The sequence below is a fragment of the Colossoma macropomum genome, unplaced genomic scaffold (assembly GCF_904425465.1).
Source record: "Colossoma macropomum unplaced genomic scaffold, Colossoma_macropomum, whole genome shotgun sequence".
Classification (NCBI taxonomy): Eukaryota; Metazoa; Chordata; class Actinopteri; order Characiformes; family Serrasalmidae; genus Colossoma; species Colossoma macropomum.
Genome location: NW_023494803.1, coordinates 8,018,756 through 8,136,298, shown reverse-complemented (window position 1 = coordinate 8,136,298; position 117,543 = coordinate 8,018,756). Strand labels below are relative to the sequence as shown.

The 117,543-nt window shown below is 39.6% G+C and overlaps 1 protein-coding gene across 1 annotated transcript; it reads right to left on the bottom strand.

Annotated features, from left to right (window-relative positions):
- Positions 1-22,040: 22,040 nt before the first annotated feature.
- On the bottom strand, positions 22,041-100,417 carry ryr2b (ryanodine receptor 2b (cardiac)). Its single transcript, XM_036594153.1, is given in 103 exon segments — positions 22,041-22,201; positions 22,829-22,880; positions 24,417-24,517; positions 25,889-25,953; positions 27,551-27,707; positions 29,600-29,734; positions 30,162-30,308; positions 30,481-30,541; positions 31,308-31,444; positions 33,193-33,235; positions 33,328-33,458; positions 35,634-35,816; positions 37,914-38,000; positions 38,177-38,324; positions 38,605-38,669; positions 38,777-39,568; positions 40,633-41,162; positions 41,891-41,972; positions 42,235-42,339; positions 44,064-44,192; positions 44,343-44,431; positions 44,833-44,913; positions 45,087-45,160; positions 45,569-45,645; positions 46,270-46,349; positions 48,502-48,601; positions 49,271-49,324; positions 49,500-49,551; positions 50,104-50,225; positions 51,416-51,512; positions 51,802-51,914; positions 52,566-52,646; positions 52,866-52,916; positions 53,148-53,298; positions 53,850-53,959; positions 54,215-54,302; positions 55,554-55,794; positions 57,662-57,962; positions 58,029-58,054; positions 58,493-58,596; positions 59,489-59,570; positions 61,395-61,630; positions 62,983-63,043; positions 63,777-63,826; positions 64,013-64,134; positions 65,088-65,164; positions 65,762-65,877; positions 68,929-69,049; positions 69,294-69,369; positions 69,523-69,600; positions 69,857-69,994; positions 70,156-70,245; positions 70,537-70,648; positions 70,869-71,032; positions 71,358-71,498; positions 71,629-71,719; positions 72,763-72,986; positions 73,116-73,285; positions 73,917-74,037; positions 74,491-74,599; positions 74,680-74,893; positions 75,624-75,759; positions 75,996-76,099; positions 76,922-77,054; positions 77,224-77,338; positions 79,953-80,229; positions 80,496-80,639; positions 80,732-80,837; positions 81,380-81,580; positions 82,248-83,040; positions 83,280-83,506; positions 83,704-83,790; positions 84,107-84,266; positions 84,373-84,533; positions 84,744-84,858; positions 85,238-85,563; positions 85,699-85,907; positions 86,217-86,391; positions 86,525-86,596; positions 86,598-86,728; positions 87,418-87,565; positions 89,514-89,673; positions 89,904-89,987; positions 90,103-90,206; positions 90,574-90,678; positions 90,870-91,089; positions 91,266-91,458; positions 91,975-92,216; positions 93,145-93,278; positions 93,425-93,543; positions 94,091-94,186; positions 94,396-94,531; positions 94,963-95,137; positions 96,194-96,315; positions 96,640-96,810; positions 97,219-97,384; positions 97,585-97,659; positions 97,830-97,926; positions 98,608-98,719; positions 99,046-99,158; positions 99,541-99,619; positions 99,730-99,804; positions 100,369-100,417. Coding segments are annotated over 103 exon segments (14,574 nt in total). The 5' UTR covers positions 100,402-100,417; the 3' UTR covers positions 22,041-22,093.
- Between the last annotated feature and the right edge of the window lie 17,126 nt (positions 100,418-117,543).

The window sequence follows — 117,543 nt, the reverse complement described above, 5'->3', positions numbered from 1 at the left end:
AAAATGTCTTGGTCTGCTGAAGCATTAAGATTTCCCTTCACTGGAGCTAAGGGTTCTAGACCAACCCCTGAAAAACAGCCCCATGGCATCATCCCTCCTCCATCAGACTTTACAGTTGGCACAATGTAGTCAGGCAGGTAATGTTCTCCTGGCAATCACCAAACCCAGAGTCATCCATCAGTCTGACAGATAGAGAAGCATCACTCAACAGAATATGATTCCACTGCTCCAGAGTCCAGTGTTGGTGTGCTTTACAACACTCCATCTGACGCCTGGCATTGTGTATTTTGATCTTAGGCTTGTGTGCAGCTGCTCAACCATGGAAGCCCTTTCGTGAAGCTCCTAATGTGCAGTTCTTTTGCTGATGTTGCTTCCAGGGGCAATTTGGAACTCTTTAGTGAGTGATTTAACAGAGGACAGCCCTGCTCTGTGAGTTTGCGTGATCTACTGTTTTGTGGTTAAGCCGCTGTTGCTCTTAGACGCTTCTATTTCACAATAACAGCACTTACAGTTGACAGGGGCAGATCTAGCAGGACAAAAACCGCCTTGTGGCAGAGGTATCACCCTATAACACTGCCATGTTTAAAGTCGCTGAGCTCTTCAGTATGACCCATTCTACTGCCAGTGTTTGTCTATCAAGACCGCAAGGCAATGTGCTTAATTTTATCCACCTGTTAGCTATGGGTGTGGCTGAAACACCTGAACTCAATAATTAGGAGGTGTGTCCCGATACTTTTGTCTATATAGTGTATTTCTTTTCTGTATAATGTACAAAGACTGCAATTGCTATTGATTTTTCCATTTGTAGTAACATTGTAGGAATTTCAGTCGGCGTGAAAGCACCTCGCTCAGAAACATTAATGAGCAAACAGTGATGTGTGTGAATCACAGGTCATGATCCCTGATATTTAAGAGGTTTTGAACGTGCAGATCCTGCCGCTTTAACCTGAGGCACAAATTTGTCTGAGGTGCCGTGTGCAGATAAGGGCTTCTGTACAAACAGAATTAAAGTCCAGTTAAACTAAGCATGTGTGTGTGCATGTTTGTCACCTCGTCTACTCCTGACAGTCTGACTTAACAGGAGTGACGATGTAATCTAAATGTTAATACAAGAATTGATCTTTTTTTCTCCGTAGTGCAAACGGAAACACACACACACACTCACACACACAGGAGAAGAATGTTTACAGAACTTTGTAAGTTCACTTGGTTTCACTTGGAAGTCTCCATTCATTTCATTCATCTGCACAGTGGCCTATCCAGACGTCTTTAACTGCAGACCTCCAAAATCCATGACCAGAAATTAGAATCGAGGTCTGGAGATGGAAATGCAAGTCGTGGATAAGAGTTGTGGTTATACCAGGCAGAGGGGAGTTTTCCAAGAACCTTTGGGACATCAGAGCCAGGGGGGCAGACTGAAACTCTGCAGGCTGACAGGCCTTCAATAGCAGCCACATCACACCACAGTCCCTAATGATCAAACTAAAACTAAAAATTTAAAAGTAAAATATAGCAAATAGCAAAATAGTAAAATGTAGCCTAAGAAATGTTGGCTTAACATTAGATGAGGTGAGTCAGGGGTGTTAATGTAGAGATGGTTAATACTGCAAAAATTATCGAGTGAAAACATCTTGAATCTGGACAAGATTTCTAATGTTTCTCATTGTTGTAAGAGTAACAAGACTATTTAACCTACTTCTGTACATTTCTACTTGTCGTAAGTAGTTGTACTTAGTGAAAGTGTCTTGTTCCATTGACATCATTTTACTTTCTGCAAGAAATAATGCATGTAACTTTGCTTGTTTCTTAAGTACAATTATCTCCCAATGGAACAAGACACTTTCGCTGGATAAAATGACTTTGTCAAACTAAAAAATGTATAGAAATCGGTGAAATAATCATAATACAAAATTGTATAAATGTTAAATATTAGATATTTAACCAGATGTTTTCACTTGCGTAGATATTATTTTTTACAAGTTGTCCTAATGCTATACCAAACATGGAACATTTTCCATCTGGTTATTTTAGAAAACTGGCCATTCATTTAATTTACTTTTTTTACACTGTTTGAAAGCTTTTAAACTGTAAACATTTCATGACAAATTAATCAATAGTCCAATTAACTGGCCCAAAATCTCAATTTGATGTTAATTTGCTGGGGCACTCTGGCCTAATACTGGACTTAAAGCTGCACAACACAAGGTTTGTTTGTTAAAAATGAAATAAACAGCATTACAGTCAGGAGGGGAAAAAACAGCTATATGTTGAGTGTGCAATGCTGAGTCACCCAGTAAAGCCTGAAATAACAATTTAAAAGATAAGAGGATTTCATTATACGTCTTCACGTATTAACATCACATGCACAGACTCAAAAAGAAGATCCGGCGCGATGTTCAGGTCTCAAGTGCAAAATTAACATTATACTGATGAAGATATGATGAGAATAGTAGATCATTCACTCTCATCCTCAGAAGACACGTCCTTCACCAAGTTTTGGCTGAGCTCTCTTTGAATTCTCTTCAATGGGCTCGCATTCATCAGATTTATCCCCTCGGGGAAGGGAGCCAAAGCACAACCCACATTACAAAATGTTCCGTACGCTGCGTGCAATTTGCCCTTTTCTACCAGAGAGGTCTCCAAATGCAGTATTCTGCAGCTCAGCATTATTCATAGTATTCGGTTGCATCATTACCATGTTGCCATGTTGTAGGCCAGCTGTAACTCTGACTGTGCTCTGATAGAGCTTGTCTCATCATTGTTACTGCAGATACAATCCTACAGGTGGATAAAAACCAAGCAAAACTGACCAGAATGACCACAAAAAATCTGTGTAGATGCTGTAGATGCAGAAAACGCAAAGAAGATTTGCTGTAGCTGCAGTTACACTGAGGCATCAATTTACCTGAATAAATAATCCTTGATCAACAAATACCTCAAACGTTCACTTGGAAATGTTTACTGAGCAGCTATTGTGCAGCACAGCGAAGTTATAATCAGCCACTGGAGCTGCTGAATGTACTTCACTGGATGATCTAACGCCGCGTCCCAAACCACACACTTCTGTACTTCACCTACTGCACTAATAAGCGCACTTTTTGTATACTATTTAGTGTGCTAGTGTGCAGTTTGGCACGTGAAAATAATAACACAGCGGGGAATCTCAGACGTTTGGATTTTAGCTTTCATTTGTCATCACTACAACCACAAATCAAATAAAATCAAGTCAATAGAATCAAATACACTAGTTAAAGTGCTTTAAAGATTTAAAAAGTGTTTTAAAAAACTGCCTTTGCTGATCAGTTATGGCTTTGTTATCTCATTACGAACAGCTGCTGAACGAACTTGAAGTTGCCAACCAAAATGGTGGCAGCGTGATTGTGACATCGGAAACTATCAATAAACCCTTGTTTATTCACAACACCCCACCTAAAAAATGCACCCCAAAGCAGTCGTAGTTTTTTCTAAAGTTCCTCCCACCTTCAAGACACATCATCAGAAGGAGGTTCATTATCTCCACACAGGAAAATCGCACCCTAGAGATACTGCAGCACCAGGAATGGACGCAAGCAGGAATGTTTACAACGGGTGTAGCAATGGTTACATTTGTCCTTTTGGCCGGATCGTCCCTTTAATACTGTTTTTTTCCTTCTCCAGTTTCTGTTTTGAAGAGTTTTCTTGCAACAGCAACAAATTGCAAGAGTTTTCTTGCGACAGCCACAAAATGCAAAATCATATATATTTACTCACACTTGCTTTCGCTCATTCATTCATTCTCACATTCATTCAGTCACTCCATCTCAGGTCTGTATGGACTCTGCACTGCATAATCTAAATGGTAATAAAGGCCTCATGATCGCAGTCTTTCACAGATGCGAACAACCATTAGCTGGACATTTTACAAGTTTGTTCTCTTGCGCTGCAGACATCAATGATTGTGCATGTGTGTGCGCGAGCCAGAAGATCAGGCGTGGTTTTTTTCTACTTCTAATGTACAAAGACATTCCAATAAAAAAGACACTTTATCAGGGTTTCTTTCACGTTCTCTAAAGCAACAAAGAACAAAGAGCATTTTTCAAAAAATAATCACTGTTTGGACTCATGCTTAATAGCAGAGGCCTGGGCGAATACTCTTATTAAATGTTCTTTAATACTGAGCAACAGGGAAATGTTCTCATCGAAGCCACATACCACAGACAAATGAACAGGAAACGGAGCTGCCCTTTAATTTCCTTCATCTTAATATCTGATAACAGATGAATGTTTAGTGATTGTGCATGCTGTGAAAAGCTCTGTAATGGGTTTAAAATGGCTTCTTAGGCCTTGAAACTTTAAGAGAGACATAATTTATCATTTTTCAATTAAATATAGTCCCCCATGCTCACTGAAAGACAACTGTGAAGAGTATAAAACCAATAACACCTTAATTCAGGCTTTCCATTCAGTTACTGTGTGGAATCAAGTCCAAAGCTTTGGAGTCGACTCTTGATTCCTGAACGCCTGGAATCAAGGAACCGTTACTTTCTGGGCTCAACTCCCAGCCCTAACGACAAGTAACGCGCATTGGCAAGAAACAGCACCGCAGTGCTGGTGGCGTTTTTAAGCACGCTGTGACCACTGATGAAGGACTAGAGGATGACCAACACAAACTGTGCAGCAACAGATGAGCTACTGTCTCTGACTTTACATCTACAAGGTGGACTGACAAGGTAACAGTGTCTAATAGAGTGGACAGTGAGTGGACACAGTGCTTCAAAACTCCAGCAGCACTGCTATGTCTGATCCACTCATACCAGTGCAACACACACTAACACACCACCACCACGTCAGTGTCACTGCAGTGCTGAGAATGATCCAACACCCAATAATATCTGCTCTGTGGTGGTCCTGTGGGGGTCCTGACCACTGAAGAACAGGGTAACAAAGTATGCAGAGAAACAGATGGACTACAGTCTGTAACTGTAGAACTATAAAGTGCACCTATACAGTAAGTGGAGCTGATAAAATGGACAATGAGCGTAGAAACAAGGAGGTGGTTTTAATGTTATGGCTGATCGGTGTACATATGTTTACGTGAGTGAACTAGTTCTGTGACAGACCCGTCAAACCACGGGTCTTTCATGACAGTTGACTGGATGAAAGCACAAGACAGCTTTGCCAGGCTTGGTTGTCATTATAGCACCTATTACTGCAACGCTCAGAATGCATTTGTGCATTCAGAAGTGTGTCATGAAGCGTTTGCCTACCTGAGTAATGTTTTTGGCCTAAATCTATAAGTTCAGACCTGACAACCTTCATGCTTTTTGCGTAGCAGGTACAGATTTTGACATCAAAGTACGCTAATACACTACCACTCTCCAAAAAGCTGGGGACACCAACTGTGCATTTAACAGCAAGAGGCAGCAGTGTCCCTTCCGGAAAACAAAAGAAGAAAAAGAGTTCGACCAATCATAGCACTGGGTTAATTTCCTGGGGATGACAAATAGGTAATGCCATTCATTTCAAGAGGGTTTTCATCCCTCGCGTTTGCCCTCCTCACTCCATCTGGCTGGTTCCACAAGGGACAATGGTGCTTTTAACTCCTTTACAAAGGTAAATGGGCTGGAGTGGATGTGGAAAGTTGAACTTATAAATTGAGTTAAATTAACGCAGACCTGCCAACCTTGAGAAAATATTTAACGTTATCTTACATTAATGTAACTTAAAAGCTAGCTTGCTTGTTCAGCAGGCATTTAAGTTGGCAAAGTAATGTTGTCCAGCGTGTTAAACATGACTTTTCACAGTACTGTATTCAAAATTATTATTGCAGCCCAACCTGTAATCGAGCAGATCATGGCAGGATGAAGAAAGCGAGTGCACATGCAGCAGAAATAATATTACCTCGATTAGCGAGTGGGGAAGTGACTGTTTGCTAATATCTGATAACAGACGGATGTTTAGTGATTGTGCATGCTGCGAAAAGCTCTATAATGGATTTAAAATGGCTTCTTAGGCCTTGAAGCTTTTTTTTTTGCCTACAGCGATTTTAAGAGACATCATTCACCCTTTTTTCAACTTAATATAGTTCCCCATGCTCTCTGAAAGACAACTGTGAAGAGTATAATACCAATAACACCTTAATCCAGGCTTTCCATTCAGTGGCTGAGTCCAAAGCTTTGGAGTCGACACTCGATCCCCAAATGCCTGGAATCAAGGAATCGATTCTTTCTGAACTCGACTCAATACCCTAACGACAAGTACCCTGTGTTGGCAAGAAAAAGGCAGCTTTGTATACTGCGGCTGTGACATATTTGTGTTTTCTGAAAATATAAGTGAGTTACAAAATGGGATTCCAAAGGGATTTTGAGGGCACTACAATCTCCCACAATGCACATTTTCCCAAGGTTGGCAGGTCTGTAAGTTCCATCAAATTGGTAACCTGCAGTCCACACCAGCACCTTCTGGATCATGATGCCCTTTCGTAACTTCCTCTTCTCGTTCACTTGCACGTCTTTGGAAGGTTGAGCTTTAGAGAGATTTGGATAGAGAGCGCGAGACTGAAGTGAGGGGGTGGTCTCCTTCAGTGAACTAAGTCAGGGTAAAATTAGCAACGATTACTAACATTGATTACAGCAGGTTGTTATTCACAAGTTGTCAGCGGCCCTCAAACCCTGTCAGTCTGCTGTAGCCTAGATGCTGTTTGGGTGATGGACCATTCTCGAACTATTCTTGATGAAGGGCCACAGCAGCGCTGGACAACTGAGGGCTGGAGTCCAGCAGAGTTGCTGATTTCTTTGCTCTGAAAACAACTAAACCTGGTAATTAACTGACAAGTTGTAGCTCATCAGCTACAGCCTCTAACTGTACACCAGCATTGTGGAACTACAAGAGAGGGCTTTCTAAGACGAAGTGGAAGGAAAGTGTACTTTTTCTGTCAAAAATCTCTTGGCAGTGGCCTTCAGCTTGTGTTTTAATTTCATCATGTCCAGCTCCAGTATGTACTTTCCACGTCCTCATCACCTCTCTGCACTTCCAATCATTGAAAATGCAGCTACCACCACTTCATTCCTCATGTGTTGTCCCTAAAAAGCACTGATTTCACGCTCCAAACTCACCCGGCCAGAGCCAGCTGAGGCTTTAGGGAGAGCCCCTTTCCCTCCCTTACTCTTTCAGTATCTGCTTTCTATGATTTTCTCCTTACAAGGCTGTCTGCTAAATGTATAAATCTAAATGTAAGTGTTACAGCTCAGGTTCTAAGCAGCCCTTAGATTCGCCTCCTTGCAAGCCAAATCAAGTGCACCAAGGCACGTTAAGGAGCGAAAGAGCATGAAAAGTCAATTCTACAGTGTAATAAACTGGGGGAGGCATGCCTACACACATACAGGCCTGGGTGGAGGAATGCCTTATCATTCACCAACATGAATCTGTGTGTTATTATACTGAAAACGCTCCACTACAAATCCTGCCCAAAGCTAAAAACTGAGGTATTAACATTTGAGCACTTCTAGGGACAGCACTTGGTCATGAAGTGGGAATCTTCCAATGACAATCTCTCGCGAGGACTGGACCCAATTGCACATTTTAGGGCTGTTTGATTCCATAAATTTTGGAGTCAACTCCGATTTCGATTCCACGTGACGGATTCAATACAATAATCTCAATTCCGAAAAACAAGACATCTGACAAAACAAAGTGTACAACATTAATTGTGTTTAACCTTATCAAGCACATTTGGAGAGCTAATGCTAGCCCAGGGGTCAGCAACCCAAATGGTAAGAAGAGCCATTTTGTCAAGTTTCAACAAAAATCAAGCCACAACATTTTATGTCCATTTTATTTCCCCATTTTGGCTGTAAATATGTCTTAGTATGTGCTAATGTACTAGCAAAGGCTAAAAAATATAATGTAAGCGAAAACGCAGACTCACTTTGCTCTGCTATAGTCGCTTTTCTCACATCTCCAGCAGGAAACTTTTCTGCAAAAATAAAATAGTTTCATTCAAAATGTCTCTCAACATTAGACTTTTTATAAGCTTCTCATTCGCCAGCTTCTTGTTCGAATTTTCCAGTTCCACCTTAAATGGTGCCTGAGGCGCCAGAATGTAGCTGTGTAGCTAATTGTTGCACCATTTAAGGTGCTTATAAATGCAAATAAGTCCACTCGTCTCCATATTACTGAGGTTAGTCCTAAATCTTTCTCTTTGCCTTTTTCGTTAGCTACAAGCTAGGCAAGATTCTTGTCTGCGCTGCTATGGCGATCAGTGCCAGTCTTCAGGGTTAAAGGGTGAATTAGCAGTTCTACATTAACTCCAGCGTTTAAGACAATTTATTGTTAAAACTGCGTTGAACGATCAGCAGAGCTTTATTTTACTGCAAAGGAGGATTATTTTATTTTTAACTAAAAATCAAATTCTGCTGTGGAGCCACAACAGGCCAAAACGTCTCAATTACCGAATGCCTGCAATCAGGGAACTGATTCTTTTTGCGATCATCTCCAAGCCCTACAAATTCCCCCTGGACAAATTTCAGGCTTCAAGAGGGCTGCTAATACTGTTTTTAGCTATACTATTGAACCTTTACATAGTTAAACATAATAGTATGTCATACAGTGTCAGAAAGCAACTTGACATGGTTTGAAGAAAGTGTGTGATGACCATGCACAATGCTAATCTATGTACATAAGCTTCCTTAACTTGTTAGCTATGTTTGCCTCGTAGCACCAGGCCAAAAAAAAGGAAACTCCAGACACAGATATGTCTTGGCTGATGAACTACATTTGTGATAAGAGGAAAACTGTATAATTAGGTCTTTCACAATTCCTTTAACACACAACTGTGCTTGGTTTCTTTCTGTTGACTCTCAGTTTGGCTCTAAAACAATACTCCTTTTGGTGCAGTGGGTAGCGCTGTCGCCTCACAACAAAAAGGGCCTGGGTTCGATTCCCTGACCGGGCAACCAAGGTCCTTTCTGTGTGGAGTGGAGTGCATGTTCTCCCACCGTCCAAAGACATCCAGTCCAGGTAAACTGGAGATGCTAAATTGGCCCTAGGTGTGAGTGTGTGTGGCCCTGTGATGGACAGACGACCCATCCAGGGTGTTTCCTGCCTTCCCCCCAATGAGTGCTGGGATAGGCTCCAGCAACCTCTGAGACCCAGCAGGATAAGCGGCTTTGAAAGTGTGTGCATGTGAAATCTGCCATATAATAACGTCATAAAGGCATGAAGTCAAACAGTATGGTCTGGATTAAAACTGACTAACGTCTTCTTTAGAGGTAGATTCAAATCATTTCACACTTCTCTGACTGCATCTGTCTGTGCAACGGTGTGATTTTCTACCATCTACACACACTTCCCTCTCTCTCAGATCTTTCTATAGCTCCTCTCTCCACTTACTTTAACCTGCCCTCTGTCTGTGTTATCGTCACTCTATGAGCGTGTCCTTCAATTCTGCTGATTTGGCCCTTTGGTCAAAAGGCTTCTCCTCCATGCTGAAGTCTTTTTCTCCATCTTTGTATGCAGCACTGCATGTGTCACAGCTATTCCCACTGGTCACCTCCATGGCGTGATGGCGACGCCCCCCTGAGACGGCAAAGAAGTCCTGAGAAGAATAAAAACCTGAGAGTTTGAAAGAAAGAGAGAGAAGAGTAGAGAACCCAATAGAACAGCCTGGGGCAAAGAACCTTGTTCAAAGAGGAAAAGGGCATCACAATATGGAGTCGTCCATTTTTTTTCCAGGTGACAAAGAGCTTAGACAAAAGCATGAAAAAATATGAAACAAATAAATATGTCAAACTGGCTGATATGACTGGCTTTAGATATGTAAACTATTTGTCCATTTTATACATAAATAGGACTGTTCAGGTATGCAGTTCACAGTGCAAGTTAGCTTTAGTGCTAAACTAAAGAAGCAAACTTCAGACAACAAATGTCTTAGCTCATCGACTACATTTGGGGTAAGAGGAATTGACAAAAAAATGGCAAACGTTTCTTTGTGGCAAAACAAAATTGTTTGTACAGTGAAGCCCAAAATTATTCATACCCCTGGCAAATTTTGACTTAGTTATTTTTATTCAACCAGCAATTTTTTTTTGACCGGAAATGACACAGGCATCTCCCAGAAGATAATAAGACGAAGTACAAGAGGCATCATTGTGGAAAAAAAATATCCCTCAGCTTTTATTTACATTTGAACAAAAAGTGGCATGTCCAAAATTATTCATACCCTTTGCAAACTGTCACAGTCTATGGGGAAATCCAAAGTTCTACACCATTTCAAATAGTCCAAGCTGTTCTAAAGCATCCTAATTACCCTGATTCATTGGGAACAGCTGTTTTAATCAACTCAACAGGTGAAAAACAGCAGCTCTCTGCAGCTGGTTTGTGGACAGTCATGGCTAAGACAAAGGAGCTCACTAAGGACCTGCGGCTGTGCATTGTGGCTGGTCACAAGTCAGGAAAGGGCTATAAGGCCATATCTAAATGTTTTCAAGTTCCAGGGGCTACAGTGCAAAGTATTATTCAAAAATACAAGACGTTCCGCACTGTGGAAAATCTCAGAGGACGTGGTCGGAAGCCAAAAGTGACACCTGTGCTGGCCAGGAGGATAGTGAAAGGTGAAAAAGAATCCAAGGATCACCACCAAGGCCATCCTGGTGAATCTGGGCTCTGCTGGTGGCAACGTCTCAAGGCAGACAGTCCAACAGACACTGCACACTGCTGGGTTCCACGGACGCAGACCAAGGAGGACGCCACTTCTCCAGAAAAGGCACACAAAAGCCCGCTTGGCCTTTGCAAATGCTCATCTGGACAAAGTAGAAGATTTCTGGTCTTCTGTTTTATGGTCAGATGAAACAAAAATTGAATTGTTTGGCCACAATGATGTATCCTTATTTGGCGTAAAAAAGGAGAAGGCTTCAACCCTAAAAACACCATCCCCACTGTCAAACATGGTGGTGGGAACCTAATGATTTGGGGGTGTTTTTCAGCCTGTGGACCAGGGAACCTAATCACAGTAAATGGCACCATGAAAAAAGAGCAATACATCAAGATTCTCCACAACAACATCAGGCAGTCTGCAGAGAAACTTGGCCTTGGGCACCAGTGGACATTTCAGCACGACAACGACCCAAAACACACAGCAAAATTGGTGAAGAAATGGTTAGCGGACCAAAACATTAACGTTTTGCAGTGGCCCAGCCAGAGTCCTGACTTCAATCCAACTGAGAATCTGTGGAGGGAGCTAAAGATCAGGGTGATGGCAAGGAGACCCTCCAATCTGAAAGAGTTGGAGCTCATCGCTAAAGATGAATGGGCAAAAATACCAGTGGAGACATGCAAAAAGCTGGTCAGCAATTATAGGATTATAGCGTTTGATTGCTGTAATAGCCAATAAAGGCTTTTCTATTGCTTATTGAGAAGGGTATGAATAATTTTGGACATGCCACGTTTTGTTCAAATGTAAATAAAAGCTGAGGAATATTTTTTTTCCACAATGATGCCTCTTGTACTTCGTCTTTTTATCTTCTGGGAGATGCCTGTGTCATTTTCGGTCAAAAAAAAAAATTGCTGGTTGAATAAAAATAACTAAGTCAAAATTTGCCAGGGGTATGAATCATTTCGGGCTTCACTGTATACAATAACAAATTTTGATCATTTTTCATTGCTGGACATAATTTAAGAAAATCAACCACCCTTTACATTGTATGAAGATTTCATGATGAATTGACCAATAGCAATGCTTCAAAATTGCTTGGGAAGCCATTTTGGAGAGTTTTTCTTTGGACAGGAATGATATGTGACTTCCACAAAAGTGTCCGTCTTCCAATGTATTTGGCTAAATCTAACACAGACCTCAAATAAATATAATTTTGTTGAACTTCAGTTGGTCTCAGTCCAGACCAGGTACTAAATCTGAGGCTAATGGCGAGACCAAGTGTCAGAGTACAAATACTACTGAGTACAAGCCAAGTTTGATACAATAGAAGTATGAAGTACTACAGTACGGAGCCCTGCTGGTGACATCCCATACAAACAAAAATAATGCATGGCCACGACTTATTAACGCGTGGGAACAAGATCTTAATGATCTTAACTTATTAAGGCATGAGAGTGAGATCATTAAATGATGACCACAACTTTGTAAAGCATGGAAACGAGATCATGCATTACTAAGTCGTGGCCGCGCATTAGAATCTCGTTCCCATGCCTTACTAAGCCGTGGCCACAGCTTAATTATCTTGTTCCCACACCTTACTAAGTTGTGGCCACGGATTATTTTTATTTATACTGGATGTCATCAGCGGGGCTCCGTACTACAGCACCTTTGCATCATCATAAAACGAACTAAACAGGCAGAGAAGACCAGATTCAGGGTTCAAGGTCAGTACCCTTACGGCATGATGATCTGAGCCTTTACTTCAGTTTCAGGGGCAAATCGAACACATTCTGCCCGCATGTTAGATACTAAACATAGTTTAAGGGCGGTGTGCGAGTTAAAACATGGAACACACGTAGAACTGTGCAAAAATATTTCAAATTTTTATTATATCAAAAAGATAATACACGCCTGGCTGATTGCATATTCTTCCCGGTTTTGCATGGAATTTCCTCTGCGTTTTAAAATCAGGTGTTTGGCTTTTAAAAGACCCCCCTTGTTGGGAGACTTCCCTTGACAATGGGAGCAGCCAGGGTGGTTAGATGGAGGCACGAGCCTCAAACACAAGGTGAGAGAACATTTATCCTCAGAATAAGCAGCGGATATACCTGTTTGAGAAAATGTGCCGTGGTGTGGCTGCAAGATGAGCTCACAGTCCATGTTATCGTTTCACAAGTTCTATTTCCATCATAGCTGGAGTTAAATAACTCTCCAGTACAACATTTTGTTGGGAATGAACTCCATTTATTAACAGTGCTGTCTCTTCATCACTGAACTTACATTTTCTGATGGTTTCAAGCTTGCTGATGGCTCACTGCGCATCTTGAACCATCTTGAGTGAGCAATTAGTGGGCTTGGCTACACAGTTTTGCGTGATGAGCTGCAGTCTTAGTAAATCAAACATTAAAGTCAGGCGCACTGTGGGCACATACTGCAGTCGCATCAAAGCACGTTCCTGCGCTCGTTCATACAGCTGGTCCTCCATCTGAGATGCTTGATGAGTGAGTTTAGTAAAACTGGCCAGTTCAAAAGAAAAACAACTTTGCAAGTTATGACCAGATCAGTTGTTCAGCTGGAGGGTCTTTCACGGTGTGAGGCTTGTCCTAGCCAGCCGAGGTGAAACGTACTGATGAACTGGAGCCTTATTAGAGCTAGAGAACCGCACATCTCACTGCACTCGCACTCTAATACCCGTCTTCATTAATTCTCATTCAGGCCCGAGGAATCCTTCTCTCTCTCTGCTGCAGATTAATGGACGGGAAGCGCAGTTTTCTCAGATGATTTTTTTTGCATAATGGCTGTACTCGGGGCAAAAGAAAGGATCATATTTCCCTGTTCTCCAATTTTTGCAGCGACTGTACACGGTTCAGATTATTTGCAGTCCCGCCGAAACACACAAACACGCTTTACTCATTTCTCATCACAGCCCCGAGACTCGAAGAAAATATTGCAAGCTTTGGCGGAGTGAAAATGTGGACGGATGAGACAAACTTATGATCACTGACTTATGACTACAGTTATTAATTACAGTGTATTACATTACAGATCATGGGACTGGATGCTAATCGCTAATCACCACACTCATTCAGGCAAATGAACATAATCTTGGGACGTGTGAGTGGCAGGGGAAGAATTTTCATTCTTCATGGTCGGCTGGTCGACTGGATGGATAAATGCATGGAACATATATGAATGAATAGGTGGATGGATGGACAGATGCACAACAAAATCACCGGGGTCAAAGGAACACCTACAGCGCTAAAAGCTGCCCCTGCAGTGATAGATTTGCTTGAGTTTAACTCAGTGGGATTTTCATTCAGTGCTGGACCCCAGCAGAGATGTAGTGATTTGAAGACCCCAGGCAGCCTGAGGCCCCCCACATGTTGTCTAACAATCACAGACGCTAACACAGAGCTGTTAGCCGTATACCTAATGGCGGATCAAGCGGAAGGTAGGTGGGAGATAATAACCCCTCATTCTCTGGCTCGCCTCTGTTGGACCTTTAGTTGGACTGTCTGTATTAAATCTTCTGAAGGGGAACGAACACACAGTAAAACGAAAAGAAGAAAGGATGATTAGCATCTGTCTGTTAGCGTGTAGCATAATGTGACAGAAGGGGATGTTTCTGCTACAAGTAAGAAGAAAAAATAATATTTAATAGTATATATAAGTAGAGGTGGGTAATCCACGTCCAAAAAGTAAAAACCCTCACCAGGATTTTGTTCCAACTGCTTGACTTCTCTAATTTGCTCAAACCAGCAGCAAAGGTGTTCAGGCAGTTGGAACAAAATCCTGGTGAGGGTTTTTACTTTTAGGACCTGGATTACCCACCTCTACATATAAGTGCATGAAAAAATATTTCATAATTTTACTCAAACACCTTGATAACAAAGTGGCACCAAACCAAAACGGCAGATGAAAACCGATGATGATGCAACAAGCAATCAACCAGGCAGCTGGACAAACGGTCAGTTTTTTCTATAAATAATGCTTAAAATTAGGCTTTCGATAATTTATATCTTATTTATTTATTACTTTCTTGCATAAATGGGAGGAAAAAGTGACCATTCTGTGGCGGAGTGAGAGGAGTGAGGTTGATTCTTGGGTAGGTCGAATTGGATTCTGGCTCTGGTGGCTCAAACATGTATGGCTGGACAGTCCAATAAAGCTCCTAGACGGAGCATCTATTTTTCAGATCACAGTGGAATTTGACACGCGAGTGAGGCTGCACTGAAATGAAAGCGAATTTGGTGTGTTTGTGTCCACTGAAGCACTGCTAGTGGCTTCATTTCAATCCAAGAGAGACTCTGCTGCCTAACCCAGCGAGCCAACGCATATGCTAATGTTAGTATGAACCTTAAACGGTGCAGTAGTTACATTCTGGTGAATACGAAGCCGAAACTTTGAGAGAGGCTGCAATTGGGTGTGGTGTTAGTGCTTTTTTCACAATTTTGAGACCTAATTTTATACACTTGGCAAATTTTTTAATCATTCAAATTTGGCTGGGTGGTTAATAACACATTTTTCTGTGGTGTGATAAACTCGGAACACATTTATTACTGCTTTACATGGACTTCAAGCATGTAAAAGTACTTTGACATTAGCTGGACAAACATTAGTTTATTAATGTCTCTCTTTTATGTAGGTCAGTATTTATTTTTTTATTTTATTTAAGTCAGTATTTTGCTGCATTTTTATTCTTTGGAGTCTATTAGACATGGAATGCATGGGTTTTGCACGACTGATGCTCAACAAGGCTTGCTGGAGTTTCTCTTATGTCCTGTCTCTTTCCACACCTCTAGAATTCACAATTGACCTTGGAATTTTCAGAGTATCCGTAAACTTTCTCATAGGCATTGTTACAACCAAGTGACAATACTTTTTTGCACATTTATTCAACTCAATGTTGGAGTGTGTTTTTTTAGTTTTATGACTTTATCTTTTGGAACATTAATGAAATTTAGAGTCAGGTGTTAGATGGTGTCGATCTCTGGTTTGAAGGTGTGCACACTGGATTTGTGTCCAAACATTTGTTAAGTAAAATAGAGGTTAGGTAAATGTTTTCTAGTTTGCTACGGCTCAGCTGGACTCAAAGTACTGATTTATGTGGTTGAATCTGCGAACATCTGAAGATGGTGAAGCACAATTTCCACAATACATTAACAAAGTAAATAATTCTAAAAAACAAATGATGATAGCATCCCAAAACTACACTTGAGCACTGTATATGCACTAGTTTGATGAGGAAAGCATATGGTACACCTTGGCAAACTGGGGCTTGCTAACGATCCCATTATCACTAGTTTCATTAAAAACACTGGGTTACACTTCACACAAAGGCAACATTCATAAGGCCATACGGCCCCTACATAAGCCCTTAAAGACAACTGACATTAACTTAGATAGACATTTATAAAAGCTTTTTCCAGCAAGTGCCAGTTTTCATGACGCAGATTCATTTTGATGAACACACCAAAACTGACAAAAGCAACCTTTATGATAACTGACACTTGTTGGAATAATCCTTTATAAATGTTTATGTAGGTTGTTATGAACACTTATGCGGGTGTGATGTAACCATATGAATGTTGTCCTTCAGTAAATTGTCACCAAAACCTCTCTTTCAGAGCAATGAATGAGTGCTCTAAAGCAGATGTGCCCAAGCTTTTGGTCTTTGGGAGCCAAAGTGCATTAGGTGTCACTCACTAATATCTTCCTAAGTTCTTTCTTAAATTTGTTCTTGAGAAAGGTCCTATGAAAAAGTCATGACGTGTTCTTAAACCGCAGAACTCTTCGCTCCTTTCTGCTCTTGAGTGTGTGTAGATTCTGTTCTTATCCAAGAACAAAACCCACATAATTGGTGAATTGGTCAGAACCTTCGTAAAATCTGCATGAAAAGTGGATTTAAGACGAAACTTCTTCTTGAGAACGGTGGGTGAGTGAGGCCCAATGCTGTAGTGGACTGAGCGCCAAAAAGATAAAACAGTGTATAAAGAAGGTAGATAGGCTTCAAGGCTACATATTTTGGAATGGAATGGAATGGAATGGAATTTTGTCCCTTATTATAAGGTTAAAGCAACAGTTCAGAAAATAAGATTTGAGAAGAAACGGAAATAATATTTCTCCAATTTTCAGCCTACTAGACTAGGTTTCTTAAGTACTTTTTAAAGATGTGCCTTTCTTTCACTTCTTGCTCCTGCTGCAATAGCAATTTGCACTAACTGCAGTAATTCAGAACATTACAGCTGGTAAAATTCAGGCCTAAGCGGTTTAGTTTAAGCCTATTTTCTTACGACTTCATCTGTACGTAATCCAAACACTGCCCTCACTCGTCATAATTCCAAATTTGTTGAGGTTCTATGTTGCCTGCCAACGTTCCCAAGCCAGGCCGTATTTGTTGTGGTTTTATTACATTTCATTACATTCCTGAACTACTGAATATCGGCTGGCTCCATTAATTAGCTTAGCTACGATGGAAGACAGAATAAATGTGAATGCAAATCATAGTGCACCTAAATGTGAACTAGATAGCGTTCTCTGATAGCGTTCTAAGCATGAGCATCTGCATTCCTCTAATTTGAGAAACAGGAGTCTGTTGCAGACGGGCCTGGCTACCGTGGCTAGACCCGAGGCAGCAGGGTCAATATAAACCACAGACTGACTACATTACCCAGCCTGCCATGTCCCTGCCATCCATCATAGACCACCCCATTCTCTCCCACACACAGGCAGCTATTACAGCTCTAGCTGTGGTCACACAGGGCTATCATCGTCCTCACAGACCCTCATTCATCTCGCACTGCCCTCCAAACCACACATAATCCAAATAAAGAAAGCGCTGCTGTGATTGATGGTGGAAAGGATATATGTTCTAGACAGGAAGGGAACACGCTGTTCCGTGGGGTCTGGGTTTTAGGCCATTGTGGTTTATGCTCAAGTAAATCAGCGCAGTGTTTTCTTACTAAGGTCAGTGAAAGCTAATCCTTATATACGCCAGAACAGTGGGCAGAACGACAGCACTGAAGTCAACTACTCGGCTGAGTGGCTCAGAAGAGAAGTCAGTAGTTCATGTTGTTTAAGATAATCAAACTAGATCTGCCTCTCAGTCTATTACTGTCTCTCTCTCTGTGAGGTTCCAGATAATCTACTCGGTCTCTGTCCTTTGTCTTGTTGATAATGAGGTTTATATCAGCACAACACACTCCCGTCACATGGAGAACGCTCCAGCAGCTAAACCACTCATGGCGGACCCGAGAGGCTGTGCGTGACGTGGGCCGCCATTTAATTTCACGCTCAGGATGCCTGACGCTCACAGAGGAGAGAGAGAGCAGGAGAGCAAGGAGGAGAGAGGGAGAGGAAGAGATAGAGAGGAAAAAGTGAAGAGCTCAAATGATGAAATATTGGAATGTGGGTATAATCGGAAGCTCAGTGTTAAAGGGCCCCTATCATGGAAAAGGAAAAATTCCTTTCATTTTCAATAAGAGGAGTTTGATATAATACATAAACATTGTTAAAGATTTCAAATGTACTGTTCTCGTCTAAGCTGTGGGAGCTATGGGAAACAGCCCATTTCTAATTCATCATGGTTGTGACATCACATTTACATTAAAAGTCTTAGGCCAGAGGTCGGTAACCAAAATGTTAAGAAGAGCCAATTTATCCTTTCAACAAAAGTCAAACCATCTTGGGAGCCACAACATTTTATGTCCATTTTACAGTTTTGGCTGTAAATACATCTCAGTATATGCTAATGTGCTAGTATAGGCTAAAAATATGAAATACATAAAATATAAAAAAATGCTGCTTTAAGGTTTAGCTCAGCTATAGCCTCTTTTCTCACATCTCCAGCAGGAAACTTGTCTACAAAAGTAGAACAGTTTCTTGTAAAATGTGTCTCGATGTTTGTTTTTTTACAAGGCTAAAGTCAGCTTCTCATTCTTGTTCAAATTTTTCCATTCCACCTTAAATGGTGCCTGAGATGGCAGAATGTAACTGCTGCACCGTTTAAGGTGGAACGGAAAAATTCGAACAAGAAGCTGGGGAACGAGAAGCTTTGCGACTTTTTAGAGTTTGACAGTTTCTCGGTGCAGATTAAACATATCAGGAAACCAGCTGGAGTGATTATAGACGCAAACAAGTCCATTCATCTCCAAATTATCGATGTTTGTCTTAAATCTTTCTCTCTGTCGTTTCATTAGCTACTAGCTAGGCGAGACTGTTGTCTGCATTGCAGTATGCATGCCAAACTTCATGGTTAAAAGCTGGTGAATTAGCAGACATAAGCTACATTAACTCTAGTCTTTAAGACCATTTATTGTTAAAACTGTGTTAAAACGATCAGCAGAGCTTCATTTTACCACAAAGGAGTCATCAACTTGGGCATGCAGGGCACACAGGCAGGCCCAAAGTTTTATTCCGCACCTCTATAATCTAAGAATGGCTCAACCAGTTTGCATTGGAGTCCCTGTAATTATTGAATAATAAGCCTTAGTATGTAATAAGCCTGGAATTTTAAGGGGTTAAATTCACCAGCATTACATTTAATTCAATGAAGCACTGATTAGCCAAACAGTTAAACAGCCACACTGACATGCATAAAATCAACACTTTTTGTAGTCATTTTGTTTTTTTTTCTAACACTAGTATTTTTACTAAAACAAAACAACAAAAAACCTTACTGCTCAGATCAATAGCTGTAAAAAAATTTCTCAGAGTATTGTATGACTATCCATTCAGTCTACATCAGTTCAGCTCTGCTCATTCCCTCTGAAGTGATAAAGAGGTTTGTTCCTGCAGACAGTCTGTAGCAGAGTGATTGGACAAATGATTAATCGATCTGCTGTCACTGGCTGTCAGGAAGCAAATGGATTATTGCAGCCTTTCAAAGCGTCCACATGTCAAAAAAGAGCAGCTGAAGTTTACTTCTCAGACGTCCCTGATTAGTTCAGTCCTAAGGTAACAATTTAGGGCAGCCAATCAGAACAGAGATCACTTATATCAGTCTTATCACAGCAACAAAAAACCCTATTTAATTCTGAGCAATAAAGAATAAAGACGTTCATGTAAAAATTAACTCTTAATTAACTGTTTATTAACTGTTTTGGTTCATAAATCCATACAAATGCTATACATGGACATGGACATGGAAAAAATAGAAAAATAAAAATAAATTGTTTATTTATAAATAAACAGAAATTGATAAAATAGAAGAATAATGTAGAAACTGGGCAATTTGAAAAACCTGAGTCACTCTTAAAAAGATGGCCCTTCAAGGATTCTTTAGTAAAGAAAATGGTCCTATATAAAAACATGAATACTCAAGGAACACTTTGCATGATTAAAGCGTTCTTTATCATGAACAGGTTCTTCAGATTGATGGAAAATGTGCTGTTGATGGTTCTAAACAGAACCTTTTTGAAAATGGCTCTATTTAGCATCCAAAAGGGTTCTTCAATTGCCATAATATCAAGATTGTAAGAATAGAAGAACCCTTTTGGATGCTATTTAGAACCGTTTTCAAAAAGCTTCTATACAGAACCGTCTACAGCACATTCATGCACACTGTCCATCAATCCGAAGATACCTGATACATGATGCAAAGAATCCTTTAATCATGCAAAGGGTTCCTTGAGTGTTCATGGTTCTATATAGAACCATTTTCTTTACCAAAGAACCCTTAAAGAACCTTTTTTAACAGTGTAGGCCAGGATCATAGAAAAAGTAAGTAAGAAGGTGAGAGACAGCCAGAAAAAAAAGATGAGAAGAAGACTGAGGCAGAGAAACACTAACAGGCAAATCCATTTCATTTTGAATACAAAAGAACCTCCTCCCTATCTCCGTCTATCTGTCTCCAAAAGGAAACAGTCTATCAGACTAGGAGTTCATGAGCATTCAACTGAAGCGGACTTTGTTTCTGCCAGAGGTGGAGAAAATTCAAATGTGATCTTTTTTATCTTCTTTACCTATACAGATGTCAGAAAAGTATCAGATATCAAAGTCATGGGTATACAAATGTGTTTCTGCTAATCTTGGTTCCCCAAAAAGGTTGCGGAATTATAAGAAGGTGGCTTCCTATGAATGAGGTCTTGCTTGCTTGCAGAAATCTATACTTAAACTGATATTTTTCATAGCTTAATTACATGAAACTCTATAAACTTGATAGAGGATTAGCTGATTTGTTTGGCTGTCCAAATCAAAGACATAAAGCAAGCAGAAAGAAGCATGCTAGACGGTTGGATTACTCAGACTGGATTGAGAACACCCATGTCTGTGTCTGGATTAGAAGCTGTGATGTTAAATGAGCGAAGAGATAGTAGATGGTAGGTAGGATTTAAGGTGGTATTAACTTCAGGCTCCTGCAGATGGCGTTGCACGAGGACGATCGGGCTGTGAATACCTGCTGGGTGTACGATGGTATTCATATATTGAGAAGAGGTGGTACAGTCCTGTAAATGCCTTGTTCAATGTGTGAAAAATGTGTTAAAGAGCGTGCTAAAGACCATGGTGTGCAGGAAGTAGCTGGATTTGCAGGTGTATCAAAACATATGGTCATACAGGTCGATCAGCAGTGGCAAAAATCTCAGTTTCCAGTCAGAATTGTGGACAAAAGACAAAACTGACCCACAGGGACCGCTGGCGTGTTTCACGGCTTGGGAATAAAACTCGCTTCGCTTCCAGGCAAGAATTGCTTCAAGAGGCCTTTTGTTCACTTCTACTCACAAAGTTGCCAGGTTACAGTGGGCGAAAAGACACAATTCAGGAGCATTCACACATCTGGACTGGGCCACAAAATCCCCAGGTTTGAATCCTCTTGAAAATCTCTGGGACTACACGGAACAACAAGTAATACGCCAGGGAAGGCACCACAAAATCTGGCCGAACTGCTCAGTTTTTTGATGCAAGAGCAGCTGAATATTGATGTCGTCTACATCCAGAAACTTGTCCAGTCCATGCCAAATTGAATCGCAGCTGTTATTCGTGCTCGTGGAGGTATTACACACTATTAGGTAAGTTTCAGTCACAGGTGACTCATTTTTTGACTGGTAAGCTTATTACTGATTCAGACAGACAGCATGGACATTCTAGAGGTGCGGGCAGAGACGGAGAAACCAGACTAGTTGAAGGCATTACAACAGACAACAAAACTCACAAATGAACAAACACTGAATGTTCTGCAGTGTTCATAATGAAAAACATCCATGTTTAAAGGTTTGTCTTTGTTCATACATGAAGAAAAACAATGCAAAAGCAGAAGAAAAATTTAAAAAGGCATCTATGCAATGCACTTATGAATCAACAATAAAACAGTAGTCAATGTGGAGAAATACAGCATGCAATAAATTCCTTTTGAATACAGAGAACAGCTTTTCCGTCTGCACAGTGTGAGAATTATAGAAGTATTTTACCACGTCTGATGGCCGTTCCTCAGCAAATCTATAAGGATAGTTCTTTATGTCTGAATATTTAGGGAATCTCCTTACTGAGCTGCTCTTCATACTGTTTACGGAAGCAATCTCCGACAGGAAAAAATTCCCAGCAGCGCTCCTGGTACATCTTCCATACGTATGACTCCTGTTGGAAAGGAAGGAATGTCATGAGGTTTAGAAACCTCTTCCTTGTAGCTCCACCTTGTTGGTGCACAGTTAGAGTCTACAGTTTTTGTGTTGACCATCGTCTATACATTCATCAATTGCCAGTTTCTGACCACAGAGCTGCTCTTTGCTGGATAATAATACAACATCCCAATAATATCCGCTAAACTAACCTCCTGTGGTCAGAAACTGACCAATGATGAATGGAGTACAGGGCGGCTCATAAATCGCGCAGAGACAGATGGGCTACAGTCTGTGCACATCAAGCAGTGAGTAAAATGATAAGGTCTTAAGTTGTCAAGGTTTTTTTTGCATGGCTGCTGTTCTGCTCAACAGGCTTTGTAAGGCTTTGCAAGAAAAAATGGCATTAACTGAAAGATCATCCCTAAGAACAGAGCCTATTAGATCAACGTTTGCTTGATCCAAAAATCAATAGGCCTTTTCGCTAAACAATAACAGAGACGTTCTTTAAACCATGCGCTGACTGACAGACCTCATTTGCAGTGTTATTATTCGTGTCTTGTAAGAGTCATGCCGCTGTAGCTAAGAGGATTCCTTTTGTGAAGTTTACACGGGTGTGACGGATGGCTCAGAGCTCTGGACGTACCTGTCCTGTGTGTTCTGTCACATCTTTATTGATGAGGTACATCACGAAGAACCTGCAGGCAAGAAATCACATAAAACTCGGACAAACGTACAAGACACATTCATTAACTTACAAGTCAAGAACATTTGCCTGGCTAGGGGCTGTTTTTCTGGAATAAATTTCCTGCATAGCTTCATGAGGGGATTGAATTATTAGAACTTCTTAACCTCTGGACCAACCGCAAACAATGCAGTGTTTGCATTCTCCCTAACTACTGGTCTTTGCACAGCTTTGGCATCCAAGGTCTTAATATGTAATGTCATACGCCAGCATGAGCTCCAGTGTTGGAAAGAAGAGATTTCATTCTTCCAGTACTAGGCTATATGGACAAAAGTATTGGGACACACCTCTTAATCACTGAATTCAGGTATTTCATTCAGTCCCATTGCCAAAGATGTATAAAATCAAGCACAAACATTTGTAAAAGACTTGGTCGTTCTAAAGAGCTCACTGAATTTGAGCATGGCACTGTAATAGCCACCAATCAAAAACACGTCAGTTTGTGTAATTTCTTCCCTCCTAGATATTCTATGATCAGCTGTGAGTGGTATTATTGAAAAATGGAAGCGTTTATGGAACCACAGCAACTCAGCCATGCAGTGTCAGACGATGTAAAGTGGGTCAGTAAGTGCTGAGGTGCATAGTGCATAAAAGTCGCCAACACCCTGCCAATATATTAACTGCAGAGTTCCAAACCTCCTCTGGCATTAACATAAACACAAAACTGTACATTGAGAGCTTCATGGCATGGGTTTCCATGGCCGAGGAGCTGCATGCAAGCCTTACAACACCAATGAAAATGCCAAGAATTGGATAGAGTGGTGGAAAACACACCACCAATGGACTCTAGAGTGTGTTCTATGGAGTAATGAATGTTCTCTATCTGGCAGTCTGATGGATGACTCTGGTAAAGTTTTGTGGAGGAGGGATGATGCTATGGGGCAGTTTTTCAGGGGTTGGTCTAGGCCCCTTAGTACCAGTAAAGGGAAATCTTAATGCTTCAGCAGACCAAGACATTTTGGACAGTTGTATGCTTCCAACCTTGTGGGAATAGTTTGGGGAAGAACCTTTTCTGTTCATTTCAGGTCCATAATGGCATGGCTTGGTGTGGAAGAATTTGACTGACCCTCACAAAGCCCTGACTTCAACCCCATCAACACCTTTGGGATGAACTAGAACGGAGATTGTTAGCCAGGCCCTCTTGTCCAACATCAGTGTCTGACCTCACAAATGTTCGTCTAGGTGAATGAGCAAAAATTCCCACAGACACTCTCCAAAATCTTGTAGAAAGCTTCACAGAAGAGTGGAAGCTGTTATAGCTGCAAAAGGAAGACCAACTCCTTATTCACGCCTATGGATTTAGAATGGAATGTTATAACAGCTTCTGTAGGTGTAATGTGTAGGTGTCCCAATACCTTTGTTACTAACACTAATGTAACTGACATGTATGCTAGCACTGTTCCATTACTGTCCCACTCCAATCATAAATACTTATGCCACTGGTATTACACATACATTATATATGAAGAGTGTCTGAAGCAATACTCACAAATAGTTGGCCAGGTTGTGTTCTTGTAGAGTGTGAGACTCAAAGCCATGGGGCACAGCATCAAAGTACTCACTCCCAATGCCACAGATAAAGCACTTAGTCTGCAGAGAGAATCAGAACAGAAATCATGTTCCTGGTGCAAACAGAGAGGGAATGACCCACTACCAATGAAATTGATAAAATTCTTAGCGCCAGTTTCCCAGAAACAGCTTAAGCCTGATAGCCGACTAAAAAAAAAGAGAAGAAAAAGATTTTCAGTTGAGAATCAACCCCCCCCACCGCCACCCTTGTAGACCTCTAGCGAAGAGAATGAACAGAAATGAGACTGCCATGTGTCACAGAGAAATCTACTTAAGTCTGAAAAGAGGTCATAAACAATGAAGACAATGAATAAATAGGGAGCAGCAGAACCATAATGGCAATCCCTGTGCAGGGAGCAAGCGGTAATTATTGCTGATGTTGAAACTAGTAATCAAATCAGGATACAGCACCAGTCAAAAGCGTGGACCTACCTACTTAAATAAGGACTTGCTCTTTATGCTTATTACTGTCCACAGACTAATAGTGAGCACAACAAAACTGTGAAATAACACATATGAAATGACCACTATCAGAAAAATTTGCTTTTTACTTCACTTTACTCTTTATAATTGACGTAGAAACAAGTTGCAATCATTCAAGCATAAGTCTTTACACCAAAATGTCCAAGACTGCATACATTCAAACAACATTTAATCAGGTGTGTCCAAACTTTAGACTGGTACTTTTCAGTTTGCTGCACTCCACCAATCATAGCAGCAATAGGACCTCATGAAGGCTAAGGAAAAACTCTGTGAATGAACTTTAACAAAAGAGTTGGTTAGATTCCTGTAAAATGAGGAAAGTTTTCTTAACCCTTGTTTGGTGTTGGGCCCTGTGAGACCCATTTTCAATGTTTACCAAAAGAAAAAAATATATTATTTATTATTATTTCAACCTCAGATGTCTTGGCCTTTGCTTATTTTCTGTGAAGAACATATAAAATAACACATTTTCAGTGTCTTCACACTGTAAACCCCCCACACACTTATATTACACGTGGTGTTGGGGTGAACCCGTGGGGAGTAAAAGTGTGGAGGTGCTGTGTCCCTTCACCCTGTTCTCCTCCTACATGGCCTGCTGTTATTGTGTGTGTGTGTGTGTGTGTGTGTGTGTGTGAGGGTGGACAACATGGACGGGCTGCTGACTGGCTACAGCTGCTAAAGGAGAACCCTACCCTGGACACTTGTGATATATTGAACATCTGGTATTTATGCATGAATTGTTATGGCTGTATTGATTTAAAAAACAATGAGGTGGGTCCACCAGACCACTGAGTAACAAACACAACAACACCACACAGGGCTTAAACACTTCGGTATCTGTCTAGATAGTTTACAATGAAATTAGACTTTTGAGTCATATGTTCTCCATGGTAAGCATCTGATTCTTACCTCCATGTCCTCTTTCACCTGCTCTTGTTGGTCTCTCAACTCTCCAAAGGCATCAATGATCAGACCTGCCAAAACATGAGAGTGTGAATGCACATGAGGACATGGCCATGAGAGAAGTGAAACTCAGAAAGAGTGAATGTGCGATAAAACTAAAATAGTCTGTCATAAGGGAGACACGCATTTATATGCAACGTTTATGTCTTTATGCTGACTTTAATGTGAATGTAAGAGGCATTAAATAATCCTTAGCAGACTTTTATCCATTTCTGTTTTCATTAATCTAATCTCATACGTTCTATATGGGAGTTTGGGGATTAGTGCTGGTAAAATGGTAAAGGACTGAAAAAAGCTCTTTGGATTCCATTCAAAATTGCAATGGATGCCGTTTAAAACACTTCAGCAGAATCTTTCTTATTCCTTTTGGGGCACAGACACAGTCACTTGGGCTTTTTCTGGTCCAGTGATTTGCTCCTTACTGTGAAAGATGCCATGGGAGTTCTTGATGACATCATCGTACACCTTACAGCTGAGACTACTGGTAGGTTTAACTAGCAAACCAAGACATATACATCAGAATTCGCTATCAGGTACTGTCAGATCAATCTATTACACCAATTAGTGCTAATGCAGTTATCTAATCATTCATACTAGTTACTGAATAGTAAGACTAGACTTTAAAGCAGGGATAATCAGTTGTAGTCCTGGAGAGCCTTGGTCCAGCAGAGTTTGTTGATTCCTCTGCTGAACAGCCCTGGTTAAGGAGTTAACCTCTATGGATATACACAACATTTTATGTCCATTTTACCATCGTCGCTGTAAATATGTCTCAGTACATGCTAATGTACTAGTATAGGCTAAGAAATTTTATATTAAAAAACTTATTTTGCTCTGCTTAAAGTTTTAGCTCAGCTATAGCGGCTTTTCTCACATCTCAGTCAGGAAACTTCTCCGCAAAAGTAGAATAGTTTCTTGTAAAATGTCTCTTAACATTCGACTTTTTACGAGGCTGAAGTCGCTTCTCATTCAAAGCTTCTTGTTTGAACTGGCCCGTTCCACCTTAAATGGTATCTGAGGCGCCAGAATGTAACTGCTGCGCCATTTAATGGGGAACAGGAAAATTCTAATAAGAAACTGACCTCAGCTTTGCGATTTTTTAGTGTTTGACAGTTTCTCATTGCAGATTAAACGTATCAGGAAACCAGCTGGAGTGATTATAAATGCAAATAAGTCAATTTGTCTCCAAATTATGGATGTTCATCTTAAATCTTTCTCTTTGCCTTTTTGTTAGCCACTAACTAGGCGAGATTGTTGTCTGTGTTGTTATGGTGACCCTGGTAGCCCTATCTGCAGCACATGAGGAGCAGTTGGGGGTTAGGCGCCTCGCTCAAGGGCACCTCAGTCATGTACTGTTGGCTCAGGGGATCGAACCGGCGACCTTCCGGTCGCAAGGCTGAACATTTATTGCTAAAACTGTGTTGAACGATCAGCAGAGCTTTATTTTACTGCAAAGGAGGATTTTTTTTATTTTACCTAAAAATCAAATTCTGTGGAGCTGCAACAGGACAGTAAAAGAGTTGCATGTGGCTCTGGAGCCGCATGTTGCCGACCCCTGCTCTAGGCAATACAAAGTCCTAAAGCAGAGGGTCCCTGCGTTAACCTCACCCTGAATGATGGCCAGGAGGATAACAATGACAAAGAAGAAGAAGGTGATGTCAAAGATGACATGGTAGAACTCAAACTCATCTCCTGCTGGGTCCTCGATTTCATCACCGATCCCTCCTCCAGCTCGGACCCCAACGTACATGTGGAACATGTAACACTGAACACACACACAAGAACACACATCAAGCCAGTAAGCCGTCTGCCATTGAGTGAATCAGATAACTGTAATCCCATGCCCTTTCCTTTGGCATTTGGCAAGATCCAAAGGAGCTTAGCATGCACATTATTAGCCTATCTGTGGGTACATGTGCATTATTACCCTATCCACAAATGACCTATAGACCAAAGCCCGGTTCAGAGAGGATGAGAAGAACCTTAAAGGAATAGTTCAGCAAAAAAAAACTAAAAATGTACACATTTTCTCCCTTAAGGTGAAATGTATTTTGATTAGCAAAATCATGTTTGGCACACAATGTTTTCCTCTTCAGGTCTGTGCTGCAGCTATGAGGCTAATGTGGCTAACTTCATGTCTAGATCATCCCACACTCCCTCAGACCTTGCTGAGCTGTTAAGTAATCTCAAATAGACTTGATTATATGGTTTCTGACTCTGTATGACAAGCTGTTATCTAAAGTGGTGCTCCAGATCCTGAACCCTTTAGAATTCTACATAAATCTATGTAGTAATACATTTCAACATAAATCTGATATAAACTCTTAACAGTAACAATAGATAAATCCAACCCAGCAAAACAAATAATACAAACAATTATACTTTTAGAATTTTAGAATTTTACAATTATTTACTTTTTTATACATTTATTGAAAAAAGTGATCCAACATAAAATGTCTCTGTGGGCAAAACTAAACCTCTAGAATTATCAGTTTGGTATAGGGGATAATCAGGGCCAGGAGGTTCATTCAACTGGATGACAGTCAAGAGTGAGAGTGGGTGACCCTGCCCTATTTATAAAACAACAATCAGAGTCTACAATATCAAAGTGTGAGCGCATGCCAAGCCCAGATCAAAGAAGATTTCAGAGGATTTTAGAAACAGAGCTGTCGATGATGACCAGGCTGGAAGAGGTTGGACTTCACAAGTCCATTGTCAGGTGAATGGTGTAAACACGGTGGTGGCAGTATCATGTTTTGGGGATGTTTTGCTGCTATTGGACCAGCTGAAGATCTCATCACATTTTAAGTCAGATTTATGTAAAATTCAGAGGATTCTAAAGGATTCACAAAATTTCTATCACCATTGTGGAGGGAGAAAAGTAAACTGCGTAGCTAAAAACAGTAGCAGCAACCAGCCAAGACTGCATGTTGTCCATTTTTGTGTGTGATGATTAAGGCAAGTAGCTTGCATGATGAATAAATGTATGTGTTAGCTACATTAGCCTTGTAGCTTCTTATGTAATACTAAAGAGACAAACTTCAGACACTAAACATGTCTTAGCTGATCATCTATATATCGACACTGTCCAAAGAAAACCAAGTATCTCCAAAATAGGAACTTCACAGGAGAGGGCAAAAAGGCTCTTGCCTTTTAATGTAAGTTAATGTTAAGAGGTTTTATTCCGAGTGATTTGGGAGCATTTCTATTAGCCCAATCATCATGAAATGTTCACAAAACATAAGGACAGCTGGTGTGTTGAAATTGTGTACAAAAATAAAAATCAACAAAAGTAAAAATACATGGTTTGCTTTGGACAGTAATATGGTGTAAGGGAAAAGCTGTGAAAAATAGATTTTTACTCAAGAGACTGTATTACCTGGACAGACACCTGTCCTGCAATATAACCTAAGTAAGGAGAAGCATGACTTAAATGCAGTTTTTATTTTTTCCTAGCAAATCACATAATCGAAGCGATGCACCGAGGCAGGATTTCTTGTCTTCTTCCTCCTTTCATGCATGGTGTGCAGGGCCAATTAGACCCGCTCTACACGACTCCACAGTGATGCTGCACTGAATCCAGGATCATCTCTGTGGAGCTCATGATGGCTGGGTTCACTGAGAACAGTGACAGAGAGAAAGAAAAAGCGAACCTACCGTCAGCATGTCGTCACACTTCATGTCCACAGATTCCCCATCGTCGCTTTTGTTGTAAAACTTGCGGAAGAAGTTGAAGGCCACTACAGTGTAGAGATACACCACCACAGCCAGGAGTCCTACAGTCAACACCAACTAAAACACCAACAAGAGCGTTTATGTCATAGATACACTGTCAATTTTATTAGAAACCCATCTTTTGTAGCTCCACCATGCTGGTGTACATTTAGTGACTGTAACTGTAAGACATTTGTTGATGCATAGTTTGTCCTCTAGCCCTTCATCAATGGCTTCTGACCTCAAAGCTGCTCTAGGCTGGATATTTTTGATGTAATGCCAGACGTGTGTCAAAGATTATTTAAAAAGAATGCAAATTAAATCCATGATTGCCACGAGGACGTCAATAAGAGGTAAGGAATTTAGTATAATGTCAGGCAGGGACCAGCCATCATCTGCCTGAAACACAGACCTTAGCAGAAGTCCAGAAGCTAATGCATAGTGATGGATGGTGACTGTACACACATACAAACATATCTAAGCACACATGGTTGAGGTAACGTACCTGTTTGCCATTGTGAGTGACAGATGACAGAATGGTGCGTAGCGTTTTGAAGCCCATGGCAATGTCCAACAGATGTGCAGCGAAGAAGAAATTATTATAGTGACCTAGGACTGACAGCAGCATGTACCAGGCAAGGTACAAGAAGGACTGAGAGGTGATGCAGAGAGAGATACACAGACAGACAGCCAGAGTGAGGGAGAGAGAGAGAAAAAGAGAGACAGAAAGAAAAGAAATAGAATGAGAAAGGCCAAATTGAGAGTACTGACATACTATTATTAAAGAAATCTAGCTGAAGTTTTGCGATGAAAAATGAACTCACATTGTCGGTGAACACCACTCCTAGTTTCCATACTTGATATTTCATATCAATAGTACTCAATCTGAAATCACACAACAGCAGTATGTCAGTGAAAAACACTGAGAGCTCCACACTAAGCACCAGTGCCATCCTCTGGTACAAGAAAGTAACGCATCATAAATCTCTAAATGCCTTTTAGATGCCGGGGAAAATACCATGTAAAAATAGAGCAGGCTTACAATGTTTATCATTTAGGCCTAATACTGTTCTTTAACTAAGCCTCAATTCAGGCGTTTGCTAATACAGACCTTTCACTGAGTCATGGTTCAGGTGTATGCTGGGTAGAAATACACTTGATCTTTCTCTGATCTCTCAGATATTTTCATTACAGCTGCTTTCACTGGGATAAAGTGTTTGACTCTTTATACCCAATCAAAGAAAAGGCATTTTTTCCAGACTTCTAAAGTGAGGTTACAGATTAAAGCTAACCCTCTTATGCTCCCTAAGGTGTATGCGCTTTGAAACACCTCTCCTTGCATTTTATTTCATTATATCTCATTCAAAGCTCATGAAAACAAGCAGAGAATGTCTAAAGTCAAAAGTCAAAAGTAGAAAGGGAGATATTTTATTGTGATGTGACTTAAAAGTGATTGTTGTGTGTACAGTCTATAATACATTCCTATGAAAGTACTTATATAATCAAATAAATAAATAAATAGTTACGTAATAAAAAATGTTATATATATATAAGTTTAATTTAAAAGCATTTTGTATTAAAAACAACAAAAGCGTATAGGTCTAGTCAACAGTAAAAATGATATTAGTATCACTCATGCACAGAAACCCACAGAGCACTGATGAGACTCTCACGGGATGGTGTCCTCCTGTCCTGTGCCTCAGAGCTAAAGTCCAGCGCCGTTTTATCCAAACCCAGCAGCTCACTAATCCGAGCGGAGCCGTACAATTCACCGTACTTAGCCATCACCTGCCACATTCCGCACATAAAAAATAGCATTTTGCACAGTGTATCACATGCAGAAGCACATGAAAGTAATCATTCAGAGAAGATATAACCAGGGATGCATTGATACCACTTTTCCCCATCTGATACCAATACCTGTTCCTCAAGTACTGCCCGATACAGAGCACTAGTACCGATACTAACTACATCTAATCCTAATATTTATACAATTCCACTTTTTAAAAACTTTTTTCCTACGAACTGTTTTGTCACCAATTACACACACACACACACACACACACACACACACACACATATATATATATAGAAGTGCACTGCAGGCAGGGCTAGTGGACCACAGGCTCTTCATTACCCCAAGAGACTGGTTCCTTCCTTATGCTTTATGTCTCTCTAACGTTCGCTGCCTCAATAACAATCTGGACTAACTTCAACTCAGACTGTAACTGACTACACAGTGGGAGATGAGTGATTACTGAAAGGCGCCTGACTTATCCATTCATGCAAGGGGCTCGCATTAGTGTGCTTTACACTGTAAATACATTCTTAACAGACTTATTTGTATGATGCTGAAGAAACTTTTTTTTTAATTAAGAATTCCAACTGGTACATCACCCACTACTATTTCCTTGATCACAAAATACTGGTGGTTTTGACACAAGCATTCTTACTGCTTCTTGTCAACCCACACTGATGTGTTGTTAAGCTCCAGCATGCAGGCACGCATCTCTCAGCAGCGTGCATGCTTCATGGTACTGGTCGGCATTCTCACAAGCAGTTTCATGAGGAGCCGTCTGGTACGCTTTTCCAACAGGACTGAAGAAGATACACATATGCTAAGACTTTGTTGGCTACTTAAAATCACTTGTTGGTAGGCAAACAGGTTTTAAATGAATTTTTTTTGGAAATAAATCCAGACACAGGCATCAACTTCACTATTCATATTAGAAATCACAAGCATTTAAGCACAAGCCTTAAGATCAAATGTGTTCAAATTTATGAAAATATACATTCAAACATGCCCGGACTTCGACTGGTATGGTCATCAATGAGTGTATTAAGCGTATTAATGTAGTAACACACCCAAAATTCCTCTATAAGCATATAATTACACATGCAAACACATTTTTACAATTTCTGCATAATTCAATCACTGAGCCAGTCTGAGTGGTTTTAGTGTGAAATGGTTCACTGTAGAGAAACTTACCAGCATTTCTATACAATAGTGGTAAGAGGAACCAGAGCTTGCACAGTCCACAACACAAATGTAGAAATTTTATCTGTTATTAGAAATAAACAGTGAGCCTAAACATGATAAAAATAATGTTAAATAACTTGGGCTTGTTTTGACTGACAACACCCTGTATGTACCTCTCCACTATGAATGGACTGAAAAAATATATCTTAGGTCAAAGGCTTATCTTAAATCTATTATAAAACAATGTCTCAGGCATCAGGTAGTGTATCCATAACCACGGCTTTTAGAGGTAGTAAATGCTACAGCTGTCTGGTTCTTATCACCACTGCTGTGAAAAATATTGAGTCTGCAAGTGTCTCTAAAGTAGGGGATTTCATAATAAACCACTCTGAATGTCTTTGTTTATAAGTTAATAATTTAATTATGCAGAATCTTTACCCTTTAACTCTTACAGTGATCATCTAGGCTTGATTCATGCAGTGTTAAATTTAACGCAAACAGATTAGTGTTAATTCAACACTGGCATTTTACTGAAATACTGTGCTTAAATCTGTACCTTTCTCTTCACAAATTTATCCCAGTAATTACTTGGATAAGACCTGAGAAATGACAAAACAGAGCAGGTTTATTTCTGCTGTAGGAAGATGAACAACACTTACGGCAGGTTTGTAACGCAGTCACAGGCACTTACGGAGTGTTAATGACCAGTCTGTCCCACTGGCCTTTGATATCATCTTCAGAAGGTTGCTTTGTCACATAGACACCATCAAACTCCATCTTGCGTGCCAGTTCCTTCTCCCGCTTAAAGATCACTAAGGGAACCTGAGAGACACATACAGCAAACAGCTACAAAACATAAATATATAGAATATGTGTAGTTGTGTTTATGTGTATATGTGTGTGTGTGTGTGTGTGTGTGTATATATGTGTGTGTGTGTGAAATCTGATTCATGTGAGAGAGGCTCAGACTTAAACAGCAAACGAAGAAAATGGCTAAAATTTGGGGCAATAAATGTACAGTTGATCTATAGCAACACATTCAAGACAGACTCAACAATAGAGCCACATTCACACCAAAAGTCCATTTATTTAGGAAATATGCTGATTTATCTCATCACAACATACAGCGCATCCCCATAATACAGCCAATACAGAGAGATGCATTCAAACCCTCCTATGTTAATCATGTGTGTTTCACTTGTTTCTGCTGCCTGCCACTACAGAAGCATGCATAAGTAGTGGGTTTAGTAGGGCATGAAGATCAGATGGTGGGGGCATTGCCCCACTGAATGGTCCCCTGAAGGTGGACCTGCATTTACCCTATGGATATTCATGTGATTTTCAAGATCAGGTTCATGTGAAGATAAAAACTCAAGAAAACAATGTTAATAAATTAATTGAAAGTAATACTATTGAGCTAATCCTATTGGCTAAAATTTGAGCAAATAAGACGAATGTAGTTTTGTATAACTTGTGGTTACGCAGAAAATAATGCAATTAATTGTGATAAATTACTTGAATTGCTGGACAGCCCTTTTTAATTTATACATTCATTTATATGTTTATTTCTAAATGTGTATATATTTAAACAGTATATCGCTGCTGTTGGAAGAAAACGTCAAAAATCTCTATTTTTGACGTTTTTAAAAACCTGTTGCCTATTAGATTGTGTGTAAATTTCATGATGAATGGACTAAAAGAAATGAACCAAAATGACTTGGAAAAAATTCTGTTTCCACTGACTTACATTAAAATGTAAAGTATGTTTTTTCCTTCTCCTGTAAAGTTATCATTTTGGAGATACAAGGTTTTCTTCCGACAACAGCGAAATATTTATGTTGCTGTAAAACAAAACACACATATCCCCCCATGGATAAGTAAAGTAATTCTGTCTACTTATAGTTTGACTGCCAGATGCAGCGTAGACAACCACAGGCAGTGGCATCAAAATATCCGCATAAATCAGTCGGTGAAATTTAAACAAACTCATTCAGAGTGGTTTGATGTGAAATGATGTGAGATGTTTCACTGTAGAGAAACTTACAGACTCAGATTTAATTACAATGGTGGTGATGGGAACCAGGGGTCACCATGTCTACAACACAAATATAACTATTTTATTTACTATCTCAAATGACCAGTAAACCTACATGTGTCTTCTGAGTTTTTAAAAGTTATGCCGATAATGGTAAAATAGTGGTAAAGATGAAAAAATAAGTTTTCTTTGAGGATTATTTTCTTTATAATATCCTGCCTGCTCCTCTCTACCATCAACGTATTTTTAAAAATATGTTTTAGGACCGAAACTTTATTACAAACTATTGTAAAGCAATGCTTCAGGCATCAGGCAGTGTTTGCATAAATATTTGGTGTAATAACTTTCTATGAGGGAGCTTAACCTACTAAGAGGCATTAAACTACTTAGACGTCTGGTTCCTATCCCCACCACTGTGAATAACTCCGACTGTGTGAGTTTCTCTAGAATGGCGCATTTCGCATGAAACCACTTTAAATGACTTTACATCATAACAATTTAATTATGCAGCACTTTTGAAAAATCAGTGGAATTCACTTTCAAGTTGAAACCTTCAAATAAAGTGTTTTCACTCAGCATTGAGTAACACTAGCAAGCATGACTAATGCTCATAAGGAAACTGATCTTGGGTCTCAGCCCCCTCAGTTCAAAGCCATATTGTAAAGGTGGGCATCATTCCAGGGAGTCACAAACTGATGGAGTTACTTTATGAATTCACCACACCAGAGCTGTTCAAGGATTCAGTCCTCAAGGAGCCACACTTTGTTCTCTACACCTTTGTTCTATTCGAGCTCCACACACACCTGGAGCGAGGTAATCAACTTTTGTAGAGTGCTGATTAACTGGCGCAGGTGTGCTGGAATAACAGAACCAAATCCATTACTGCAAAGCTGCCAGAAGATAAAGGTTTAATATGTGAGTGAACATGTGCAGCTTGCATATATCTGCAAAACCAGACTTGCCTTCAGACAGTAGTAGCCAATGATAGAACAGAAAGCAATAAGAGTGTGTAAGACAGCTAGACAGCGGAGAACAGGCTCCATGTAACCGCTTTCCCCCAGGACAAAACACACAGCCCCTCCATTCTCTTCTCTGAGATCAGTCACACGTTCCTCAGTTCCACCATCAGCTTCGTTGGAGGACACCTGGTACAGACAGAAGCCACACTCACTGTCCATTTTGTTAGAAACACCAACCCTTCACTAATAGTCCACTTTATGAGCTCCATTATATAGCTGTATAATTACAGACTGTAGCCCATCTGTTGTTGCTGTTGGTCTGTTTCTGATCACAGGGCTGTTGCTGTCCAGATATTATTTGGGTGGTAGACCATTCTCAGCACAGCAGCAACACTGACATGGTAGCAAGAAGCAAGATGGTGCTATAAGGTAGTGGTTTCTAATAAAGTGTCTGAGTATATCCAGAATACAATGATACAATTTCAGTTAATTAGCACACTTTATCTATGGAGAGAAAACTGAAATGCAATCACTGCAGTGGAAAAACGTGAAATTCAATGCACATATGACATTATTTTTTAATAGTGACACGCAGAATATGTGAAAAAATGAAAAACAAAACCTCTTTTACATTGTTTCCACGTCGCTTGACCTCTTTACTGAAAAACAATGCATGATGATTTGCATTTTAAATGTTGAATTCATGTCAGAGTTGAATACAATCCAAAAAAGCCTCGTATCTCCAAAATGGTAACTTTACAGGAGAAGGAAAAAAGCTACTTTACTTTTAATGTAAATGGAACCAGACTTTTTTCCCCCAAGTCATTTTGGGCCATTTCTTTTGGTCCATTCATCATTAAGTTTACACACAATGTAAAGAGCAACAGGCATTTTCAAATGATATCAAAAACTGAAAAACGGCAAAAGTAGAGATATGAGGTTGAATAATGTTAAAACAATGTTAAATCAATGTAATGGATCTTTTACTTATCATTTTGGCCTGTTTTCCACATTACTGTGTAAATGCAGTCTTATGCCTGAATGGCATTTCACTGTGTTGGTTGTATTTCAATGAAGTACAAAAAAGAGGTTAAGAGACATGAAAACACTGTAACGGGGGTTTTGCTTTTCATTTCACGTCACCTATGGGAAAGTAATGTGTGCACTGTATTTTTACTGTTTTAACTGATATGACTGTACTTCAACGAAGAAAATCCGGTAACACTTTCTATGAATGTCACCTTTGTAAGCATCTATAAACACATTTATAACATGTTATAATGTATTCATAAGGCATTATAAACATGGTTATAAATATTTATAAATAAGAATGACACTTTATAGCCATGTTTATTATACATTATGAATTGTTACTATAATGCATTATAAATAGTGTTAATAACATGTTATAATGTCAGTGCCAAAGAAGTCAGTCCCAGCTTGGAGAGCATAAAGACAAATACCAAGCTAACGGTGGTGTACATTACCTTTCCCACACTGGGTAAAACACTGATGGCAGCCCTAGTTTAAAATCTGACATTTGAAGCCTGTAATGTGCTTTACTGTGTATGTTTTAGTGTTTCAGTAAATCCTTCAGTAAATACTTCAACTTGAAGCCTCACTCTTAACACTGGAGGAGGCTTTAGTACAGTACGCTTCACTTTACTTAGAGCGGACAAATACAACTTATGAGCTCTTATAATTTGTTATGATCAGTACTTATAATCTATTGTGTTAACAATTCATAATGCATGATAAACATGGCTATAACGTATAATGCATTTTTATAAATATTTATAGCTATGTTTATAATGTCTTATGAATGCATTATAACATGTTATGAATGTGTTCATAGATGCTTATAAAGGTGACATTCATAGAAAGTGTTACCGAAAATCCTTTCAAAGTACTACACAGTGAAAAGCAAGTCATGCTTTCATTACATTTTAAAGTGGATTGCGTTCAATTCTGACACAAATTCAGCATTTTATTTTTTTCATGCAAATCATCATGCATTGTTTTTTCTGTGAAGAGGTCAAACGATGGTAAAACAACACAATTCTGGTAATTGGTAAAGTGATGTCACAAGTGATTCACATTTTTCCACTGTAGTGACTGCCTTTCAATTTGACATGAATTCCTCTCCACACATTATCACTCAGTAATGTGTAATAGAACAGATTCATTCTTTATTATCACTCAATGTACAGATTTTACTCTAAAAGAAGGTTGATTCAATATGATTGCATGTAAATAGAAGGCTAAGGTGTACATATGTTTCACCTTGTAGAACAGAAGGATGAAATTGATGGTGAAAGCCACACACAGCGCTAGCACTCGCATGTTGTAGAAATTCCTGGCAAAATAATTCTGTGGAAAACAGACATACTAGTTATGACATATCAGATATTTCACATATATGAGCCAAGAGTCTGTGAAAAAAAATGCCAGACGAAGTGGGAGAGTGAGAGAGAACAGAAATAAAAATAAGAATGGAAAAGACCACAAGAAAGAAAAACAAAAAGGGTGATAAATAGCCGCCTTACGAGCAGTTTAGTCTTCCGAGAGCAGATCATTTTCCAAGCAGCTGATTCCTGAACATCTGGCTCCACTGCCTTGTGCGAGCTGGCTTTCCTGATTCTTCTTCTGGGCTTCTGCTCCTTCCTCGTATCCTTCTTCTCATCTTCCTCTCTTCTAAAAAAAAGACACATTTTTCATTTTTGCTCAATAAAAACGTTTTTTTCTGAACAGTAAAATCAAAAAACTGAGGAGCAACTAAAATGAAATCAAAACTGATCTAATGCTGCAGTTGAGACTTTTTTTTGGACAGTTGGGGCAAAAAAAGACTGATTCTAAATAAGGTGTAAATCCACTCTTCATGAAACTGGGGAGAAAAATCCTCAGGCATGAATGTTTGTCATACATGCCATGAAAGCTTGTAAAAAACATAATGTATTCCACCAAATGTACTTACTCAGCCTTTTCAGTCTCGGACTGCTTCTCTTGCTCCTCCAAATCTTCCTCAGACACAACGACCTGCTGTCACATATCACACACAGAAAACTCAAAATTCACACACTGTAGAGCTCAACTGACAGATTAATTAGCAGAGTTTTGGTCTATAAACATTGACAAAAGTATAAAACCTGGAATTTGGAGGGATTGACCAGGTCGCTGAGGCTTTCACTTGACTCTCTGGTCAGCAAAGTATAATGCCCTCCTTTCTTTCTCAGCTGGAGGCCGAATATATCAGTAAGCAGCTGAGGGTTTCTGGACACGGCTGACAAATTGAGGCTCACCGCCCTCAGTACATCCTGAGATGAGAGGGTGTGTGTCTGACCCAGTACCTCAGTGACGCCCTCGTTGACCCCTGTGACCTCATCCAGGGTGGGGTCCTGTAAACTGCCAAAGAGTTCAGAGAATTTCGTCTCTTTGGCAACTTCAATAATCCATCCGCTCAGAAAGACGAGGTAGAGCAGATTGATGAAGAAGCAAATGATGCCTAAAATTATATGAACAACGCCTTTTAGAACATTCTGGAAAAAGAAAAAGATGGCCAATAATAAGCCCCTCACGGTCGTCTTTTTCATCCACTTCCTCAAGTTCTTTACTGAGAGGAGAGAAAGGATCATCATCAAGCCATATAGAGGGGCCAGGAGGATGTATTTCATCTTTGAAGAGAAAGATGAGAAAAAGCCTCTTGGCTTTTCAGCGTCGCCTTTTTCTTCACAGACATTTCCATCCTTCTCTTTTCTTTCCTCCGTTCCATTCTTTTCTATCCCCTTGGCCTCCTCCCCACGGTCAGAGCCAGAGATCTGAGAGGCCAGCTGCATCTCAAAGATGGTGTCCTCACAGAAGTTAACGAACAACTCCATCTTCTCTTTCTCTCCTCCCTCATTCACCATGTCAAAGATGAACTGGCGCTTGCTCTCCTTCACCTGGGTCATTAAAAATATCAAAAAACAATATGTTGTTAGAAATTAAGTGCAACAACAAGGCATTTGTGCAGTACTATTCACTAAGCCAACTATCGTCCTTTCCAAATAACATTAAAATTTCTACCTTCCACAGCACCTTTCCTGCTACATACTTTGGCCCAATCCCATTTCTTATTTTTACCCCTACCCTTGTTTTCATTCATCACCTTGCCCCTTGGAACTGAGTTAGAAGGGGTAGTGGTTGAAATCTTTCCTTATGAAATGGGACCCTCAAATAAAAAAGAGCACTACTTCATTAACAGGCTACTAGCGCTGCTCTGTAGATGAGCCTGCCAGTCTGCAGTGACAGCAGAGGGTAAAGTTCAGTAACCTCACTGCTGGGCTTTAGTTGCATTTAGGGAATCATATGCCTTCAATGATGAGGATGAGACAATTATTTATTATCGCCCACCCCTAATTCTTCAGTGATATGAAGCTGAAGTCAGTTGTTCGAATTTTCCTGCTCCACCTTAAATGGTGCAGCAGCTCTGATGCCTGAGGTGTCAGAACGTAACTGCAGCACCATTTAAGGTGGAACGGGAATTTTAGCTCGCTAGCTACTGAGACATTAGCATACTACTAGTGATTTTTATGCTTGTTATGAAGAAAAGGACCATAATGAAACAACATTAAACTAAGGTAATATAATGGTTATTATCATTTTTAACAGAGAAAAATCTCACATTTGTGGGTTTCTTTGGTCGCTTGCCAGTTTTTCTTTTTCTTTTCTTTGTAGCCCCAACACTTCACCCTACCCCCCCATCTCAACAAAAATTGGGACACCCTACCCCTAGATGTGAAAGCGCAAAACGGAGGGGTAGGGCTAAGTGCTAGGGGCAAGGGGTGAAGTGGAATTGGGCCTTTGTCATGATGTCCTGAAATGACTTTTAATTAAGAAAAGAAGAGGAGACATTACCAATGAGTTTAATTATATTTGTCTTACTGTATTTTAGTATAAGATTCTGCAAAACATACGTTAAAATTTTTGCCTGGCACTGTACCTTTAAGAAATCATCGTTCATTACCTGTGGTTTCTCCCACTGCATGCGGCTCGATTCACTAATCTCAAAGTAGACCCTCTCGATACGCTTCCCGCTGCCCATTATCTCGATCCTGCCCAGGTGAGGCTGGAAGTACCTCAGCACACTTTCAGCCACCTCAAGAAAGTTCTGCAGCCGAGTGTCATGAGGCATGTGCTCGGACAGGTTGGTCAGGAGAACCGCCACGTTGAAGCCGATGTCTTTGGCTGGTTCATGAAAGCGGCTCACGAAGGCCCGGTAATCCAAGAGCTTGTTTTCGTTCATCTCCACGCACGACAGGAGAAACTCTATCTCAGATAGCGTGTAGCGCTTGTAGCCCTCCATGGCCCTCTGGAAGTCCTTCTTGGAGATGAGCCCATGCCCATCTGGGTCATATTCTTTGAAGGAGTCGGAAGACACGAGGTCTTTGAGCTTCAGGAACATATCGAAAAACTTGAGGATCATCTCAACGTTGCTGGATGATTCCACCAGCATGTCTACCATCTGCTTGCCAATTGTCCCATTTACCACATTTCCTAGAACAGGTAACAATAACACAATTTAAAGTGTGCAGGAGATGTTGTTGTTCATGAACCAGTCATGTTATTATGTTATAATTAATGTTAATTGGGCAGTCCTTTTGTCCCTCACTTCACTCATTATCAGCTTTTATTACTACACTCTTAAAAAAGAAGGTTCTTCAATGGTTCTTTAGTAAAGAAAATGGTTCTATATATAGAACCATAAATGCCCTTTGCATAACTAAAGGGTCCTTTGCTTCATGAGATGGTTCTTCAGACTGATGGAGAATGTGCTGTAGATGCTTCCATAAAGAAACTTTTTGAAAAACCCAAAAGGGTTCTGCTATTGTAAAAATGTCAAGCTTGTAACAATAGAAGAACCCTTTTGGTGCTATATAGAACCCTTTTCACAAAGGTTTTATATAGAACCAGCACATTCTCCATCAATCTGAAGAACCATTTCATGATCCAAAGAATCCTTTAATCATGCAAAGGGTTCTATGAGTGTTCATGGTTCTATATAGAACCATTTTCTTTACTTAGGAACCCTTGAAGAGCCATCTTCTTTACATGTGCAAGTTATTGAAGTCATTAAAGTTACTAGATGATTTTTGTTTATTTCTAAGTGGTTGATAAAAAGAATAAAATAACGACAATTAAATTCACTCATTAAAAAAGTGAGCAGAGCTGTTCCCGTGACGTTTCAGGAATAGAAAACCAAATTCTTGAAATATAGTTCTAACCTTCTAGCAAAGACAGCAGCATCACCACCATGTCTTTAAGTAGATCCATCAGTTCCTTCAGCAGCTCAATCTGACTGGAATCCTGGAAACAGCATAATACAGTCACCTCAAATATGTTCAGTAAATATTTAATTAATCAAGTGTCTTTATGCCACATTGTCACATATATGTTTTATATAGTATAACAGTTTTACTTTATTAAGAAGTGTTTTTATGCTAAATCAACAACGCTTAAAATTAATTTAAGTGATTTCATATGAAATGAGTTTCAACACATCCAGTGATTCAGAGAGCCTATATTCTGCCTCGTAAGACTTGTTTTGGGGTCTTTTGCTCTTGCAAACCTGAGATAGTTTCATCTGCATGTGGGCAAAGACGTGCAAGAAGCCCACCACAGCGTCCCACAGGCGACTATGTGCCAGACTCTGCTGGTTCCCAGTGCATGGACCCTGAAAAACATTCAAACAGTGATGAAGCACACACTATGAACACACACAGAATAAACACAAAAAGATTAATGTGTTTCTTGTAGCACAACAAGGATGTTCAATGAGGCATAACTAGAGCTGAAATCAAGACTGTTGAATATAAATTTCTATTGTCTCTTCTCCTGCTGTGCTTGTGCCCTACATTATTTATAAATTAAAAAATCTTGTGTTGTTTTTACACTTTTATTTTTTTATGTTTATGAGCTTAACAGCAATGTGAAATGTAAGAGGACATTTTTTTTTCTTTTTATTTTCTTATTCTATTCACTTATACTGTATTGTTGCCATAATGCCATGCTGTACTGATAAAAGTGTTGCATTGAATTTACTTGATTCTACTGTGTACTTCAGATCCACATAATTAAAATGCATTACACTGATATTCTTGCCCCAAGTAAGTAAAATGTTTTGTATTTGTGTTAATGTAACATATTTCATGTGGATCCACGGATTTTTCAGTATGAATATAAATTATACCCGAAAATATCTATAAGTAAAAGGAAATCTTGTGTTGTGAAATACAAACTTTTACAGAGTGATACAGAGTGATTTTGGCAACACTTATAGACTACATACACAGGGCCTTCATAAAAAAATGCAAAAGCACTGATCAGCACATTTATAAAGCAACACTTGAATATTAATAAACAACTTATGTCAAAAATCACAAATAAATTACATTTCTTTGACACAAGATGCCTTTAATTAAAGTGATGGTAACTTGCTCCATTTCTGAAGTGTTATGAAGCATCATTCCCAAGTACTGGAATGTATAAGGCAGAGACCTAATTAGGAGCACCACATATCAGTTCTGTGAAAGACATAAGTGATAATTTCCATACATATTTTACATGTATGAATACTGTACTCCACTAAAAGAGGAAATACCCTTGGAAAAATATTACTTAAGTAAAAGAATTTCCTTCGGTGTATTTCTGTTTGAGCACAAAAGCACTTTTAAATTTTTTTAAACATATTTAAGCATCAAAATTAAAAGATCATATATAAGTATATATATATTATGTAATATTATTGAAATTAAGAAGGAGGCTATAGTGACTGCAGAGTTAACGCTTATGTTTGCAGACACACAGGTCCCCTTAATAGAAACTGTAAACTGTGCTCAAGTTGACAGGCACAGAACTAATAAACTGCGTTTGTAACTAGGCATCTGGTTACTTCTAAATGAATGCTTCATAACTGTTCATAACGGAACAAATGTCCATCACTTTAGTTTAAGGCCTCTTATGCCAATACAATGTCATTTACTTTATAAAACATCGGATGTCATCTTGTGATCTGTGGCATCAGCTCTTCATCAATGCTCAAGCACTGCTTTACAAATGTTAGTCAATGCTTATATATGTGTTAGAAAGTCAATAGTTAGGTAGCCTTGAAATAAAGTGCTACCATGACTTTTTTTCTTAGATCTGTGGTTCTCCAACCCCTTACAGGGCCTGCACCTGTGAGCAGGCCCACAGTTTTATTACACACTTCTATGACATAAGAATAGCTCAACCAGTTTGCACTGAAGACCCTAAATTGCTGAATAATAAGACTCAGTACATACCTAACCTGGGATTTTAAGGGGTTAAGTATTTTCATACCGTACATTTATTTGCATGTTGTCTTGGGCTAAACCCAAGGATACCCAAGGGTTTCTCATCCAAAATGTTTCTCCTCACCTGAATATATTCAGTAAGTGTATTGAAGACTTGCTTGGCCACCCTGATGGCCTTGGAGAAGTTGCGTTGGCCGTGGTCATCGATCACATCTTTCCCAGAGTAATACCAGTAGAAGTCACTGATAGATTCCTGAACAGAACAAACGATCAAGTACTGTCAAGTATATTCACTACTGAATATTGATCCTGTTTCATAATTTCATAATTAACCTTATCCCTTGTTCTGGTGTGGTGAGTGAATATATATACCCACTGTGACAACTTAGGGGAGCTGATTTACCTGCACTCTGAGCAGGTAGTCCACAGTGGAGATGATGATATTGACTGTGGTGTTGTTTCCTGTCTGAGTCCTCAAATAATTCTGAAAATCTATGCCAAAGTAGTAAGAAAAGGAACATTTTTTTTTACTATTCCTACTTTTCAAATGCAGTTGAAAGAGCTGTGCAGGCACATTAACAAAGAAACAACAAAGCCTCGTACAAACATAAAAAGATAAAACACATTAAAGGATTTAATGTACACTCAAAGAGAAAAACGCATTAAACAAGTGATGCCAAAAAGTAAAGGAAAAGGAAAACAAGCAGAGTAAATACAAGCATAATGCTGATTGTGGTTATATAAGGCGTATTCAAATGAGTGTAAAATCTTAATCTGACAATGTATTCAAAGTAATCTCAAGTCTATATTGACCACATAGTTGGCAATTTCAGAAGTTGAGCACAGAAAACAACTACTAAGTTGTTTCTGTGGTCGAATATGATGACAAACACCTGTATTATGTCCTTCACAAAGCAGCTGAAGAAACCGGAAGAGGTCACAGGTCAACTGCTCATCTGCCATAACCTTATCACCTAAAACCAAGAAAGAGAGAGAGAGGGATAAGAGACAATGTGACAGACAGGCAGATAAAGTAGCCCACAAGTAGACCACTGCAGATATCCCTGCTTTTCTCTCAGTGGCTAACATTACATTTCAAAGACTCTTTCCAAAATTTAGCAAATTGCTCCAGATGTCTGAGATGCACCTGTGTTGTCTTCAGCTGCCACTGCTAAGCCCTCAGCTTTGATCTGCCTCTCGAAAGCATTCAGATCCAACACACTGCAACACAGACGTGCAACACACAGAAGTGCTATACAGACAACTTAACACAAGGTGAAACTACAGACATCTGAATCTAACAGACTGTTGCACATGGGAACAACACAGAGCCTCAACCTACAGTCAAAACATTAACTTTGAAATAAGACTTAAGATTAAAAAAGCCAATTATAAATATGTGCTTTTGGACAAAATAGTATATTTGTTTGTCACTGAAAATAAAAGAAACTGCTTTTTAAGCTGTGACACGTTTTGCTTATTTCCTGGTCAGGAAAAAACGTCACTATTATACTGTATTAAAACTATTTGTATTTATAATAATATTAGTGAAAACACAGTTTACTATGCAGATAAATAGTTATGCTAAAACTTTTGCACAATATTGTATGTATAGTGTCATGCTTTTACCTGCAGGACTGCATGAGACCAGCCAGGCTGTGAAAGAATCCCACATCCCTTTTCTCTCTCAGGTAGTCCAGCATTTTCTGTCAGACACCAAAAAGAAGAAACTAAAAGAGGATCTTAGATTCCAGTCAAAGGCAAAGAAACATATTAATAATGTCACCTTAGTTAAAAAAGAAATTAGAAGGGGAACAATTCATACAGAAATTGAAATACTGAGATTAGCACTAGTTGTGATGATTTATAAATTAAACTTAAACATAAAATAAAACATTCACTGTCCACTTTATTAGAAACCCCTACTTCCACTCTGAAATCCACCTGTTTAATAAATCCACTTTATAGTTAAACAGACTGTAGCCATTTGCGGTCATGCACAATCTGTCTGTCACCCTGTATCCTATTCATCACTGGTTCATTTCTGACCACAGGACTAATATTGACCAGATATTATGTGGGTGGTGGACCACTCTCAGCACAGCAGTGATTCGCCATCCAAAACTATCCATCCATAAGCAGCTCTGTGGTCAGGACCTGAACACTGATGAAGGGCTGGAGGATGCCTAACACAAGCTGAGCATCAACTGATGGGCTAGAGTCTCTAACCTTTCACAAGCAAGGTGGAGCTACAAGGTAGGGGTTTCTAATAAAGTGGCCAGTGAGTGTATATGATCTGTGGTCATACTAAAACATGTACTGAAACTTACCTGCTGTACAGCAGTATTCCCTCCATTCAGGATGGCTATACCAAGCTGAAGAGTGGACGCCGCCACTGGCCCCATAGTACCTGTAAAACATGAAAAGGAACACACACTAGAGCATAACAGAAAGCGAGTCGGCATTCACTGACCTCTTCAAGGATCGGCCTGCTATTTCACATTTACAGAAGATAGCCTTGAAGCTGTTCTTGAGCTACATAAGTCCTCCAATGTCTAACGACTGGCTCTCTAAGCCGTGTGGCATTTGTCCATACAGGCATTGCACACTTAAAGGGAAGACTGCCCATCCGTTGTCCTTGAGGAACAGCGGTTCATTATGATTCCCTGCCAGCTCCAAATACAGCAGAGCAACATGATCAAAGGCTATATCACTCTGATCACGTGCTTCAGGTATACTGGGGCTGAGCAGAAGCGTGGCCTGGCTTAGTGCCATTAAGGGTAAGACAGACAGCCCAGTACAGTGTAAATATTACATCACAGTCTGCCAGAATCCTATTCCATGGCCAAAGATAACTAAGAAGAGAGCTTAAGGCAACACAGAGTTCCTATAAGTCACCAGTCAGAGCAATAAGTGAGAAATATAAGCCAAATGCATCTCACAGAGGTAAAGTGGACTCAATCTTTATGAACTGAATGCTAGCATATTTCCAGAGCTAAACAGTGATTTGAATTGTACTCCATTCTCCTAATATATTAAGGTCTGTGGGTCTTTGTGGACCTGCATGCTGGTACTGATATAAGAACACTTTGTGTGCTGTGTAGGAGCTGTAAGTTTGCTAACATCACCTTGAGATGTTCAGCTACCAGCTAAACCTCTGTCAAAATGGGCTGACTTAGCTTAGGATCAAAAACTAGCAAGTCGACGACTTTGCTAACACAGCAAAACATCAAGCAAGTGCAACAACACAAGACAAGTAAGCTAGCTAATAAGTTATTACTTATTGGTCCAACAGGAAGAAGGCCAGGGGCCATATTACAGAAACTTCCTAAGTCTGAAATCTTATCTTGTCTGCTTAGTCACCATGACAACTTTAGTTAGGACTGAATTTAGCACAGAAGCTATTACAGAACAACAGTTCTTAACTTCATCTTAATCTCATCTATTAATTCCAGATAAGAAAACAGTACTATAGACACATCCTAACATCCTAAGACAACCCCAGAGCTGTCTTAACTTCTGTTTTGACCGTCTGTTTCTATCATTTTGTGAAGTGACAGGCAGCACAGTTCACTATAACTGGCAGAATGACGTTACATTTATCTACACTGAAAACACTGCTTTGACTTGAGTTTTTTCCGTTGAGTTTTTACTGACAGTGTTTTAAAAATCTCAGAAACTGCAGACACGATCTCCACTGACCACTCTTATTACCTTTGTGTGCTAATGTTGATGAAAATTCATCAGATAAAATATTACAGTGATGGTGGGGAATAATGATACAGAGTTGAATGTGTGTCTGTTTATTAGGAGGAATAATGTTGACGCACTCGGCTAAAGCGTTTGGGAAACTGAAACTGAAACTGAAGAGCAGCGACGCTCTGATAAACAGTACGAAGCGGTGACACAATATTTGTAACTTCAAGTTTATATCTCTTTAGTTTTTGTTTACCTTTTTTACATCAGTAACGGTGTAACTAACTGGCGAACTAACTTGATTATTTTAATTATATGTTTACATTTCAGCTGTGAGCATATGGTCAGTTGCTAGGTAACAGACCTTACAGCTAGCTGAAGACCCATAGTAGTTGGTGTGTGATGTGGTACCAAAGATTGTTATGCAGTTGTCGCGACAAGTCTCACGCCCACTGTTACATAGTACAATAGCAGGCATTCTGCGCCCGGAGTGGCAATGACAGAGACACCATTCTCACTATTATAAGTCAGTGTACCAACAAAATGATTTTAATGTAAAACTATTAAATAATATTCTTTTAACTGCACCTGCCACTGTGTTCTTCTGTTTCACCTTATGGACAATCTGGCCAGCTGGTGTTGACCAAAGAATATACCTCTTTTTTCCAGGTTCCCACTCAGGAACTCTGAAATAACCATGAAAAAACTGCTGGTTTTTGACCAGCTACTCAAACAGCTCTAATCTCATAAAGCAAAGTGTGTTAAGAGCGTAGAAGCACAGAAAACAAACCCCAGAACCTGAATGTCTATTATTCACAAGAGATCGCAGAAGGATGCAATAGGTTGCACTGTGGTGGTCTGCTTACCTTTGCTGTCACTGAGCCTCTGTAGGACCATCTCTGCTGCTCCGCGATCATGTAATCGGGCCTGCTGATACAACAGCCTCTGCTTCTCCAGCTCTTTCTCCTGCAATCAATCAATCAATCAATCAATCAGCACACAATAAAAGGAGAAAATGTACAGACTTGAAACTCAAACTGGGATATTCTTCAAGAATCCTTGTGTTTATCAGTAACTGTTTCCAGCCTTCACAAAAACACCATGTCCACTTTATCAGAAACATCCACCTTGTATCTCTACTCACTGTCCACTTTATGAGCTTCATTTACCTTACAGATGCACTATACAGGTGCACAATTACAGACTGTAGCCCACCCCCCACGACTTTCATCATTGGTCAGTTTCTGACCACAGTTTTCCAAATGTTATTTGGGCGGTTGTTCATTCTTAGCACAGCAGTGACAACGACATGGCAGTCATAGCAGGTGTTGCTGGGGTATTTACACACATCAGCATCAGTACTAGGTTGAGAGTGGTCTGCCACCCAAAAATATCCAGCCAAGAGTGGCTTTGTGGTCACAAACTGACCACTGATGAAGGGCTAGAGAATGGCTGGTGTGTTCCTATTAAAATGGACGTGGAGTGCATGTTTCCCTAACAACTGCTTCTCTTTAATAAAGAAAAGAAATTATTGATATAACACATTGTTGTGCAGGGCTTGAATAAATGCCTGCAGAACCAACAGTCTTCAGTAGAGTCAGCAGAGGACCTCTATAAATCATCTTCATGGCTCACCTCAAAGGATTTCACCTCTTTATCATTATTATCGTCATCATCAGTCTGACAGCTCTACGGTGAAATCAGAACAGATCACTTTGGTCACAATGGTCATCTTAGAACTGTAAATACACTTTCTCAGGCAAAGGTACAGAGGTAAGGGTTGTGATGATATTAGGAAAACATCTTTTCAAGTAAGAGGATTAGGTAGGAGAAAGATTATATTTCTCTCAGCAGTAGCTCCTACCTTGGCCATGATGTCAGCATAGCCCAGGTACAGAGCATCCTCTTTTGGTTTGCTGTGGACATACAGGGAGAGAAAAACATAAATAATGGGCTTTGTGTCCCATACTGGGTCTCCTTGCTTGACCAATCAGCATTTGTTTGATGCACAGCACTGCAGAGTCACATGACACATAGGAGAGATTCTGGAGGCACTAATCTATGAGCCTCGATGAGCTTTGCTTTGCTTTTCAGTGTCTTGCAAATATGCTTACATGCATCTTTGCAGAAGTTTAGATCAGCCTTTATTCATCACACCCTTATTTAAACCATGCTGACTTGTTAAGTAATCTCAAAAAGACTAGCTTAAATGGTTTTGACACTATGACATACTGTTATCTACAAAAATGGAAAAAAGGGTGTCAGATTACTAGTAAAAACAGTAGTAGCAGTTCTGTCTGTACTTCTGTCCATGGCAAACTTCAGACATCAGACATGTCTTGGTCCCCAGTTGATGGACTACATTTGTGATAAGGAGGGAAATGTGTTGCCATTTACTGTACAACAGTGAAATGCTATTGTTACACACCCACAGGCACATACTCAGCCACACACAGTCACACACTCACCTCCTCTCACTTAGGGCACTTTGACGGAAGAAAGTGATGAGTTGATGAAGCGGGTCAGTCTTTTTGTTCTCCTTCGTTCCCTCTCTGCTCTCCTTCTTGAATCTCTCTCCATCTGTTGCTTTCTGATACAAAATGACATCTTCTTAAAAAGAGAATGTGAAAGGAAGAAACATACACTGATCGATGCCGATAGGTAAACAAAATTATGCTATGAACAAAATGAGCATGTAAGAGAGTGCAGCAGTCCAGGCAAATATAGGAGGCAAAAGATAAAATGTGACTACAAGCACTGTATAATGACCTGACAACACACCCACACACACAGTCCTGTCTTTATATTTTATATTTGTAAATAAATAAATATATATATATATATATATATATATATATATATATATATATATATACAAAACTACCTAATAAATATATATATATACATATATATAAACAAGAAAAAACTGAGGGCATCTGGAGTGTTAGGGAGGCTAGATGTAAGATAACTAAGTTCAGGTTTACAAATTAGTTTTTAGGTTGAGCATAGTTAGTAAATATGTAATCCTCCCACTAAGCAGGTGTAAGCACAAAAAATACAAAACATGACCCAGTACAAAAACTACAGAACGCCAAAGGCTAAAGTTGTTTCTTCAAGTGGTGCAACCATCATGAAATTGCAAGTTCCATCCTCATGGATGCCACAGCCATCAGCGGTCGGAAGTCCAAGATGGCATAATTAGCTCTCCCTCTCCCCCTATAACCGTGCAATGCTAGGGACCATGGTCGTCTGTTAGCTTGCATAACATAACTGGCAGTTATTCTTCTCTTGTCATGGTCCAACAACATTCAGGAAATTAGAAAATATGAGGTGGCTGGTTTCATGCAGAAGCATGTAGCCTTCAGCTTCCCAGCTTGGTAACTTGATGGGTAAAAAAGATAAGTTAGCTCATAAGTTCGACCAAAAAACACTAAACACTGCGGTTTTACTTTCCTGCTCGAAACATGCAAAAATGCAGCACAAGCTGCCGTTCATGTTTCCATGGCAGCATGTTTACGGATTAGTAGTGAACATGTCATCGTCAAGTTAAAGTGATAGTGTTTAGCGATTATTGCCGTGTTACACATTAGGTAGTTGTTACTATTTAAGACATGACTTATGGATTGTTAGTGCATCTGAATTTAGTGGAAAGACGAAAAAATTGAAATGTAACTAAGGATTAAGTGAAGACTTTACAAGTACAAACTTCGCAAAACAGGTGCAACGCAGTGCAGGTTCCAGCAAACAGTTGAACGCACACATACAGTGACTGAAACTCACTGCTAAATCTTCAATCAGCTTGTTCTCGTACAAGCCCTCCTCTGCCTCCACCCAGTTCTTTCTGTAGCTTTGCAGAAACAAATCCACTGCTCTGTGCCTATAAAGAATTAAAAATGCCCCAGCCACTGTCAACACACTGTAATGAAGAACATGTTTGTCTAAAACAAAGCAATAAATCAAACAGACGAATCAGATTTCCATGAATTTGACCACAGCCTCACCAGTGCAGGATGACAGACATGAGAACAGGAGACCAAACATTAGCTAGTAAGTTAGCTCACTATGTACAATGTTTTAGAGGAAATGAGCTGAATGAGTCTGTTACAAACATTTTCTAATTTCTGTGTGGAGTTGGTAGTAGTGTTGAGGATCTAGCAGTAAAGCACCTGGGCAGGTTGTAGAGAGGGGTCATCCTGAAACAGGCCACCACTGCCCGCTTCCTCTGCTTGGATAGCAGCTTCTGCCACACTGCTCTCTTATTCCTCTGAGGATGCTCGACCTGGGCGAATACAACACACAGCAAGGAATGGATGACGGATGGATGAATTAGAGCCTGGCTGATAGAAAATTCTGTGACCAATATTGATTTGACAGGGCTCAGAAATTACAATACCCAATAATTTCAGTTGAAAAATTGTAATATTTTATACTACTTTTAGTTGCACAGTGCTTTACTGACTGATGACAGTGTGTTCTGAATTGTCATTCATCTTGCATACAAATCTTTTCTAATTTCCCATCAGTTCTCTTTAAAGAAAAAGTTATTTTGTTATAACATTATATATTATTTAATTTTCATCACTGTATTCTATGCTAAATATTAGCTTTGGATGCTTTTTCATTTCTTTGCTGTTTTACCATGATAGCACTTTGTGTAACATACTCTGAAAAACATTTTTTTCTAAAGAAACCTTGTAACCTTATACAAACTTTTTAAATTTCATGACCTGACTTGATATCTGATTAGGTGAATGAACCAAAGTATAGATATTAATAAACGAACTAATAAACAAATCGAAATAAGTCAGCAAACACTAATTTCCAGACCTCAACAGCCATGCCTGTTAATTGAGCATGGCATGCAGAATGGCCTTCTCAGAAACAGCCACATAACAGGCTGGAGAAGGGAGTTCTTCCAAAGCAGACTTACCTGATCCAGATAGAAAAGGACACGAGCGATGGTCAGGATCCTCTCAACACGTAAGGATTCCACTGACCGATCAGAAATGTCCTTAGGAGAAAGAGTGAACGTGAGTTCTTTCAAAAAGAGTCTTAGAGCTTAGTTTATGTTTATAAGGTTAAAATTAATGTTCAGACTCATGAATGATTACAAGCCATTTCTTTACACTATGCTTAAAAGTAAGTTTTTTGTTTTGTAATTACACTGGCACAGTACTCCAAAAATGTGCCACTCACACTGAGAAAGCTGATCCGCTGGCTTCAGGCTTACCTCTTTCAGGTTGCTGTGAATGCATGCTCGAACCTCATCCTCTGTGTCTTTCTACAAGAGACAAACCACAGAGAGAGTGGCTTTATGTATGGACATGACAAGGCAGAAGTTTGTCTGCCTTCCTCACATACGGTGTATGCATGCAATCAGAGTCACTCCCTTTAGTGCCACATCACAGCAGAAGTCTGGGTTCATCAAGGCTACAGTTCAGCTTATAGTGATCTCAGGTTGAATTTCTTCGTTTAGGGCCTGCTCCAGCAGTGCAGATGGCAGAGAGCCTACCTCAGAGAAACGGCCCTTTGCCACAGCAATCAGGCCCCGATCGCCATGGCAACATTGGTTCAGCCCAATGGAGAGGAGCTTCTTCAGAGCGGCCACGATCAGTGAGGTGTGCGCCGAGTATCGCTCATCCTTGCTCCTCTTCATCTTCCTCCTCTCACCTTCACACACTCCACCCTGTTGGACATTCACTCGGCTCAATTTTTTTGTTCTCTTATATATTTATTATTCATATATATATATATATATATATATATATATATATATACCTACATATATATATATATATATATATATATATATACTGTGCATTTTAAATGTTTTCAAACTCAAAAAACAAGAAGGTTTTGTTCTGATAAAGATACTGCCTTCTGTATACTTCTATTTTATTTTATTTTATTGTTGTAAAATACAATAAAAATGTAAAAGACCAGTAGCCCTAAAGATTTTTGTCTTTTGTTTATTTTTAAAACGATTACGATAATTATAAATGTTAGATATCTGTTTGAACCACACTATGTTGTTGAACAGCATACATGTTGTTTAAACTATATTCTTGATCAATGACAAAGTTCCTCAACAGCTGAAAATCGCAGTCTTTGTGTTTTGCTGTGTTTTCCAGTGAAAAATAATACAGTGTTAAAGTTCAACTACTGATCTGCGCAGTGAATGGACACTTCATTCTCACTTCATTAAAACCAAAACAAGTCCAGAGAGCAAACCTTGGCCATTTGGCTGTTCCCACCGCCCACCAGAAATGTCATGTTGTTGATGTCATTCTGAACCACAAAGTTCTGCTCCTCCCACTTGAAGTTCTGCAAAATCAAATCACACACAGCTGAACACCACATATACTTTCCTTAAATAATGTAGCAAAAGGCAAAACAAACTGTACATACAATGCATGTTTTGATTTGTGGTAGTATGAAGTATTCAGGATATCAATCTTTAGGAAATGTTGTAAGTATTAGTATTGGAACTAGAGAAATGTCAAGCCCCTTCAAGAACACTGCTGAGTGCTGCATGCATCAAACAAAATGAGAATGAAAGCGTGCACGAGAGCAACTCACGTGAGATTTAGCCCAGAAAATGAAAACATCTGCTACCAGGAAGAAGAGCCTCTCAGCGTCTTCATTCATTTCTCTCAGCCAGCTCATTCTGACAAGAACATACAGTGTTTATTGTGAGCAGTACTTGATAAAATCATGCAACTGTACCTGTTATTTATTACTGGTAAATTATTATATTGCAGTCATATGCAATATACACTTACCAGCCACTTTATTAGAACCCCCTATTTGTAGCTCTACCTTGCTGATGCACAGTTTGTGACTGTAGTCTATCTATTGCACCGCAGTTTTTTGTCAGTCATCCTCTAGATCCTTCATCCTTCATGGTCAGCTTCTGACCACAGAGCTGCTCTTGGCTGGATATCTGCAGCTAGTGGACCACTCTCAACATAGCAGTGACACTGACACTGTGTCTGATACATTTGTACTAGTGCCACACATACAACCATGTCAGTGTTACTGCTGTGCTGAGAATGGTCCACCAAACAAATAATATATGGTGTAGACAGGAGCTGACAAATGGTGCAACCACAGATACAGCTAGAGCCCATGTGTCAAACACAAGGCCCACGACACAATCCTATCCAGCCCGCAAAACTATATTAATTTTCTATTAATATTAGCCCGTTTCACAACGCTCTGCACTACAGTCCCCAACATGCACTGCAACATAGTGTGTGCTCTGACTCTCCCACCACAACAGCAATCTATGGGACAGCAGTAACACCTCCACACCAGTCATATCACCAAACACACTAACTGCATTTCAGCTGCAGTTCAACCAATATAAACAACTAACGTCAGCTCAACAGCTCAGAAATTGAGCCTAAGAATTAATGAACTTGCAGCAAAGAAAGGATGCCAGTTGTCTAGCTCAAGCAAATAGGAAAGCTTAAAAGACTGAGCACCTGGGGTCATTTAAATTTTGAATATTTCAAGTATTCATATCAATATTTCAAGGTCTACTACAAGTGCCTATATTTCACTGTGGGGAATTTGGCATATTTTGAATAAACAATGGCCAGTTTGAGTTACAGCAAAATGTTAATTAAAGATTAAATAGAAACACAGGAGTTCTCTAGCCAACAGATTGCTGAGATTTTTAATATGGCCCTTTTAGTGGTCGAGTTCGACGCCCTTGAGCTAGAGTCCGTAACTGTACATCTACACAGTCAACCTATAAGGTAAGCGGAGTTCAAAGTGGACATCAAGTACGAAGGAGAGTTTCCTAAAAGTGGACAGTGAGTGTATAATCTTATACACAAAGAACCCTTCTGGTATCCATAATATAAAATGCAGGAGTTTAAGCTTTTGTGTACTTCAGGCAGCTGTAGCTTACCTATGATGGTCTACAAATGGGATGAGGAGGGGGTAAAAAGCATACAGATCTTGCACCATCACGGTAAACTTCCCCTGGATAGCAAGCTCCGCCTCTGCCAAATTGCCACACCCCTCCGTCTTCATCCGCTCCTCTTCCTGCAGCACCGACTCTGCCCTCTTCTTTAGTTTTTCCATCAAAGGCAGGAAATGACTCTTTAGGAGGCGGGGCTCCGCCTTATGAACAAGTGGCTGAACAAAAACTAAAATAATGGAAATGAGTTAGCTGGAAATACATGTTCAAAGCATCATGGGACTTCTGAAGCCTGTGCAATTAAAAAAAAAAGCAAGGACAAAAACTTCAGACACCCAGTATGTCTTGGCTGATCAACAACATTTGAGATAAACTGTGTATATTTGTTTTTTCACTAAGTCACTACTTAAAACTTGAAAACGATAATTTTTGACAATTATATATGCTATTATGTTTCTTTCTTATTTTTATTCAAGTGATTTCTGCAAGACGCAAATCACATTTGGTTAAGATGCACTCCTGTGCAAAAGTCCTCAGCAAAAGTCTTTAAACAGTTTTTAAAATATCACTCATCTGGGCAATAAATGTGTTTCTACAAGCACAAACACTGTATGACATTAAGGTAATTCATACAAACATTACTGCGGTAAAATGTTTTCAAAACAGTAGTTGATATCTTGTGAGCTGGATAGAAGAACACTTGGTTCCAGATTTCTTCTTGATGCCCCTAGCAATGAGATAGATTTGTTAAATTCCATCACTGCCACGCAAGACTGAGTGAGCCAACTGCTACTGGATGAGTAACTACAAATGATGCTGTGCTTCCTTGAGGAAATATTTGTAAATAATTAATTGAACACATTTACACTCATAAATCACTATTTCTTTGTATGAACGTTATTTGTATTTTTTAATAATAGTGTTTTGTGTGCACATAAGTGGTTATGACCCAGATAAATAGCTTTTTAAATATAATTTTCTCAAGGGCCTCGAATATTTGCACAGTACTTTATGTATGACTGGGCATACACTGTACGATTATTTGACCGATTTTAACCCGATTTGCTCTTTGCAAAAAATTTAGCGGAGCACGGAGACAGAGGAGCTGCGTGTAAAACACAGGCAAATAAGAGCCATTATCATGTTTATAATGTACAGATCCAGATGTAAAGACACTCTACAATTTCTGCTCAGCTGCCAGATTGTAGTTAGATATTTCTCCAGCTCTCACTGTATCAGGGCTTCTCACCACATTTTCATACCCAGTTTACATTTTTGCTGTGCATAAAAGCACAAACAGGTCCAGTAAGTTCAGCTTTGTTTGTGTCGTGTGATCTCTAAGGAGATCTGGGAGTTTGAGTTCCTATTCATAGCCCAAATGTGTTATTCATAGCCCATACTATACTGTGTTATACTCTCACTTTGCCTTGTCGTCTAGTGTGAGCGCCCTCACGACAAAAAAACAAGAATTTTTGTGACAAACTGACAATAAGTTTGTGATGCTCTCTGTTTTAGAAATCTTCTAAAATTTTTTAAATTGTGTATCGTATGCCCAGCCTATCCCAGTACCAACTCTAGGAGAAAAACCGTGTTTGATACAATAAAAGTTTGGTAGTAAACACAGACGATATCTGAAGATCTAAACTATCTTCAAAATGAATCCAACATTTTTACTCATGATAATTTTACAACTATGTATAACTACATAGTGTAAACGAATGTGTTACAGAATGACAACATCTCTAATGCTGTATTGGCATGGTGGCTTTGAAATCACTATTGTTCCGCACCTCACAGTGGTACGCAACTGGTGGCAGCACACAGCTATGAAAACACTGCCAGTGTGGCAGCTTTACCAGCAAAAATGGCTGAAGTTTAGCAGTGCTGATTGTTTATTTAAAGTAAAAAAAAAGGCATGCACTGTACTCTTTTAAATTTTTGTTGTATAACAATTGGTGTGTCTGGACTACAACAGTGAGACATTCAGAGACCCAAAAAACCCAATATTTGACTTATGAAAATAATGGAATATCCAGTTTGTCATCAGCCCTGTAAAGACAGCCTTAGAGTTCTAAGGGTTAAACATTTCCACTCACTTGCAATTTGTTTCATCCAGCTGCAGTCAGGTGTACCAAGCTGGGCGTGGATGATAGAGAGGCTTTGTCCCAGGAGGGTGTTGGTATCCCGTATTGTGAGACAGGAGCACGGCCTGTCTTGGAGCTCCTGAGCTTCTGGGTCAGTTGCTTCACCCCACCGGAACACATAGCTACACAGCATTGGACAGATGACCTCCATGACCCTGGACAGAAGGGCATGGCGGGCAGAAGACCCTGCCTCTGCCAGATCCTCGACTTCTGAGAAAGCTTCTTGCAGGGAAGGAAGGACTGTGCACAGCCCCTCAGTTGTAGTGGTCACATCTGCTCTAGCACAGGGAAAATAATTTAGAATGTATACAACTTCAGCCTCACCCTCGTCTGGCTAGCTAAGAGCTTTGATCATGAATTCATATTCTCTTTAAGAGCCTATAATCGATTGATTTTATCTAACACTGCATTTTCAGCGTTTGTTATTGTCTGTCACAAGTTGTTTTCAGACACAGCGGTTAAACAATTTCATTTTTATTAGCCTAAATTGCTAATATTTATAAGCCTACAGTGTTACTGATTTTTATATGATACTGGTGCAAAATAAGACTTCTCTCCTGTGGGTGGCCTAATAGCATGTTGCTCTTATTTATCAACCGTTAAAGCTAATATATTACTGTATTATTATAAGTTTGACTTTTATTGAAATTATTAGCTATACATGTAATACATTAACTTTTGACCACATTCTGTGTGCATGACCATATGTCCACATGGATGTACTTAAAAAAAGCATGTGTAGCATTTTGTGTGTTTGTGTGTGTGTTTTCATGCACTCATTACCTTCTTTCTCTTCATTGCTAATGTGGTTAAGTGACAGCTCCAGGAAACATACAGGAAAAGCAGCTGATAAGGCAGCAAGGCACTCCCCTAATAAAGGCCTCTGTCTATGAAAAGAGAGATAAGACATGGTTAGTTAGAACAACCTCACGGCAAAAACTGACAAGACAACATAGTCCAGAAGAAAAGGGATCCTAATCTAAGTCAAACGCTGCATTGACATGCCCCTGTTGGGGGGAAAAAAAAACATTCATGCCACAAAGCGAAACTGCTGTATAAACCGACGGTACATGTCTGATGATAAATCAAATAATTCATATATGACAAACTTGATCACAGTGTACATCATTTTATCAAGCTCTCTGTTAGGACGCTCTCAATGCACTGATTGGCTAACGTGTTTACATTCTGCTGTTGGAAGATTATTGCAGAAGCTTGAATTCAGTAATGATATGTGACTGGCAGCTGCATGCAGCCATCTGAACATTGCCATGGTAATGGCATTACTGCAGTGACAGTGGCTTTCATGCTTGAATCAGCATCTGGTTTATTCCACTCGTACAACTGAAAGCAAAAGTTGAAAAAAACAGAATTAAAAATTAAAAAACCAAAAATACACTTTAGGCCAAAACTATCACAAAACAATATCTCGGGTATCAAGCAATGAATTCATAACCACAACTTAATGGGATGTAGCTTTTAGAGCCATTAAATGCGACGGATGTCTGGTTCCTGGTACTATAATGGTAAACAATTCCGACTCAGTAAATTTCTCTAGAAAGGTGCATTTCACACCAAACAACTCTGAATGATTTTGTTCACATCTATACCTTTGAATGATTAAGTAATTTTGCAAAATTGGTGGAGTTCCCCTTTAAGCATTTCAGAACACTGAAGTTTAAAGTCAAAAGCATTTAGAACATTTAGAACACCTAATAACAGCTTGGCTATCATCTCAATTGACACACAAGACAATAACAATTACAACCGCAATAATACCTTTCCATAAGAGTGTTATTACAAGTGCCAAGACTGTACAGACTGCAAAGGATGCGGTAACAGCAGGCCTCCACTTCATCCACTGACAAAGAAGAAAAAAAATCAGGTCAATTTATGAAACAAATATGTTAAATATCACTGTTTTCGGGAGAAAACCTTGTATCTTGAAAATGGTAACTTTACAGGAAAAGGAAAAAAATGACTTTACTTTTAATGTAAGTCGGTGGAACCAGACTTTTTTCCAAGTCATCCATTTCTTTTGGTCCATTCTTCATTAAAATTAACATAAAATGTAAAGGGCAACAGGCATTTTCAAATTACATCAAAAACTGAAAAAGGAGATACAGGGATTTCGTCTGACAGCAGCAGTATACTGGTAAATCATCATATGAGGCCAATATACAATTGTTGTAAAGGGGTGTGAATTTATCACACCTAAAACTTTCAGTTAAGATCAATTATGATTATTCACTTACACCTTATTATATTTATTGAATTAAGTCTGAAGTTTCAGAAGTTTTCAACTAAAAGAAATTTGTTGCAATAAATAATTCTTATCATTAAAAAAAAACAAAAAAAACAAAACACTACCTGCTACAAAGCCAATTTAACCCTCGTCATGACCAAGTGCACAAAGAGAACTGAAATGGCAAAGAAATACATTCATACATGAGAGTGTCCAGAGGAAATCTCTACGCTTTATGCCTACTGTATCCGTAAAGTGCACCTAAGTCCACGAGAGGACCGAGATTTATTCAGTGCTGCAAGGAAGACATGGAAACGTCCATGTGTTTGTAAATGAGATGCTAATGAGTGCGTACAAGAGTAGAAGGGAGGGAAAGGGATGAATGATTCAAAGGGCTGCTCCACGGATGGGGTTTACAGCAGAGACGGGGCTTATCTCAATGAGGCCAGACAGATTCCTGCGGCGTGATTCAAACAGATTTCAAATGCGATTTGACCTGGGCCCTCGTGAGGCTGATTTTAGTTAGCAGAGACGTGGGGTCACAATCAAGGAAACACAATGGAGGCAGAGGAACTTCTGAGTGATAGAATCTTTTCTGCAGAAAGACTACTGACGGACTTTTGGGGTGAAAGTCAAAGTTATTACAAACTCATTGTTCTTCTGAACATTTGGACAGTCTCCGTAAGCAAGATTTAACAGGACAGACTTTGACGGACACCAGAGACAAACCTTTGACGCTGTGTAGATGCTGTTTAGATTCAGTTTCATCATCGACTGTCAATCTTTCCACCCATATGTCTATCCAGCCATGCCTCACATTCATTCGCTCATCCTTCAATCAACCTACCCATCCACCCGTGCCATCCATCAATCCGTCCACCCGTCTGGCCACTCATCTATTTACCAAACCATCCATGCTTCAACTAGCCTTCAGGCCTTTATGGTATCTATCCATCCTTCATGCCCTTCATCCATCCGTTCATCATTTTATACATCCGTAATCTACTCTATATGTCTGAATGTACCAATTTCAATTAGTATACTAAGATAGTTTAAGGTGCACCCATTGCTGACACAGGCATTCAATTGCGACACCCAGCATGTATAATCTCCTCAAAAGGAGCCTAAGGACACCATGTCCAGTGGCAAGCATCGGCTAGAGGGGCATAAAGCCCCCCCCCACTGGTGTGAAGTAGTGGAAGGGCATTCTCTGTAATAATGGAGCTCCACCCAATACCTTTGGGATGAGTTGGAGTGGTGTTTATGATCTAATCATTCAACATCAGTACTTGACCTCACTATTTCTCTTGTGGCTGAATGCAATCAAATCCTCACAGCAATGATCCAAGAGCAGACGCTGATACTGCAGCAAAAAAGGCCAATCTCCCTATTAATACCCAGGTGGTTACAATATTTTGATATGTAGTGTGTGTGACCTACCAATCAGGTCCTCAGAGCTGTGGCAATGGTCTATATGCCGGAACAGAGCGGTCAGTACTGGAATGAGTGCGGTGGTGGTGTAGGTCATCAGTTCTCCATCCCCTCTGGCTTGGACCCTGCTTTGACCATACGGTCCTGTGTTTACATTCTCCACAGCCAGCTCCAGATCCATTGCTGCACCCTCAAAGAATGAGCACAAGGCTGACCGTACACACTCCACCGTCTTCATCACTGCCCTACACGTTAAGAAACAAGACATGCTAACACCACAAAGCATGAAAATGAAGTCTGGCCAGGACAAAGTTAGTGTTGTGTAAAGGAAGCTAACAGAAAGCTAAAGTAAACAAACACACTATTAGTATTTAGTGTATTTTTAACTGAAACCAGGAGGTGACAATATAGAACACAAGAATGCAATGGAACAGTATTACAAAGTTGTTTAACCACTTTTCTTTTGTATTACTATGATCTAATGAAAAGCAGCATTAAAGACAACAGAGTATGTGCCTGTCAGACACACAACAAAAGCAACAAAATATTAAAATTCTAAAATCAAATGAACATAACCAAAACAGAAACGCAACACACAGCAGTGTTTTGACAGTCTTCATATTAGAGCTCAGTACTGTCCCTTACACTGGCACAGAGGTCGTCATCATGCAGCTCTGTTTCTGCCCAATTTGTGGCTTCACAGCAGAATTAGATTTTTAGGTACCAATAAAATAATCCTCCATTGCAGTAACAGGAAGCTTTGCTGAGACATCTAACACAGCATACCAACAACAAATGGTCTGAAGTTAACTCATAAATGGTCTTAAATGCTGCTAATTCACCCTTTAACCCTCACAAAATGGCAAAGAAGAGAAAGACTTAAGGCAAACATCGATAACTGAGAGATGAATGGACAGACTTATTTATGACCACTCCAGCTGGATTCCTGATACATTTAATCTGCAATAAGAAACTGTCAAACACTAAAAATTCGCAAAGCTGAAGTCGGCTTCTCGTTTGCCAGCTTCTTGTTTGAATTTGAAGCTGACTTCAGCCTCGTAAAAACTTGAATGTTGAGAGACATTTTACAAGACGCTATTCTACTTTTGTGGAAAAGTTTCCTGCCGGAGATGCGAGAAAAGCAGCTATGGCTGAGCCAAAGCTTAAAGCAGCGCAGAGTAAGTCTGTGTTTTCATTTAGATTACATTTTTTAGCCTATACTAGGACATTAGCATGCACTGAGATCTTTACAGCCAAGATGGTAAAACATTACATCAATAAAATAAACATAAAATGTTGTGGCTCCCAAGCTGAATTTATCCTTGTTGAAAGGACAAAATCTTTAGGTTGGCGACCCCTGATCTAGGACAACAAATTCAACTCATAAACTACGTAACAAGCCCTGTATGAGCTGAATTAGTAGTGTTGTAGCAGGGACAGCATTAAATATAGACTCCTCCAAGACTGTAATTGAGGAACAATGGTTTAGAGCTTTCTGAAAAACCTAATTATCCATGTCATTTGGCTGTGCTATACAGGCCCTGTCTCTCCTGAAAGCACTGTAACTTCATCAGATGAGCATCACAGCACCACCTACCTGGTATCGAGAGACTGTGCAAGAATCTGCAGGCAGCTCACCACAGACTGAGCATCCTTACCTGAAGACACAAGATATGTTATAAGATTATGATGGGACTAAAATGAGATAAGACAGCACACCAGCTACCCTGAAGTCTGCATAGAAAAGCCTTAATGCAGAGGTTCCCTTGTTTAATTCATTTCAACTCAGCAAATGTCAAAGCCCTTCGCATGTGAGCCACCCAAGTATAATTTATTTTAACTATTTCCAAAATATGTAATATTATTATGAATAAACAAGGAATGTTTTGTGTAAAATTAAATGCAGCTGCTTGTTTTTCACCATTACTTTGGTTACTGCTTCATACTCAAACTGATACTACAAAATTAATAAATAAAATTAATAAATAATAACTATTAACAAAAATAAGACACAATATTGTTTTATTCTAAAACTCACATGCTCGTTTGAATACCCAATTAAGTAAAAAAAAATTAGTTTGGACATCCGTATGTATTAGAACACCACATCCCATACCCCACCCCACCCCCAGGTCCTGATGTCCCCCCCAGATTAATGCATCAGAGTTACAGGAAATACTGAAACTATATTAAATTAAGTTAAATTAAATTAAACTACATAAAAAAAATCTGTTGTAGGGTATAGTAAAAGGCACAGACATAAAAGCTACTGCCAAATAAAAGAACATAAACCAAAGCTAAGTAAATAAATAAATACATAAACTAAGGCAGCCTCTGTGGAAACAAAGAGATGTGATTTAAAGTAAGATTCCTGTACAGGCCAGCCCTTACCAAAGAGAGAAATCCTACGTCTGGCCAGTGCTCCCAGTTTACAGAACAAACTTTGAAAAAAGAAGAAAGGAATGGATGAAAGCAAAGATAATCATGCCCAAAGCAAAGATAACTATCACTGCACATCAGATGTGCAATGACATAAAAGCAAAGTGGTGTAAAAAGCATCAAAAGTAAGAGAACAGATACGCGGTCTTCCAAAGGCCAGCACACACGTATAACTAAAAAGTCATTACCTTGTAACCATCTCTTTCTCTTTACTAGAGGCGTGACCACAGTTACTGAGGGGACACAGTGTTCTGGACAGGAAGTAGAGGTGATGATTCTTAAAATACTGATCCATTAGAGGCAGAATCACCTGGGAGACAGAAAGAGAAAGACACTGGTGTATAGAGGAGCACTGGGAACATCGAGTGCGTTTACATGCACTTAATAATCCAATAACTGCAGAAAATCAGTTTTTCTCAGTAATCCGATCAACACTTTTACATACACTTGAGTAATCAGATAATAAGGAAACTCCGGGTCTCCATGAGTCAGACAGTAAACGGATTTCTGTTTTGCAACAAGCCAATAAACACACAGAAGGTGGCGTAAACGTGATGTAAAACGCAAACTTCAGGCCACGGCTTTTTTTTTTTTAAAAACACTGCGTCACTTTACCTAAAAATGTAAACATACATCATCTAGAATATGAAGAATATTTAAATCCTTCATTTTGTCAAGCATATAGCTGGTTTCAGCGTCGCTCCAAAGGTGTTTTGCTGCATCTCACGGCGACGCTGCTCACTTATTTCTGGTACCGCAGTCTGTTTTCGCACATGCACAAACCGAGAAATCCATAAGAAATCAGAGTAAGAGTTTACATGTACTGAGAAATCTGATTACTGAGCTAAAATCCAGCTCTTTTAATCAGATTTCTTAATCGGATTTCTCCGATCTAAGAAAATCAGAATGTGCTGTTTACAAGACCATTTGAATAATCAGATAACTGCAGAAATCTGATTATGATCGGATTATTGAGTGCAGGTAAACACACTCATTGTCATTTTGGTCATTGACCATATGAGACAGCAGAGTATGTGCATACTAATATTAACAAAATATAAAATCTGTAAAATTACATGAGGCACATCTGTCGCATTTGCAAAGTGTATTCTCCAATTACTAGCCCATTTGGACAGGCTCTCAAATTTTTAGATCAATAAACAAATATAATTTTCCATAGTTACTGCCAATCTTTACCAAGGGTGCCAGAACACACTGCACCTTGTGCACAATGAATCTGCAAGTGTTAAAGCTTAAACTAACCTTGATGAAAAAATAGATCTGTTGTTCATGGGGCACCTTATCTGTCTTTCCCATTTGCCCTCGAGCCTGCACAACCTCTGCAGAGGATACACACCACACACACACAGAGACACACACATAATTTGGAAAACTACTCATGTGTAACTTAGCTCAGTTTTTGTCTTCCACTGGCAATCCAGCAGAATTGGCATCTATTTAAATTTAATGCTTCTGTGTCAAGGAACACTAAAATGTATGAATTTTAAATTCAAATTCCACAAACGTTGCTCTCACCAGAGTTTATGGATCATTACTGTGGTAATAACATGATGTGTTGTGCAGTAATATCACAGGTAGGGTGTAATTCAACATTCAGTGCCCTGCTTTAATATTGGGACAACAAGGTCCAATTTATTATTTTGAATGGTTACTCAAAAAATCTGAAGAAAAATAATGAATATAAGGTATTTCAACACAAACAATTTACCAGAAAAACTATCATATATTTTTGTACTATCACTTCATATTCACTATTATTTGATGTATTGTCTTTGGAAAAACCTTGGGGGTAATTTAAAGGTACAGGTCAATGAAACAATCTTCCTTTGCCACATTGGTGTCTGAAGTTTGCTGGTTTAGTTTACACTGGAGATACAAGGCTAATACAGCTAACAAGTAATGGAACCATTTTATACCCAGCTCCAGCATTTGCTCCTGTGCTTGCTCTGTGAAGGAAACGGCCCGCTGGAGCAGACAGTAGGCAAAGCGGCCGGCGATGGCAGGAGAATCCGCGTCTGCAGGCATCCGTTCCCTTAAAACAACAGTATAAAGGTCTACTAACTGTTCTGAAATTAACTTTGTCCAACCTCCAACAATACACACTATTGTTACAAGCATATACTAAAAATATTCTGCCCCAAATATGGTTTAATACCTGAACGTTTAAGTGCGTTGTACTTCAGGACTGCAGTTTGTACAAAGAATCCTTTTCTGTTTAATGTGGTAAGTTAGTACAAATTGACAAAAACATGCACATATATTATAGAGGTGCAACGATTATTCGACTTAGTCGACTAAAATCGACGACCAAATTAGTTGGCAACTAATTTAGTAGTTGATTAGTTGGTGACGTCATTACGCATCTTTCTCGCGCTGATTAGGAACGTTTTGGCATTACCGCTTACTGGAGAGTTAACAACTGCGCGATGGCAGCCTCAAGAACAAAATCCTCAAAAGTGTGGGAGCTAAACTCAGAAAAAAGGTTGTCAGTTGTGCTATTTGTAAAGCCAAACTTATCTGGCATGGAAGCACATCCTCCATGCAGGAGCATCTAAAGAGGACATGCATCGGCTCACTGGATGAAGAAGATTCATCTAAGTAAGATAGTTGTGTTAGCGAGCTAGCTAGCTAATGTTAATGTTAAATTCCATCCTACTTCATGTTCTAAGCTGAGCTGTAATATTTTCTATTTTGAAATGCTGCTCTCTGGAATCGTTAATGGAGTTGGAACAGAGAAGAAAGTAACTATTATTCACTGCGACCCTGTTCACGTTCCAAATAACGTTCACAGTTTTAAACACTGCATTGTCGTCTTAACGTCGAGGCCACTGGTGCGGTCAAATTCAGCAAACACAGGAGAGCGATTACAAACAGGTTTCTGCTCTCCGCCAATGTTTGTCGCCACTCGCAAACAGTTTAAGGAGGTAGTTCTTCATGAACACTCAGGGTAGCTGGACAAATGTTGAAATAAAGCGTTTACACGAAATCGTTCAAATTTAACTGTTCACCGAGAACAAGTTTTTCGCAAACGTTCGTCACTTTTCCCTCAGCTCCATCAGCGGGGAGTATCCGCTCTTAGAGGAGATCAGGAGAGCACAGAGAGATGCTGACTTTCCTCTGTTTCAATAAAGACCTGTGATGTAAAGTTTAGTTGCAGCAAAGTGTAGACAGACAGCAGAATGCACACAAATTGATTTTTTTATTTACTTGATTAAAGGAAAACTGATTTAGTTTTGTTATATTTTATTGCTGCTACTTTGCAGATCCTTGGTAATACATTTTGACAGGAAAATAAATTTAAGACTTTTACTATTTTATGTTTTGTAATATCAGGAAAGATCATTAAAACAGTGAATTTTTGAAGGTATTCATCTATATTGTCTTCATTGTTAGTGAAATTTAAGCTAAATTTAAAAGCTAACAGCTACATACAAGTTGTTTGGTAATGTAGTGATTCATAATCCGAATAATCGATTATTCGTTTCAGAAATTGATAGATTATTTTACTATCAAATTAGTCGTTTGTTGCAGCCCTAAATTATTATAAACCTTTTGAAAAGCTAGGTGTACATAAATCGTCCCCTTTATAAGGTTATATATTATAAGGTTCTAACTGTGTTCTGAGCAGTATTGAGATATTGAGCTTCAAAGATTTTGCATTCCAGTTAGTAAAACTGATATGTGGAACAAGTCTGTGTCATACATGAAAATGACAGACACCCTAAATTTATTCTAAATGTTCAATATCAAAATCCTATCAGATATGTAAATGAGTTTTTTTGGAACAGGTCAAATGCACACAGAACCGTCTCATCCAAAGAACTTTCTGCTTGATATATGACAAAACATGAAAAGAAGCAATGATTTTCAAGGAACATAAACAGTTTATACATAATTAATTTTAAAACATAAAGTTAGTGTTGTAACAGAGTGTCTACATTATCAGAAAGTGAAATTTAATGCATTCTATGACATTTTTAGGACATTTCTTGTTTTAGGACAAATTATCTTTTTCTTATTCAAAAGTGCATCGATTGAAAGATTAAGTATAAAGGTCAGTGCTAAATATTTTGTCCAGTGCAGAGTTCAATTCTAGGTAGAGACCATCAGTTTAAGTTTCCTTTAGGTTAGACAGAAACCAGCCACAGTAATAAACTGTCCCAGCAAGTAAGTGTAGCAGGTCAGTATAAAGGCTGTATAAGGTTTTGTCTCATATCAATGTGCCAAAATGTCTTGTTTGTGGAGAAAGAAAGGAAGATGGATGAATAAATGAAATTAATGTTTGTGTTGTAAGACCCCATCGATTTAAATGTTCACTATTTAATGACCTTGAAGGCTTAATATTTATAAAATCTAAGACAAAAAGACTTTTTAAATAACTGAAAGAAGACAGGCAGAGTTTCAGCAACATGTTTTCATGTTTCATAAAGTTTTATAAAGTTTTCCTGCAGTCACTAAGCAGAGCGGCGACATGACAAAGAGGCAGAACCTGATTGGTCCTCTTGTGTGTGTTGAAAGTGCTGACTGGCTCACAGATAGAACCCTATAGAACTAAGTTAGAGTTTGACTTTGGAGACAGAACCTTTTTGTTTTCTAAAAAAAGAGCCCAAAAATGCATAAAACTTAAAAACACACCTCGTATAATGTTAAGAAGTTGTCACAGAATAAGAACATGTGAATACCTCACTTTTGAGAAAAATGTCAGAAAGAACTTTATAATTCCACAGGGATTAAATGTTTGACTCTAGTTCACTTTCAGTCATATTTTTGTCATTAATTAAACTGCATAAACTGAACTGATCTACTGAATTTACCTGATTTTCAGCATTAAGAACACTTTAACTTTAGAACGAGTATTGAAATGGCACATACTCTGCCATATTAAAAAGGTATATCTAAATTTATGATACAATGGCTCTCTAAAGTAAGACTAGCATAAAGAAAATATGAGGTCAAGAAAAAGACAAGAACAGAAATGAAACAGGAACATGCATTTAAAAATAACTGTACATGTCTCCGCTAAATTCTTCAGTGTGAACAAGCAAGTCCATTGCAGGCTTAACATGAGCTTTATTACCCTCACCTCCACACAGTGTATCCGTTGATATGGAAGAACTTTAGCACATCCTGAGCTCGCTCTCGGACTCTGTTCTTTTCTCTGGCACTCAGAGACTCATAGGGCACCAGAAGTGGGTGACTGCCCCCTCCTGGACACAGACATTTACTACACCATCAACGTCATGTACAAGCACCATTCTACTCATGTGGTTCACTCATCTTATAGGTCAATTATTAGGGTTAGGCTTGTTGCCCTCTACATGCTAGAGTGTGTGGGGCTGCTATAGCCATATCAGACACATCAGCTGTCTTGCTGCAGTTTTTACACACGTCAGTGGAGGTGGAGGGTGGACCACCACCCAAAAGTGTGTCACTGTATGTAAAAGAAACCTTTAGCCTGCAGCTCCTGTTGCTTCCTCTTGGCCCAGATGTTGTGGTAGTTCTCTGCTAGCTGCTCTGCCATGGCCTGCAATACATCATATAATGAGACTGAGAGTGAGTTTTCTTATTATCTCTCAATATTCAACACAACGTCCAGCAGATCATCGTAACAAAGCGAACTGAAAGTTCAGTCTGCGGTCTTTGTGCTGCATATGTTTGCTGTGGTGAACACACTTACATACTGGTCCCAGGTCAATGTGATGCAGCTGGTGTCTACAGGTTTGGGGCTGAATGTGGAGGTTCCCTCAAACGAGAGCTTCGAGAAGAGAGATAAGAGCCCATTTGTGCTGCATTTAAAAGAGCGCAGTTTGTCCTTACAGAGGCTTTTCAGGCCACATGAAATCTACCTCATGTCCCTCTTGGATGAGGTTTCCCAATGATTTGAGGACTGTCCAATAACAATTTCCCTTACCTCTCCTAATTTATAAGTTATCTGGCTCACTAAAAAGATCTTCTTTAGACCTTCCTATTATTATTTAAATAAGTATTTATTTTTTGGAACTGTCTGTTACCTGCCCTGACTGTGAGATCCTCCTAGCTGGGTTATGAAGGCCCCTTGCTTCCCCTTCCTTTGTCCTATCGATGTTCCAGCCCAAGGCCAGCATGCTTTTCACAGTCTCTTTAATTGCTCCTCGGTAGCTTTCTTTATCCTGAAACAGAGCCCAGCCACAAGGAAAGATATTCAGCAGAACAGAAACACCAGAATCAACTGTAAGATTTTTAGAATAATCTTTTACTGAACTGTGCTCTGAGTTTGTGTTTAATACAGCATGTTTTTAATACTATTTTCAAGTGTGTGTGTGTTCCATACTCTCTCAGATAACGCTCTGTAGGGCTTCAGGAGAGGGTGAACTTTAGAGCTCTCACACATCTGCTCTCCGTGGACCCAACCATTAGCAAACTAGAAGAAAACATACAGTACTCAAGATATGTAGTAAACAAACAGGAACAAAGCACAATATGCAACATTCAGTGCATTCAATTGGTGAATTAATTTGTGCATAATACACAGCATTCAACATATTCAACCAGTGACTTTCAAATCACTATTAAAGTAGTAAAATAAAATCAACATACTTAATTTTCAATATGCAAATAAAGTCAGTATGCAAATAAAAAAGAATAGACCAAAAGACAGTCTGTAAAACAATATCAGTAGTCACTGAGTGTAGCTTATCTCCAAATTTCTTACCTTCTCCAGTGACCATTTCTCATGAGTGTGTTCTGCATACTTATTCACCACATAGTCCAGAGCCTCAGGCACGGTTACACTGGAAATGGTCAGGAACATTACACTGATAAAACTACACTGCTAAATTACTGATAGCTGAAGTAGCTCCTAAATTAAGATTTGCTGTCTTAACTCATAAGTCATAACTTTTAGGTCATAACTTTTAGACTTTTAGCTAAACATTCCCTTTAACCATCCTACACCTAATTAATTATAATTAAATGGTTATGTAACAAAAATGTATGTGTAGCAAAACAATAATAATAACTGGGGCTAATCCCCTGTGCTCTTACTTGGCAGTGTCCAGAGGCTGAGGGCAGAACCGCCCCTCTGAGTCCAGTGAGGAGTTTCTCTCCAACCCACCACTACACTTGGAATCAGTGTGGTCAGGAGGAATGGCCCCAGCCACAGCACTGAGGCAGCCTAAAGTCAGCTCGAACAGCTCTGCTTCGTAAGGCTTGAAAAGACAGTAAAGCAACCAAAAATGACAAACCTCACTCACACAGACCTTCTACAGTGTCCTGGGTGGCCAAAGTATGGTACAGTTGCGTGTTTTACTAAGTGTGGAATTTTGTAAGACATTTAATATTTTGCTGTAGGCCTCCTCAATTCTTCATTGGTCTGACCACAGGATTACTGCTGACCTGATATCCAGTCAAGAGTGGCTCCGCGGTCAGAAACTTACCATAGATGAAGAACTAAAGGACGGCTTACGAGGTGGAACTACAAAATCTACAAAACAGGTTTATTAAAGTTTGCTCATCGCCATCACTTGAACGCACCTTTTTGGTTAGAGCTCGGAATACACCCCAAAAGAGCTTTCTGCTTAGCTGTAGCTCCACCTCCGAGGCAGAGACAAAGCTGCCCTGCACACCGGTCATACAGTAGTACTTCCAGCTCCGCTCATAATGATCAGTCAGTAGCTGTAACAGTGAGCGTCACAGGTTTAGAAAAAACGAGATATGGAAGGTTCAATGGATTAATTTATATTCAATTGACTTTTCAGTCTTACATTAATATCTTAAATCTTAAAAATTCTTAGATCTTAAAAACCTTAAGTGGCATCTTGGTGTTCTCCGTCAGCTGGGTGACATCAAGCACAAGATTCCGCAGTAGAGGTTGTAACAGGGAGGGTTTCAATTTGCTGTAAATATCAATACATGAACTAATAAAGATATGGTCAAACAGTGTTCTTTTTTTATTATTATTTTCCCCAATTTTCTTCCCCAATTTAATCATATCCAATTCCGTCCACTATCTAGGACTCAATCATGCAGGCAAAGGCTAGCACAGGCTTTCTCTATAGCCAAATCTTTAAAGTCAGCTACCGCATCTTTTCAAACTGCCACTCATGCAACCTCACTGGACAGCCCATCGCGCCAGTTGGTTCTGTTAAGTCAGGTAACAGACTCCTGCGCTGACTAGCATCACGCTGAGTGATACGCTGAGTAATGGGAGCCATCCTACCCACCCAGAGAGAGTAAGGCCAGTTGTGCCCTTTTGGACTCTCAGCCACGGATGGCTGTAGCAAATGCAAAAAAATAGGTATAAAAACGGTACAATGGCCAAAAAGAAGAAAAAAACCCAGACAACAAAACACAAGTTTCAAAAGCCAAAAGAGACAAAACAGAGAAACATGATCTAAAACTGTAAAAAAAAAAAAAGTCAAGGCCTAGTGTAACACAAGTAAATACAGAAACACTCAGAACTGTAAGTAACCAAAAAGATTAGCAAAAATGACCTGAACACACTGTATACACAAGCTGCCCTTGCACTAAGCAATAGCATTAAAAAGCACAGATAAGCCTAGATAAGCATAGAAAAATGCAAAATATGTTTCCCTCATGCATATGCATTTGAAGGAGTATCATGCAAAAGGTGGACGGATTGTGCAGACCATAGGCGGCGATATTTGAAGTACAGTTAATATTAAACATTCCCTCGATTTAATAAGCTTTTTTAGCAATTAACATTGGCTGGTTTTGCACAGAATTTTCTCAACCTTTAAAAACCAGTTGTAAATATGTGTCAGCGTCTCAAAAGCATGTTAGGAGCCTTCCTTTAACAGTGGCAGCAGATTTAGCGGCTAAACAGAGAAACAAGCCTCAAACACATGCTGAAAGATTATCAACATTTTATGTGATAGAAACACAGCTCAGCACAACAGCACATCTCAACAGTCCTCACCCGCACACAGACAGCAAGCAGTCCTGGATGGAGTCCCTCTGGGCCTTGGTGAGGCTGCTGGCCTTGGAGAAACTGTAGAGCGCCTGTAGGAGAGCATCCACTGTAGCCAGTTGGACAGGAGATGGGTCACAAAGCAAGGAGGAGTATTTACTCAGCAACGGGAGCACAGCCACACACACGTAACGGTTCAGGGCTAGAGCCATGTCTGTACCCCCCAGACCAGTCTTCAGAGAGAGATGAATAGAAAATCAGAAATTAAGTCGTTAAGTAATCTCAAATTGACTTGCTTGTTAAATTGTATAAAACATAATTATCCGAGCTGTAGTATCAGATGAAAACGATGATTCTCTCACAGTATCCATGGTAACAGCGGCTTGCAGGTCAGGGAGGAAGCCTCTCTTGAGTAAACGAAGCAGTAACTCCTGGTCCTGGACTCCATAGACCCGGTCCAGAAACAGCACCATGGCTGCCTTATGATCCGGACAGAATAGCCTGGACATGTCCAGCTCCACAACTGAACCCTCTGTAACATTTTATAACATTTTAGCCACAATCACTTCCCATTTATATACTTTTACAACTGTAATCCTTACTGTCCCAACAACCCAAGTACGCCACATGAAAAGGTCAAGGTTTTTTTGCATGACTGCATGTATGAATACTTACTGTTCAATACTGACAGATAAAGTTGATCCAATTTAACAAATCGCAATAAGTAGAAAGGGAAAGTTCATGAACAAACTTTAAGTTGGTTCGAAAAAGCCAGCTAATTGCATTAAAACATTAAAATGGAACAATTATGTTGTTAAAATGTTGCTAAAATGTTGCTAAGTGGTTGCTGCAGTGTCCAAGGTGGATGGTAATGCGTTGCTAGGTGCCACCTTAAATTCTGCGCCACCTTAATTTTAGTGCCACCTTAAATTCAGTGTCACCTTAATTTTAGTGCTACCTTAAGTGAAGTTCCACCTAAATTTATTTTTTTCCATAAAATGGAGTTCCACCTTAAATGAAGTTCCACCTTAAATTCTTTTTCAAACCAACTTAATTATTATTGGCAATTATATATTAAACTAACAAAACTAAACCAAAATTTTGGACCAAAAATATTTTAGTTCTTTGAAAACAGAAAATGTGGAGAACACAAATGGTTGTACCTGCGTCCAGAAATGGGAGAGAAAAAGGGACACTGATGACCCCCTCAAGGTCCTTCATGGGGATCAAAGACCTCAGGATCTCCCTGATACGAACAGCCTCACCCTTACCAGCCTCTATCAACTAAACACAAACATACATACACACATTACAAATACTGCACAATGATTGCAGTGCTGTAATGAGAAATACAGGAAAGTGAACCAAAGTAACTTGCCATGTTAGAGAACCCAGAAATTTGCTGGGGCTTTTCTTAGCGTCTGAATGGTAAAACAGAATTCCAGAGTGATTCTGAGGGCACAATAACCTCTCACAATGTTCGCCTTAGAGTGAACGCCTTAAATCATTACATTAGCTGAATATATCCTAAAGTGCAATGTGAGTCTCTGAGGACAGAGGAACGTTACCTTAATGGCGGCTGTGAATACTGACGCAGGTTGATGATTAATTAATTTATGGATTTGTGCATTTTTATCACTACTTAGTAAACAGTTTACACCTCTATAGCACAGTACTAATGAGGGAGTGGAGATCCATCTCACTCACAGTCAGTGTGTCACTGTACCAGACACTTACATGCATTTCTGGGGCACAGCGGCCCAGCAGGTCTATGAGAGCAGAGTAGAAGGTCATTATAGCGTGTCCCATGTGGATGATGTCATCATCTTCATCATCAAGAGTATCACTGAGTGTGAAAGACAGGGGAGAACGTAAAATAAGTAAAATCACTTTATTGGAAACAGATAGAGAAATAGATAGAAAGACAGATGAAGAGAGAAAACAGTAACTAACAGTGTGCTACTAGACTGGTACGCTCTGGAAGAACCATCTCTGCTCTGGTCTTCGGAGATCTTGATGGCTTCCTCTATGGTTGCTAAGAGACCGTCTCCCCCCTCCCCTCGCAGGGCGGGGCCAAAGCACTCAGGCCTACGAATCAGGAGCCTCACCACCACATAAGCATTCTCTTCTACACTTTCACCTACACAATGAAAACATGACAATCAACAATCAGTGGAAAATCATTTATTCATTTATCACTTAAAAGTATTAAATTTAAGTAAGTATAAATTTATTTTACTAAAATTGATTTTTGTTATTATTATCTCCTAAGAATGCTATCTATTATTGGCATTTTGTTTATTATTTAAGTGTAATTATATTATATATATTAACTAGATATGCATTTGGCACTGTGATAAGGCACTGATAGATAGATAGACAGATAGACAGATAGATAGATAGATAGATAGATCAAGAGATTGACAGATAGATAGAAAGATAAATAGATAGACAGACAGACAGACAGACACATGGACAGAAAGATAGATAGATAGATCGAGATAGATAGATAGATAGATAGATAGATAGATAGATAGATAGAAAGACAGACACATAGATAGATAGATAGATAGATAGATAGATAGATAGAGAGATGGACGGACGGACGGACAGATACATAGATAGATAGATAGATAGATAGACAGACAGATGGACAAAAAGATAGATAGATAGATAGATAGATAGATAGACAGACAGACAGACAGACATACAGATATAGATAGATAGATAGATAGATAGACACAGACAAAGACAGATATATAGATAGCTAGATAGATAGAATGAGCTGTAGAAGGATAGATAGATAGATAGATAGATAGATAAAAACTTTTTTACAGTGAGATTCTATCACATGTAATTTTAGCTCGCACCATTACAGAAGACAGCGAAGCGCAGGAAGTCCAGGTATCTCTCTCCCTCAACGGGATTCCAGCCGATGTCAGGGTATCCTTTAGAGACCAGCAGAGAACAACTCCGCAAACCACAGCCTGCCAAATACTGCACCACCTACAGTAATGCAGATAGTGATTTTAGTCTGCCAAATATATGATCCACAACAAAACGAAAGAAAGAGAGAAAAAAGGTCAGTCTGCCAAAACAGCACAACAAGAGAAAGGAATGTCACATTACTGTTCAAAAGTTTGAAATCTCTTGCCATATTAATGGTAATTGTTATTTTACATACTTTATACAGAACAAGAATGAGTAAAACATAAGACTCAATAAAGGGCAGCAGGTCTGACCTTCTCCAGGTCTGATTCTGTAAGGGCCAGTGCCAGCTCATAGTTGTCCATTACAGAGGCTGCAGCTACGTCCAGGGGGGTACAGCCTCGCATAGAGGGAGATGCTGAACAGACACACATTTGCCTTTATTCAGCAAAGTTGTGCACAGACAAATCTCACTGCAAACTAACCAATGATAAACCACGTAGAGGGGGACTGACGAAGTGTGTAGCAAAAGACGGTCTAATTTCTGTAATTACACATGCATATAATGAAACTATTTCATAGGTGGAGCTCACAAAGTGACCAGTGAGTGAAAGTGCAAGGCTGACGTTTCTGAAGGAAACAGTGAACGCACATGCACTTATGGAGCGACGCTGGAACCAACTACATGCTTGACTAATAAAGGATTTAAATATTCTTAATTTTCTAGATGATGTTTGTTCATATTTACAGGTAAAGTGGTGCGATGTTTAAAAAAAAGCCACGTCATGAAGTTTGAGTTTTACGTTACGTTTACATCACGTCTTCTTCTGTGAGTATATTGGCCGGTTGCAAAGCAGAAATCTGATTACTGTCTGACTCATGTAGACCTGGAGTTTTCCCATTATCTGATTACTCCAGTACATGTAAATGCATTGATTGGATTAACGACAAAATCTGATTTTCTGCAGTTTTTGGATTATTAAGTGCATGTAGGCGCCCTCAATGTCCAGCTAAAGTATACACATAAGGTCTAAAACATTTTTTTCACCATCATTAAAGATCATCAAGTACTGTCAATATATTAGCAGAAAACTCTAAACAATTTGGCAGCTGCTGTTTAACCTTGACACTAAAAGACTTCTGTTGACAATGTAAGATAATATAAGCCATAAACATGGCTGTATTGATGCTCATAAACACAAATCAGCAGAGTGAGTTAATTTAACATGAGCTAGCACACCAAGTCCAACACTGCTGTGGTCCAGGAGGTAGCTGAGGTGATCAAACATGGCCTTCTGGTTATGTCGGCTGATTCGACAGAAATAGCACAGGAAGCGGCAGCAGTGGGCCACCATCTTTGGAAACATGATTTCCTTAGGAAGGAAAGAAAAACGTATTTTTGTTATAGCAAGATAACACGTGAACAAACACAATTCACAATAATATTAAAACAAGCCTATTGTAAGAAGAACTGCAGATCACCTCCTTGATGAATAATGAGTTGACAATTTAACAGTTTTATAATTGGAAATGCACAATTACCTTGGACTCTCTAGCACCAAGAACATTGACCATCACCTCCATGACCGTCTCGTGCATTCCCAGTGCTCTCATCAAGTTCGGGTGCTGGTAGAACACTTTATTTTTCATGATGTCACTGCAAAGGACAGAATATGAACCTTGAATTCATAAGCAGAGCGAAGATGACTGTAAAATGTCATGCTACACATATAATGGTATCAGCAGTGTTGGGCAGTAACAAAATACATGTAATGGCATTATGTAATCAGAATACCAAAAAAGGCAACTGTATTCTGTTGCAGTTACAGAAAAAGACAGTAATCAGATTACAGGGACATTTACAGGGGCAGGATTACATTCAAACCACGTACTTGTTGAATTTCGCCGTTTAAGCGATAAACATGTTGCGTAAATTGTGTAGATTTACCCCTTAAATGGCCAGAGCTCAACAGCAGGCCCTAAGTTTCATTATATACTTCCATAACCTAAGAATAACTCAACAAGTTTGCACTGAAGACCCTGTAGTTACTGAATACCAAGCCTTAGTATGTAATAAGACTGGGATTTTAGGGGTTAATTTGGAGAAGAAGCAGAAGGAGGAGGGTCCTGCTGTCAGGACAGATCAAAACCCCACCCACAACCAGCAGTTCTCAGTTTTTACTCAGCCAATCTATATAATTTTAGCAACTATTTTATTTTTATTGTCAGAACTGAGATCTGCTGCAATTTGAGTTAATCTTGTGCCCTCGTTTTTCACGTCACCAGATTAAACAACAAAAGACTGATCTGAAAGTCAGCTCTTTTATTCTCGTTTATTGCTATGTAAAATTCTACAGTTTGACTGGCGATAAATCAAACTTTTGTGAACATTAAACTGGCATATTTTAATGCTGAAGTGAACTATCAGTCTGAAATGTGAACAGAAAGCAAAGTCTCGTGAGCGGTATAGTTAGTTTCATTTTCGCATGTATAATTTCTTTCTTCAGTACTTTTCGAATGATGGGTGCAAAATATTAACGTGTACATTATCATTATTTGTAACTATGAAGATCAGTCCCGATTTCTATGAACTGCTGAAACCGCTGATTAGGTACTATCAAACAGTAAGGGCTTTGTAGCAGATAGAACACAAATGATGGCCAGCCAGAGAATTTAGAACGGCCTCTATTTATGATTACTGTTGATGAGGGGTCTCAAAATAAGATTTATAACGGATTGATCTTTTGACTTCGGTATGGTAAAGACAGATTTTCAACAAATAAGGCAAATAAGGAAAAGTCCCAAGAGAGCAGTATATTTTTAACTATACTGCATTTGCATGTTGAAGAAACTGGTTCTTTCTACAGTGATTACTTGTTTTTCTGTGTTTTAGTCTCAACAACATTAGTCTCAGTGTACCAATTTTTTAATTTTCCTGTTCACTCAATTCTTTTCCTGGGTAGCCGTGCCTCGATTTCTGAACTTATCACCTGTTTCACCGCAAGAGTACACACCTTAACTCAAAGAAATTATATTGTACAAATTCATTACCTTTACGTTTGAAATATTTCCATATATTGCTCCTCTCAGATTTGGCCAATTTGCTAAATCTGTTCATTTCTGTGAGGAGCAAAATTTAAGACACCTGTACTGTATCATTTTGCTTTATAAAACCGTGCAGTTTTCATGTTTGCCTTGTGTTAAGTTATATTTCTCTTGAAAAAGCCTTGATAGAAATGATTAGACAAGTAATCCAAAAGTAACAGAAAGTAATCTGATTACATTACTTTCATATAGTAATCCTTTCGATTATGTTACAAGTACAATTTTAACAAGTAATTTTTAGTCACCCTATATTGATATTGTAACAGTGGAGGCGAGGAGGTGGGATGTAAGTGAGAGTCCAGAAATCAGTAGTAGAGGGTGATACAACAGACAAGTCCATGATGAAACAAAGCTGAACAACCAGATCAAAGAAAACAAGCGACAGAGTAACATCCACAATGCAAGACCAAGACTGAACAAAGACAGGGGTAATAAATACACTGACAGGAAATGAGAAACACCTGGGACTAATGAGGGGCGGAGCTACAGACAGGTGGAGCAGATAACAAGGGGGCAGGACCAGGGAGGAGACACAGAACAATAACAAAAGTACATGGCTCAAGAAAACAAAAGGCACATGGCTACCATAGAGGGGAAAAAACAGACACACTCAGAGGGACAAAGGAGGAATTCGTGACAGATATCCTATATTGGATATCAACATAAATGACAAAAAACTATAGCAAAAATAGTATTGACACAAAATACAGCATTTTATATTTTGAAAATAAGAAGAATCAGATCAGTCGTTTATAAACCAACCTACGCACTAACGACTAAAGACATACACAGGCACCAAAAAATCACCATGAAAGATGAAGAATGGCTGTAATGTAATCCTGCTAGTAATTTACCCTATTTTTATAATGTATCTGATGTATCTGATTATGGACTTTTTTTCCTGTAACTGTAATGGAATACAGTGACCTTTCGCTGTACACTGATTACATAACACCCAGCTCTGTACATGGTAGGTCTGAGGAATGAAAACCTTAGAATTTTGAGGAATAAAGCCATTTCAAAGTTGACACTGTACTCAGAGAATAGATTATTTCACATATTAATTCTTTTGGGTGTTTTTTTGGGGGGGGGGCTGATGTATGAAGCCAAGTTTTGTATATTCTTTACATTTTTTGTTCCAAAACCAAAAAATTTTCTCCACATACCCAAGTCCTCCAATCATGAGTTCCTCTTCCTCTCTGCCCATTCTGGTCCTGAGCAGTGAGCGGATGCGTCCCAGTGCCTCCTGCAGGCCCAGAGTGTCCTCCACTGAGCTCTGGCTGATGCAGTAGGCTTTACGGAGAGGGGCAGCCATCTGGCCAGACAGTCCAGCATACTGCCACTGGAGCAGACCAAAAGCAGCCTGAACCAGATCTGGATCATCTGACGGCCCTTCCTGAGCCCAGCGCAGCATGGTGTCAGAGATAAGCTGCTGCAGAGAGACTGAAAGGAGACAGAGTGAGAGGGCGAGAGGTGAGAATAAGCATACAAGTGAGAAGAACACTAGAAATAAGAACAGAAGACAGAAAGAGAACGAAAATAGGATGTAGTAGAGAGAGAGAAAGCAAAGGAGATGAGTGTGCAGTGCTGCAAGCCACACTACAATCATATTACATACACAGTGCAACAATTAAGACTGTGCAGCACCAGACGCAATGAATGTATCATTAAAATTCAAATACTCTAGCTTTCTGTTTTGAAGTTCATACCAGATTTAGGCACAATGTCCTCTTCAACTACTCCAGACATCCTTCTCTTTAGACGAACCATTCTGTCCAGCAGACCTTTTAATCGATGCCTGACATGCCGATCCTGCTCATCTTCAGTAACTAAGTCTTCATCCATTTCAACTCCTGCTAACAAAAGACATTTATTAAGACATATAACTCGCATTCTATATGATGGCTCCGTAGTCAGTAGAGTCAGTCTGATATTGGTCAGTTACCACAATGGCTCCTCATGTCTAAGTGAAAGTCCCAGAGCAGATCTTGGATCTCCTCGGGACACGGACATTCCTGCTGCTCCTCTTGGAAATTTAGCAACATGTTCATCTGGAAGAGAAGGACATGACTCCTCAGGACTTACATCACTATAATTACCATAGGCTGGGCTACATTTACCAAGCACACCACAGTAAAAGATGTAGGATCAGCAGCCCAACTGACCATGTGTCGCATGGATGGATGGATGGATGGATAGAACTTTATTGATCCCGAAGGAAAATTGCGGTGTTTCAGTAGCAAGACATATAATTGCACATGCAGAAGTAAAAAACAGAAATAAAAAGCATGTAAATTGAGAAAACTGAAGCTAGATAAGTACTCTGATAAGATTGCAAGATATAGGCGACTACATAAAAAATACAAAAAAACATGAATATAATATGATAACTTATGGTAGTTTCTTCACTTTAAAACAACTTAAAAGTGCCCTGGTAGTTCTCTCTATTCCTATACGCTGCATATGAGGAACATCTGATGATAGCTGAACATAATGTTGCCTCAAACATTTTCACTCTCCGCTGCTCAGCAAATCTGGCACCCCTATACTGTTACAATCTTCGTCCTCTGACCTTTCACTCATTACTTCTGACCTGTTCTTGAGGAGGAGAACGAAATTCCTTGGTCTTGCGGGCGGTGAGAGCAGCTGACATGTTGAGCGCCTCCATGACCTCATTGTATCGGAAGCGCTGGTTGTCCTGGAGATGACCCACAAGGTCATCGGAGAACGCCACCACAGCCTCAACCCTGTGACGTATCTGACAGTCGCACAGGTACTGCAGCAGGTGGCACAGCTGAGGGAGCGAAAGGGAGAGAGACAGAATGAAAATAGTGAAATGACAGAAGAGGAAAGAGAGTGTTTGATCCAAAATGACCAGTGAACCTCCAGGTGTTTGCTGAGAGTTTGTTGAAAATCTGGTACAATCTGGATAAAATTTTGCCTTACAAGACCCTGCATGTACCTCTCTGCCAATAATGAATTTTAAAAAATATGTTTTAAGCCAAACTTTAACTCAGGACTACCATAAAATAATGCCAGAAGCATCAGGCAGTGTATTTGAAACTTTTCATGTGTTTTACGCTTGTTATGATGTAGCTTTTGAAGACATTAATCACTTCAGACAAGCTGCATTTCGCAGTGCACTCAGAATGACACTGTTTACATATTAACGATTTAATTACGCAGAACTTCTGAAAAAACAGTGGATTTCCCCTTTAAAAGAAGTGCTTCAATTATAAACATCTCATTGTAGCACAAGTAGAGATATCAGATTGGCTTTGGTATTGGCTAATACTCGAGATTTTAATAATGATATATGTTGTATTGGAAAAGAAAAAGTGGTATTGTGCCATTTATAGCTTTTATACTATTACTATGTTTGTATTACTTGTATTACTTCTATAGTTTTTCAGTATATATGCTGCCATTATAAACTCATTAAGTCAAACTCAAACACCTGCCTCTAGTTTAACCGCTTCTGGAAGCTTCATCCTTAACTCCAGTAGAGGAACGCTGGTCCTTCTCTCTCTGCTCTCGTCTTCTGTCTTTCCATCAACCTCTCCATCTCCGTCCCCCAGTCCTAAAAAATTTTCTCTCACATAGGCAGAAGGCAAGATGAGGAAAAGCACACGCCGCAGGTCTGAGCTCTGAAACACGCCCATGAGAAGCAGTGTGTGAAGCAGCTGGAGGAGAGGAACCAGCAGTAGCTCTACGCTGCCTCCCACAGGGTCTCTCACACACTGCCCCACTGTGTACAACGCCTCCTCCAGCATCGCTGTGGTAACAGCCTTCAGGACGTCCAATGGGAACTCAGGACTGTCCTGGCAAAAGCCGCCCTGGACGGTGTTGTTAATGTTAATAAAACAAGGTAAGGCAAAGTGTGCTCTGGGTCGCAGTGAGGTGCTGATGTCACTTCCTGGGAGGCTGTGATGTTTCTCATTGCTTTGAAAGAGCGTAATGGTGCGTGTAACATCGGTCATGGGCACAATGTACTCATAGGCGGTTGCCTTTCTGGCACTGGTGTGGGCACTGAGGTGAACGTTGGTTAAAAGGGCATAGAAACCTGCTCGCAGGGGCCCAGGCATTCTAGGACATCGCAAGGCAAAAAGGAGCTGTGATTGGTCCACATGGCTGCACAGGGCATGGCTTACAGGTGTGTTCCCATGGGCACAGAGGGCAGAGTAGAGGCGGAGCGTGTGCTCATGGAACTCAAGCAGGTGTTCCTGTTCGGAGAGCTCTAGAATGTCCATGCACCTGAGAAAGGGAAAGAAGATCAGTAAGAAATATTACATTAAATTAAAATGAAAACGTTTATTTAGATACGTAATACTATATATTCATACAAGGAAGGCAGCTCAAAGTGGTTAACATAAGATTAAAAATAAATAAATAAATAATGATAATATCTGAAATAAAAAAATATGCTAAGGCAGTTCCAGACCGATCAGGAATCAATTTCAAAATAAATGACAGAACATCTCATGTCCTCTGACCTATCCTCCTCAGGGATGCGCAGGGTCATGACCTGAAGGCTTTCCTTGCACTGCACTCTCCAGCCGTGCCTTTCCTCTAGTCGAACCAGCTCCACCTGTGGGCTGTGGTCAGGTAACCGGGTCCACCTTGCGTGCATAAGGCACTGCACGGTCATCCTTGGGGGACACTGAGGCCCTGCATTATTCTTCTCGCTCCGAAACACAGCAGCAGACAGGGGCAATACACCCTGAGGACAGAAAACTGGATCTTAGAATATCACCTGCTAGTGGCATCCAAGAGATGAGTTAAATACTAGTCACAGTTGCAAGCATGTAGGTTTCATCAGCAGCCTTTTTCTTCTCAAGAAAAAAAATAGTGTGCATCTTTTACCATATTCATTTTATATGACATTTAGATTTAGCTTAAAGCTTGAAACATGTTTACTTTGATCCGTCCAAGTTCAAACTGGAAGACATCAGGAGTTGTGGCTTTGGCGAAAACAGCTGGGAACAGCTTGGTGCATGGTTCCACCTAGGGGAGGAACACAGCCTATCAAACCAGCCATATAAGTATAGGTCAAATATTAGCTATGCAAAGCATCTGTGAAGGTAGGCAGTACAGCAATTCTCACACCTTGGAAACAGGCCTGTCATAATGGAGTCCTTTAGTGGGGCAATGCTCCAATAGCCATTCATCACACCCAAATATAAACCCACCACTCTTTTGTACATGTTTCTGTAGCAGAACATTGCCCCAATTTAAAAGGCTACATTAGTTAACAGAGTAGGTGTTGAATGCAATACTTAAGAAATAAGATAACTTACTAACATATTGGTTGTCTAGTTACCTGGAAGTAGGTTCCCATCTCCTTTCCATTAGCAGTGAAGGTAAGAAGGCCAGTTGCCGTGTCAACCAGACAGCCAATCTCAAGCCCACTGCTGCTGCGGCTGTGAGAGAGACTACTGCCCTCTGCTGCACACACCATGTAACAGCAGCTGCGTTTGACACTGCAGAGTACACAAAAACACACATTAAACCAACCCAAAACACTGCTATACAGAAGTACATACAAACTGCTCCTCTTCCCACGAAGTGTACACTATTGTCACTGACCTCTGGAGAACTTTGCCCCACTCATCTCCAAGTGTTACCATCACAGTGCACACTCTCTCTAGGTCAAAGCTCTGCTCAGGGGGGCGAAAAGCTGAGGTTACCCATCCCACCCAGATGCAGGAAGGATCTTGGCCATGTAGAATTTTCAAAGAATAGTAATACTGCATGAGTAGCAAGAAATGTCAAGGAGAAAGACAACAGGGAAACAAAGAAATGATCATGATCACGAAAGTTATGATAATGGCAATATTCACAACACAAGGCTCGTAATCAACTCATAATAAAAATTATAATGTCACCGCTAAACAAGTAAACTGCTAACTAATGGCTTTAGTCTCTTATCTTGGCACAGTCTGCATGTAACCTCTTACCTTAGTGCAGTCGGCAAGGTGGTTACAGTCATCCCTCTCAATCGCCAGCACCTCCTCCAGTAGCCGGGCTGAAGAACTACTTGTGTTCAGCTCCGGCTTCTTCTTCAAAAGAAAGCTGCAAAGGACAAGACACGAAGTTAAAAATCAGTGCTTGGAAAACATTCCCACATAAAATCAAACTTCACTTCAGTATTGTATGCTTTGTTAATTGAAGGTTATTTGAAAAAAATATTTGATATCCTTCTGACATAAGTTTCCTTACAAGTCTCATATACTGGCTACGGTTTGCAGATGGTTTGCTTAGAGCTGGAGTCCAAGTGTGGGCTCCAATTTTTGTTTGTACTCCAGAATAGCACAGATTATTCACCTGAGTAATCATCAACTATGCCTTTAACTGATTGAGTCATGTATGAAAATATGGCGGCACACAGTTTCTCTGAGGACAAAACTAAAGGCTAATTTTTTTGACTGCAGCATTATCAACACAAACTGACCGCTGTCTGCGTTTGGAAGGCTTCTCTTGGGTCTGGTCCTTGTGGTTGTTCAATTCATCTCTGCTTCCAGTGTACCTGTGGACCGACTTCATTAACACTTCAAAGTCTGAGTCCATGTCTCCTTCGTCTGGTTCTCTGATGTGGCAGACCGTGCTGCTGCTGGGAGGAAGAGAACCCTCCACAGGTGTAGAGAACACCTGCGCACACTCTACAGGCATGCTCAGGCGATAGAACTCAACATCAGTGTTGGCACTGTCTGGTGCCACCACTGCCTGGGTGACCTTCAGACCTGGTGGGCGATCTACTGTTCCATCAATGCGAGTCACCTGTGAATGAGACAGGTTTCATTATTAAAGGGGCCATATTCATATTAATCAACTGCTTTTGGTTGTGATGCTTTGTGACATTTTAAGTTCTAGCACTGCTCATTTGGTAAAATGTGATAAGGGTACATGACGTACCTGTAGGTAGGGATGATCCTCCAGTACAGGCACAAATAAAGGTTCTTTCCAGCTCATCCACAGAGGCAGGTCTCTTCTCATATTACAGCCAAAAGGTTGGTACCCTTCCTGAAGCCCACACACGTTTAAGTATTTCAGAGTGTTTACCCGGTGGCCTAAATTCAGCCGCCCCACCTGGTTCACACCCAAACTACACACAGGTAGGAAACCTTGGGTACAAAAGATCAAACAATCAACAAACAAAGTCAATGTACAATCCAAAACACAGACTCACCACTATATAATACATGAATTATATATATATGAGTGTTTAAAAGTCATTTACTGAAAAAATATATTGTGTATATATTTAAATTTAATATAATATATAACTATGTTTCAAAGCATCTTCACATTTGTATTTTTTTCATTTGTATGCTTGGATTAGTAGTACTAGTACAGTTTATTACACTGAGAGAATAAAGTGCGGGCCCACATAAAGGCCCTTGCAGTTACTATGTATTACCAATAAAACTCACCACCAGATACACTGAAGTCTTTGGCAGCAATCTCAGAGCCGCAGCTGTTCAGCTGCAGCTCTCCGTTTAGAGTGACCATCATGGTCTTCCGAGATAAATCCAGCAAACATCCAATCACATCCCCCTTCTGCCAGAGACGGCCCAATGGCATGGGACTGCCATGCCACCACTGAGCCTGCAGGGAGGAGAAAGACGGCCAGACAAACAGAGACAGCGACGGAAGTAAGGAGTGACGAGATAAACTCAACATGGTTTTATTGCAGATCTTTGCTACTGTGAATTAGTAAAGTGATTCCCACTGAAAATACCTTAGAGCCATCAAACACAAAGGCCTGGTTGTCTGACCCCAGCTCCACGTGCGGTTTACTTCCAGGCCGTGTCCCATCCCACTCTCATCTCTCCATCAGTGACCACTTCAAATTCAAAATACCATTTTCCATCACGCACTGCAAAGGGGCGTTCCACGCGGAAGATTCGAAATGTCTCCTCACTTGCAGCTTTCACTTCAGGACCTAAAAGTGCTACAATTAGATAACGTTTCTAATTAGTATAGCTTTTGGAAAATAACACTCAGAACATTCTTATTATCTTTTTCACTTTTAACATTATTTATTAATGTTTTCTATTGTTTCTGATCATGACTTTCTAAGTTTATTTAGGTAATTTTCAGGAGATAGTTGGGAAATCGGAAGTCAATCAAATAAGGCATTCTAGAACATTCTGGAAAACTGTGCAGCTGTTTCTAGGATTTTATGAATGATCTAGAGAATATTTCTCGGGCTTATAGTAGCCTGATTGGCTCCTGACCTTTGAGATGATTCAGGAAGGGTCTAAAAGATTATCAGCTGTTACGAAAACTTTGATTAATTTGAGTGTTTTCCAGCCACTTCAATCATTTGTGTGCCTCACTGAAATATAAGAAACTGACACAAATCCACAGCAGCAGGTTCCCACAAATCCACGATTTTAGACAGTTTCAAGTTCATAGAAACCTGACCTGTAACACACTTTACGTAAATACACAAACACAGAATATATTCAATGCTGCTACCATTGCAATATCCTTGTTCTCCACATCGCAGAAGCCATATATTTATTGACTGATTTTTGTTGCCATCAAAAGCCTGAGAATCCAGAATTCCATTTATCCATAGTTAACGCAGTTATGTTTTGGTGCATAACTGCAGCAGTTAAGACTCACGCTGCTGGTGTTCTGGTGGCTCTACAGTGTAGCCAAGCCCAAGTAGAGTCCCCAAGGCGTCCCTCGCAGCTTCTCTACTGCAGCGCCTACTTTTCTCCTCTAGCAGAGAAAATGGCACAAGCTGGGGACTCCTCTTACTCTTAACATCCTGAAATACAAATACAGAGTTCACATCAGTGCCATTCATACATGACTTTACCATTCAACTAAACAAGGTCTGCCTACCTCATAATCAACGAGGTGGCCCTAAAAATTAGGGGCTGTGATACACAGCAAATTGCTCTGAGAAACATGAGAGCTCACAGCAAGGCTCACAGCAAGAAGTGCCTGGGTTTGATTCTTCGGCCGGGTGACCAGAATTCTTTCTGTGTGGAGTTTGAATGTTCTCCCCATGTCTGTGTGTGTTTCCTCCCACAGTTCAAAAACATGCAGTTAGGCCAAATGGAGATACTAAATTGCCCCTAGGTGTGTATGTCTGTGTGTCTGCCCTGTGATGGACTAGCTACCCGTCCACGGTGTTTCCTGCCTTCCGCCCAATGAGCGCTGGGATTGGTTTAAGCACCCCCCACAAACCCAGGAGGATAAGCGGCTCAGATGATTAATGAATGAATAATTTTGTTTCAAAAGTTAGTTACTAGTTTCTATGATGGTATATTCTCAAACTGTTCATGAATTTGTCTTGTATGCCTCACTTACTCGGGAAATTTTCAAATTGAGCAATTTACTGGTAAAACAAGCTACATTAGCTTGATTACCAATTTGTACTCTTCTCTTTCTAAAAAAGTATGTTTCAAGATTCAGTAACGCAAACTTAATGGAGCCTTTTCATACTCTCGTTTCAAAACATGAAAGGAAGGCGCTTCACAAGTTGTCTTGAGGGCCTTCCCTATATCTCAGGCTGTGATGTAGACTGATTTATAAAAGAATATACACACACAACACACACCAACAAGAATAAAGGACAGAGGATGTCCGTTGAAAAATGTATACTTTTAATTGAAGTTAATTTAATATAATTTAATTAAAGAGCTAACCTGACTAGAAATATGTTGGCTTGTTTTCATATGTATATTTTCAATATATTAATGTTTTTACATGCGCATGTAGTTTCAAATGTTGTGAACGAGGAGGGGATAATGAGTGCCAAGTCGTTTATTACTTAGCATCTATTAATATTATTATTATTACTAATTATTACTAATTATTATTATCATAACAAAGCGGTGATGTGAAAATTAGAATAATTTTAAAATATGTTACTACCATTACTCTAATGTGGGTAATGTTTCTTTTTCAGGATGAGGCAAAGTAGTGTGGAGGACCTTTGAATTTTAATCTTTTGTTGTTCTTCAATGGTCCATTTTCATCTCTCTCTCTCTCTCTCTCTCTCTCTTCTCTGTTGACTAAAATTTCACTTGCAGTCCTGGTTGTGATCAGTAAAATCAGTCTCCTGTTTTAAGATGTCCAAGTTAAATTTAGGCCTATCTATTTCAAGATAAGCCATCTTATTTCAAGTAACAGCGTAATCATAGTCCACTTACTCAACTTCCTATTAAATCAGTGATTTGTTTTCTTGTTCTTTGGCCTTCATTTTTCCATAGTGCCAAAAATTAAGAATGCAAAAAAAATGTAATTAAGAATTATTTGCTAATTTTCAGTGTATTTCACTTACTTAGATGTAGCAAGTCTGATCTCTAGTAATTTGATCTAAAAAACTGGATTTTCTACTTATTTCAAACCTTTAAACACTTATCATAGCCTTCTTATTTCTAGACTGGAACTTATTTTAAAATCTCTTGTCAAGCAAAATTATCTTGCTGCATGGACAATTTTACTGTTACTATTAAGTCTTTTCCTCCTCAATTTCAGTGTTTATTTCTTTTATTTTAGCTACTTATTCCACAGTGTAAAGTGTACAGTGAGTGTATGTTAACAACCAAACACACATAGTGAGATCTCTGACTGTGTTACGAAGTGGCTCAGTATCTGCACTACTGTGGTGATGAGTGAAGTGATGGGAAAATGCACTTTTTTCTTTGCATGAAGTTTAAATCAATTAAGCTGTATAAATCCAGTATCACTGGTGTTAATTCCACCTGCTGTGTTGCGTAGGTCCAGCCCTGTCTGATGCGCTCTCTGGCCCAGATGTTGTGCTCGTTCTCGGCCAGCGCCTCCACCAGAGCTTCCTGGGAAGCAGTGAGAGATATACTGGACTGATCCACTGGAGCAGGTCTGTAGCCATTGCACAGTTCATACCTGCACAGGTGAAACCATCCAACAGGTGTTAGGCCTGTTCTACATCCCTGCTTTAAAACAAAGTGTTTGGCCAAGGCTGAACTTTCATCTTTAACTGCTGAGGCAGCACTGTTTTTGCACTGCTGTGGTACTAAAATTAATCTACAGATATTTTTTTGTGTCATTACAGAGCTGAAGATATAACCCGACAAAAGTAAAGACTTCTAACAGACATGTCATTTTAAACATACTTGTTTGAGAGCCGGACGTATTTCACATTCTCCTCAGCGTGGTCATCGGACAGTCCAATATGTGCACCAAGAGCCAAGAGGGTCCTTCAGAAGTGCAGCACAGCAATGACATAACACTTGGTCAATGAGCAAAGTGGATCAAATTTGATTAAAAAACACTGCGTATTAAAAGAGAATGTGGTTGTAACAAGAGTAACACCTGACAGTGTTTTCGGCTGCCTGGAGTTTGCTGTGCCTCTCCTGGTCTGGAAGTTTGGAAAACTCAACCAGTCCGGGATGAACTCTTTTACTGTCATCTCTCACCTGGAAGACATACACATTTTTCTTAGAGAGTCCAAGTAACTAGAAACAGTTTGATAGGCCACTCAATTTGGCAAACTAAGTCACCACTTCATCATTTTAGCTTTTGAAATGCTTTACATTAATGTGATTCATTGATCTAGCTGTTATTATTAGACTGATCACAGTAGTTAAAGGCTGCACATTTTAAAGGTTTGTCTAAATTTACAGCAAAACCATAATAATAAATCAATATTTCTATTGGTTATGAGTCTGAGGAGGTATATTAAAGCAGGTATATTACAGCACAAAATTCTAAACTGGACAGAGCTGTGACCCTTCATTTTTGAGATAACGTCCAAAAATCATCCAGTCATCTACTTTCACTCACGGGTCCGTGCGTCCACCCCTGCTCGATCTTATCCAAAAGCCAGAGCTCATGAAGGTTTTCAGCCAGCCTCTCTCTGATCAGCTCAAGCTGCAGAGGTAACACAACCTGAGGAAGAAAAACCAACAGGTAGTGACTTCACAGACTTCACTTTAATTGCTGGGAATTAGGATAAATGTTTCTTGGAGCAACTCTGAAACAAATCATGCTAAGGTTACTGAGATCAATTATCGCTCATTCTTTTCCAGGGCCTTATCATGCAACCCTACAAAGTTTATGATCATGTTTGCTTGTTTTACTTGACTCGTGTCCACTGGTGATGGGGTAAATGTCACTGGGCCAATGGGTGCAGCAAGGCCTAAGAGGTCACGCTGGCCATTGCCTTGAAACCGAGTGAACTCCTCACACAGCTCCAACCTACAGCGCACACTGGGGAGCAAGGCTTCAGCGCATGGGGAGAATCCAGCAGGGGGAAGGAACTTAAACTCCCCCTGCCTGCCTCCAAACAGCAGACGCACCCTGCAAAAAAGTCATTTTTCCTTAAAATATAATTTGAAATACATAACAACATATTGTTTAAACAAAAATGTGTACTTTAAGTTGTAAAAGTTGAGAAAAGTCTCCCAAATGTCATCGTATTTCAGATCTCATCTTGCCATTTCTGTCCCTGAGATACAAAATCAAATGCAGGGCACCTGACTCCAGCTGAGAAGCTGACCACAGGAAACAGCAGTTCGTCAGCACTGAAGTTTTCCAGCATGCCCTGCACTGGTTGCCCATTGACCCGAAAGGAAATACAGGGAGCGCTGAGGTCAAGACAACAACTGATGACATCATCCTCCCTCAGAAGGTGCTGATTTGGTGAGCCGACCCTTTGACCAATGCCTCCTGGGGTGCAAAAAGTTGAGAATAGAGTAGTTGATTTATATTACCTTATTGTAAGACAAACTGAAATAAAAGCACCACTTAAACTATTAATCCATTGGAAGCCGAGAAGCTCTGAGCGGCAACTGAATGTATGAAAGGTACTACACAATTCCTATTATTATTATTGTTGTTGTTGTAGTAATTGTTTTGTTTTGTTGGTAATAAAACAAACAAAAATTTTAAATAAGAATAAATCATAGGTTATTTTCCATGATAAGTTTGGGAGCAGCACAAGCAGAGCAGTGCCACCTGGTACCGAGGGATATAAAGCACCTTGCTCAAGCAGGAGCACCCAATCAGTGCAGGGCTTTAAACTCCTGATCTCCCAGTTGCTCTCTCACTTCTTTTACAGTAAAGTAAAGTAAACCACTACCAGCAAACTCAGAACATTTTTAGTAAGATTTTGACTGAACTGAACTGCATCCCTGGACTTACTTTTTAGATTTTACACAGATCTGTATTTTCAGCTAATCTCACCCGTCCACAGGTGCAGTCCGTCAAATCCATAGGAGCAGAGGTCATCCCCTACGCCGCTGGACCCCCAGCCATGACCTCCTGTTGGGAAGGGATGGTAACCTGCGGTGCAGGCCCAACCCACTCTCAGGTGAGTCGGCTCAGCCGCCACAAAAGGCTCTGCCTTCTCCACCACCACCTCATAGTACCATTTCCTGTACTGAGCACAATCATCGCTCATGCAAAGGTAGATGTTTGGGCGAACGCTGAAACAAAACAGGCAGGTTAACTAATGTGGAAAGATGACACTTTGTACAATGTAGTGCATCACATTTAAAATTTGCTTTAAAGCAATAGTTGGAAAATACGCAATATTACCCTTACACTGCATTTACATTACAGCAGAGTATTATTTTCTATGGAGACAGGCGGCAGTTGGCACAAAGCACGCGGTGAGATCGACAAAAAGTTGAGCTTTTCTCAGTTTTATGCAAATGAGAAACAAGTTTTGCCAGGCGGCACCCAATCAAATCATGCAGAAATCAGTACTGATGGAAGATGATGGAGAAATTAGTGGGAGATTTTTACATTAATTCACATTTTTTAAAAACAATATTAGACCTTTTTAGACCTCTTCTCACCATCTTACACTGGAGCACAGAACTAGCTTAAAACTCTGACTGGCTGAACCTGCCTGGGTTTTAGTGACACACCCACAAAGCAGCCAACAGTCAGTGAGGTAAACTTTTTGATTCTCTGTAATGTAAATGCAGCATTACCCTAAAAGTACATCACTTGGCTAAATACAGCAGTAGCAGTCATATTAAAGCCTGAATATTGTCTATACTTCTGTCTTTTTATAGAGAACAGTTACCACATAAGCATGTCTATAAAAGATTATTTAACCCCTTAAATGGCCAGGGCCCACCTGCAGATTTAAAGTTTTATTATAACCCAAGAATAGCTCAGCCATTTTGCTTTGAGGTCCCTGTAGTTACTGAATTATTAGCCTTAGTATGTAATAAACGTGAGACTTTAAAGGGTTAACAGCCTCACATCGTTTAAAGTAAGTGTGTTATGATTTAGGCATACAGTTTGCATATTGCTGATTTGTAAAAAAAAAGCTATAGTGCAAAACTAAGGAAGCAAAATTCATGTTTTGGGTGGTGTGAAGGTGCAAACTCCAGTGATTACCTGGTGACCTGATTGACCAGTTGAGTCTGCATCAGTAAATCTCTCTCTGGCAGCAAAGTGTCACAGATCAAATGTTGATTAGAGCGGACTGCCATTCCGTGACACACACACAGTGAACACAGCACATCCAGGATCTGGAGCATACATATGAGAGGTAGAGGCTCAAAGAGAGATTTTAGGGGAAACATGGACTGCTGTCATTTTAATACAGTCAAACAGGCACACACACACACACACACACACACACACACACACACGCACACACACGCACACAGAATACCTTCGAATTGCGTCCATGTTTATCTAACAGTGAGATTATAGATCTAATATGACCCTCTTTAATGAAGTTCAATGCCTCTGGACTCTCCGTTAGCACACAGTGCAGCACTTCTAGGATACCTAAAACAACAAACGCACATAAAAAAGACACTGTGTTACCACTACAGGTGTAAATCGGTGACCTCACACAATTTGATTCAACTGTGATTCGTAGGGAAACAATTCTATGCATCATGAAATCTCAAATTTCAGTATAATTAGACTAAATTATTAATTTTTTTTATAATAGATTTTTTAAAATAATCTATTTACATTAAAAAAATACACTGAAATCACATCTTTGAGCAAAGGGACTGGACAATAATTCAAGAATACAAAGGAAATGGACAATAATTCAAGATATTTGGTGTTTTTATTGCATTTTACATTTTTAAAACGTCTAGAAAAAAGTTACAAATTTGCTGTAACTGACTGTAAATGTACAAAATTGATGCAGTTAAATCACCAACTTAGGATCGATTCTTGCACTCCTTATTACCAATCATTAGACTTACATCAATAATATAGTAATACAAAAAAATTACTATATTCACATAATAATATAGTAATACAAAAAAAAATAAAAACCTAACTTCTCGTGTTCTAACTTCACATATAAGAAACTCACCAGTAGAGGCCTCCAGTCTCTCCAATCTGCCAACCAGCCAGTCCAGAGATGTGGAGAACTGGGAGCAGTTATTCCGATTGCCCCGGATGAGGGCAGCTACAGGAGGAAAATTAAGAAGGAAAATTTATTAACAAAAAAGTGACAAATCAGGAATATTTTGTGAAACCTAATGCGCAATGTCTGTTTTCAATTCCTGTTTTGTGCCTCATGGTGGCAAAAGCTGACTGAATTAAGGAACTCCGCACTAACTGTCTTAAATGCTCTTCGGCAAAGGTAAAAAACAAACAGTCTGAGATATTTTTTACCCAGAAGCTCATAGAGGGAGCTCAGGGTGGCCTCCCATGAATCTCCTGCCTCTTTCCCAGCAACCTTCGCAAAATGGGCCGCACTGTTGTACAGATGGAGATGGTCAATGCTGTCAAGTACCAAGGTAATGGCACCCTGGGAGACAGAGGGAGAAAGAGAGACACTGTGCATTCCAAAGTACACACACATTTAAGAATTCACTTCAAATTCAAGGCCCTGGGCATAAATAATTTGAACATGATGTGGTAAAATTATAAAGAGATTACCAGCATCAGAAATAACCAAGAACTTCAGCAGAAAGTGACCTAATTTTCAACACTTTCGCCCCTTAAGATACAGGTACAAGGCAATAAATGTCCCAAAGATAATGAGTTATGAAGACCCCCACCATCACTTCGACCTTGACCTGACAGTGTGCATGCATTCATCTGTAGAAAAATGGATCTCCATATTATGTAAAACATATTATGTTATATTATATCTTAATCCATGTGAATTACCACCAATTCTGTACTTTTATTATCAAACATTTTTGAATATTTGAACGTAAGTGCTGCAGACATTACCTCTTCTTGAAACAGATGTTGTCTGTTCTTCAGTGTTCTGATACTGCTCTGCTTCGCCTCATGACCATGACCAACCTTTGGTGGGTGGAAGTAACCAATCAGATCTTGCAAGCTCTGACAGAACATCTCTATTTGGAGTTCTGAGGCTGAAATGTTGGTTCTCTCGTCCAGTCCCCTGGTCAAGCAAAAAATTAGAGGCATTCATAAAAATTCTTCTTCAAGCGGCAGAGTCTGCACAAATAGTTTATTTCTGTGCTTATGAAATATCACTCTGGTGTAGCAGTTTTACTCAAAAATACTTTAAATATTCAGATTTTCTTTTGTGTGTTTTGGAAATACACTGATACATAGGAATCAACCTCCTAGCGTTTCTCCTTCCATAAAATGACACGTGCCACCTGGCTTTGAATGAGAGGATGTACCTAGCAAACTAAAGCCCTATTTGGACAGGATTAGTTTTCCATGAGGAGCTGGTGTAATGAAAGTTTACCTCAGGACATTGTAACGTTTATGAACGTTTCACACAGGATACGAAATTTTGGTCTGAATGACAGAGATGGGAGTGGCTACTTGATTTACGTGCCCTATTTACTCCAGAAAAGAGCAGAAAAGATGTTAAAACATTTAATTTAGCCATTATTTTGTTTACCCTAACTAATTACTGTGCTGTTCAAAGTGAATGCAGTGCATTATTAGCATCATCAACGTGCACAATATTCAGATCTTAAGTCCAGTGCAGATAGCAGTCTGATATAGCAATATGTGGCACAGGTGAGCTAGTTTGTGCAGGAGGAGCAGCATCTAGCTCTAGTCTTCTAGCATCTAGATACAGTAGGCTTTAATCATAGAATTTCTTGGTCCTTAATGAAATATTATTTTGGGGTGGTTTTACCGAAATATAGTGTTACAATGATGACAATAAATGATGTAATTATAATAAGCGTGGTGTTTAGACAAGAAAACCAGCAAAACAACCCCCTTGTAGATGTTCACAGGTATAAGCCACCAATTTCCTTTAGCTTTTGCATTCTTCAATAATAAAAGAACTACTCAGATTTTGTTCACAACTTCACCACCTAAACAAAATGTAGTGTTGGCTTAAGGGACTATTATTTCCATTCTGTTCTAATATAATATATTTAAGATTATGAAAAGCATACGTTCAAATAAGTGTGTACAACTTTAGTTGGTACTTACACTTTACATAGAAGCTGGGATTTCCCATTCCTACCTGATAAAGCCTGAAAACAGAAGTGTAGAGCTACGTATGAGACCAGCAGCTTGAGACTCCTCCCTCTGAGAGCGAGAGAGTGTGAGCCCATCATCCATGTGACCCTCTGAATGGAGAATGGCCTGAAGAGATTGGAAGCACTAAGCTTAACACATTTACATACCAAAATTCATGTGTGTAGAGACCACAAATAAACTAATACAAACACTTTATAAATATACATTATAACCCAAACAACTCTTATCAGTTCATATTAATCATTTTTGCTATTTTACATACAATAACATACACCATGTAGATATACACATTTAAACATTATAAATTATGCATTAGAACAAGTTTCTTTCAGTGAGTGGAAGTACAAAGTAGGGGGTTCTAATAGTGTGTGGTGAGAGTATTTTCTGAGGAGTAAAGAGGCTTAGTTCACCTAGCCTGGTGTGTGTTACCTGCTTATGCAGTCCCTTCTCTTTCCTCCTCTTTGAGTCGCTGGTCTGGTAGGTGAGCCACAGGCAGGTGTCCACGTGCTGGACAAAACAGACAGAGTCTCCGTATTTGATCTCGGGTGCCCCCATCCCCTCTCTCTTTGTATTGAAGTCCATACACTCTTGGCCAGCATCCTACAGTCACAGAGATAAATCAGCTTTGGTTATGTTTTACCCCGTTTATATAAATCCACGGGCTGGTATTATTACTGCAGTGTAGCCACACATTCAACATAATTATTTAGCCGCCATTACTTATTTAATTACATCGTTTTGTCATTACATTTACTTTATTTATAATTGGCAAAAATTGAAAGGAATGTTTTTCATATCCCAAAACAAGACCGTCCACACAACAATAACTTGTCATCAAATTTAAATCATAATAAAACATTGCGTAATAACAAATACAAATGTATTATGGACTGAAAGCTCTGAGTCTGAATTTTCCACACAATTTCCTTGCATTAATAAGTGAGAAATCATTTAGCAGGGTTGAACACAAAAATACAAACAGTTTTTACTCAGAACTAATCAAAGTACTAGCCGTGCCTTCGTTGTGCGGAGACAGAAGGCAGTGGACTTGATGTCGGCCTGCTCTCTCTCCACTAGCTGCAGTCCTCCATCCTGCGACCTGCCTAAATATTTCCCAGTGGTAACATGACGCAAACGGAAGGCCTGACCCCAGCGAGTGTGACTCCCACTCCAGCTGTGGAATCACACACATACACACACAAACATACTCGCAGGCTCAGTTTCCAACATTACCTTTACCTGGGCATTTGAGTAGCCAAGTAGGCAAAACAAGCATTTAACAATTACATGACTAAACTACAGATTAGAATTTTGTAGAATCATTGCTTTAAATTATATCACTGCAGCAGCTGCAAGTTGTGTGGGTGAACTTACGAGACGCATAACATCTCGATCCTCCAGAGAGAACAAGCTTGAGATGATGCGGTGCCACCTTCAAAATGAACAGATCTGAAAAGAGGGGAAAAGATGAGTTTGAGTAAGGACAGATAAATAGATACCAGAGAGTGAGATTTAAAAGATTCAAAAAGAAACAAAACTACCAACATCTTTGACATCTCTAACTAATCCAGGAATCAAATTCTATGCTTAGCAGCCAATCAGAGCCTCTTGTCACTGACCTGCGATCCTCCTCTCCATGTCCAGCAGGAGGAATGGTTAGGCATTCATCTGTGTGACCATGCAGCAATCGCAAGGTATCCCCTCCTCTTAGGTGGCCTGCAGATTAAACATCAGAGGACATTTTACCTTTCAGTTTGGAATAGGGGGCACCAGATAAGTCCACCTTATAGTATACAAATACAAACTGTAAATAATAGTACATAATTTTTATACATATAAGACAATTCCCACCCTAAAGCATTTTAGCTATCTTAACTTACAACAGGCTATCATGCAGATCAATTCCAATAAATAAATTTCAAATATAACACCATCTCTTAAAATGACAGTGCAAAGTTCTCTTGATTTGAATGGCAAATTCTTCACTGTTAGGCCACAGTATAAATACTCCACACGCAACACAAGCTATGAACCCATTACAATGTGCTGATGATAAAGATAAAACATTCTTTTTGCAACTGTACAGATGATTAAGCCTAAAATATTTTATTGGGTGACCATTAATGAGGTTTAGTCAATGGCTAATACTAATGTGAATGACAGATGAACTAGTCTCTAACTGTACATTACAAACCAGCAAGGCAGAGCTACGGGGTAGGAGTTTCTAAGTTGGTATTGAGTGTATGTCACATAATGATGAATGGCCTTTTTGAAGACTTCGATATTCACACCCAAAATAGATACATCATAACTAAATGGTAAGTTTTCCAACTGGAGTTTGTTTGGCACTGTAATGTATCGTGGTGTGTTTTTGGCCACAAGGAAGAACAGCAGTACCCTGAGCCTCAACAGTGGCAGAGGAGATGGGGGCCACACTCCACAGGGTCTGTTGGAATGCTGCATCCACACTAACACCAGCATCACAAACACCTGCACTCCATGAGACGTGCTGAGAGAGAGAGAGAGAGTGTGAGAGAGAGAGAGAGAGAGAGAGAGAGAGAGAGAGAGAGAGGTGGGAATACAGTGTTACAGTAACAGCATAACTTACAGAAATAATACATCTTGTGACTTAACTGGTAAGTGGAGCTGATAAAATGGATGAAAATGGACAAGGTGTGTGGAGGTGGTTTTAATAAAGTTGCCATTATACACATATGTACATATATATATATATATATATATATATATACATATATATATACATATATAGTATATATGTATATAAATGCATATGCATACATACATACACATACGAGACCGAGTGACTGCACTCACTAGGTATCTTTCGGATGAGACGCTGACCAAAATGAGGTCGTCGCCCACTCTGACCTTCTCTCCCTCTGACCTCTGCTTGGATGCAGGGTGGACTGTCCACCAACATGCCTCACCTGAGGACACACATAGCAACTGATGTAACTTCATTCACAGACATAAATACGTCAACTTTTTTTAAAGACAAGAGGAATGTCTAGCTTTGCCATGACTCTGTCTGACTCCACGCTGGCTCCTCTTCCTCATCATTACCTGAGCCTGTGTGCTGGGATGACATCAGTTTAGTCCCTATTGTATCATTTCTCCATGGTACACCTTTTAGCAATTCAGTGCCTATTTGATTTCCTAGATTTGGTGTTCCCTTGTTTCCAGTCTCCTGGGTTACTCTATCACATTTGGGCAAAATCAGATCTGTGCCACTTCACCCCTGTAATATGTTTGTACCCACAGAAGTAAAGGTTTATGAGACAGTGAAATTTAGCTTAGTGTCAGCTTTACCGGCTACTTCTTCCTGGAGACCAACATCAAATGCCAGCTTATCAGCGGAGAGTCCAGAGGAGGTGAGACAACTCAAATACTAGAACAAGAGGAAGGGCATATCAGCTGCTGTGCAATTGTGCCAATCACTGTCAAATAACCAATTAAAATGCAATAAATGCCTTGAAGCACTTTGAAACACTGACTAACCATGTCGCTGTAGGAATGTCTTAGCAGCAGTGCTTGACCATAGAGGAGAGTGCGGTGGCCAGCAGCCTCTGAAGACTGAAGCAAAACATAACAGACAGCATGACTACAGGATAGTGACAAATTATCAAAGGAAAGACTTTTTAGACAATTTAACTTTTTCTTTGCATTGTGAAGGGGTTCTTTAGACTGATGAGGAATGTGCTGTAGATGGTTCTTAGATGGTTCTACATAGAACCGTTTTGAAAATGGTTCTATATAGAACTGTCTAGAACCCTTTCTTCTATTGTTATGATGTCAGGTTACAATAGAAGAACTCTTTTTGGTGCTATATAAAACGCTTTTCAAAAAATGTTCTATATAGCACCATCTATAGCACATACTTCATCAAAAACCCTTTCACAGTGCAAAGAACGCTTTAATCATGCAAAGGGTACTTTGAGTGTTCATGATTCTATACAGAACCATTTTCTTCACCAAAGAACCCTTGAAGAACCACCATTTTTAAGTGTGTAGTAAAGCTATAAGGTAGGTGGACCTCAAAGTAGACAGTGAGTGGATGTATGAGATGGAAGTTTAAAGTAAAGTGGGTAGTTTGTGTACTGTTGTATATAAATAATAAAGATTAGCTCCACTCTTCACCCCAGCCTGTAGATCCTCATGGTTGGCGAGCATTTCCTGCAGAGCCCGGACGGACACACACCGATCCAGCACAAACACACACAGAGACAGGTCTGCCGGAACATTCTGGAAAGACACATGTTAAAACATCCTCGAGGGTTGTAAATTGATGCATAGATCTCATTATATTACTTTAGCAGGTAAATGAACAGCAGACATTTCTTACAACTAACTCAGGTTTAGGTGCGAATCTCTCACCTTCGAGTTAGACGTGGACTCCAGGAAGCACAGTCGGCAGCCGAAGCCATCGGCAGCCAAACACAGCTTCTGCTGGAGAGGAACAGCCGAGCAGCATCGCAACACCAGCTCATCCGACTGCAAAACACACCAGAGTTAATTCTGACTAATGACATCCACAATGTTAATGAAACAGCTCACCGAAAAGCCTAATTTGCAACTACCCCTTTACCTTAAATGTTGTGGCAACTGACTACGTTTGGGGTAAGAAGATGCTTGATTGACAAACATTTTCGACAAGTTACAGCTTTCTTTATGAGATCAACACTCACGTTGAGAATATAAAGAAAAAAGGTGGTAAATGTAATCTTCAGTGCGTTCGATTCTTGCATTTTCATTCACGTCAAAGAGACTTTACTGTTAAAGTTTTGTTGGCCTTACGTGAGACTGAATAGCTCAGGCTTAAATGGGCGCTTAAAATGAAATATTTACTTACTAAAAACATATTGTAGCGTATCTTTGCAAGAACCCATATTCATTTCCTATGGTATTTCACGTGTTTCTTTGCTATATCTTTGAAATCAATATATTTCATCATTCCAAACGTTCATTAAATATTTTGTTTTTCATGACCACAAATCATTTTCATTCTTCTTCTCTTACTTTATGAAGAAAAGGTTTTGATATTAACACATCAAGTTTTACACACTTGAAAAATGACCCATGCGGGCAAAAAAATATTATAATAATAATTTTGCTAAAATAATTACTTCAGCATTGATTTAGTCAAACAAGTTAATTAATGCAATCCTGAATGATTTAACTAATTTATTCCAAAGATATGGAAAATAAAAACTCAGTAGGGTCACTTTTGACCCTACTGATGGTTCTTCAAGGGTTCCATAGTAATGGGAATGGTTATGTTTTGAACCATGAGCTCTATAGAACCGTTTCATGCTTAAATGGATTTCTGCATGGTGAAATGGTTCGTCAGATTGATGGAGAATGTGGCTCCATCAATAAATGGCTCTATATAGAACATTTTTGAAAATAGTTCTATAGCTATAGGAACAAAAAGGTTACGAGCTTGACATCATAACAATAGCAGAATCCTTTTTGGTGATGTATGGAACCATATGCAACACATTCTCCAGCAACCTTGAAGAAATACTTCATCATGCAAAGAGCCGTTAAAGCATGACGTATCTTTATATGGAACTCATGGTTCTAACTAGAATCATTACCTTTACTAAAGAGCCCTTGAAGAACCATTTCTTAAGAGTGTTGCTGCAGCAAGACCAAGCCCTATGCTGGGCAAAGCCTCAACTAACCTAACTAACTAACTGAAAGTAACCCACCACAACGTCATTTATCTAAAATGAATGTAGCTTAACCTTAATAACTAGAAAGCTAACTTACCTCACCGATACTTTACTTTACTGGCTAGATAATCCGCCCAAGCTGAAGCTAACATGCTAGCGCTGGTTAGTTAAATGAACGTTAACCGTCACCGAGCGAAGACGGTTTACCTCGGTATCACACCATTCTGTCTCAAACACTCGTAACAGCTACAACCGACGATGGATATGTGGCCAATGTTGGCCACAAGACAGCTTCTCTTCACTGAAAAAAAAGGGATTTTAAAGCTATTTAACTGGCTAACCTAGCTAGCTAGTTAGACTAATTTCAGCTCATTATCATGGGCTAGTAACTAAAGTTCACTTTACTAGTCCATGTTAATGAGCTGAAATTGATTAAAATGATTAAGTAACACCTATTATTATGTCTGTTGATAATAATAATAATTACAATACAACTAATAATAACAACAAAAACTAATGTAAGGTTAAAGTGCTTTCTAAACTTACTGTAGAGACTCAAATGACCGTTGGGGTGAGCTCAAAATTTCCGTTGGGTTTCGAATTTTAAGTGAGTTGCGCAGGAGCTGTAGCACTACGACGGCGTTTTAGGGCCACTGTTAATAAAAAATAAAAATAGTAGACTTTGAGAATAAAGTCGTAATATTTCGAGAAAAAGTCGTACCAGAGAACTTGTAGAGAGGAGAATTTCCACTCTGTAATGTCTTCTGGGGTTCTCAAACACTAGAGGGCGCTCCTGAGTGAGTCCAAAATGAATGGGTTGATATGGAGCATTTGAGCAAAATCATAGTTTATAAATGCTTAAACATTTTTTATGTAAAAGAATAATAATAATCATTTCCTGAACACAGAGCAGCATAAAACATTTTAACACCGCTGTTATATTTTTAAGAGCTTTTAAACTCGAGTCATAGGAGTTTAAAACGGCACCTCATGCATGTTCATGACGTCAGTGAGCGCGAACAGCCAATGAGCTGCTCCGCTCACCAATCAATCATCACGCTCTAGCAGTAATGCCCGCCTTCTGCTGCCCTAAACCCGTTTGCTGTAGAAAAAAGGAAACATATAGGTAAGATTTCTTTGTTTTTTAGTGAAATACATCCTTCTACTTTCTAAAATTAAAGAAACGTTCTGGGTAAGCGATTAGAAACTATTTTAACTTTTCGTTTTTAGCCGTTGAGCGCCGTTTACTCCCAATCATTGAGGACTCACTCGCGGGCGCCCTCTGCTGTTTGGCAGTCCTATTTCTGATATAACGGGAGGAATAGGGAGTGGCCAGGCTCCTCATAAACCGGCTCTGGTCGTACTATTTCGACAAAAAAGGCGTAATATTTCGAGGATAAAGTGGGCTAACTGTAGGGGTGCTGCCATAACGCGTTGGGGTCTCGGTTGCTATACTGTACTCACTCCTGTCTGCTTGTGGATCGACCATTTTGATTATCATTCTCACTGTCTGTGAAACTTCATGCCCTCTTTGAATGGCACGGAGATGTAGGTTAGCCACTGATAGCCGTGTAGACGGTCACTGCCTGCGATTCTCCTTCAACAACACAGAGAGACAGTTTCCTCCGAGTCAGTCTGGCCCTTTAATCTGAATAAACACAGGTTCTTATACTAATAACAGGCTGGTGCTGCTGTGCCAGGAGGAACAGGGAGACTGAGTATGTATGGGTAAAATCGATATGAAAGTATAACTCCACCAACTCCTCACCGCCCCTTATTTTGTTATAGACCACTGTAGTCGTGTGTCAATCTGTAGTCCTCTTTATGTCCCATATTACGAACTCCGGGTCTAACCAGAGCCGGTTTATGAGGAGTCTGGCCACTTCCTATTCACCCCGTTATATCGAAATCAGGACTGCTAAACAGCAGAGGGCGCCCGCGAGTGAGTCCTCAATGAATGGGAGTGAATGGAGCTCAACGGCTAAAAACGAAAAGTTAAAATAGTTTCTAATCACTCGCCCAGAACGTTTCTTTAATTTTAGAAAGTAGAAGGATGTATTTCACGAAAAAACAAAGACATCTTACCTATATGTTTCCTTTTTCTACAGCAAACGGGTTTAGGGCAGCAGAATGCTTGCATTACTGCTAGAGCGTGATGATTGACTGGTGAGCGGAGCAGCTCATTGGCTGTTCGCGCTCACTGACGTCATGAACATGCATGAGGTGCCGTTTTAAACTCCTATAGCTCGAGTTTAAAAGCTCTTAAAAATATAAAAGCAGTGTTAAAATGTTTTTTGATATTCAGTGTTCAGGAAATGATTGCATTATGTTACATTAAAAATGTTTAACCATTTATAAACTATGATTTGCTCAAATGCTCCATATCAACCCATTCATTTCGGACTCACTCTGGAGCGCCCTCTAGCGTTTGAGATAACCGGACATTGCAGAGTCGGAATTCTCCTCTCTACAAGTTCTCTGGTCTAAGCTCCATTTCTCTATGGCCAGAATGAATAGGGTTTTCGAAAAATTGCCTCTATCGCTCCCTGTGTTAAATAAAAATGTTCAGAACCCGACACGGTTTGTCCTGTGTATATTTTTCTCCTGAATACCACTGGATCCTCTGAATTACCAGATTGTAAAGAGCTATAATACTAATATTGCTACATGCGCGCTAAAACTACTGCGCATCAATTTGATGTCACTAAGCTACGCGAAATTAAGGCGGGCTGTGCCGGTGCTCTGACGAGCTGTGCTACCTTATCGAAACGTTCTACCGTAGCGCTTAATTACAGGTATACCCGTAAATAAAACCTCTGGGTGGTATATTTTGATAGACTAAAACTACTTATCAAAAATACTACCCGTGTTAAAACTACGAGGCTGAATTAATCTTCTTTTTTCAAAGCTTCTTCTTTGAATGTTCCCGTTCCACCTTAAATGGTGCCGCAGCTGTGACTAGCTATCACAAACATTAGCAAACAAGACAAAATACTGACCTGTCGGTTCGGTGAAACAGCAAAAATAAGTTAATGTTACTCAGCTGTTAAGCGGAAATAGAGAAACCTCCTCATATCAGGCCTTTCAACCCTCCATGAAGCTGAAGTCAGCTTCTTTTTCACCAGCTGCTTATTCGACTTTTCCCGTTCCACCTTAAATGGCGCGGCATTTCAGAACGTGACTGCTGCGCCATTTAAGGTGGAACGGGAAAAGTCGAACAAAAAGCTGGCGAATGTCCTCAGAAAAATGTTACTGGCATTAAAATAAAAACTAGGATATTCTGAAAGCCTAAATCAGTTTATCAGGAGGTGAAACCTGCTTAAGGAGGCTGCCAGTCTAGTGACGTGAATTCAGTGTTTAGTAGTTTTAGCTCACATGTAGCAATATTCATAGTTCAACTCTTTAACGACCTCATAATTCAGATGATCCAGTGGTGTTAGAGAGAGGAATGTTCACAGGACAAACCGTATCGGGCTCTGAACATTTTTATTTAACACAGGGGGCGATAGAGGCGATTTTTCGAAAACCCTATTCATTCTGGCCATAGAGAAATGGAGCTCAGACCCGGAGTTCCTAATTATAGGAACATGAAGAGTTGTTATTTGTCTCTGTCGCTCGTTCACGCTGGGACTTTAAAGAGAGGCTTCTTCATATTCAGATTCTTAACTAGTTGCCTTGTCAGCTAGTTAGTTAGCTAACGTAAGTGTTAGCCTAACCGCTTTTCTTTGCTTCATGTAACCCAAAGTTAGCTAACTAGCTAACAAGCAACCGATTAAAATTCTGATAGCCAGCAATACTGACCATGATTGGCCACAAATCCATATTGTAAGTGAGTATATTCACTCTGTACATTATAGATTTTGAATAAGAACTAATGTTTATTTCAGTAAGCTGTGCAGGCACATTAACAAAGAAACAACAAAGCCTCATACAAACATAAAAAGATAAAACACATTAAGGGATTTAATGTACACACAAAGAGAAAAACGCATTAAACAAGTGAAGCCAAAAAGTAAAGGAAAACAAGCAGAGTAAATACAAGGATGATGCTAATCGTGGTTTATATAAAGGGGATATTCTAATGAGTGTAAGATCTTAATCTGACAGTGTATTCAGAGTAATCTCAGTCTGTATTGACCATTTATTCAACAGTTTGTTCCGGCCACGCAAGCTGATTGGTTGAGAAGCGTTCTAACTGTGCTGTTATTTCGCCATAACATCACAGGTTTTTCACAAACACTGTATCACTCCGCTGAGACGCCGTTGCTAAGCAACAAGTTTGACAGCTATAGGAGACGCTCAAGACATTTGAATATTTTTACTTCTTACTTTGCCACAAAAATGGATACTTTTAAGATCACATTTGACCGACAGCCGATTTGGTCAGACTCTGAAGATGAGACGACACTAAATTCCCAAACTGTCATCACCGCTGAGCAGCTTTTCAGTCAGCTGTGACAGAAGAACAGCTAAACAACCTGGAATCAGCCAGAAATGAACCCAATACCATTCGCCAAACGTGTAGTCTGATCTTCAGAGTCCGGACTGAGCCATAAAACTGCCTCAATATCAAGTTTAGCTCAGTTTTGTCAATTTTTGCCAGATCAGTATTAATATTGTTTTGTTCCAGCCAGTCTGTAAAGCATCTTACAGCCCTTTTGTTTGGCGAATGGTATTGGGTTCATTTCTGGCTGATTCCAGGTTGTTCAGGTGTTCTTCTATCACAGCTGCTGACTGAAAAGCTGCTCAGTGGTAATAAGGCTGTCGGAATTTAATGTAAGGAGCTGGAGAACGAACTGCCGGCTGTGCAGCGAGTGAGTGGAGTTCGTTACTCTGACGTAGCAACGAGCTGCTTGTTAAGGAGCTATAATTTGGTGAAGGAACTGCGAACATATTAAACGCCGCGTTCACAGCCCAATTTATTTATTTCTTACTTTATTTAACTGTTGTATAAAAGCAATAGAACACTCGATCTGTTTAATTCAATCACATTTGCTCAGCTTAACCAGTACTAGGATAAAGCCCTACAACAGCACTGAGAAAATACACACTGTATCTTAGTGTAATCGGCTAACCTACTAGTTTGACCACTGTTATAAAACTATGAATGACCAATTGGACACACTTTCCCTCTGCATGGTCGTAGTGTTGGCAGCCTTTGTTTCTTCTGCATTTTCAACTTTGTCTTTTTGAAAGATCGGCCACATTTCCACAAGTGGTGCGCTGATTGGCCCGATTGTTTCTGTAATTTCCAGCCAAAAAAATCCAATATCTACTAAAACGGCTGAAAAACTGCCTAAAAAACATTTGGACTTCTATATTTCAACCATGGTCCTAAATAATACATCAACATACCAACATGGCGTCAATATTCTGCATGAGCTTTGTCTGGGTTTCTCAACATTGCATGATACAGCTGGTCCTTAATCATTTACATCATTTAAAGTAGACATCAGGCATAGCGAGTCAGTTTGCATCTTCATTGAATTTCTTCTGATTCACAGTGTGTATGTATTCAACTCCAAATTAGTTCTTACAGTGGGCCCGGTCTTGATCTAATCTAGATCAGATCACACTCAGCACATTTATGAGAATATTTGTTATATATATAGAAGATTACACTTGAATAAGTGTCTATCAGGTGTTAAAAAATTTCCATGTCATGGTGAAATCGGTACATGTAAATGAGGTTTACTGTACTTAAAACTGTATGTATTTGAATGGCCATGTATGGGCTGGACACAGGGATATTCTTAGACAGTCAAACAAGGAGAATTCCAACACCTCTCTTCTGTCGCATGCGTTACGTTGGCCATTAGTGGGTCACTGATAAACGCACACCAGTCACCTGACTGTAAATGCAACGTTAGGGAGGTTTCTATCTCTCTTTATCAGTTCTCTTCCTCTTAATCTCCTCTCTTCATGCATCACGTTCCAGTTTCCAAACTAAATAATGCAAAGGTTGTGCAAAAACAGTTAATTGGAAAAAAGTGTCCTATCACATGTGTGTTTGTTTTGCATGTGAGTGTGTGTCTAGAATCCCCAGCGTGATGAAAACAGGAACATTCTGATGTTGTGAGGATGTTTGTATGAAAGCCTGTTCCTGATTTATTTCTCCTTTTCTGTTTCTGAATGAAGTTTGTCGAGATATTTCCTTTAGTACCTGGGAATAATGACTTATTTTCTAAAACTATTGACCTACCATCACAAAGTAATGCCTTATTTTCCCATAATATTGGCTTAGTATCTCAAAATAATGACTTTTGTCTCATAATATTGACTTAGTATTTCAAAATAGTGACTTTTGTCTCATAATATTGACTTAGTATCTCAAAATAATGACATTTTTCTCACAATATAACTTAGTATCTCAAAATAAAGACTTTTGTCTCACAATATTGACTTGGTATCTCAAAATAATGACATTGTTCTCACAATATTGATTCAGTATCTCAAAATAATGACTTTTTCTCACAATATTGACTTAATATCTCAAAATAATGACTTTTCTCTCACAATATTGACTTAGTATCTCAAAATAATGACATTGTTCTCACAATATTGACTTAATATATCAAAATAAGAATTGTTTTCTCACAATATTGATTCAGTATCTCAGAATAATGACTTTTTCTCACAATGTTGATTCAGTATCTCAAAATAATGACTTGTTTCTCACAATTTTGACTATGTATTTCAAAACAACGACTTATTTTCTCAAAATATTGTCCATGTCAAAATAATGATTTATGAAAAGTTAAGAAAGTAAGTCATTATTACGGATAAGTCATTATTTAGTGATACTAATTTGATTCTAAATAAAAATGTTGCATATTTGCATATTGTTACCAACATACTGTTACCTTTAAACAGAGAAGGAGAAAAAAACTCTAGCTGGCACAAAAGGGCTTCTATATATTTGTCTGTTCTCCATGAGAAGTTTTTTCCTCCAAAATAATGCAGCTTTTATGAGAAAAATGAGGTTAAAGCTGATCTTTGGGTTGCTGAGCTTGAGGGTAGAGTTGGGTTAGATATGTGCATGTGCGTTATCTCTCTGTGAGAGTGGTGAGTTTCAGAGTGGACATCTAACACACCCAACCCTTTTCCCACTCTTCTGATAAGGCAGATTAAAATAGACATCCATCAGAGCCATTCTGCAGCCTGTAATGCTGCACTGTACTTCGTTAAATACGGGGAAAAAACATGTAGGCTACGACTGCAAGCCAGAGGATTTTAATAAAATGAAATTTCAGCCAAATCTTTTTAACTAATCTTTCTTTGTTATTTAAACATTGCTACATAGATGCTCTACTATCTAAACCAAGTGTGGAAAACGTCACCATCATACTTACATCAGCCGTCTTGGGGAACGTCCCCAACACTAGAAAAGTCATATTTGTTAAAAGCATGTGAAGTGCATAAATTAAAAATAATCACTTCGGACCAATCAGAGCAAGTTCTGTGGCGTTATACTTAACGTGCTTAGTTTAGTGGTTGGATATGAATGGTTGAAGTACCTGTAACTCAGTAAACAGTGTTAGCTACCATTCATCTCTGTAGTGTCATATGAATGTATTAAGTACAGTTTGGGTGGATTTGTACTTTTCTGAGTAGCTTCAATACTGTTATTTCTATGCAAGTAGGCTATATATATGAGGAAAGGAGTCCCCTCAGATCCGTCTCAGCCCTTCACGTTCAGCTCCTAATTCCTTTTTGGGTTTCATTTTAGGATGTTCTGGTTTGCGGTCGCTCACACTTCTGACTTTGAAGCTTTAGCATTTTATTTTAGACCAAAAAAAGTCTGACATACTGGATGTACTTAAAAGTTCTACTACAGGAATAAAACTCATTACTTATGTTTTGGTACCTCATTATTTTCTACTGAAGTTGTTTTTTGGTACCCAGAGGAAAAAATGTCCTTCTTAATTAAGATTGTCTCAAGGAAATAAAGCAGATCTCAGTATTGCATCAATGTAGGATCAGTGATTTCTGAACCCTTTCTCCTAAACCCCCCTCAGGAGAAAAGAGGAGATTAACATCAGCATTTCATTGTAAGAAGTTCTGGTGATGAATAAGAACAGCACGGGTTCTCCTAGGCTAACAGATTGCTGAAAGAGTTCTGTGATATAGAATAGAGCTCTGTAAGAAAACCATGAGATCTTACAATATTGTCCAGCTAAGACTGGGCTGAGATGAATCAGACACTAAAGAGTTAATCTAAACACTAAAAAAAGTGTTGCTTTGAGGTGACTTCATTCAAATGTCTTCGCTGTCCAAAGAAAACGTTCATCTTCATTTTTGTCGATTTTTATTTTTCTACCTCATTTCAACATGGAAGGTGTCCTTTACATTGTGTGGATTGGTGGAAGATCGGACCTACAGAAATGCTCCAAAGTAGCTTGGAATAAAACATCTTTACATTAACTTACATTAAAGGTTTAGAAGGTTTTTGCCTTTTCCTGTAAAATTGCCATTTTGGAGATACTTGTTTTTCTTTGTGCAAGTTTCTTGCCAAAATAAGTACAATGAATAACAGTAGTTGTGTTGATGTAATATATTTCATTCATGTGGAACCAATGTAGACATTTAAATCAATTTAGTTCAAAGCAGCACTTTTTTCAGTGTATATAGCTGCTGTCTGAAGAAAACCTTGTTTTTCAGTTTTTAACCCAGTTTGAAAGTGCATTTCGTCCTTTATATTGTGTGTGAATGTCATGGTGAATGAACCAATAGAAATTGCCCAAAATGACATGGGAAAAAGTCTGGTTCCATTGACTTGCATTAAAAGTAAAGCAGGTTTTTTCCTTCTCCTGTAAAATTACTATTTTGGAGATGTGTGATTTTCTTCCGACAGGAGAACAGGAGAAAATGGCTCACTCTGATTTCTTGTCTAGAAGAAGTAACTGAGATTTAGAGGGGATCTCATTTAGAACTTTTCTTTCTTCTGGGTAGCTGCTTTAGTTCTCATCACTGTTAAACTGGATTAACAGTTTTTCTTGAGGATTCCTCTGCAAGTCTGAAACAGCACTCTGCGTGACTTTTATCTGAATAAAATCGATTTGTGTACTCACTGTGCGCAGGAACTGGAAGTCGTCCTCTCCCTCTGTGGCCCCCATTATCTCTGATGGTTTCACTGGGTTGGAGAGAGCAGGTGGGACAGAACCACGCTCAAAGAGCATCAGAAACAAAGAGAGATGAGTGTGTCCTGCTAGAATGCAAAGCACACCCACCACCCGACACACCCACTACAAGATACTCTCCCTAGATAAGCAGACAGGCGCACTAAAATCCTTCCTACTCCCCCTCCTCGCTGCTTTAGCCTTGTACAGTTCGCACGTTCTATTAAACTGGACGCTTATTTTAGTGCTGGTTTAACACTCGGCCTCAGGTGAATCCCTGAAGCCCTCTTAAGGGCCGTTCCATTACTGTCCGCAAGTGTGTTAGATGCGTCTTCTGAGGCGCGAGGGGCCGAGCGAAGACTTCAACACTTTCAGCAGCAGAACTTGCTCAGAAATAATGGTGGACAAACCATAACATTCAATTTGCAGGACTTTCACCTGTTGTACAAGACTGCTGACTCTGCTGAATAACCCACAGAAACCATTGTGTTTCTGTTGGTTCCGAATTGTCTTGTAATGTGTTTTGGCTTTTTTAATGGGTTGATATCACAATGTCCTAATGGTTTAACAGGTGACCAATGGCTGATTCTAAATGCATTTGATGCTTTCCTAATGGGATCTAAAGGTGTTATACAGGAAACTAGTGGTCTCTTTTGGAAACCATTAAGCAAATTCCCATTAGAAAGCAAAGCTGTTTTAATCCTAATGGTTTCTAGTAGTCCTTTTTCTTCAGGGGAGACAGTTTCATCACTTTACTCTGCTAGCTGGCTGGTTAGCATGCTAAAGACTGCACAGCTAACAACAACAAAAAGAAAGGCACTACAGCATGGCTCTACTCCAAGCTTATAGTCAGACAAAGCAATTATTCACAAGTTGTATGCAGGGGTGTAAAGAGTACTGAAAATCCCTACTTAAGTACAAGTACTGTTACTGTAGTGATAATTTACTCAAGGACAAATAAAAGTATCAGTAAATAAAATTATTCAAGTAAGAGTATGAGCTCAGGCCCAGAGAAGGTGGCAGCATTTCTGGATCCTGTTTATATTTGGTTTCTTCTTTGCGTTTCAGAGTTTTAACTTGCATTTGTGGATGCAGCGACAAACTGTTTTCACAAGTGTTTCTGAGCCCATGCAGTGATTTCCACTACAGAATCATGTCTGTTTTTAATGCGGTGCCACCTAAGGGCCCAAAGATCATTGACAGCCAATACTGGTTTTTGTCCTTGTCCCTTGCATACAGAGATTTCTTCAGATTCTCTGAATCTTTTAATGATATTATGTACCGTAGACGATGAAAAGCAAAAGTTCTTTGCTATTTTATGTTGAGAAACATTATTCTTGAATTGTTGCACTATTTGATTGTGCAGTCTTTCACAGAGTGGTGAACTCCTCCTCGTCTTTACTTCTGAAAGACTCAGCCTCTCTGAGATGCTTGTTTTACACCCAACCATGTTACTCACCTGTTGCCAATCAACCACCAGGTGTTTTTTTAGCATTACACAATTTACCAGCCTTTTGTTGCACCCATCCCAACATTTTTGGAACGTGTTGTTGGCATCAAATTCAAAATGGGCATGTGTGCTTCCAAAAACAATAAAATTTCTTAGTTTCAACATTTAATATGTTGTTTTTGTACTATTTTCAATTAAACATGGAGTTTAAATGATTTGAACATCATTGCATTTTGTTTTAATGCACATTTGGCACAGCGTCCCAACTTTTTTGGAAATGGGGTTGTATGTTATGTTCTCACAAAAAACATTCCATGGCTAATTAGCTCTCTGAGGCTCTACACTTAAAACTGTGTTTTTTTTAGGAAACAAAAATGGTTCTATATAGGACCCTGAGCACTCAAAGAACCCTTTGCATGACTAAAGGGCTCTTTGCATCATGAAAGCATTCTTCAGATTGATGGAAAATGTGTTGAATTTATACAATTTTTGATAAGAGTTAGCAGTAAAAAGGTCAAGCTTGTAATAATAGAAGAACCAGAACCCTTTTCAAAAAGATTATACGTAGAACCATATAAAACACACTCTTCATCAATCTGAAGAACCCTTTTATGATGCAAGAACCCTTTAATAATGCAAGGGGTTCTTTGAGTGTTCATGGTTCTGCATAAAAGCGTTTTCTTTACGAAAGAACCCTTGTAGAACCATCATTTTAAGTATGTAATCTAGCCAAGAGTGAATGCATTCAGTTTGAATAATTAGAACCAGAATCAGAATTCTTTATTATTTATTCCTCTCTACACTACATTTGAACTATAGAGTGAATGGGGTGCAAAAGTCATTACCAACACCCTATTAACCGTAGCAACCACCTAGCAATCACCTGGGATATCATAGCAACAACCGAGCAACACCCTAGAATCCAAATTAAATAAAAAAAGACATGTTTTAAAATGTCAAGATGTACTGAACTAAAGTCATTAGGCATCATCTAATTACTGTAAACTACTGTATACTGTACTGTATACACCGATCAGGCATAACATTATGACCATAATCCTTGTTTCTACACTCATTTTCCATTTTATCAGCTCCACTTACTGTATAGGTGTACTTTGTAGTTCTACAGTTACAGACTGTAGTCCATCTGTTTCTCTGCATACTTTGTTAGCCCCCTTTTACCCTGTTCTTCAATGGTCAGGACCCCCATGGACCTTCACAGAGCAGGTACTATTTGGGTGGCGGATCATTCTCAGCACTGCAGTAACACTGACATGGTGGTGGTGTGTTAGTGTGTGTTGCGCTGGTCTGAGTGGATCAGACACAGCAGTGCTGCTGGAGTTTTAAATACCTCACTGTCACTGCTGGACTGAGAATAGTCCACCAACCAAAAATATCCAGCCAACAGCGTCCTGTGGGCAGCGTCCTGAAACCACTGATAAAGGAGTAGAGGATGACTAACAAAAACTGTGCAGCAGCAGATGAGCTATCGTCTCTGACTTTACGTCTACAAGGTGGACCGACAAGGTAGGAGTGTCTAATAGAGTGGACAGTGAGTGGACACAGTGTTTAAAACTCCAGCAGCACTGCTGTGTCTGATCCACTCAGACCAGCACAACACACTAACACACCACCACCACGTCAGTGTTACTGCAGTGCTGAGAATGATCCACCACCCAAATAGTACCTGCTCTGTGAGGGTCCGTGGGGGTCCTGACCACTGAAGAACAGGGTAAAAGGGGGCTAACAAAGTATGCAGAGAAACAGATGGACTACAGTCTGTAACTGTAGAACTACAAAGTGCACCTATATAGTAAGTGGAGCTGATAAAATGGACAATGAGCGTAGAAACAAGGAGGTAGTCTTAATGTTATGCCTGATCGGTATACAGTACATAAATACTGTAAGCAGTCATTTTAAAATTAGTCACATGATCTTTCTTAAATGGTGTCGTGTTTGAATGTCAGGCTGTAAGAAAGTACAATTAATTTGTCTCAGAACTTGTTTTATTTATTAATAATAACTTAATAATAATAATAATAACTCTCACTGTAATTATAATAATGATGATTCTTTCTCTCACTTCCTCTGTCTCTCTCCTCCAACATCTCACTTCCTCCACCATCTGCTGAACACACTCTTCCTCTTTTTCCTCTCTTCCTTCTCGTTTCCACCGCTTGCTTCCATGGAGCTTCTGCTCTGGCTCTGCTGGTCTTCTCCCACTCTGAGGTTCATATTTTCAGGGCTGTTTCTGTCCTTTTTGACCATCCTCTCTTTTCTCCTCCACTCCTCACAGATTCTCTCCCTCCATCTCGCCAGCATTCGCCTCCGTGGTTCCTCAGCTTTTGCCTCGACTTCGGCAAACGCCTTTACAAACTTGGCCTCCAGCTGCAGTTGGTGTAAAAACTTGCTCCTCTCCAGCTTCTGCTGCTCTCTCTCTGTTTCCTCCTTCATCCTCTTTCTTTCCTTCTCCACCTCCGTTCTGATCTTATCCACCTCCATCCGACTCTCCATCCTCATCATCTCTTTCTCTCTCTCCCACTCTCTCAGTCTCGTCCTCTCCCTCTCTTTGAATTCACTCTCCATCTTTTCTTTCTGTATCTCTAGCTTTTCATCCACCTCTCTCCTCAGCTTCTCCATCTTTCTCATCCACACTTCCTGACTGTCTTGATGGACCTTCAGTTGTTTCTTATCCTCGTTTCTCTCGCTCCTCATCCACCAGATCATTCTCCTCAGCTCCAGCTTCTCAGCCTCCTCCTCCTGCTTGTATTGCTCCATCCATTTCTTCCCTTTCATCCACTCCTCCTCCATCTTCCCCCTCTCTTCCTCCATCTGTTTCCTCTCCTCCATCATGAGCCTACTCTCCTTCTCCAGTTCCTTCTGTTTCTCCTCTGCCTTCTTTATATATTTAGCCATCTTCTTTCTCTCCTCCGATCTTTCCCTCTCCATCCTCTCTCTGTATTCCTTCATCTCCTCTCTCTGCTTCTCTCTCTCCGTCTGCAGCCTCTTCCTGCATTCTCTCATCTCCTTTCTCTCTCTCTCTCGCTCCTTCTCCATTCTCTCCCAGGCTTCCTCCATCTCAGAGATCTTTTTCTCCATCTCCTTCAACCTCTCCTCCAGCACCCTTCGTTCCTTCCTCCAGATGTTCTCATCTTTCTTTCGTCTCTCATCCTCCATCCTCAGGTTCTTCTTCTCCTCCATCAGCTTCTCCGTCTCTCTGAGGTGTTCTGCTTTCATCACCATCATCTTGTCCTTCACGGATTCTACGTTTGTTCTCAGCCTCTCCATCTCCTCCATCCAGGAGTGTTTCTCCTTCTTCATCCTCCTCTCGCTCTCTCTGTACCAGTCTTTGAGAGCTCCTGTGGACCGCAGTTCAGTTTCAGTCCTGTTGAATTCTCTCTCTTTCAGCAGTTTCTCGAGGACCCACGTCTTCACCTCTTTGATTTGGTTTTTCATCAGCAGCTTATCGTGTGACATCACTGGATAAAGTAAACAATTTCAGTATTTTGATCACAAAATGTCAATACAATAAAAAAGAGCTTCAACTTAGAAGGAGGGTTAGCTTACTTTTAGTCTACGCTGATTCGTTTTCCTCTCCCTCTTATTGTAGAAAGCAAATCCTTTTGCTGTTGTAGTTGATTTAATGGCTTTAATCTCCACAAACCTCTGGCGCTCTGCTCGACACAGAAAAGAAGTCCCGGCTCAGCACACACTGTATATATGCAAGTGTCATCCATTGTGATGTCATCAAGTTCCGTCTCACTTAGTTACTGTTTCTATGGCAGTCAAACTTCAATTTCAGATCACCTGGTAGTATCTGTAGCAGTGAAGCTAACAGACAAATTTGAATTTGTCAATTATAAATAGCTTTATTGGCATGAAGTGCAATTAACTGTTGCCAAAGCAACACACATACATACATACATTTTACATGGACATCATTTATGTATACACACACTACTATACATACACTATATACATATATATATATATATATATATATATACATATATATATATATATATACATTCACCTACACTGACACCTAGGGGCAATTTAGTGTGTCCACTTGGCCTGACTCATTGTCTTCGGACTGTGGGTGGAAACCCATACAGACATGGGGGGGGGGACATGCAAACCCCACACAGAAAGGACAATATACTGTTATTAGTTGGGTTCTAAAGAAGTTCCTAAAAATCGTTCCTGAGATGATGTAGACTAAAATATTGACAAGTAATGACAAACCATAAATATGGGCCAGTTTAAAAAAAAAATCATTATGATGTCATCAACTTAATGGCTTTGATATATGTCTGATGTTAGCACACTGGAAGTAGTATAGTATAATTAACTGTTAATGAAGTTAACAGTGTTAACTGTGTTAACTGTGTTAATGAAGTGCAAACCTTTTCACATAGAATCATTAGTGATTGCTATTTTTATAATGGTATTGCTGTTTTTATCTGGTGGTATATAGTGTCCAGTGTAAAATCTTTCTCCTACTGGCCCCCTGGGCCAGTGAATCAGAGTTTTACTGGCCCTTTGTATATTTTTAGGGCCTAAAAGAGAAAAAAAAACCTTTCTATAAATCTGTTAATTTATTAATCACATATGTGTACTCCGTGATGATTAGCCCAAACAACATAACTGACTCATTTTCCTCCTAGAACATTTTAAAGGATTTAATATTAACTTTGAATTAATGTTTATGCTTGGATGTTCTAAATTAGTTTAGATAAGGACTTTTATTTTGAGGGCACTAACATGGTAGGAGTAGTGGTGGGGAGGAAAGCTGTGTGTGTTTTAGCTTAGCTGGCTAACACTTTGGTCACTGGGAGTCAACAGTGAGTGTGCGCCTGTTCTTTTGGTTTTGCTGCTCTGGTGAATTCTTCAGCAAAGCCGAGTTTTGGACCGGAACCTCGAGTCGTCTAAGTTTCTCCTGAGATCCCTCAACGTCACAGTATCTATACATTCGGTGACAACTGTGGATCTTTCACTGAAAGCTCCTTCTCATGCGCTACACACTCAAAAAAGTGGGGATGTTCAAAATTAGAGTGAAAGGTTTTGT